The 140920-nt window shown below is 34.1% G+C and overlaps 15 protein-coding genes and 2 long non-coding RNA genes across 24 annotated transcripts; 8 read left to right on the forward strand and 9 right to left on the reverse strand.

Annotated features, from left to right (window-relative positions):
• Positions 1–1322: 1322 nt before the first annotated feature.
• Positions 1323–3704, reverse strand: LOC133688898 (protein SRG1-like). Its single transcript, XM_062108542.1, has 4 exons — positions 3158–3704; positions 2494–2741; positions 1973–2300; positions 1323–1731 (listed from the first exon to the last, which is right to left on the reverse strand). Exons 1-4 carry the CDS (start codon positions 3386–3388, stop codon positions 1495–1497), a joined length of 1044 nt encoding a protein of 347 aa, XP_061964526.1. The 5' UTR covers positions 3389–3704; the 3' UTR covers positions 1323–1494.
• Positions 3705–5083: 1379 nt separating this feature from the next.
• LOC133687815 (uncharacterized) lies at positions 5084–6922 on the reverse strand. Its single transcript, XR_009841042.1, has 2 exons — positions 6666–6922; positions 5084–5789 (listed from the first exon to the last, which is right to left on the reverse strand). It is a non-coding gene; the product is annotated as an uncharacterized LOC133687815 (long non-coding RNA).
• An 11-nt stretch (positions 6923–6933) lies between these two features.
• On the reverse strand, positions 6934–8741 carry LOC133687816 (uncharacterized). 2 transcript variants are annotated; one of them, XR_009841044.1, is made up of 3 exons: positions 8241–8741; positions 7911–8067; positions 6934–6981 (listed from the first exon to the last, which is right to left on the reverse strand). It is a non-coding gene; the product is annotated as an uncharacterized LOC133687816 (long non-coding RNA). The 2 variants fall into 2 exon arrangements; XR_009841043.1 differs by having other exon boundaries at positions 7911–8132.
• Positions 8742–10229: 1488 nt separating this feature from the next.
• LOC133688863 (probable anion transporter 6, chloroplastic) lies at positions 10230–18490 on the forward strand. The gene is made up of 15 exons (XM_062108492.1): positions 10230–10760; positions 10923–11068; positions 12241–12340; positions 12617–12669; positions 13380–13454; positions 13804–13884; positions 14160–14221; positions 14967–15034; positions 15496–15611; positions 15761–15797; positions 16440–16535; positions 16615–16756; positions 16858–16910; positions 17619–17705; positions 18152–18490. The coding sequence occupies exons 1-15, from the start codon at positions 10359–10361 to the stop codon at positions 18251–18253; spliced, it is 1620 nt and encodes a 539-aa protein (XP_061964476.1). The 5' UTR covers positions 10230–10358; the 3' UTR covers positions 18254–18490.
• Positions 18491–18759: 269 nt separating this feature from the next.
• LOC133688862 (heparanase-like protein 3) lies at positions 18760–22034 on the reverse strand. The gene is made up of 9 exons (XM_062108490.1): positions 21509–22034; positions 21253–21289; positions 20951–21134; positions 20709–20857; positions 20304–20534; positions 20022–20211; positions 19819–19944; positions 19374–19473; positions 18760–19298 (listed from the first exon to the last, which is right to left on the reverse strand). Exons 1-9 carry the CDS (start codon positions 21767–21769, stop codon positions 18888–18890), a joined length of 1689 nt encoding a protein of 562 aa, XP_061964474.1. The 5' UTR covers positions 21770–22034; the 3' UTR covers positions 18760–18887.
• Positions 22035–33643: 11609 nt separating this feature from the next.
• On the forward strand, positions 33644–36301 carry LOC133690069 (triphosphate tunnel metalloenzyme 3-like). 2 transcript variants are annotated; one of them, XM_062110226.1, is made up of 2 exons: positions 33647–34536; positions 35978–36301. In XM_062110226.1, coding segments are annotated over exons 1-2 (618 nt in total). In that variant the 5' UTR covers positions 33647–33919; the 3' UTR covers positions 35979–36301. The 2 variants fall into 2 exon arrangements, with proteins under 2 accessions (XP_061966211.1, XP_061966210.1); XM_062110227.1 differs by having other exon boundaries at positions 33644–36301.
• Positions 36302–38650: 2349 nt separating this feature from the next.
• On the forward strand, positions 38651–48022 carry LOC133689317 (protein S-acyltransferase 24-like). Of its 2 annotated transcripts, XR_009841295.1 has the most exons (14): positions 38651–39235; positions 39790–39930; positions 41988–42100; positions 42492–42571; positions 42698–42861; positions 43834–43972; positions 44076–44175; positions 45065–45122; positions 45313–45390; positions 45497–45595; positions 46065–46143; positions 46248–46396; positions 46868–47531; positions 47624–48022. XR_009841295.1 is itself a non-coding variant. In XM_062109131.1 (13 exons), the coding sequence occupies exons 1-13, from the start codon at positions 38948–38950 to the stop codon at positions 47294–47296; spliced, it is 1917 nt and encodes a 638-aa protein (XP_061965115.1). In that variant the 5' UTR covers positions 38651–38947; the 3' UTR covers positions 47297–47589. The 2 variants fall into 2 exon arrangements, 1 of the variants encoding a protein (XP_061965115.1); XM_062109131.1 differs by lacking the exon at positions 47624–48022 and having other exon boundaries at positions 46868–47589.
• A 2051-nt stretch (positions 48023–50073) lies between these two features.
• Positions 50074–59641, forward strand: LOC133689318 (uncharacterized). 2 transcript variants are annotated; one of them, XM_062109133.1, is made up of 16 exons: positions 50074–50220; positions 51163–51463; positions 51547–51675; positions 51789–51996; positions 53418–53564; positions 53816–53890; positions 54277–54348; positions 55276–55347; positions 55450–55521; positions 55621–55692; positions 55912–55983; positions 56681–56749; positions 57764–57907; positions 58404–58475; positions 58678–58824; positions 59091–59641. In XM_062109133.1, the coding sequence occupies exons 2-16, from the start codon at positions 51233–51235 to the stop codon at positions 59273–59275; spliced, it is 1767 nt and encodes a 588-aa protein (XP_061965117.1). In that variant the 5' UTR covers positions 50074–50220; positions 51163–51232; the 3' UTR covers positions 59276–59641. The 2 variants fall into 2 exon arrangements, with proteins under 2 accessions (XP_061965117.1, XP_061965118.1); XM_062109134.1 differs by having other exon boundaries at positions 50210–50350.
• Positions 59642–62212: 2571 nt separating this feature from the next.
• Positions 62213–66412, forward strand: LOC133690372 (protein OS-9 homolog). Its single transcript, XM_062110648.1, has 8 exons — positions 62213–62437; positions 63042–63118; positions 63831–64034; positions 64242–64319; positions 64706–64821; positions 64940–65006; positions 65086–65192; positions 65951–66412. Exons 1-8 carry the CDS (start codon positions 62356–62358, stop codon positions 66105–66107), a joined length of 888 nt encoding a protein of 295 aa, XP_061966632.1. The 5' UTR covers positions 62213–62355; the 3' UTR covers positions 66108–66412.
• Positions 66413–67153: 741 nt separating this feature from the next.
• On the reverse strand, positions 67154–71455 carry LOC133687844 (uncharacterized). Of its 3 annotated transcripts, XM_062107179.1 has the most exons (11): positions 71052–71454; positions 70572–70691; positions 70347–70443; positions 69983–70018; positions 69667–69854; positions 69463–69565; positions 68789–68974; positions 68635–68708; positions 68166–68268; positions 67997–68090; positions 67154–67899 (listed from the first exon to the last, which is right to left on the reverse strand). In XM_062107179.1, exons 1-11 carry the CDS (start codon positions 71372–71374, stop codon positions 67466–67468), a joined length of 1758 nt encoding a protein of 585 aa, XP_061963163.1. In that variant the 5' UTR covers positions 71375–71454; the 3' UTR covers positions 67154–67465. The 3 variants fall into 3 exon arrangements, with proteins under 3 accessions (XP_061963163.1, XP_061963162.1, XP_061963161.1); XM_062107178.1 differs by having other exon boundaries at positions 67997–68268; positions 71052–71455; XM_062107177.1 differs by having other exon boundaries at positions 67997–68268; positions 68635–68712; positions 68793–68974.
• A 6883-nt stretch (positions 71456–78338) lies between these two features.
• LOC133688768 (uncharacterized) lies at positions 78339–79364 on the forward strand. Its single transcript, XM_062108378.1, has one exon. It carries the CDS (start codon positions 78429–78431, stop codon positions 79191–79193), a length of 765 nt encoding a protein of 254 aa, XP_061964362.1. The 5' UTR covers positions 78339–78428; the 3' UTR covers positions 79194–79364.
• Positions 79365–80822: 1458 nt separating this feature from the next.
• LOC133689456 (cuscuta receptor 1-like) lies at positions 80823–84469 on the reverse strand. The gene is made up of 7 exons (XM_062109311.1): positions 84139–84469; positions 83899–84054; positions 83717–83791; positions 83475–83633; positions 83302–83397; positions 82714–82863; positions 80823–82623 (listed from the first exon to the last, which is right to left on the reverse strand). Exons 1-7 carry the CDS (start codon positions 84467–84469, stop codon positions 80828–80830), a joined length of 2763 nt encoding a protein of 920 aa, XP_061965295.1. The 3' UTR covers positions 80823–80827.
• Positions 84470–92499: 8030 nt separating this feature from the next.
• LOC133690297 (cuscuta receptor 1-like) lies at positions 92500–96896 on the forward strand. Its single transcript, XM_062110537.1, has 8 exons — positions 92500–93016; positions 93112–93267; positions 93377–93451; positions 93548–93706; positions 93793–93867; positions 94021–94191; positions 94417–94566; positions 94647–96896. The coding sequence occupies exons 1-8, from the start codon at positions 92647–92649 to the stop codon at positions 96419–96421; spliced, it is 2931 nt and encodes a 976-aa protein (XP_061966521.1). The 5' UTR covers positions 92500–92646; the 3' UTR covers positions 96422–96896.
• Positions 96897–98127: 1231 nt separating this feature from the next.
• On the reverse strand, positions 98128–100210 carry LOC133690299 (protein NUCLEAR FUSION DEFECTIVE 4-like). Its single transcript, XM_062110538.1, has 2 exons — positions 99535–100210; positions 98128–98953 (listed from the first exon to the last, which is right to left on the reverse strand). Exons 1-2 carry the CDS (start codon positions 100203–100205, stop codon positions 98464–98466), a joined length of 1161 nt encoding a protein of 386 aa, XP_061966522.1. The 5' UTR covers positions 100206–100210; the 3' UTR covers positions 98128–98463.
• Positions 100211–108863: 8653 nt separating this feature from the next.
• On the forward strand, positions 108864–112083 carry LOC133689457 (cuscuta receptor 1-like). The gene is made up of 5 exons (XM_062109312.1): positions 108864–109047; positions 109134–109208; positions 109362–109532; positions 109758–109907; positions 109979–112083. Exons 1-5 carry the CDS (start codon positions 108864–108866, stop codon positions 111631–111633), a joined length of 2235 nt encoding a protein of 744 aa, XP_061965296.1. The 3' UTR covers positions 111634–112083.
• Positions 112084–121386: 9303 nt separating this feature from the next.
• LOC133687760 (protein NUCLEAR FUSION DEFECTIVE 4-like) lies at positions 121387–125491 on the reverse strand. 2 transcript variants are annotated; one of them, XM_062107069.1, is made up of 4 exons: positions 124943–125079; positions 124480–124632; positions 122703–123610; positions 121387–122218 (listed from the first exon to the last, which is right to left on the reverse strand). In XM_062107069.1, exons 2-4 carry the CDS (start codon positions 124489–124491, stop codon positions 121729–121731), a joined length of 1410 nt encoding a protein of 469 aa, XP_061963053.1. In that variant the 5' UTR covers positions 124492–124632; positions 124943–125079; the 3' UTR covers positions 121387–121728. The 2 variants fall into 2 exon arrangements, with proteins under 2 accessions (XP_061963053.1, XP_061963052.1); XM_062107068.1 differs by lacking the exon at positions 124480–124632 and having other exon boundaries at positions 124943–125491.
• Positions 125492–138262: 12771 nt separating this feature from the next.
• Positions 138263–139302, reverse strand: LOC133690259 (uncharacterized). The gene has a single exon (XM_062110492.1). It carries the CDS (start codon positions 139151–139153, stop codon positions 138515–138517), a length of 639 nt encoding a protein of 212 aa, XP_061966476.1. The 5' UTR covers positions 139154–139302; the 3' UTR covers positions 138263–138514.
• Positions 139303–140920: the final 1618 nt, after the last annotated feature.

Genomic DNA, 140920 nt, shown 5'->3' on the forward strand with positions numbered 1-140920 from the left:
TTAACACTGATTTCGATCATGAAAATAATCGATTTTGGTGTTAATAAATTTTATTCGATGGAAGGAATTTACCCTAATTGTTATTTGCCCTTAACCTTGCATGAGATTGTACATCTGAGCTCGGAAAGTGTTTTGGTTTCGGGTCAGTTTTGGTTTTCTGTGTTATTTGAGGGCATTGATGAATTTGTCAAGGTGTATTGGAAAAAAAGAGGTGAAAAATTAGTTATTTTAGCATAAAAATCTCATAGTCTGAATTTTCAGTGACTCTTTAATTGCCTGAAATTGGGTTAGCAGGCAATGAACCACCTGCTTAGTTTAAAAAATAAAAATAAAAGGTGAACAACCCTTAATAAAAAAAGAAAAGAAAGACAACCCGGACCCATGTGTCTGGACTAAAAGGCCCACACACACTGCTACCTAGGCTAATATTTGCGCACCTATGCTTTTTTTCTCTCATTTGTTTATTGAGACTAAGATAATCTCATGCGAATAATGTAAAAACAAATTATAAAGATTAATTCTAAAAACAAATATTTTTAAAGGATTAAATTAAAAAAAATGGAAGGAAGGGAAAAAATAGAAAATACTATTCATTTTATGAAAGTAGCTACAGTGATTCACACAATCTTTTAGGTTTTTTGTAATAATTGTAATGTTTCCAATGGGCTATTGAGGAGCCGAGGTGAATGTAGTTGTGACTTGTGACCCTTTGCATAGGTTTGAGCAGCACAGCCAGAGAGGCAATGACTGAGGTTGGCAGCGTGAGAATCTTTGTTTTATCAGTGTTTTATTCCTGCATGAATCTGTTTGCAGGATTTTCATATTTGTCTCATTATTTATTTTTCTTCCTTTTGTCTTCCACGTTATTACTATGTAACTTCTTGTCTGGTTTGCAGCCATCATCTCTGTGTGCCAGGGAAATCTGCACGGGAGAGTTTTCATGTGTTGAGAACACCCCATGAAACTCCATTGTTGTGATTCCAAGACAAAGTGTCTAAATTTCTAAAAGGTTGTATATTTTACATCACAATTTCTAACAGGTTGTGTAATTTACCTCACAATTTCTAACCGTTTACTTATGGATTGTCCTAACCTACATGCATAAACCTGGTTTTCAAGAGAGTGACAGAAGTTGCAGCTGGATCCTTTAAATTCTCATGTCATGTTCATTTTAGGCTAGCTTTATTCTTACGGTATTTTTTGAAGCTGTATGTTTTTTCTTCAATTCAATAATGCATGCTTGTGTTTTCTCTGTCTGCTTTCCATTTCCCTCTTTCTGGCTACTAAGTGGCCAGGTTACAAGTTCTTGTTATTCTATAGAATGAATCTCAATTATGTTCCAACAAGAAGCAGAAACATTGCTTTCCCATCTTTATCTGATAATCCAGGTAAGGTAACAAGCACCTCGGCACCACAAATAGTCACGGATTGCTATGGTTTTTCTCATGTCTATTGTTACACCACAAAGGTTCTGTTATTACATATGAAAAAAATTTAAATCTTCACTGCTTCTATTGGCCTCTTCCCTTGCTGGTAGTATTGAAAGTAGATACTAACATAATCTTTCACCTTCTTGTATAAACTTGGCCTCGTTTCACTGATAAGCCCATCTGCCGGTTTGATCTCTTTATCTGAGTCGGGAATGCAGAACACAGCCAGAGTGTTCCTCTCCTTTTCTGTGTTTGTCACCACCCTGTGTACAGGGCTCATGAATATTCCATTGCTCATTATCTGTGTGTATCATCGCATACCAGTTATGTAAGTCTGTCAATTGTGAACTTATATTATAGGTTCAATTGCTTGAAATATTTTAAGCACAAGCTAAACCTATTCTGTAATGGAGATTTGTTGCCTGTATCTTGTGAAGTGAAATATGAATAATTAAAGCTGAATTTGGGGAGAGAGTTTACAGTGTAATGCCATTCGCTCCTGCTAACAAGAAAAAGAAGCACTTAAAAGTAATAGAATTTACCTCTACTTGATCTCCGACATTGATTAGAAGAGCATGTGGAATGATGGGAACTCTAAACCACTGGTTGTCTTTCAGGAATTGCAGACCTTCCACTTCTTTGTCCTGCAAGAGGAAGGTAATTGCCGATGCATCTGCATGTGGCTTAACGCCAAGAATTCGATCAGGCCTGGGACATGGAGGATAGAAGTTAAACCTGGCAGCCACAAGTGGTCGCTCTCCATACTGGTCTAAAAAGCTGCTTTCCTCCAAATTCAATGACATTGCCATGGCTCTAAGGAGAATTTCATTTATCTCTTGTAACTTCATGGTGTATTCATTTAGGGTTTCCCTGCAGCAATGGTTAGGAACAAAGTTAGCTTGTACTTCTCTCAAAGTCTTAACCATGCATTGGATGGAAATTGCCTCATTATCAACTGTAAGTTTTACCAACTTCATTGTACTGAAACTCAGTAGATATGTCAATTTTTCTTTTTAACACTGAAAATCCAGTGAATAATTTGGTAGTAGTGTGATTCAATTACCTAAAATCTTTAGGATTTTCGGGCCAAAATTTGATCTTTCTCTGGTCTTCTGGGCTAATAGTAAGATACAATCGATCAGACCAGTCAATCGTTTGGTGGTCTGAAAGAATCATGTCATTTCCATACCCTTCAATGCTGTCAGCTTCTCTGGAGTATTTCTGCTTATCTTCCATCGACAATGCGAAGAATCGCTTGCTTACATCACGAATTTTGTCTAAAAAGGAACTTGTCATCCCATGATTTACTACCTGAAACATTGAAATTAATCAATTCTGATTATGAAGCAAGACTGTAAGAGCAAGCCAGTTCTACATGTTCGATTTTATTTATTTACACAATGAAGCATGTAATTTAGATGGAAGAAAATATAAAAAATCCGGGTTGTCTTCATAACATAACTATCCAGTTTTTTGTTAAATCTTGTTATCAGATATAAACCTGAAACGCAGATAGACCTAAACTTGCTTGGCTAAAATACTCAATCCAGATAACGCAAATTAGAGAATAATATCACTTCATCAATCCAGTTGACCAGTATCGATTATATCCTACACATCTTGTGCTATCTTATGTGACTCCTTATTCACACTCCAACTATCCTTCTGATGCTGAAATCATATTGAAATAGACATTGTATAAAGAGTGAGTTCAGAAAAGAAAGGACCTGAAAGCAGCCCCATGAGCTGACAGCTAAGTGAAATTTCTCGAGTTCTTGTGCACTGGTTGATGGAGATGTTAGGAGACCAAGATCAATAACTGGAATATCGATTAACGGAACAGAAGCATCAAGGACTCCAACATCATTTCCTTTACAGAAATACTTCACTGGTGGTTCTTCCCCGTTGAGAGCCATTTCTTGGACTGAATTTGATATCAACTCTGCCTTGGCAGCCATATATGTTATCTCACCAGCAGCTGCAGAAAACTACTTGCTTCGGTCGCAGTAAAGGTGGTTTTATCAAAAAGGGTGTGAAAACTTCAGCTGTTCCAGTGGATTGTACAGCGAAGGAAGATCTTGGATTTATCTGCGGTTTAGGATCTATTTAATTCAAACTTGATCTGTTGTTATGGTGCTGATCTTTTTTTTTTCTTTTTTTTTTGGTAGCTGTGGTCAAAGAATGGGGAATGGCACTCACATTTGCAGCCCCTTCAATTTTGTCTGCCTTTATCCACTATTCTATTCTTGGAGTCAACATGATTTTGGAGTCTCAGTTCACCATGTGATCTAACACAGTTATGCATGGATGAACATGTTTGGTTTTGATTAAAAAAATTCTAACTGATTGGATTTTTTTTTTCTTTTAAAAAAAATGTGAACCAGATCAAATCAAATAAAAAAACTAAACTGATTGTTTGGATTGGTTTTAGATTTATTAAAATCATATAAATTTAAATTAATAACCATTTAGTGGAGTTATTTTTTATAGATTTTGATATAATAAGCTTTTATTTTATAATAAGTTTTTTTTTATTGTTTGTTACTTTTTGGTTCAGTTTGTCTGAAAAACTGAAACCGAATTAAATTATTTTTTTAATTATTTTCTATCCAAATTATCCAACAAATTAGAAAAATTGTTCAATTTGTTTAATTTTAGATCAATTTTTATAGATATTTTGTAATTTTGTCACCCCTTTACGTTTTTGTTTTTTTATTAGAGAATAGTTAAATGATAAGTGCATCACCTCTTATTCTGTTTACTAGAAAAAAAAAAGTTTATTGTTATTATTAGATACATAATAATTGAAAAATAATTATTAAATTAAAATTTATAATATTATTTAATAACAATGTCAAAATTTAAAAGTAAATGAATTAAAATATCAAATTTGTTTTAATGTAAGAAAATGAAAATATAGATATATGGTCCACTAGAAGCACATGTTGGCTTAAATATCAAGCCCTGTATTTAAGTTGACTTTGATTTTTTGTATGAAAGGGATAAACGAATTATTTTTTTTAAAAAAATTATCATGGACAATGTGTCGTTTATTGTAGTAAATAACATGTTCTTTGTAATCAAGAACATGAGATCAAAGTGGCTGGGAACTAGACAGAAAATCAAATTATATATTTTAGACCAAAAAATCTATTTTCAATCAATTTTTTATATGAAAACATTTGAAAAACACGCTACAAACCTTACTAAACCCACTTTTCCCTTAAAATAACAAAAAAAAAAAGGAGAAATCAAGAAATCAACCATGAGATCACAAATTTTCCCAAACTCCGATCAACTTTTCTAGCAAGATGGATGCTAAAACTGCCACCACAAACTCATCTCGTCGATAATCATTTTGACACTAAACTTGACTTTTTTAATTGCCAGAATAAAGTAATTGATTATTTTTTTTTTCCTATTATTTTTTGGCTATGCGTTCTCTCTCACCTAAAAACTGAAAAATAAATAAAATAATTTTTTTTTTACTAAAATAAAAATTACAAAGAATTTAGAATCAACCTTGATTTTTCTCATTGTGTATGACATCTCAATCATTTTTCTTTTAATTTGATAGTTTTATTATAATTTCAAAACTAATTTATGCTACCTGGGCCATAAAAAATTGAGAGAGAAAAAGCGTGGAGGTCATCTGGTTCACTAAAAGCATCAAGTAATTCTAATGATTAAGAAAGTGGGGTAATTGGTCACTATCATGATAAAATATGATCATACAAGCTGCCATCGTTTGTTGAAAATAGCAACTTGTGACCTAATCCATGAGAGATTATTTTAATGTTGAAGTTGCAACTTCCAAGACTGGAAATTTTGGTAGTATCTCCTCCTTGTCTTCGGGCAGATTACAAGAACTACTAAAATGCCTGCTACTTACAGACACAGCACAGCCCTTGAAACACAAGGCATAGGATGCGCTGACAAAAACCAGCTGAAACCCATCAACTGGAAAAACCAGCTCAGACAGCGAGCGGAACTTCCTTTTTTTAAGTTTTTACTGTGTCCAGTGCTATCTTTTCTCTTCTATCAGCCATTGAGCTGCTTCGCTGCCGATGTAAGACTGTCCTTTGTTTAACTTGACCTGAAGCTAGCAACGGGATTAGAGACATTGCAACCCGTTACACGGGTTTATCTTATATTCTGATCTCTGCTGAAAACAACAAAATCTTGACCGGAAAGCCACCTCAGTTCACAACCTCTCTTGCTAAAATCATTACATTTGAGGGTATTCTGTCTCCCTTTAGCATAGCTAAATCCAGACATTTCTTAATCCTGTAAGCTTCAACAATTCCTCGTCATTTGCTTTCATACTCGCTTTTTGCAACCAACATTGCATTTATGGACCTGTATCAGAAAGGTTACGAGGTGTGCATAGATGATAACAAGGATTAGAAAACGTTTTTGGCTATGGATGGAGTTCATGACTGGTATCTGTGACTCCAGGTGATCATTTTATTCTATCAGGTGAAAAGGACGTGACTATATAATATATGCAAATGAAAATAATACAGAGACAAATTAATTAGTGAGGAAAATTATTGGATTGCTTAATTCAATTATAAAATTTATCAACCTGATCAAATACAATGTTGTTAATTTGAACAAGTAATTTATTATTAAATCACATAATGGAACCCTGGCTCTACGATGACCCTGAACTCCAATAATTCAGTAGCTTTGACCATTCAACTTTCAAAATCAAATAGCTGAACAAGAAGCAACAGAGTGTACACCACGAGGAAATTTTTAGCGTGTCAATTGCAACATTGCCTTTCTGGTGCCACTCATAGTAGACGAGGCCATAATTTTTAACATTTCTGTATAGTCTCGGTCTTTGCTCATCCACCAAGCAATCCACTGGGCCAATATCTTTTTCTGGGTCTGGCTCGTTGAATAAGATAATAAACTATTTTAATTTAAAAACTTAAGTTATTAGATAGAATCTCAAAATATAATTTATATAATTCTAAGTTTTGTTACTACCCGTAGCAATGGACTTCTGAACATCCCATCACTCATTATCTGCAATGTTTCAAAAAACCAGTGATAAAATTCAGAAAGGTGGCATGCCGGAAACTATGACTGTCGTCCTACGGTCCTAGGCAACTGCTACTTGTTCACTGGAGTCTTGATTATCTGATGATTATATACTTCTCAAGTTTCAGATTTTCATGCAAAATACTTTGTCAATACAGCCATGCCAGAAAGACAAGCATATACCTGCATTTGATCTCCGAGATTAACAACAAGTGCATCGGGAACTATGGGACTCTAACCCATTTATCATTTATGAAACTTGAAGTCCTTCCACTTATCTGTCTTGCAGCAGAACTGTTATGCCTGACCTATCAGTACGAGGCTTTACACCAAGAACAAGATCAGGTCTAGAACACCTTGGATGGAAATTGAACATTCCTCTCTCCAATCCTCTGTCACCAAACTGGTCTGAAAAGCTTTCTATTCTAAATTCAGTGACCTTTCCACAGAGACATCCATCACAAACTTTAATCTCACTGCGTATTCGTGGAAGATCTCTCTGCAAGGAAGTAATGTAGAAGCTCATCAGTATAAGATCATAATGGATTGGTAAAGCTAGTTTCTACAACTACTTAGGGCCTGTTTGGCTCTGCGGTTGAACCTGCGTTTGACCAAATTTTAATTTTATTTTTTTTTTGCTAAAATTGAGTGTGGTTTGTACTTTTTGGATCGTTTTGATGTGCTGATGTTAAAAATAATTTTTTAAAAATAAAAAAAACATCATTGGCATGTATTTCGGCACGAAAAGCTATTTGAAAAGCAACCACTACCACACTGTCAAACACGCTCTTAGTCTAAAATGGGTGTTATGCAGGCGGAAGCTAATAGGACAATGATAATATAAAAAATATATAAAATTTTAACAAGTAAAAAATATTGTAAATATGAACTCTAAATTCTCAATTATATTCTTTAAAAAATAAATGTATGGTGGCTTCTTTCTCGTGAGATTTACAAAATCTTTGAATAGGCCAAGAAACAAATAGTAATCTCAAAGCATAAAAAATTTAAAACAAGATCCAAATTAAAACAATAAATTTAAATGAATACAATAAATAAATAAAAAAACATAGGAAAAAAAATAAAATTAATCCAAACAATAACTTCTAACTTGACAATCCTATAAGAAAATTGTCACTAGAATCACTTGGAAAAATCCAATGCTAAGATCTCTTGTATCTTTATTTTAAGGTGCTACCATAGTCTTGCAAGACCAGATTTACTCTTGAGTTTAAAACTATCACACCAGTCATAAAAATATATGTTAGACTATCAATATAGTCTATTAGGTCAAATCTCATCAGCTTGTATTACATCCTCTCTTGAATGCTCAGAATCTTTAATTTTTATGAGCCCGCTACACAGGATGACAAACTATCAGTCAGCATTCGCATTTGGTAAGATCTCAAACAAGAATATAGAGTTAACCTGAAATCATTTGGATTTTCTGGACACAGATTAATCCTTCTTAAATCTTCTGGAAACACCCCTAGAGTGAGGCGGTGTGACCAGTGCAGAACTTACTTTTCCGAAACTGTCCCTTCACTTCCATTCACTGCCCTGGCGTATTTCTGCTTCTCTTCCACTGTAATGCAAAAAAAAATGACGTGCAATTTCGAGGAATGAACTTGACATCCCATGTCCTATTTCCTGAAATCAAGAATCCTTGACGTTTTTCAAAGCTTGAAGAAAGCTATGCAAGATGAAAGATTATTCAAATTTGTTCGCCAACTCTTAAATGGAGAGAGAAATTGTTACCTTAACAGCTACCTGTCCTTTTCTGTAATTCAATTATTTAATCTATCAGCTTGACCAAATATCTGGAGTAGTTTGAAGAAAACTCTTCTTAGACGGCTATAATAAGATGATAGAATGGAAGATATATAGCACTACAAGGTATCACAGCAGAGTAATTTTCTGATAAAAAGAAGATGAAGAACCAAATCATGTGTGCTAGTATTGTGATTTTTAATGGAGTTAGGGTCTCATATCACCATTGATTGAAATCTGTGTGTATCCAGGATAGTTTTACCAAGCTTCTCTTTGTGGGCAGGTAATTTCAAAGCCATCTTTGCTCATCTTTAAGCCACAACTGGTTCAAGCTGCTCTAGTTGGCTTTTCTTGGCCCTTTTTCCCCCCTCGGTGAAAGTGCTAAAGCTTATCCAGGATAGTTTTTCAAAATTTGTTTTACAAACTGGTGAAGAAATTCAAAAAAATCAGATTTCCTTAAAGAATCACAATCTTCGAAAATGCTTAAGAAAAAAATGAAATTATTAGAATTTAAATAAATTCAGAAATAAAAATATCAAAAAATTAAGAAATTTCAAAGATATTTAAGAAATAAAAAAATGAAGATTCTCAACCATTAAATTTTTTGAACAGATTTTAAAAATAAAAATTATTTTTATAAAAAAAATAAGTTTTGTAAAATATTTAGGAAATTAGAATTTTGAATATGTATAGCTATTTAAGTTTTTTTTTTATTTCTCGAACATTTCAGAAAATTCTGATTATTATTTTTTTCTTAAACATCCTACAATTGATAATCGTCTTTACAATTTAATGAAATTCAGTCATAGACTAGATATGATGTATGCCTCCGCTGCAGACCAAGTTAAAAAAAAACTACCTTAAAAAAAGTGATAGGCTAAAATTTTTTTAAGTCTCGAGTATTTTATTCAAGTGGTAATTTAAATAATATAAAAAATAATAATAATTAATTAATTAATAAAAACATAAAAAAATATAGAAATATCAAATAACTTAATATTAACTTACTAGAACGAAAACCATAAGAAAATTAAAAAGTAAATTTTTTTTAAAAAAAACACCAATTTAAAAAAAAGAACAAAAACCAAGAAAGTCATTTGTAATTGTTCATGAATTGAAAAATATTTATAATTTAATAGTTTATTTATAAATTAAAAAATAGAATGAAGTGAAATTGAAAAGCATTTATGATTTTATAATTTATTTCAAAATAAAAATAAAAATAATTAAAAAAAAAATAAAAACTAAATGTCACGGGGAAAAATTGAAGGTGTTGTTTTGAAATTTTAGAAAAGTTGGCGCAAAACTTGAGATGGAGAGAGAAAACAAAAAAAATAAAAAAGAAATGATTAGCAATGACAAATTGCAGTAAATTTTGAAAAACACGTCATACCATTAAGAGCATTAATATCTTACAAACACCACCCGAGAAGAGTTTTTTAATTATATTTAATAAATATAATTTACAATAATATCTCTAAACACTGCTAAAAATTACAAGAAAAATAATGTAAAATGAAAAAAAAAAAGTCATTAAATGAGATTTCCATTGGTTTTGTTTTTAAAAACATCAAAATAATTATATTATTTTAAAAAAATTTAAAATATAAAAATATCATTAAGTAGTAGGCATTATGTTATTTAATTCCAAGGTTAAACGAGTAATTTTATTGTATATTAAAAAAATAAAAATACCAAACTAACATTATATAATTTGTAAAAAACAATTCAATGCTTAGTTCAAAATTTTAATATTCAAGTAACAATATAATAATTACATTATTACAAGGCAATATAACTTTCCTTCCCCTTTAGTTATTTTTTTTTAATTGACGAAATTTTGTAAATATAAGGTAAGTAGTAACTGAGCCGAAGCCCACAAAACTTGGTGTAGGTCCCTCTAACTAACAACAGCCACAAACCATCTTCCTCCGTGGCCACCTCAGGTCCTTGCAAATGATATGCCGAAGGTATCTCCCATGGCTTCCATTCACTTAAGTATCACATAAACTCGACACATTACATGCTGCTGCTAACACTTTTTATCTCTGTATATCCACTTCACTTCCAGAAATTATAATTCCTTTTTGTCCCTCAAGAAAAAAAATGGCAAATTTCACCTTGAAAGCAGAGAACTTTTCCTCTCTCTCACACCACACAAGCACACAAACCTCACTCTTGAACACGACCACCTCATTCAAGACCAATTCTTTACGTTTCTTACACTCTAAAAACAGCTTGACGTTCAGGGTTTGGTGTGGTATTAAAGAGAAAGAGAATGTGACAGAAAGTGAGAGGGTCCCTGATGCACTCACTGGACTAAAAAGAGTTGATGAGTTGGACCCCAAGAGGGGTTCAAGTTTGGATTTTGAGCAAAAATTGGGGAATGATAGTGGGTCTAGTGAAGTGGGTTTTGATTGGAATTGGCCTCCGTGGAAGAATATTCCTCAGAGATATAAGCTTATTGGCACCACGTCACTTGCCTTCGTTATTTGCAATATGGACAAGGTAAGTGTATTTGGTCTAATTTGATATGTTCATAGGCCTTGGTAATTTTTCTTGTCGGATTGAAACAAAAAAGGAGTGATTTTTAAGGTGCTGCTAATGTTAGCTACTTGGTCATGTGTGTGTGGCTAAAGTTAATTTTGATCAATTTGCTAAATTGGGTAGGTGAACTTGAGTATTGCTATAATTCCTATGTCACACCAATTTGGGTGGAATGCATCAACGGCTGGGCTAGTGCAGTCATCCTTCTTTTGGGGTTATGCTTTGAGTCAATTACCAGGAGGTTGGCTTGCCAAGATTTTTGGGGGGAGGTTAGTTCCTCATCGCTCGCTGTATTTACATGGTCTTTCATGTTAGAGGACCGTGTCATTTCCATTAATAAACTACTTTTTTCTAAACTCCAGCGGTGAGAAACCTCTTGTTTAAGCTCCGGTAATGGATATAATCCTTTGAAGCATGAGGAGGGCTATATTAGTATCTTCCTGTGCAGAATTTTACCTTGAGCTATTTTTCTTCTTCTCCTATATACTTAAACTGGTATAAGTACTGCTAACTCTTGATTAAGATCTAGTTGAATGATCTTCTATGTTTGGTTACTGGCCGAAGGATGTTTTCGATCACAATAAGTTTATCCGATAATTGAACATAGCAGGAAAGAAGAAGAGATTTATATGGTTAATTTAACTTGTTGTCATTGATGTGTTGGGTTGAATTGAGGTGTTAGGTGTTGGAGTTGAGTGCTATATTTACTTTTACGAGCTCAAATTCCCTTAAGAAAGGTGGAGCTACTTCTGATTTAACAAAAATCAATATTAGGTCATTGCAACTATCAATTTATCTGCTTTATTCGAGTAGCCCCTCCATTAAGATTGAGAAAACTGTTCTTTTTGTTTGATCGTGATCCTACCTTTCTGCTCATTGATGCTGATACATCCCATTTTCATTGATGTGCGTTGATATACTTCATTTCCATTTGACTTTCTAAACTCTAAATGTGACACCTCAACTATAGCAGTTTTGGGCAATAAGAACAGCAAACAGTTCCATTATAACCTTAGATTTCATACTTAATCCATCCCCTCTAGAGCTTAAATGTACAAGTTGTAAACAGTTTATGTTCTTGCACAAGTTATTGTTTCATCTCAATGTAATTGAATGATTGCTCTATGATTATCCTATCTATTAAAGCAGTAAAAAAGGTATATGTTTCTGGAAATATGGCTGACTCCACTTGGGCAGTTCATGGTTTTAATGGATGCACAGGGTCTCCTTAAAGATTGAGGATAATGCCATAATAGACACCCAACTCTTTCTAGCATTCTAATTCAGAAAGAGAGGACTCCAGAAACCAACTGTTTTATGGAGTAAAATTAATTTTCTAGAGATCCAATGCACTGCAAGCGTTTCACCTGTCTTCCGGGTTTGGTGCAAATTGTATGATACAAGCCTAATGCCTTACTTTTTATTTATATTTATTTTTCAGAAAAGTTCTTAAGTTTGGAGTTTTGACATGGTCAGTGGCCACAGCACTTCTTCCTTTTCTTGCTGGATATATGCCCGGACTTATGTTGTCAAGGGTTTTGGTATGTGCAGCTTCTCCCATACTCCATATGTTGAACTAGTATTTCAGTCCAACTAGTGTACATCTTTTCATGAATCTGCAATTGTTTAGTACTTATGTATATGTCATAAGCATTTGATAATACTTTAGAGATTCTCCCTTTCTTAATTAGTCCGTGTCTCTCTGTCTTTCATAATACTCTTGTGCATTTTGCTTTGATGTTCCTTTACTCAATGTTAAATTGGTTAAATTTGTTTCTTGTCTTATTGAGCTTTTCTCTTACGTGTTCCATATCTAGGTTGGAATAGGAGAAGGAGTTTCGCCATCGGCAGCAACTGACCTCATTGCCAGGCATGTATGACATCCAAAGCTCTATAGGAGCAAGTTTTAGTGAACCTTTTAGATAATATTTGCTGAAACACAATCAACCACTGCTATGTTTTTGTGTCGGGTTTTTGGTTGGTTTGTTTCATGTGTTTCATTAGAGTAGTATTCCTTTGCACTTTTCTTGATTTTTCTTATGCTCATGCTCATGTCCAGATTGCATTCTTTTACATTATTGAGTAAAATTGGTAGTCTCGTGAAGAACTTCATAGAGATTTCATTGTGGAATATTTGGAAGTTAATTTTGTTATGTGGAACATTATGACTCTTTCTGTGGTTTATAGAGTTCCCTGCCCACCTCTAACAATTTATATATGTACAATAATAATCTCTTAATTGTCTATATTAATTCATGTTTACACTTAGACACTGATGTCTCCCATCTCTGCCTTTTGAGGTTCTTCTTGGCTTTCTTCTGTTTCATATCAACTTATTATCTGTATGGGACTTGTCTTGCCTATTTTGTGGTAGGCTGTGTCCTGTTCTCTTATTCTCTGCTACTGAACTTGTGCTCTTTGGCTTGTTATAATCTGTTATATTTTGCATCCTCATTGACTGATAGTGGCCCATAGGTTGCTCTCTTATGTTGCTTGTATTGTAGAAAGCTGATCTCTGTTGAAGAGATAATGTAGAGTTATTTTCTCCTTTTGATTGGTATTGACCAACATTGCATGCAGGTCAATACCTTTGGAAGAGCGATCACGAGCTGTAGCATTCGTCTTTGGGGGACTGAGTGTAGGAAGTGTTATAGGGTATGTTTTTCTAAATTTGGTCTGTGATAGCAACAATTCTTTTCTACTGATCAGGAAGCTGCTTACCACTTTATTTACAGAATGTTAACCGTAAAAATTGACCATAGAGTATATTCAACCCATTGGCATATGTGATTGTCAATTATTAGAGAAACTAACACAGCTTTTCATCTTCCTGGTGTTAAATTGCAACTGAAAGAATTAAGTGTGTTAGGTCTGTGAAACACATTTAATAGACAAATTCATGCTATGCTTAATGTTTTTCTTTTTCCTGAGTCTATTTTTTTAGTTAAAGTGAGCACCTGGCTTCAATTGCTAGTCGTTTCTAACAGTTTTAAAGTTCATGCAGGCTTCTTTTAGCTCCTCCCCTTATTCAGAATTTTGGTTGGGCATCTGTATTTTATATATTTGGCTTTCTTGGGTTAGCCTGGTAAGTATCTGTCACTAATCTCTTGGATTCCAATGCTTACCTGCTTCTGCCTTGAACAGAAGGAATTTCACACTTTGGTGATGCATAAAAAGGCTTTTCACTCAATGTTAAATAAAAAGATAATATTTCATGGCTTTTTGGTTCACTGTGATTCTGAACTGACTGTTTAATACTTGCATTTGTTTATTTGATTATATTCAGTTTTTTAAGTTGCTAATGTTAACAACTGAATGAAAGTTGACTTCGTACTTGTGGCAACACCAAAAATTATGAAGGTTTTTGGGGTTTCAATATCTTGAAGAGGGGCAAGCTTCACACGCTGCCAAGCCTGCCTCACGTAAGCATTAGCTTCTATTGTTTTTTTTTTCTATTCTTGATTTGATGAATAAAGCTTCTTAGTTTATTGATAACTAGGTAATGATTGGTTGACTACTTTTATATAATTGCCACAATCATATGGTGTCTTCTTTTGCATCTCTTTTCATGTACTGGTAATACCTTATTCTACACTGCCTTTCTGATGTAAATTATTTGGTTAGTCCACCTGATGTTGCATGTATGATGAATATTTTCCCTAATTTATACAAATTTAGCAATTATGTAAGCTAAAGGAGTGGCATATCTGAAACACCCTATTGTTTGGGTAGCCTCGAACAATAGTTCACATATTGTCATATTGAGTTGCTAGAGAATAACCCACTTTATATACCAAATATCAGCTTTGTCATAGAAATATGTCCTCCATATTATTCAAAGCATACTCTGTATCTCTTTTCAACTGGGTACACTTGAACTGATCAATTTTGTTGCCTCGGAGACAATCCACTAGGATTTATCTCATCTTCTAAATGGAGTTAGCATATTACTTTTACACCAGAAGCATGTTTTCCCGAGTCTTCAGATGACTTTCTATGCTCAACTGCAGTATTGACCTCTCATTGGAGGGTTATCCTAGGAAAGGCTCAATTCTTAGGTGGTGTACTGATATGATCTACATAAAAATGATTGGTAGTGAAAATGTCATTTTTCCTTGAGATCCTTTCCGCATAGTCATGAGGACTTTTCCTTGATATGTTTGACAGGGCCCCAATCTATCCATATGGAAAAATCTTTTAGTAATTCTCTTGCAGCGTTGGGTGGCTCACTGAAGGTACAATGCTTTCTCCTTTTCTTTATTCGGCTATATAAGATTGGAAACTTGAAGGATGGAAAAGGGTACTGATTGAGCTATTGATTGTACCTTAAATGCAATACTTCTTGAAAAGTCGCATGTTTCACTGATTTGTCTAGTAAAACCAAGTAACTAGGCTTAGGGGTCATTCAATACTCTTATAGTCAATGGCAATAGCCAATAAGTCTGCCTGAATTCAACGTACTATTGTTGACTGTTCTTTGTAACAAAATGGTTTGAAACATGGTTCACTAGGATTGCCATTACCATCACTCTCATATTATTGATTGTTCTCACATGAGTTTAAACATGTTGGGATTTTTTATTTCTTTTCCTATTTTTGTGAACTGTATGATACCTGATAACGAAATTAAAAGAACCTTCCTAAAACTTTTGTGTTACCTTTTGCCTCACTTTCCTTCCTGGCTCTATTGTGGCAGGATGTGCCCTGGAAGGCTTTTTTCCGAACCCCAGCTGTATGGGCAATGATATATGCTCACTTTTGTGGAAGTTGGGGTCACTATAACTGTTTATCTTGGCTTCCTTCTTATTTCAGGTATCTTTTGCAGTTCTACTCTCTGAATTTCTTTTCTCATCGTTCTGGAAGAAAAGCATTTATAATCTTCTATATCAATATCTTCAATGTGCTTGTCATTATGGCTGTAATGGAAAAGAAACTTAACTTTCAATCGATATGCCATGCAGTGAGGAGCTGAGCCTGAATTTGACAGAAGCTGCATGGGTAAGTTTGAAGATGTACGATTGTCCTACAAATTTTAGCCCTTCTCACACTTTAGTCATTTATAGTACTTGTATTGTAAATATAAGGAATAATTCTGTAGCTTAAAATTTGACAAATTAAATTCTCACGTCTTGAAATGAAAAGGAGCGCTGTTGTACAAGAAATTGCTTGTTTCAACATCTCATGCTTTGGCCTTGGTATCCTATATACGATGTAATTGAAATATAAGTTCTGGTTTGAAATCATCCATCTCCATGCATCTTTTGATGTCAAACACTGCTACAGTGAAAGGCAGGTCCAATAACATATCAGAAGCTTGGGTGATATCAAGACAGCATGCTTTTTTTATCTGAGAGGAATTAATCTTCCTTGCAGTAATTTGGCCAAATTTTGTACTCTGAAAGTGAGTACTATATGAATGCTTTCTACTAAATTATCCTGGTAAAATGATTAGTTAGTACCCTAAATACTTGGGAGCTTAACATGTAAAGCATTGGTGATAAAACTTGACAAACTTGAGAATGCCTTGCCATTCCAAAAGGTCTGAATATTGGATAGTCATCCGTCATTTGATTGTTTAAATGCATTTGAACATTTTTTATATATTTTATTTTCCTATGAAGTAACTATTAACCATTTCAGGTTTCCATCCTTCCTCCCTTGGCTTCAGTTTTTGTGACTAGCTTTGCCGCACAGCTCGCTGACAACTTAATCGCTAATGGAGTTGAAACCACTACGGTCTGTAAAACCAGACATCTATTATAGTTCTGCACATTTATAATCATCACCTTGAAGCTTGACCTTTTTGACCTTGCAGGTGCGAAAGATTTGCCAAACAATTGCCTTCTTGTCTCCTGCTCTTTGCATGACGCTCTCCTCTGTTGATCTAGGACTTCCACCCTGGGAGATTGTGGGGATTCTCACTTGTGGCTTGGCCCTCTCAAGCTTTGCCTTGTCAGGTACTGAACTATTTAAGAACCTTTTTAATTCATTTTGTGAATTGGAACAAATTGACTTGTGCTAGGTTAATTTCTATTTCATTGATCTATCATTTTTGCAGGACTTTACTGTACACATCAAGATATGTCTCCTGAATATGCAAGTATACTGTTGGTATGTGGCCTACAAATCATAATTTTGTTGCATATGCTATGCATTTTCTGATCAGTCTCCTGGTGAGATTGATCTTAGGTGTCATAAACATGGATTATTAGCTTATTTCTCACATGTTCCTCACTTTATATCTACTTCAAATCAACTCAGCACATGGTTCCTGAATCTTGTGCATCATTATTTATGACATGGATCTGTAGAACCCACATATCCAATAATATACCTCTTGCAAAGTGGAGTTGATTTTTCAGGTGAAAAATCAGAAACTGAAAAATAAAAAACCATGTTGATTCACTTCATTTAGTGGGTTTTTCTCAGTGATCTGTTATCTTATTTTTCCAGCTAGCCACTTCTCTTAATAAAATTGATCGCAAGACTAGCATTCTAAATTATCTAATAAGACCATTATTGGCGTGGATTTTGCTCCTATCACCAATGAGCATTCCCGTGGTCTTCCTGTAGACTCTTCATGCTGTTATGCAAAATTGTTTTGAACTGGAAGTTCTAGACTAAACTTTCGTGAAACATTCCTGTGGTAGTGTTTCTAATTTTAGCTCCAGGTCAAGCACATAATTTATTCATTTGATCCATGATCAATTGAGTCCTGTAAGCTTGCTGCCAGTTCAAGGTCTTCGCTTGAATTTGTATAGAAAAAGGACCTTCCTTTAACCATTATAATCATTCAATCTATCTAATTTTCCTACGCAGGGCATTACCAACACCGTTGGAGCAATACCTGGAATTGTAGGTGTTGCCTTGACTGGTTATCTTCTTGATACAACTCATTCGTGGAGTGTAAGTTACCTCTACCTCTTACGGAATATTTGGTTGAATGTAATGGATCATGGTCCATTATATTCTTAAGTTTGTTTTTGTAATTTTTAAAACTGTAATAAAATGGATCATTATAATTTATATTAAAAAAAAGCTATGTAATGAACCATTACATATTAAGAGTAATCATGCAAAGATGTAATTATAAAGAAATTTATTAAAGACGAAACTGTAGTTTTTCTTATAAAAAAAATTATAAGAACCAAGAAACTTTCAAATAAAGACCAATTTGTAAAAAAAAATGAAATAGAGGGACTAAAGTAATTTATTTGAAAACTTTAGGGACTGAAAATGAAATTTAGTATTGATTACATTACATTACATCTATTTTCAAGTAAGTAATCTCTGGATAAGCTGTTATTAACTTCTTCCTTTAACTGTTTGTTTCTCATATTTGTACTCCGCAGATTTCTTTATTCGCACCATCAATTTTCTTCTACTTGACTGGTACGATTGTATGGTTGGCATTTGCCAGCAGCAAGCCTCAAAACTTCTCCAACACAGATTGACTTCGGTTGTCTTTGGATCAGTTTTCTTGAATGAAGCATCCAAATTAGAGAGAGAGAGAGAGAGAGAGCACACCATTCATTATGTTATACATTTTACTTCTTTTTCCATAGCGTTTGGTGGGAATTGCCTCATCTACCAATAGTTAGCTTCATTTGTATATCTCTGTACACAGAAAATACCTTATGTATATTGATTTCAAGTGTAATCCACCAAGCAAAATGCATAGTTGACTTACAGCCTTGGTTGGCCACCAAAAACATACACTTAACATGCTTGTCGTATAGCTGTGTTTTAGCCCTTTAAGGCTTGCATTTTACGTTATGCCTCTAAACCAAGAACTCTGTTACACCAATATTTCTCTGCATTTTACGTTATACATCAAAGGAAATGTCCAAAGGCAGTTCATTGCGGGACCAGCTGCTACAAAGCAGTAAAGAAATTTATGTTGTATTCCGGTCCATTACATGGGCACTGGTTGTAAGAAAAAAAAACCATGGCATAATAATTTACCAAAAACATTTGTCATTGTATTCTTCGCCAAGAAAGAATGTAACATGTGCTTGTATTCTGTCTTATTTGGCGGATCACTATTTACTACGTGGAACCAATTTCAGTTCCGTGTAGAGCTGCTACCTAGCTGCAAGCAGGAAGAACATATGGCATTTGAACGAATACAATAGAGAAAGGAGCAACCATTATTGGCTTAGATGAATTTACATGTAAAGGCTCCAAGGAAGGGATGTCCCCAGATGAATTTACAGTTAAAATGTTCCCATTAAGTAGCATTGTTTGGCTGTGTAAATCTCCATCTTTAGCTGTTAGATGGTATTCCTCTCTTGTTATCCCACTTGTGGACCGTTGAGGTACCTGAATGACCTTTGATTTATGGGACTTGTGAGACCTATGAGACCTGTGAGGTTTGTGGAGCTTGTGAGACCTGTGAGGCTTGTGTTTCTGGTGCAATCTCCAAGTACTGTTGAATGTTACAGTGACTTCAACAGTTGTGCTATTGTCAAGGTTGATTAGTAGTAATGTGATCCCTTTCTGCGAAGATTATTAATCAAATTAGATAATAAAGGCCTCCACTTGTGTGATGATTGTGTTATTGAATTAACTTACGGATTGTTTCGCGCAATGAGTATAAGCACGTATCTTTTTCGTTCCAGAAAAGCTGGTTGATAGAACGTTTCTTCCCATTAATCGGTGCCAAAGAAGAGCACTGCAACGAAGATAGCGAACATTAGAATTTCTTAGAGACCTTGTAAGACCGAGTTATAATAGATATTCCCTAATGGGAGTCAAGGGATTTCATCTTTGGCCTGTTCTGACTATTGACGAGGCCAGGGTTGATCAAATTATTTTCATAATCAGCATAAATTTGGAAAAATGTTCCTAATTTAGCATGCCTATTTTAAAACTTCATCTTCATTCTTTTTGCAGACAAAGGAATTTCTTAAAAAATCGTAATAATAATAAAAAGAGAATTCATTGCACTCTTTGATTCTATCCTAATATCTAACTTTTCAGACCACCTGCCAGCATAAGAACACCAGTATTGGAATACCTGTAGTAATCCGGATTTGGAACAAAAGTAGTGGTGTTGAGTAGACCATAATTGCCACCAATCAATGACTGTCTGCAGTATGTTTTTGTATCATAAGCTGATGCCATCCCAAGCTGATCCAAGTACCTGTTTTGACATCCCTGGTCTTAGAAATCCACACAAGAAAAGCTGAAGATTTTTGTTATAAATTTGTCCTCACTTACCAGAAACTAAACACGAACGCATTGGTAACAAGGTTACGGCCACTGTTGTAAGCCCCACCTGATTCACCAACCCATGCAACTGCTGAAGTTGCAGAACTCTTGATGGTGCTTTGGAGGCTATGGAATGTATCAGCCTCACCATCAAGATAGGATGGGTCAAGGATCTTTCCGATGAGATGTGTATCAACCCCTGCACAAGAAAAGGATATAATCATGTCAGATTCGACCTACTGTACAAGGTGTAAGGCCACAGAAGTTGAATCAGTTTCTTCAAAGAGATACCTGGACCAAGATTGTATATGTGGTGGGTGATCGCATTTACAGAATTGCCTGTTTTATCTACAAACTCTTTGAACCAATTTGCATCAAAGAATCCTCCAGGTGCTATAACTAGTGGTTTCGGTTCAATACTGCTGTAAATCTTTTTCACTGTGTTATACAGGGAAATTGTATCAGAAGCATACTGAGCTGCTGCAACTCTTGTTCCAACACCACTTCCACTCAATTCATTTCCTGTTCAGCAAAAATTACTTACAGTTGGTTTGGATAAATTAATCTCAGCAATATAAATTGATCATAGTCAGTTCCCACTTTCCATATGGTGAATAATCAATGATACTTCTATGGATTTCATGAAACATTAAGCGTTAGCATTAATCATGAGAAATCAATGGAGAGTGTTCTCACCGAGCTCCCAGCCATAAATTGAGTAGTTCTTTTTGACAGTATAGCTTATAAACGATTCTGCATTGGTGTAGTTCCAAGCTCCTACTGCAGAACCATCAGATGTTATGGACCGGCCAGCGAGAGCATTTAACCCAAATATAATTTCAGCCCTGAATTTGCAAAAGTAAGATGTGGTTCAACTCCTAGAAATTGTGAAGTAAGGTTAACAAGAAACAGGAGAGAACATTGTTCTTAGTTGTTACCCAGATTTCTTGAAAAAGGCATTTAGCTCATCCCATCTATACATGGGCAAGCAACCTTGAGTGAAACCAAACATCTCACTGGTGTTTTTAACAAATTGAACACAAGGTTGCTTATTATCTTCAGTGTCGTAAATGACCTTATCTTGCAAAGTGCCTCCTAATCTGATTTTCAATGGTGAAAAAGCTGGACCGTTGCGCCAAGAAAAAGTAATTAGAATCCTAAAAGGCATTAAAAAGAGCTCTTGCTAAATAAAACATGAAATTGAAGAAGAAAAGGTTGCTTTGCTTCAAAGGACTCTTACCCTTTATGGCATTTAACAAGATGTTGTTGTTGAGATCCTGCATAAGAGAAAATATAAAACAAATTTCAAAAAGAATAAATGTTTAGAGAATAATTTCCTAAGAACTCATACGTAATAGTATAATGCCAGTGAAGTTTGGAGAAGTACAGGACAGGAAAGGACAAGCATTTCAAGCTCAGTTTCAATGATCAAACATCATAATCAGATATCTAAAACAACTTCAAAAGCAGAAAAGCAGACTAAAATGGATCATTACCAGATTAATGAGAGAAGCCTGGTCCCAGCTGCATGTCCCATAATCACATTTCTCAGGTGGCCACCAATCCAAGGTGGCACAAATGAAATCTTCATCAATCTTTCCAATGGAAGTTTTTCCATCAATGAAAACAGTTCCTTCACTAACACTGCTATTATCGTTTCCAGCCACAGCACTTTGTGAACTCGCATAAATGAAGCTGCAGCTAATGATGCACACCAGTAAGCACAACCCCATTTCCAGGTTCTGCAAAGAACTCATCTTTTTGTAAGCAAATACAAGTTCAAGATCTAAGACTTTCTGTATAAATGGGTAAGGTAGCCATGAAAGTGGCAGAGGATGTGGGGTTACCAGAGGTTTTGCCACAGCAGGCTACAGAATTTAATAAGGGATATAAAAAATTTAGAATACGTTCACAAGTAAGATATAAATATGATTGATGATATTATAAAAGAAAATAAATTTATTGGTGATTATTGAAGCTTTGTTTGATAGGCAAATACTTAGCAACTTGTAACCACATTCAACCTTTGGTTCTCTTTTCTTTAAATCTTTTGCCTTTGGAACCTTGCAGGTCAGAATAATGAGAGGTTTGTTGCAAAGTGGGCCATGGCTTTTCATGACAGCGGCTAGTTGCCGATCAATTTTCAAGGGCCTTTGTGCCTTGCTTCTCTACGAATGTGTGTGATCCTGATACCCACTCGTTTGGTTAGTTCTTAAGTTTTTGTTGACACTCTCTGTAGTTTTCGAATTAAAAAGATGCTCTTTTAAAATACTTTTTAGTTAAAAATATATTAAAGTAATATTTTTACTATTATTTTAACATGACATATCAAAATAATTTATAAAAAAAATTAATTTAATATCTTTCTAAATAAAATACTTTTTAAAATTAAACCACGTTAACCAACACACTTTTAATTATTAATTATTAATTATGTTGGAACCTGGAAAGAGAGGGTAATAATTAATCTTTTATTTAAAAACTATTAATTAAGGTGTAAACTACTAAAATAACCCCTCTCTCTGTCTTATTACTCCGCCGTTCATACTTTTTTTACCGCTGTAACCGATGGCTCTAATCTACACGTCCATGCACGGAAAATTATATCAATGTAAGAAGGTAAAAAAAAAAAAAAAACCATGGCGTGCAAATTATTGTAAAAAAAGGAGGAAGAAGAAGAAGACAGGCAGGGAAAAAGATAAACATGAGGAAGCATGGAACAAGGTGCATGTGATGTTATCTTAAAAGTTACAAATATGGCATCTACTTGTACTTTGGTTTTTCAAATTTTCAACTGCCCAATCAATCCCTTATGCCATTGCCCTTTTTATTTTATGGGACGGGCAAAGCATATGTCCAAACTTCCTGTCAAATGTCAAAGGACACATAAATGCATATAATCCAATTTTATTAAAAAAACAAAAAAACTTAGAGTCTTTTAGGGTTGCCGTTTAATCTATTTTTTATAAAAATTTAGTATTTTTAAATTATTTTGATGGGTTAATATCAAAAATAAAATTTTAAAAATTAAAATAATATTATTTTAAAAAACAAGCAAAGAAGGGTTTTGGTTAACCAACAAAGCATCAGAATCTGTGATGATAAGTTACACCTAATTTTTGCAGACTCACAACACAATCTAAAGGCATGTGTACTAAGACTACTCTAGCTGGAAATTTGTTGAGTATGCTATAAACCTAAGGCTTGTATTTCCCTTTCACAGAGCTGGGTCCATTGCTGCATTTTTTTCTAACTAGTAGTTTGGCTTTGAAGCATCCTCCCCACCTTATCTTGTTTCCATGGGGATCAGTTTCTGCATGCAGAAGGGGATCCACCCAGACCTAATCCATTCAATGTTAGTTAAAGGGAGAAATCTAGGTTTGGTGGCATTAAGTTTATTCCATACCTAATACCATTGGAAATATGACTCTGTGAAGCTGTTCCCCACTACACTACCTCTCATTGTCCATGTCTAGTATTCCCCCAAAGGAAGGAAATGACTGCTGTTTATAGGATCAAGATCTCCTCTTCTCCGAGGGCACAGCCACCGCACTGCCACCCCTTGCTTTTGACTGAAAAGGGAAAGGCGTGGAAATAAAGTATACCATAAAGTGAACACGCTTCCCATTTCTTCCGCTTGCCACTCTCTCCTCTGGCCCTAAATCTGGCTGTGGATGGCTTAAATATTGAGAGAGAGAAATGATTTCGATACATGTGAAAACCGGTGAGAATATTATGACCATTAAAAAAAAAGCTTCATGGGTAGAAAGATATTCTTTCAAGATTCTAACCATGTCGGGTTTTTTTTAGTTATTATTTTGAAATAATAAAAAACACAGCGAATAGAAGCATGTTATCTTTGTCCTTTTGTTCTTTTTATTATTATTATTATTATCTCCATCAGAATATACTCATCTCGAGATAGGAAGCAATCACTACATAATTAATTTAATATCATGCTTAAAATACAAAAGTAATAATTAATCCAAGATAATTTGGATGATTCTGGTATATTATGACAACCTATTTTATTTTATTTTATTTTATTTTATATTTGGGTTATTGAGAGATCTACTGAATTAAATTAAATGGTGGTAACATTAATTTTTACTACTTTTATTACTTTTATTAGGGGTGATTATTTTTTGTTCAATTCGGTTTTTATCAAAAAAAATAACTAAACTGAAATTTTAAAAAAAAACCGAAACCGGTTCAAACCGATCGATTTCGGATAGATTTTTAGAACAAAAACCGGTTCAAACCAGTTTGGCTCAGTTTATTCCTGTTTAGCTCGGCTTTTTCCAGTTTGGCTCTATTTTGGCTCATTTTTTTCCGGTTTGGCTCGGTTTTTTTCAGTTTTTTCGGTTTGGGTTCGGTTCTGTTTGGTTTTTTTATTTCAAGCTTATAAAATCGAACCGGTTGGTTTTTTCAAAATTTTAATCGGTTTAATCAGTTTTTTTCACTGTTCGGTTTTTTCAGTTATTTTTTTTCAGGTTTTCTCGATTTAATTAGTTTTTCAATTTTTTTACTTACCCCATTGTTAATTTATCAAGTATCTTGAGAATTAATCCAATTTTGCCTCTATCGTAGCCTTGAACCCAAGAAAACGAAAGGGACCTGTGGATTTTGTGATCTATTATTCTAGGAAAAGGGCCTTGCAACTTGAATAATTTTCTTGCATGTCATAATTATGATGAAGAATTTGTCTTAATTCCAACTTTCTTTTACAAGTTTCAGCCTAATGGAAACTTTAGATTAACTCATCTTCATCCTTGAGGGTGAGAGTAATTGTAATGTATCATTCACTAAAAGTCCATTTCATGGCATGTCTCCATCTAATCCTCGCCCACAGCCATAATGCAAGACAAACCGGGGCTTCAAGAGGAGATAAGCATTATTAATGTCTTCTTTGGCCTATGATTGCATTGATAATGAACCTTATTTCTTGGATTTATTAATACCTAATCTTCGTTTCTTCTGGTTGGATATACATCTGTGTATCCATTGAAAGATTTGACCAGATTATTTACGGGCAATAAAGCAAGAGTCGAGAGGCAAACAGGTTGTTTTGGACAAACAATGCAAACGTCTAGTTAGGGCAAAGGGAAGATGAAAATGTGTTGGAAATTACAAGAGAAACAAAACAAAGAGAGAGTTCCGATCGAGAAGAAACCACAGAGAGCCCAAAGCTTGATGAAGAGACTGCAAGTTCAAACATAGAACCAAAGCCCATTTGGTGAATCCACCTGAATATTTATTTTCCGATAACAGGCTCATCTTATAGTAACGGTATTTATAGTTAGGCAATATTACTGGGCTGATATTAAAGCATTTTTTATTTTAAAATATATTAAAATAATTTTTTAAATAAAGTGTTCATGATTCAATTAGATTCTATCCTAAAATAATACTATTTTAAAATAAAAATAAAACATTAAATTAACATTATTTTGAAAAAAAATCCTTGAAATTAAACTTATCGAGTTTTACTCGGGTTCGATCGAGTTAACTAGATCATAAGTTGACTCTTTAGCGTGACAATATTTACTTCTATTAAAAAAATCCATATCGGGTAAGATTAGGTTAGAGGCCAATAAATCATTAAAATACCTGAAAAATGATTTCGGACCTCTAATTTCAATTACAGCTCATTCAAAGGCCGTCATCCAAGTTTATCGGTTTTGATAAGCAGGAAACAAAGGAGATCGATAGAACATCCGGTAAGGCACTGTTGGGACACAAATAAGCTATACATTCTAAAACTAAAATTGCAAAAGATTGAAGAGCAATATTCTATTGGAAATCATCAATTTAACATCAAAAAAGTGCAATACTATTATTTATTAAGGTAATTATTTCCCTGCAAAATCAGAGGCATAATTAAATGCATCCATCAATATAGAAATCTCACAAAACTGTTTTTAATCCAATATTTATATAGCTAGCAGCTGGTTTGTCACAAGGAACCAGACCCTTAATTTATTGTAGACATTTGCTACGAACTAGGTCTCATAAATCTGACTCTTGGAAGGTACAAATTAATAATATGCATGCACGTATCCTTATTCTAAGCAGAAGACAAATGCCCATGCATCTATGGAAATTTGTATCCTTCATTTTGACGGAGAAGGTGTGCAGCCTTCTAACGTCCAATAATATCACAAATGCCCTCAATAATAGAAGGAGCTGAAGAGTTCGCCGGGAACAGGAAAGAAAAGCATTCTTTATCGATTGAAGTCACGACTTCGCAACAATCAGGTGCAATATCGACAAAATCTCCATCGCCGGAAAGAGCTGCGTTGATTGAATCAAGAAACCCTACTACACTTTCGAAAGGTGCCAAGCAGTCAGGAATGCTTGCATTCTTTGGTTCATTTGTAAGGGTTTGAGGTGGATTGTCTCTAGCAAACCCATACAAAACCAAAGCCTCAATGCATGCCAATGCCAAAAGAATTGCATGGGCCTGTGTAGATATTCTTGCCATAGATACAACGCAAAATTTGGAATGTTTTGGCTGAACATTTTAATAGAAGGTCTAACGTGTTTTATTTACCATAATAATTTGAGCCTTCTATGGAATGAAAAGCTTAATTATATATTGCATGGGTATGTGGACCTTGATTTCTTCTTCTTCTTCTTCTTCTTTTTCTTCTTATTATTATTATTACTATTTTATTGATGGTGGTGGAGGTGATATAGTTTGAATTTGAGATGGGCAGTTTATGAGAATTACTACTTTACCTACATTAATTAGTTGAGCTGTAGAAGCAATCTATTAATTTTCATCGCTGTTAATTATAAACCAAGTTATTTTCAAGTCAAGTGGCACGATTCATATTCTTAATTATAATTCAAAGAAAATCTGAAAAAGAAAGTTAGAAATACGTACCAATACAACAGTTGAAAATATATATGACCAATATTTTCAAGATTTTATTAACTTAAAGGAAGTACATATCATATAATATTTCTTAATGAAGACCGATCATCTAAGATCCAGCTGATTATCATCACCATCGTTAATCAGCCTATTATTATATATTACAGGCATTTGTTAATAGCTAGGATGTTGTACTCACTTGAAGATGCAAGTGTATACTTATTTTAGAAAGCCACATATGCTATACGCTGCTTATTCAATCAATACGATTAAGGTGCCGGCGCCGGAGCAGGGCTGATTCCACTACGAGAACAGATGCCTCTAAGAAACTTACCGGTGGCAGGTATGGAAGGAAACAGTCGAGGCCAACAGACATCGGTAATCTCATTGATGACTTTGCAACAAGCAGGACCGATACGGCCAGTGCCAGCGGAAATGGCCACAAAAATTTCCTTAGAGCACCCTGGTATAGTTGTGAGAGGTAAAAAGCATGGAAGTGTTGGAACTTTCTGGGCTAACCCAGATGGGATCAACGTTCCCATGTACAAAAATGCCAACAGAATTGCTATGGTCTGTGTTGACATTGTATAAGGCAAATCAGAATTTTTTCTGGGAGTATTAGTGTTTTTGTTTTTGAAATGTTTAACTATACTGTGGATTGTGTAGAAAACATAATGTGACTTAAGGGGGATTTATACTAGTTTTGTGTGCTTGTGGTGTGGTAAAGGCTATCAAAAAATTTAATTAAACCTAAAAGTTTATAGTTTTAAAATATGATTTATATATATTATTTTTTAACATATCTTTTTTAAGTGAAAATTTTTTGGATTTGAAACTTATATAAACTCATATTATATTATGCTTAATTTTTATCAAATAAATAAAGATAATAAGATTTGAACTCGTGATCGTTTAGTTATTAAAACTCTAATATATATCATGTTAAAAAATCAATTCAACCTAAAAACTTATATTATAATAAAATCTAAATATATAATTTATATTATTTTTTAATAGAAACCATTTACAAGGGCATGAAAAATAATAATAAAAATAAAAGATTACAAGGGCTTCTATTTGAATGTATGTCAATTAATATGCCTCCCATAAGCTGTTTAATTGATTACGGAGTTACAAAGTACCTTTAACAAAGTTTAAGGTTTTAAAATATATATAATTTATATTATTTTTTAATATATCTATTTAAGCAAAAAAAAATTTGAACTTGAAACGTATATAAACTCACACTATTTTATATTTAATTTTTATCAAATTAATAATTAAAGATAGTAAAATTTAAACTCGTGACCAATTGATCATCAAAACTTGAATATCATATCAAAAAATCAATTTAATCAAAAAACTTATACTATAAATAAAATCTTAAGATATAATGTGTGTGTATATATATATATATATTAATTAATATGCTTTTTAATTGATTACTATTGATTACGGAGTTAATTGCCTAGACTTCGATATCCTCCCATCCAATCTAATATCTAATGCTAATCTAGTGTCTAATTCTACGACGATCCCACACTATCTGCGGTGTAGAAATCATAACCATGTATATAGGATTGGCATAGAATTAGATATAAAGGTAGTATTGATAAAGAATCTCTAAATTTATATTAAATTTTTGTTTTTTATTGGGTATCATTATAACTTTTTAAAAGGTGAGATTAATCTGTTTAGTGTTCGTGATAAATTTATATTATATAAAATAAAATAAAATAAGACTTATATAAAAAATAATATACAAAAATCGATAGTGTATGTTTATTATTTCCTTGAATTTTAACTTTCTTTATGGATGGATATTACATCCGAAATTAGGTAGTTAAATTGTCATTTTATTTTGTTTATGTTTTTTTATAAATTCCTATCTATCTATGTTTTCGTGGATATGTACATTTTTTTATTAGATATTATTGATGTATTCTATATATAGGATAGAATCTTTATTTCTATTGAGAATATGCTTAGAATAAAAACTAGTACTTAGTCGTTTATGATGTGTCAAATATAATTAATTAATGAGATTTAATGGTAGATTTGTGAAGGAAAAAAAAACTATTAAAGAGGGTTAATTTTATCACTCCACAATTCTATGGAATTGAAATAACAATAGAGGAAGTGGAAATAGCGTCACTCTTGAATATAATATCGAAAATCATTAATTGTTCTAAAGCAATCTCTGTAGCTACTATCATTTACATTGTAATAATCAATAAACACTTATTTTTATTTTTTATTTTACACTGCATATTATTCTTATTAAATATATATATATATATATATATATATATATATATATATATATATGGTGTTAATGTAATTTTGTTCTCTTGAATAATAAAGATTTTCTCCCACACAAGACCTTTTGGGTCATTTTCCTAACACATTTTAAATATATTTTTATTCAACCACACATATAACTAAATATTTTTTTAATTTAATTTCTTTTGCTGATCATGCTTTTTAACGCTATAATTATAAAAGGAAAACGAAAGTTAAGATTTAATATTTAACCATTGTCTCCCATCAATCATTAATAATAATATAATTACATTTTCTCTCTCTTTCTACTAACATTTAATCTTTCATTTATAAATACATTAAACATCCTTAAAAAATCATTTTTATACACTTAAAAAATGTTCTTATAATAATTTACCTTGACTTTTTCCAACCCCATGCTAAATGCCGCGTGAGAGTTAATAACATTGCTAACATTCTAGCTAGTTATGGCCCAAAATTAGAAGGATTCAAGCATACCTCGATGCATAATTAATTAAATCCTCTAAATAAGTTGACATATTTAGCAGCAATCCCGCAAGAGACGCCCTATTTATGGATAGACTTTTTTCATAAAGTTAATTATAATTTAGTTATTATTGTTTAATATAACTAACAGTTAATTCTTGTGATTTTATAAAATATATATTTAATCCTTATGTTTTTAAATCTTTTAGTAAATTAGCCTTTTTATAAATTCATTGTTGATTTTAATTAATTCTTTTTTAAGATGGAGAAAAGAGATTTGGTAAGATGGAAAACTTCGATTATTTGGAACACAAAACTATTAAACTGATGATGGCCAATGCCTTCAATACTACAGGAACTAAGTTTTAATTAGGTTTTCTAAGCTAATAGACAGTTATAATTCAGTCTGATTTCTTAAGACTTACTCTAACTATTTTTTTTTTAATTAATATCTAATCTAATCTAATAAATATGTAATTCCTTTTTTTAGGCAGTCTCGTGCCAATTCAAATCTCTCGGGGGACGGAGCAAGCCATGCACCTGAATCTGTAAAACTTCCTTGAAGTATTGTTTGAATCTGAGACGGGCGATTTATGAGAATTAAAAGACAAATTGATTAGAAATATCAATATATAATAGTACTTGAAAATATAACTAATATTCTCAATATTCAATCAACTCAGTAAATGCATATATATTATATAATAATATCTGTTAATTAAAATAACATCTGTACAAGATCCAGCTGATTATCACCCTATGCCGTTAATCATGAAATAATTATAAGATATCTTTAATTCGACTCATAAGAAAGGCTGAAAAGCCGCAAAAGAGTTTCAGGGCTTATTCCCATTGATTTCCATTTCATTTATTAATTCAATCAACCAAATGCCATATAATTTGTTTGTTTTTGTATTTTAAAAATATTTTTTTAATTTTTTTTCAAATTATTTTAATATAATGATATTAAAAATAATTTTTAAAAAATAAAAAAAATATTATTTTAATGTATTACAAACACAAACACTTCTTTTATATTAGTTCTGAAGCTGGTGGTGGAGGCAGTAGATATTAGTGGCAAGGGCTATTCATCAAAAAGAAAAATCACAAGGGCTACTGCTTCTTCTTTTTATTTATTTGCATGTATATTAATTAATATGTCTACCATAAATCTATTTTAATTGATTATGGGATAGAGGAGTTAGGAAGGGACCTTAACTTTTCTTCCTATTTAATATAACCTAATCAGCTCTAATTTCAAACTAGTATTCTACCGTTGAGCTGCCGATAGAGCATGTGATATCAAAAGTCTTCAACTATGATATTTTTGGTATTATAATAATGATTAATTTTTAAAATATTTTTTATTTAAAAATATATAAATAATATTTTTTAAAAAAAATTTATATTCGACATCAGCATATCAAAATGATATAAAAACACTAAAAAAATTAATTTAAAACAATTAATCATGATAAATTTAAAAAAAAATCAGATAGAGTATTTAAATTATAAATGAACGACGTTTGAAAGAAAAAAGAATTAATCACCATGATGAATTACCAACATAAGGATCAAGTTACAATCAAATATTACTTGATATTAGGTTTTTTTAAAAAAATAAAAGGATCGACTAATTATTTTATTAAAGACACATAGATGAGATAATAACTTCATATTTACCCTTGTTTAGCCTTATTAAACACGTACATTCTAAAATCAATTACAATTAATCTTTTCAAACAAATGGCATTGTGCATGAAATCTACCTAGGATTAAAACTAAACTCTCTAAAGTCTAAAGACTCGTCTTTCATTTGTAACACATGTATAGAAGATACATAGATTAAGAATACACAATAAAAAGATTTTCCTACATTAATCTTTGTTAGAATTCAAATCTAGAATTATAATAATTAATGGAAAAGTCAATATTTGCAGCCTCCCACCCCCACCTCCAAATCCAAAACTCGTGGAGGCTATGTTGTGTGTGTCTATATATATATCCCTAATCTTTAAGCCTATATTGCATTAGGTTTTAGTGCAAGGCTTCAACCTCACGTGGGATGCGAGGGCAGAACTAGAAAATAAAATTAAAAGGAGTTAAAATTTTAATTATTTTATTATTTAAGTTAAAAATATAAATATTATTAAGAGAAGGGTTGGAAAAATAATTTTTTTATAGAGGTGGGCCCCTGCCAGCTTCCCTGTCTCTACCACTAGATGTGAGGAATCACATTTTTAATTTGTTTGTTTTTGTATTTTAAAAATTTTTTTGAAATTTTTTTTATTTTAAATTAATATATTTTTTAGTGTTTTTAAATTTTTTTAATGTACTGAAGTTAAAAATAAATTTTAAAAAATAAAAAAAAATATTATTTCAATATAATTTCAAGCTAAATTATATTTTAAAAGACAATTTAAACCACAATACTACATATATATTTTTAGACATTAAAAAAATCTGGTCCATTGACCATGTTAAGGTTTTCTAGCTTTTTTCCCCCCAATTTGGGTCGTTAATTATGCTCTTCAGTTTCTAAGTTAATTAAATTTAGTAGTTTAGCCCCATTGTAAACCTTAATAGCATTGCTAGTTATGGACCAAAATTTATAAATCTCTGGCTTTTGAATGTAAGCATAAATTACTAGGATCCAGTACTGTTACGACCCCCCTTTCTCATTGATTTGGAAACAAAAATCCACCATACTCATGCTAATAATACAAAAAATAAAACCAATCACGAATCAAAACAAGGAAAATAATCTGAGCAGATGATATTTGATTTCAAGATTTTGACAGCAAGTGGTTCTTGAGTTCGGTGCGAGCTCATCATTGAGTTAAAGAACATGCAGTAGTGATGAGATTAGGGAGTGGAATCTTCATCCTGGGCAAGCAATTACCAGTAATTGCAGAAAGGGCCGAGCAACATCTGTTAGCAGCAGCAGTAATAGGTGACTTGGTGGCAAGTTCAATGCATTCTGGTAAATCTGCAGAAGATGAAGCACAACTTAAAGAGATTTTTGGGATTTTTTGCTCATGATATTCACCATCACTTGTAGGTGCGATTGTAGACTGTGGTGCCATAGGACGAGCTATCCCATTGATTTGGATCAACATGGCCGCCATGCACCCTGTGATCATTAGCATGGAAACTAGTTTTTGGTGCCATGGTATTGGTCATGGTGGAAGATTATTTTGTATTGGAATTAATGAAAAATTCTTTTTTTTTTTTTTGTAATTATATGTATCTGGATAAGCTTATGTGCATCTCAATTAATCTCCCGAGATCTTGAAGTTAATAACCAGATAAACCTACAGTAGTCTTGAGATTTATGGTACTCGAATTAGTAATTTTTAAGGAACAAACTCAGAATCTGATCAGTTAAATTTCATTCTTCAAAGTTTTAATTTCTTGTTAAAAAATAAATTTAAAATCTTGTTTTATAAGAAACCAATTAAAAAAAATAGCATGTACCTGCTAGCTAATTAGAATAAGCTATAGTAATGATGAACTATTAGTTTTTTTTTTAATATTATAATAGCAGTTATTTTTAAAAATAATTCTTATTTAAAAAAATTAATATTTTTTATTTTAAAAAATTATTTTTAATATCAGTACATTAAAATAATTAAAAATATTATAAAAAATTAATTTTTTAACGAACAATATTTTAATTGTAATATCAAGCATGCTTTTAAATATCAACTTGAAATAAAAAATAAATATTAAATATTTTTTTCTTTTTAATTTCATGATATTAACATAATTAAATTTGAATTGTGCTTAAACAAATCAATTAAATCACTAAAAATCCTCCTGGATCAACTGAGTTTATAGAATCAATTTGGATTGGGCTTCGACACATGTTTTATAGATAAACCTACCAAGCAAGCCGAGTTTAACAAATATGGTTAAGCTTGATAACAAGTAGCAGGCATGACAAGTCGTCTACAACGATTTTTTCTCACCAGGGTTACCCACCTCTTTCCACGAACCAAAAAATGCCAAGACGAAAAACAACAAAAGTCCAAGTCAAAATTGAAGACAAGTTCCAAGAATCCCGAAAACCCACCATCACCACAACAACCACCTTCTCCTCCTCAACCACTGCTACCAGCACCTCCTTTCTCCTCCACCTCTTTGAGCCCTCCAAGTCCCACCATATTGGTCTCTCCCCATAACCAAAACCCCACAAAAAACCACTAAAAAGATCAAAACGTTTTTACAAAAAATCCACAGAGCAATTGAATTCCTTATGGAGGTGGAGGTGAAATTGCGTCTGCTTGATGCAGAAAATCACAGCCTGTTAAAAGAAATCCTTTCACCATTTCACCTAAAAAAACTCAACCAAAAAAATGTATTTTATGATTCTGCTAATGGCGTTCTTGCTTCTCAAAGGGCAGTGCTTCGCTTGCGTTCATTCATTGATAACAACGATGAAAGCACGCGATGCGTTTTATCACTCAAGGCAAAATCAGTACTGATTAATGGCGTGAGTCGTGTCGAGGAGGATGAGGAGGAAATAGAGCCATTGATTGGAAAGCAATGCGTGGAGGAAGCTAGCAAGTTGGGGTCGATTGAGTCGAGGGTTATTAAGAGGTGTAAAGATGAGTTTGGGATTGATGGGGAAGTGGGTTTTGTGTGTTTAGGTGGGTTCGAAAATGTGAGAGAGGTTTATGATTGGAGAGGTTTGAAGTTGGAGGTTGATGAGAGTAAGTTTAGTTTTGGAGTTTGTTACGAGGTTGAGTGTGAGAGCGATGATCCTGAAAGAGTTAAGAGAGAGCTTGAAGGGTTTTTGAAGGAGAATGGGATTGATTACAAGTACTCTGAGATGTCAAAGTTTGCGATTTTTCGAGCTGGGAAATTGCCTTAGTAAGTGAAAGATTAATTTTCGGACTTGTGTTTTATTTTTCTTTTTGATGTCTGAATGATTCTTGATGTGAAAATTGCTTGTTGGTGAATGATTGTCATTCCTTGTTATTTTTTATATATTGTTGTTGGTGCTTTAGAAAATTGCACTCTTTACTTGTTCTGTTGTTATTGAGTAGTGACTAGATGATTTTGGATGTTTTGTGAGAGGACTGTTGTTTGCTGAATGATGGTTTTTCTATTGTTAATGTGATCTAGCACTATAGCTTTATCCTGGATAAATGTCAAAGCCTGGGAAATGACAACGGTCAAGGAAACCATTTATATGTTTTCTCTTTTATTCTTTCATGAAACCTGGCCAATTCTTTTGAAGCTAGATGCTAGTCACTGATTGTTCGACATTTGTTCATCATATTCGTTGTCTGAGATTCAGTTGCCAGTTGCGTAATACATCTTCCACAAAGTTCTATTTTTTTCTTGTTTAACATGTGGTTGCGTTCTTTTTGTACGATTGATAATTGATTCTGTTTTGCAATTGCTAACACTCATTTTGATCGCTTAGGTGGGCACTGTAAATAAATCTTCAATTTAATCTCAGCTGTTGAATTTTGTTGGGAGCATCCTATTTACAGCAAAATGCTTCTGTAATAACAGATGAGATGTAGTCACCAGAGAACTCTAGTGATTTTGCTTTGTGTGCAGTTTTATTTGCTGTTGAAAACCAATATGTTTACATATCCTCGGAATGAGTTGTGTCCAGATGCCTGTGAGCTCATCCATATTTACAACAACTAAGAAGTCTTCACAAGCCAATCCCTTTGATTCACAAACTACTAAATTGATCAGCTGGTTTAGCTACTCACTTGCCTCAAAGGAAGTTGATTTGCACTGTTCACTACTTTTACCAAGTCTGTTTATCAAAAATTCACTTCAGTTCTTACCTTGGGTTGTTTAGTTGTTCCTTGTGGCTCTTGAAAGAGTTCATAGAGTTTCTTAGCATGCATTCTTGATTAACTGTTATGAGGTAACCAGGCTATGAGCTTACAAGTGTAACTATTCTCTTGCATTTGATAGCTTTCCTAGCACAGAAACTTGCAGATTTTTCATGTCTTTCACTTTGCATCACATCTTTCTTAAATGTTGAGGTTAAGAATTGCAGTAGCGATGCATATTTTATTTACTTGGTTACGAGGCAAAAGAAAGGCAGTTTTTTTTCTTTCTGCTCTAGCCATGTCTGCAAGTCCTCTGCACGTTGTTAATTATGCCGTGCTTTCACTTATAAAAGGACAGCAAATTCATACCATTTTTTGAAAAGTTCATGATATGGCATGTTCTTTTGAGTGAATGAGGATGTCATTCTCAAACTGCAACTATGATTAATCTGACAATATGATTTTCATTGGCATTGCTATGGTGATTTATCCATTCATTCATCCTTTTGCAGGTTATCTCAGCACATGCTTATTTTGTGCAAGTGGTTCTAGCACTGGAACCCAGTTCGAAGACAATTCTGAAGAGCACTAAATTTTCTTCTCTTGAATGCATCTTGCTCTCCTGCTGCAGCTGCACTCACCTGTTGACATCTATCTCGGCAGTGAATTCTATTTTTCTTGGTAGTGCTAGTTTGAACTCTAACAGTAAATTATTTCTGTTCTGCAAGGCTGTTATACTATAACCTTAGAACAATGCAGTTATACTGTAACCTTGAGATGTTTTCGTGTCCTACAATTGCTCATCCATCACATGAAGATGATCCTTTTTTATTGTATCTTTTTTGTGTTGTCTGTTTGTTGGTGGTTATCTGCTTGCCCCTAGAAGGAACTGAGTCGCAAGATAGCATGCTAGAACTATTGTATTCAACTCCTGGAATATCCTCGAGATTCAAGAAGGGTTTATAAAACTGATAGGATCAATCACCAGAAAATGCTTGAGTTTGAAGGTGGTTATTGTGAAGTTTGAGTTCTTCAAAAGGAATCGAGTCTCTACCAAATATTTTAATAGAATTCAACGCAAAATTATGAGGAAAAGTTCGAAGAAAATTCCAACGAGGGAATTCGATTCCTTAGCTAAACAAGAAAAAAAAATTTAAAAGTAAAACACCCTTAAGGCACCAACATGAATCTTACATGGTAAAATCCTGAATGCACCAGAGATGCACAATGACCATAAAAAAAAATTAACCTGACAAAACCCTACAAAAAACATTTAGCCAATCTAACAATGGGACCATAATTTAGCCTTTCTTGCAATGCTGTTGGAGATTGAGAGGGAGTATCAAGTTGATATAAGGAACCCATGCTTGTGCCAAGCAGTTCTCCTCCACCACTTTAAGCACACTGCAACAGTCAGCACTAATCTCAAATTTTGGATTTGATAGTGATGATACAAGCTCGCATGCACACCTAAGGATGCCTGGTACAGCTTCATGACATTTCTGCACTTGGTCACTGGAATTTGGTGGCACATATGGATTCTGGGCTGGTGGGGTTGGCGGCTGGTGGAGATGGGAGATCTTTGGCTGGTGGAGGGAGATGAAAATGGGGCGGTGGGCATACGCATTGACAGATGCAAAACTTGGAAACTGGGCCAAGCTGATACCAATGTGTTTGTGATTTACAACCTTGAGCACAGGAGCATGCACAATTAGCATCTCCTAAGTCCTAAGCAATCATTAACGAGAAATGCTAAGCAAACAAAAAGGATTACGAAAACTTGAAACCTCATTCTGCCTTCTCAACTCTCTTCCCTCCTTTTTACTTCTTTCTTGTACAGTCTGCTAGGTTTGCTTAGGCTTTTCATAGAGGGTTGTGATTATCCTTTGAGAGTTTTTCCCCCCTTGAAATCCCAATTGCTATCTGGATATGGTTGAGTAAGTTTATTAAAAAATGATTGATTTTATCTTTTTCAACACTTTGCTTTTGGCTTCGAATTCTCATTCTTAATTGCTGGACTTTTCATTGGTGTTTAGTTGACCATGTCAATCTCACTTTAACTAAACAATGAAAATAAGTTCAAAATTAAAAATTGAAAAAGTCAAAGCTCGTCTGTCTCTTGGAATTGTCCTTGAGCCTGGTGCACTGCTCTTTCCTAATTCTAAATCTCGATTTTCTAGTGCTTAAACAAAAAAAATACTGGGAAATTGAGAAGAAAAATATAAGTGAATCGAAATGTCAAATCTAAAAATATTATGATTTATTTTTTTTACTCGATAACTTAAAATATTTATAAATCTTGGTAATGTTTGCTCACCTTAAGAATTGCATTAAAATTAACTAATGAAAACATTAGTGTTCACTATTTAATATAGTGTTTAGCATGTTATTAGTAGAGTGGTTGGTAAAAATCAGTTGACTAAAAAGAATCATGGATGAAGAAATTAGGTGTTTAATTGCATTAAATATTGCATGTTTTTGCTTTATCACCTATTTGCTAGAAAATATGGTCACAATCTTTAGTGTGTATGTATAGTATGGCCTGTTTGAAAAATATTATCATAAATGAGAAAGGATTTTTTTTAAAAAAATATAAATAATAAGAGATCCTAATATAAATAATTAATTGGTCAAAGTTTGATGGTATAATTATATATCATTCAATAGAAAAGAAAAGAAGAGTAGAAGTTCTTGAAAAACTTTAGTTGCCATTACTTTTTTAAAATGTTTTTTATTTATAAATATGTTAAAATAATTTACTGGTAGATTTACTGTTTTGAAAAATCCTTTTCTTTCCATATGTTTTTCGTTGTTAGATCTAGATGCTAAACATCATAGATCCTGAAAAAAATTCCCACCCCAATTACAAACCCTAGAAGAAGCATAAAACAAAACAAAAAAGAAAGAATAAAAGAAATTGAGTAAAAGTACCAAGTAGATTGGAAATAATACCAAAACAAAAATAAAATCTGATGATTCTAAAACTAGAGAATAAATCATTAATGTCTTCATTGGCACCATATATATATATATATATATATATATATATATATATATATATATATACACATACATACATACATACACACACACACACTTCTTTTTTCTAAATTGGCTTGCCATATACTGCATTCTGGAAAAAAAAAACTATAAAAAACAAAGAAAAAGGATGAAAATATCCAAAGAAACAAATGAATTATCGAGGGGGAAAAAGGGGGAATATTCATAATCATAGGCAAACTGCATCTAGACCTTTGGCATCCTCCTGACTCTCTCTCTCTAGCAACAATCCTAAGGTCCCAGTCAACGCGGACGGCCAAATAACCCCTCTCATAAACTTTCAGGAAAAAGCTCCCAAACAAACACAAAGCAAAGCATCCTCTTTCCTTTCCTTTGCTTTCTTTTTTAATCTCATCAGCACAAATACTTAAAACCCAAATCTTCAATTAAATAAATCTTTCAATAAATTCACATCTCCAAAGATGCCATCAGAGATTGAGATAGTAGAGGAAGATGTGGTGGCGCAATCCAACGATCGAGAATCAGCAGCTGTTAATGGAGGCAATAGTAATAACGGGGTTGCTGTTGCTGGAGAAGACAGCTTGAGAAATGATGTTTACACAGCAGCTGCTTATGGAGATTTAGAGAAGCTTCAGAGATTGGTTGAGAGTGAAGGATGTTCTGTTTCTGTACCTGATAACCTTGGTTATTATGCTTTACAGTGGGCTGCTTTGAATAATCGCACGGCTGCTGCTCAGTATATTATCGAGGTTTGTTTCAATTCTGGGTGGATTTTGTTTTTTTGATTGGTTTCTTGAAATGGGTTCTTTTGTTTTTTGTGTTCTTCAATGGATTTGTTCTCCTTGCTTGTTTGATTAGTTTTGACTGATGGGTTTGATTTTGATGTATTGAAGGGTTTATTGATTTTTTAAGTGTTTATTGTTAGTTCATTTCTCGATCAAAAGTGATGATTTTGATCTGGGTAGTTGGATTTTGTGGTCAAGTTTGTATCTTTTGGTTTGAATTTTTTGAACGAAGTTCAAATTGTTTGGTTTAGGTTTGATGCATTGATGGAGTTTTTTAAGTGCTTTTGTGTATTGATAGTGGAACTGGGTTTGCTTGTTAGTTCATTTTTATTTATTTTTTTGGTTAAAAAGTGATAATTTGATTTTGGGAACTTGATGTTGTGGCAAAGTTTCTGTCTTTTAGTTTGTTTGTGTTGATCGAAGAGAGTTCAATTAATGATATGTGATGATATCTGATTTGGATTTCATGATATAAGATGATCGACTGATTTGGTACTGGATGTTTTTCTGATTGCCAGCATGGAGGAGATGTAAATGCGGTTGATCATACAGGCCAGACAGCATTGCATTGGACTGCAGTCCGGGGTGCAATTCAAGTTGCTGAGCTGTTGCTACAAGAGGGTGCGGGGGTAAATGCCGCTGATATGTATGGCTATCAGGTTAGTGTAATCTTTGTTGTGCAAATATGCCTTCACTTTGTTTAAGGGAGAGATGAGAACTGTTTTATCAATTGTGTTTGAAGTTATATGTGTTGTGAAATTATTACCTGTTTTTTAATTGGTACCTCTAGCGCTTGGTCATGAATGCTAATGGCATGACAACTCTCTGGTGCATGTACTTCTACTGTTTTTTTCTCTCGGTGGTTTATCATTCAGGATAAACATATATAGGAAGGATGGATATCTCAGAAATTTGGGACACCTTCATGCAATCTGTTTGCCTGTTAATTCAGTGTTAAATAATGTCACAATGATTGTTTACATCATTGTTCATGGAAAACTGTCTAACTAGTTGTGTTGATTCCCACCTTAGAGATGTTTGTGAGGGTATCTTCAGTTGTAACGATAAAAGTCTTGGGCTAGCAACCAAGACGGTTGAAGTTTGATTGGTTATTTTATGCACAAATGATAAAAATATAGGATCATTTGAGGAGCTCTTTACTTACCCTTCAAGGGTACTCTTTTTTTTTTTTTGTCGAATAGTACTGATTTCCCCCCTCTGATTGACACTTGGATATGGTTATAAGTAGGTCAGCTTAGTACTCTTTGGTTAATTGATTTTTACTATAATTGAAGAAGTAGGTTGAATTGAGTTTTCAGATCCCTTGGCTACTGGCTCTTTCTTCGCCTTTTTTTTTTTCATTCTTCTTCAAGGGATTCTATATCCAGGGTGCAAGAGTTTCAATGCAAGAGATCATGTATCAATTATGCAAAAAATTTATCACCTGTTGCTGCTTGAACACAGTATAACTGGAGTCGGTGGCTATGCTTAGACATTCTGTAATATGTATAAGAGGTGGCTGTGCTTAGACATTCTGTACTATGTATAAGAGGGTCTTTTCTCACATGTAAACGGAATCCAAAACATTGATCATGCATAGAAATGGTTTAGTTTGCATATTTCCCTTGAAGGAAGCTTATCGTTCTAGTAAAGCTTCCATGGTCAGCATTGCAAATCAGTATTTGGAGACACAATTTGATCATTGGTTCCATTTTAATAACTTCATCCATTTAATAGGTTCTATAGCAATGGAAAACTTCCAGATATATCAAGAGAAAATACATTTAAAATGGGATGAAATTTGCCATATTTAAGGGAGCAATTCTACAGTAATCCACTAAATGGGATCTGTCAAAGGGGTTTCAGGTTTTTCTGTTTGAATGTTGAAGTGATTGGAACTTGAACTTAAGAAGTATAATAAAACTATTTTCGTCCCTGCATTTTTTAGTCTTGAGTGTCTAAGGGTTCAGGGACCTTGTTGATGCCGTCTCTATTTATAAACTCAGGTTGCTTGTTTACCTTCTAAATATTCCCTTAAATTTGTGCTGCTCTAAGAAAGGCACCTAGTAAGTGAATTGTTGCAATTTATTCCTACTATTTGAAACATTTTTAAAACTGATAATGAAACTCAATAAAATAATGAAAGCAAATCAGGTTTTCAGCTTAAAATTGATAAAAAAAAATATGTGGCTCAAACTGGTTAGGATATAGCATATAGGAGCATGAGATTGGTTATAACAGATGGTTTAGGGGCCTATTATTGATTTAATGAGGGTTAGGTAAAGAAGAGAGCCAGGAATGAAATCCCTGAGCTGCAATGCTGACTGAAATATATAGGAGGTGAGCAATAGTTTCTGTAACTGGCATGACCTTTGGCTTAAAATCCTAAATTCAAATTTTCATAATTCTGTCCTAGTTAAAAATGTTAACGATGCTTAAAACTCTGTGCTATCAAAGCACATGCAATCATATTTTTTCCGTGCCTTTTTTTTTTTAGTTGTGAAGATGCCCTCTCAAGATTACCAAAAACTATTCTCTATCCATTAACTTGGACTGTTTTAATCATGTTTGATGTGAAAATGAAAACAGAAGGTTTCTAGATGCTGTGCTCTGGCTATCCTGTCCTGAATTGCTGGTTATTAATTCCTCTAACCAGTACTTATCTGTGAAATCTGAGGATAGTGACACATTGGTTGTTAATTGGACATCAATGCAGACAACTCATGTTGCAGCTCAATATGGTCAGACAGCTTTTCTCTATCACATTGTCTCAAAATGGAATGCTGACCCTGATGTTCCTGACTTTGATGGAAGAAGCCCTTTACACTGGTATATAAGAACTTCTGCTTCCCTTTTATTGTTGAAAAGGTTATTTTTTTCTTGAAACACTTTTTTTATCTAAAAATATTTCAATGTTTTCTTGCTTGGGCCACACCATTGTGGTTTGTTCGCTATGATGTAACAGCTTGCTCAGCCTTTGTTTTGAGAATATCAGCTTATGTTTGGTTTTGTTGACAAATATCTGTGGGTCACATGCTTAAAATCAACAAGTTAGCTTCGATATTAAATGTTAAGCCACTCTCAATTCCTTTATCGGTCATTATTTTGTTGTATTAAATAGCTCCTATACCAAGAATTACGTGCCATAGTTTCCTTTTTATCAGTGATTGGTAGTGTTTTGATTTTTTTGTTCATTTGTTTCTTTCTTGGAGTATTTTAGGGCTGCTTATAAAGGTTTTGCTGATTCTATACGCCTTCTATTGTTTCTGGATTCTTATAGAGGACGCCAAGATAGAGAGGGTAAATCAGCTTCCCAAATGTTTGAACTTCTGTTTTGTCAACATATAAATAATTAGTGAAATATACATGTGTTAATCTGTATGGATAAATGTTTCTATTCCCTTACATTTTTCACTTATACATTAGGATGCACTCCTCTCCATTGGGCTGCTATTAGGGGTAACTTGGAGGCATGCACAGTGCTAGTACAGGCTGGAAAGAAGGAGGACTTGATGGTGACTGATAACACTGGCCTTACTCCAGCGCAGCTTGCTTCTGACAAAAATCATCGACAAGTTGCTTTTTTCCTTGTATGTGTCCGACAACAAAAAATAATTTAAATTGGTTAGCAATGTTACTTTTTTGAGGGATTTATTGTTTTTTCCATATGTTCTTATGTGAGGCTCAAGTGCTTTTTGTGGCTAGTGATTTGCCATTGAAATGATTTCTTCAAGACTGAATTAAAATAATATTGCCACAAGCAAGAAAGGATAACAATAAAAGAAGTGTATACTAGAACTGTTGCAAGAGGCACCTGGAACTTGGGAAGTCACAAAGACAACATAATGGTAGGATTCCACAGAAAAAAGGAAGCTTGTGGTCTTGTTGATTTTGGATGTTGTGTTGCATCTAGTTATATGAAGTGTGCTATCTCAAAGCGTTTTTTTCTTTTTGGATCTCCCCCACATTCACTTATTTGGCTCTCATATAGATAAAGCCCTTCCTCCCCAATGTGAACTATAGTTGCCAAATGATGTGTGGTTCTAGGTTGATAGTTGCTTGATTTGATTCTATAATTGTAAAAACCCTTTTCTGACAGAAACCCTTCCATCTCAATAAAGGTCTTCAATCTCATTTGAAAGTCTATATACAGAGTCTGGTGTTTCCTTCTAGGTGTCTCCATTTGTATGGCCATCCTATCTCAATGCAAACATGCAATAGACCTTCTCTCTTGGACTGGTCTAACTGTTTGCAAGCCAGCTGAGATTCCTATAGGATCATTAGTTCTCAGTTGATGAAGGAGAACTGCAGGAGGATCTTTCAATGTATAGATGTTTGGATGGAAACCTAATCTACCTGAATGTGACTAGACCTGATATGCATAGCATATGCTTTTTCTCCCATTTAATTTTCATTTTCCTTCCAGGTGTGGTTCTAAGAATTTTGAAAATGCTGATGAGTTTTCTGTTTATTTTTCCAAGTTTCCTAGTGTTCTATTCTAATTTGAAAGTCTCTGAAGTTTTTCTTCAAGTTATATTTTCTGATAGAATCCCATTCTGCAGGGAAATGCTAGAAGGTTGCTTGACAAACAATGTGATGGGAACAACCGCCTGGGACGCCTCTCAAAGTTGGGGCTTGCACCTGTGTTGTGGTTCATAATTATACTTCTCCTGTTTATCTATGTTCATTCTGTCATCCTGGGTATCCTCCATTATCTTTTTGATACAATGTATTTTTATTCCTATCATCAAGACCATCAACAACGTCACTTTCTTACATTTTCATTTGATAACTTTGGGTGCAGCTTCAAATCTGCCAAAGTTAACAGCTGGCTTTGGCCTTCTTGCCTGGCTTGCTGTTTTACTGGCTAGTGCTGGACTAGTTATGTTTTATAGATGTAGCAGGTATGATCTATTGTGCATTTCTAGTGACTTGTTGAATAGTTGAATAAATCCATGCTAGAACTGTTGTCTAAGTGTGCTATCACTTCTCTTTTTTGTTGCGAAAGAAATCATTAATAAGTAGAGAAATATGTGAAGGAAGAGATGTAGTTCCTATATGCATTTGAGGCCTCCATCAATGGCTCAGGGGGTTTTGCTATCATGCAATGCTCAAATTCAGATATTTATGGAGTGAGCGATTTGATATATTGAGATACAGTAGGAGCACTGTTTGTGAATTGATTAAAGGCACCATTTAAATTATGAGCAAATGGAAAAATTTCTTTGCATGTCTAGCCGTGACTGTTTGTGGACTGTTTTGTGTGATATAAATCATGCAATGCCTTTAATTTGTTTTATTGGAGCTGCATTCTGAGATAGTTCTGTCCTGTTGAAATTTATGGTCAGAATGTTTCAATAGACACGGAACCCTTTGGAGTCTTAGCAGATCTGCTTCGGTTGGCTATTGTCATGTTCGTCTGTTGTCATAAAGACACTTGTGTCTGTTGAGAAATTTATTTTTCCTTTTCTTTTTAATTTTTGGGAATTATGTATATTCTATTTTACCTTTTCCTTTCCCAAGATATGGTAATCATCTAAAGTTAACTTTTTAATATGTTTTTTTGACATAATTAATGCTTCTCTCTTTGCATATTAATCTCCAATCGATTACATACTTGCATCCACACCTGTGAATATATTACAGTTGATGATAAAACATCTGATTCTTTTTTGTTCATTCTACAATGTGAATCTTTTGTGTACATGAAAATTATTGATTTAACATCTTACTTGAACATTGTAATCTCAATTGATTTTGGCTTTCTTTTTTCTCGATGTTATTTCTTTGCAGGAAGGATCCAGGTTACATTAGAATGAATGTGCATGATCCACAGAATATGAAAGATGATGTACATTTCATCCCTTATATGTTAAGCATGTTTATATTATTACTATTCATGGCTCTTTGGAATGTAGAAAGATAGGTTTCTAATCAGTTCTTTCATTGAAGGCATACAGGGTATCTATTTTCTTTCTTTTTGGCGCAGGCCCTGTATATTCTCTGATTACTTTTGTATCTATATTGTCCCTTTATTCTAGGAGCCACTTTTGAAGATTGAGATAAACAACCCTGCTTTGCTAGCTGGGAATTGGTCTCAGCTCTGTGCAACATGCAAGGTACTGATTTTAGTCAGCCTATATGTATCTTGCTCGATGAGTGTTTCGTCTACCTTTTTCTGATTAATGCTTGTTTAATATCAATCCAATTTCATATAATAATCAGATTGTCAGACCTCTCCGTGCAAAGCACTGTTCCACATGTGATCGATGTGTTGAACAATTTGATCATCATTGCCCTTGGGTATCTAACTGCATTGGCAAGGTGCGTAGATACAGTTTGATGTCTTTTCTTTCAACTCATAACAATTTGATCATCATTGCCCTTGGGTATCTAACTGCATTGGCAAGGTGCGTAGATAAAGTTTGATGTCTTTTCTTTCAACTTATATTTCTACTTGGTATTTTACTAGCAAGGAAAATATAGTTAACATCTTGCATTCAAAATAGAATTCAGTTGATTGCCCTGGCAATTTGTTTGATAACATTCAGCCATATAAATTGACCTTTGACAGTTTAAAGTCCATGTGACTGTTTGGAATGCATGTCTGAGTGACAGACTTAAATAGATTGGCTTAATACTCACATTTAGTTTATATACATATGACTTGAGATTTCCTTAGTGGGACCATGCCATTTACTTTTCATGGTTTACCATGCACAGATGATCAACATCACTATTATTTTTCAATGTATTTAGCTGTGTAAAATAATGTGATGTGCTTCTGATGCAGAAAAACAAATGGGAATTCTTTGCATTTCTTGTTCTAGAAGTTTCAGCAATGTTGATAACTGGTGCAGTGACTCTCACAAGTATGTGAATGATTAGCCTTTCAGATTCAAGCTATTTCTAAACATATTTCTAGCTTCTTTTTTTTGGTGGGGGTTTTCTGATTGAGAATAATTGCTGTATGTAGGAGTTCTGACCGATCCATTTGCTCCGTCTTCACTGGGAGCATGGGTAAACCATGCTGGCTCTCATCATATTGGTGCTATATCATTTCTGATTATGGACTTCTTCCTCTTCTTTGGCGTGGCAGTATTAACTGTTGTACAAGCTTCTCAGGTAAGTCCTGTAAACATCTGCTAGTGTTGAATATCAGAGCCTGTTGGTGTTAGGTGATTTGTTCTGTAGCAGCTGTTACAGAACAGTTGAATTCATGAACTTGAGTTGCGTGCTTATATTTTCACTTGACATGCAGTTCATTTTATAGTTGTCTATCTTTAGACTTTATGGAGTGGCAAGTGCAGTTTCTTGCTATTGCTGTGTGCTTGTCTGAAGAAAAAAAGCCTTTTCTTTGGAGTTCACTTAATTTGCTATTCTATACCAAGCGATGGTCTTAGATAGAATAGCATGCGTTAACTACGATTTACACATCAAGAGGATATTATATGGTGTATTTGTAATCCAACTTTATTTGTTGTGAATGTTTTATGTGCTGACAAGCTGTGCTTTGCCATTTAACTCTAGTGTTTCGGGCTGTCACTTTTAACAGTTTAGATGAATAGTTCTGAATCGTTTTTTTTCCTGTCACAGATATCTCGCAATATAACAACCAATGAAATGGCAAATGCACTGCGGTATAGCTACCTTAGGGGCCCAGGGGGCCGCTTCAGAAACCCATATGATCATGGCTGTAAAAAGAATTGCTCAGATTTCTTGATCAATGGTTACAATGAAGATGTGGATTATAATGAAGATTCTCCACATTCTGAGGGGATTGGAATGATGCACATGTCGAGGAATTCAAACTTGCAAAATGGGGATGCTCATTCTCATCACATGAATGGCAATGGCCATGTGGCTATCAATGTGAATTCAGAAAATAAAATCCCTCAGGGTCATGTTCATTCTTCCCATTGCAACCATAATCACCAAGGGAAGCCAAGAACAGATAGCGCACCCTTGGGTTTGGGTGGTCTTGGTCTTGGAAAAAGCAGTGCCCGAGCAGTTGAAGCTTCATGATGGTGTGATACTAGCTGAAATTGATATGTTTTGTATCATAAACGCATATGATATACCATTTGTAATTTGATTGATTGCTGCTCTTTTTTGCCCCCCAAAGGTGTTCAATTTTTGTACAAATTTGGCCTCTGAAATATTTGTAGCGGCTGTTAGTGATTATCAGATCTAGCATGTAATCCTCTTGAAAGTTAAAAGACGTGGGCACAGTACTACAGAGAGAGAACTATTGCTCAAGGTACCTTACCATGTATCTCGCTGTTTTTACATATTGTTAACCCTTAACAATCATACAAGTCCCTGTCAATGTTTTCAATTTTTATATTGCAGATCTTCATTTTCCAGAGCTGCACCCTATTTCATGGATTACAGCTTTTTTGGGGTTTTCCTATCCGAAAAGCAGCAGTTCTGTATGTACCACTAGCCATGTAATTTTGTTACTTCTTTGACTTCATGCGGTTCCCCACAAACAGTCCCCAATTGGGGAGTAATTTGAGGCATCCTATTCCCATGGATTTAGTCAAAACTGCTGTTGATATCTTGAAATAAGCTTGTCAGATACTACTTTTTTTAATTATTTGGAAGCGAAGAGTTTCAAACTTGTACTCAATTTTGCTTACATCCAAGGCAAATTATTTGTATTGGATTGGATGGACAGTGTTGCTGACACTTCTCCTCAAACAAGGTGTTATTTTCGGATTAGTTTATATACATGGATTAATTTATAAACTCTCTTTTTTATTTTATTAAAAATGGACTATTCATATTGAGGTCAAGCAATCGTGAAATCCTTTTGATGAGTTGGAATCCAATTCTTTATTCAATATTTGTAGATAACATAGGTATTAGATGTAGAATAAGTATGGGATGCGAACGCAGTATAAATAGTGTTTTTAAAAAATTTAATTTTTTTTTATTAAAAATTAATATATTTTAGATTATTTTGATGTGCTGATGTCAAAAGTAATTTTTAAAAAATAAAAAAACATCATTAACATGTATTTTGACACGAAAAGTTATTTGAAAAGTAACTACAATTACACTGTCAAATATTCTCATAGTTTAAAGTAGGGCAGGAGTGTATTTTGTTTAAGGTAGGTGAGGTAGGGGATTGATTATAATTAGCTGAGGTTGTTTTTTTTTAAAAAAAAGAGAAATAAACTTTGAAATAACTTTGTTTTTTTTTTCCTTAAAAGAAAAGCAAGTAGTTTGATTACTGGACTTGAATTAAATCCTAAATCAGCTAATTAATCCACCTAGATGGAGTTAATTCCACCAAAGTCGAGTTAAGTCTTGCAAGGAACTTCCTAATCATTCAATCCACCACTTGTGAATTAAAAATAATGAGATTGCCGTCTAATACAAGCAATCAATCAAGATTCAAGGCATTTATGGAAGCTGTCTCATGTTTCTCAGGAATAATGATGAAAGTGCAACAACTACTTTAAATACAAATTCTTTGTCAATGAATCTACCATTGCTTCTCCTCCTCCCTTCAAACAAATGGAAATGTATACAGAGGAAAGAACATTGCCGTCTATCCCATTATGTTGCTAATAAAATACTCTTTCCTGCACTAAAGCTTGGTATCATTAGCGCACTTTTATGATTAATTATTTCGTAGTTATCCCTAATTAATAAATTCTATAAAATACTCCTTCTATCCACAGCATCCTTCCTCTCGTCGTCGTCTCCCGGCCAGCCGGCCCCACAGCTGAGTGTCTCAGGTGGATAACATAAATAAATCTGTGGACGAAACAGGGGGCCATGAATGCCCTCTTCGAAAATATCTCGAAACATTTAGTAGTATTACCGTAGAGATTAATGAAAGTCACGGATTCAAAGATAAGAATAGTCCCTCGATTTTACAATAAATACTAACTCAGTTCATGTTATGATAATACCACCTTTTACCCTATTAATTGCTTACGTTGACTCATTTACTACAGTGATTGGATCTTCAAGATTTTCTAAAGAAATTCACCTTCTGGATATACGAGAATGGAGATTTTTTGACGAGTGGATTCATGAAAAATAAATAAAATGATACATGGGTTTCCATTCAGTGTCGAATTTTTAAAGTAAATTGGAGTGAAATACTTATTTAAATTAAATACGTGGATTCTTTGTGCATGTTTGGAAGCATAGTAAATATTGATTTTCAAAATATTTTTTGTTTATAAATGCATCAAAATAATATATATTATTATTATTGATATTAGCATATCAAACTAATAAAAAAAATTAATATAAAACTAAAAAAATATTTTTTTAAAATACGTTTGATCTGCAATACTAAACACTATCTTAAAAAAACGAGTCTTGCATGTAATTTACTATTAAATATGCCTGATTATCATTCTTAGAAACACAAGGAAAAAAAAGGTAAATATCAATTTAATACCGAACTTATGTATATATTCTTAATTGAGTCCTAGACATAATAATTTATTAATTAAATATTTAAACGCTACTTCTGGCATCAATGAAGGGTCTTTTTGTCAATTTTTGAAAGCATTTCTTAAAATATTAACAAAAGAACCTGATTGAATATTGTCTGAAACGTGTGGGACGAAATTGATAAAATTTAGTTTGGGACTAAATATAGATTAAGTATAAAGGTCATGGACGAAATTGAGGTTTCCCAGAAAAGTTAAATGTATAGTAGGGCTACGAGCAACGATTTGTGTACGTACAGTGCAAAAAAGAAGAAGGAAAAAAATAATAATTAAAATAATGGCATACCCATTATTTCTCTCCTCCCGCCGGATAAAGCAGAAAGGACGCAAAGCGGGACCCATCAAAACCAAACACTTATCACCTCATCAACCACTCAATTTCCACGTGTCTTTCATCGAACGGTTCCAGCCCCAGTTCCTTCACCGCTCACTCTACTTTTCTCTCCTCCCGACCTTTTTTGCTTTCAGGTTCGGTGCTCTCTCTCTCTCTAAAGTCCTCTCTTTCCCTCTCCAAAGCTAGACCCTTTTTAGTTCAGACAAATCGGTTTTGTTATTTGATCACTTTCACTTGATCACATCAAAGTTTGGCTTTTCTAAGGTTGTTTCTTTCTACTAACTTTGATGATGTTTTGTTTCCTGAACTGTAACTTTGATGATCATTAACTGTTATTAAAGGGGCACGATCATGTAAAGTTTTGTTTTTGTTGGTGTAAATCTTGATTTTGTAGCATAAATCTTTGTACTTTTTCTTTAGAACTTGATATAGTGAAGCTGGTTATCATTTGATTGTGATTGAAGTTGTGATTTTTGTTGGAAATGAATATTTACATGTGCCCCCTTTTGTTGTTCTGGGAAGTTGGATTGGTTTGATTTTTTTGAATTGAGAGATGAGACTAGCTTATTTATAAGGGATGATTTCTCTGTCCATTCATTTCAAGCTTGCCTGTGGAATAAGAAAAAAAATGAAGAATTTTATCTGTGATCACCCTCTTTGCATTTTGGAAATGGAAGTTGGTCCGTATTTCTTAATTTATCATGTTGTTTTGGCTTACTTTGATTCCAGATGGTTTCTTAAAAGTGCTGATGATTTGTGTTTTGAGGTTCTGAAGTACGCACATGGCACGCCTAACTAGGAAAGCTGAACTTCTGGTGTTTTCTTAAGTTGATACAAGGAATTTTATCTTTGTTGTTTTTAATCCATAAGGTTTCTTTGTCTCAACTGGGGAATTGTTAATAGTGCATTAGAGTTTGCATTGTATTATATATGAACTATGTGAAGGACCAACTTCAGTAGTGTTATCATGTTGTCACCCTAGATTATGGTAGATGGTTAACTTTTATAGCTTTCTTATTTTCCTTACTATACTAGTCAAAGAAATTCTAATGTGATACTTTTTTTTAACCATACAGGATATATTAGGCTTATTGCCCTATGCTTTGGCTTTGAAATGGGAAACAACACCGATCTTCTGCTTGTTTGATGACATCAATAGATAACCAGCGAGATCACAAGTCAATGGGTGGAATTTGTTCAAGGAAGAGAGACCAGCAGGTTTTAGAGGGTAGAGTACGAAGAGGGGTTTCTGGAAACTATAGTAAAAGTTCAAGTTCAAAATGGCTGGGGACCACATTTGCTCGACCCAATGCTGATCTTCAGCCAGGATGCAGTTTCCCATCTCTCCTGGAATTATGCATCTACAGAATACGCGAGGTTACTTTATTTCTTAGCCTTGTGTTGCCGTAGGATTGTTCTTTTTGACAGTTTGCTCAAACTTTTATTCTCGATTGTAACAGGACATCAGCAGATATAAATCATATTCTATGCTGCCAAGGGATTTAAGTCAGCAAATCTTTAATGAATTGGTAATCTCACATAGTCTTACAGCTGCTTCTCTTGAAGCTTTTAGAGACTGTGCTCTTCAGGTAATTTCTCAATGTATTTCAAATAGAAACACTTTTATGTTGTTGAGCATGGGCCAATTTTCAGTTTTTCATGCAGGATGGAACTAATTAGTTTGCCTTTTTTTTGTTAACAGGATGTCCTTTTGGGTGAATATCCTGGAGTTATGGATAGTTGGATGGATGTCATCTCTTCACAAGGTTCATCTTTGCTTTCTGTTGACCTTTCTGATTCTGATGTCACAGATGCTGGGTTGGGTCTCCTCAAGGACTGTTCAAACCTCCAAGCAATTGCTCTAAATTATTGCAACAACATTTCTGACCATGGTCTGAAACACTTAAGTGGTACATCTCAATCGACTCCCTTATTTTGGCTATGTTGGTGCAAAATCTGATTTCATTCTTTTTAACTCTTATTGCTATATTAATAATTGTTACATGGGGCATGGTTTGTTGCTAAGTTGATGACTGTTTTTATTTTCTGCCATGTGCTTTATGGAAATAACCTTCTTAATTATACATGCTGCCATAACCCAAGTCTGTGTGTGCAAAATCAATGTGTTGCAGATTCTATATTCTGGGTGGAAATTTAAGCTGCTATGTTATATGAAATATAGTAGTGGGTACATTCAAATATAAAGCTGATTCTTTAGCACAATTGGGCCACCAAAGATTAATGGAATGATCTTTTTATGTTTAGGGTTTACTTAACCATATGAAGTTGAAATTTGGAGTTCAAAGGGAGATGCTTATTTTGTTTGGAAAATTTAATAGGGCAAGTCATTTATAATTGTTGTTTTTAATCTGTTTAATGTTGAATAGAGTAATTGACAATCTGCATGCATTCATCCATGGTGAAAACCATGCTGAATGTTATGCGGATAACAAAATCATGTCTCTGGTAAAAATTGCTGAGTAAGTTATCTTGCAATGCTGCATGTTACTTTGGTTGGTCATGAGTTGACGGTACTTATTTTGCATAGCATTCAATGGAAAAGGTCAACTTCTCAAGAAAGATGTAATATGCACTCGGAAAATGGTTAGATAATGCTAAGAATGCCAACTTGTTGGTCTGTTCCCTGTTTGTTGTTTTAATGGAAAAGGTTCTCTTTTCAAGGAAGATTTAATGCTAGGAAAATGGTTAGATAATGCTAAGAACGACAAGTTGTTGATCTGGTTCCTGTTTGTTGCTTTAAATAAGTACTTTTGAATTGTTTCCTCAAGCATTGTAGCAAATTTTGAAGTATAATACTTGGAGGAATTTTTGGAGCATTTTGAAGAGATCTGTTATTTATTTATTTATTATAGATCTCACAGATTTTATGTTGCCATGTGCCCATTTAGAAAAAAATGGCTTCAAATAAGCTCTGAGCTGCAATGGGTATGATATGAAAAAAGATATATTTGACTATCTGAATGTTACTCACTTAATGTGCCATTTGGAGCACTTGAACAAATGTTTTCCAGTGAACAGATTTTATGTTGCCATGTACCCATTTAGAAAAAAAAATGGTGTAAGTAAGCTCTGAGCTGCAAGGGTATGATCTGAAAAAAAAAATTGACTATCCGAATGTTACTTGCCTAATGTGCCATTTGTAGCACATGAACAGATGTTTTCCAGTTTGATGTCTGAAATTGATGGCTGTTCTCTTTACCATTCACCATATTGTTTAAATTTTTCTCTTGCATGTCCAAGTAATTACCTATTTAATAATCATTCTGACACTCCACTAATAGACACCAATCACTTGCTGGGTATTCTTAAGGTCTTACAAATATTACATCCTTGAGTTTGAAAAAGAGCTGCTCTGTAACTGCTGAAGGAATGCGTGCCTTTTCTACCTTACTCAACTTGGAAAATTTAGATATGGAGGGGTGTTCTGGGATTCATGGTGGACTAGTTCATCTTAAAGGTTTGTCTTTTTGTTTGATAAATGCATCAGGTTTCTTTGATGTATTCTTCAGAGAACATTGCATTTTTGCTTTAAATTGCATGCTTCCTAGAGGTGTGAACAAAGTAGTTCAGCCTACTTATGACTCCATAGAGTTTCAATGTTAGCCTTTATGCCTAGCACTTCTATATCCTATCACGTGGGATTTGGTTGCTAATCTGCTGATCTGGCTCTCACTCTTCAATGCTGCCTTTTTTGTTTTCTTTTCACAGGATTAAAAAAACTTGAGTCCCTTAATATTAGATGTTGTAAGTGCATCACAGATATGGACATGAAGGCTATATCAGGTACTTGTTTATTTACTTTCTTGTTTAATTTTGTCTGTAGGGGTACCTGTATATGTCTGTTTTTGTGAACATGCTTATCTTTCCCAATACCTGTTTCTTTGATTGTAATTTGAGGGTACTTGAATTGAATGACTCGTGAATGCACTGTTTGCCATCCTTGGCTGGCGGGAATACCAATGGCCCAGCTTCAGTTTTTAGCACTAAAGATGGAATTGTTAAAGAGTATTAAAAAAGTAGGTCCTCATTGACCACATTTAAGATAAAAAAGAAAAGAAAAGAAAAGATGCAGGCTTAAGAATGTTTACTGGATGATGATCAAAATTTGTTGTGATTTCCATTTCCAGATTTTGGTCGATATCTAAAGTCTCATTTTTCTCATGTTTCAGGTCTTACTAACTTGAAGGAGTTACAGATTTCTAATAGTAACGTTACTGATGTTGGAGTTTCTTATTTAAGAGGTACTTTGCTTCCTCTCAGTTTTCATCTAATAACATGGCTGCTTAGCTTCTCCTGGTCCATTTGCTTTGTTCAATTGTAAACAATTTTCATTAGAGATATGGGCAGTATAAACTGCAGAAGTGTGTAGCACAAGAAAAAACAGAAAGCCACTAACAAATAGCTGTTTTTAATGGTACATTGTACATTTCCAGAGTCAGAGAAAATCGCAGAGCCTCTCATTATTTTTGACCTCTTAGTTCATATGCTTTGGAAGAGATTCAAATATATTAATACTTAGACACAATCTTAGACTAGATTGAGCTTGAGATATCACCTTACCAGCTTATATTGCAAACTCCATAACCGACTGTAGGAACACCTGTGGTGTGCATGTAAACAATTCCAGATATCAGGTTCCACTGAGTTTCCAATAAAAAAAGAAAGAAAGAGGTTCCACTATGTTTCTTCTCTGTTCTTTTTCAAAAGCAAAGATTTACTAATTTTCCCAAAGGGATGCAATCCATATACCCCACATGGTGTTGCATATTGAGGAATGATATTTATATGATCTGTGAAATGTGAAAGGGGAATGTGGCTTGACATCTGCGTATACCAGTGAGTATTCTCCCATCTTCCCCATCTCACCCCCATGCCCCAAATTTTATGATTATATAGTTGCTTCGCTTTTAAGATTAGATGGCTATTAACAAAGGGTGATCACCTAAAGGCCTTTCCATGTATGAAATTTTATTGTATGGAAATCATTGCTATTTCTTCAAGCTAGTATCTGTTATTACTAAATTAAGTTGCTCTGGCTCCCAAATATTTGAAATGGTCTACAATGATCCCACTAATCTGGCAAATGCGTGCCTTTTTAGCTAATGGTCTTGCACACAGTTTCCAATCTTTAGGGTAGACATGTAACAACATTTGTTTGTTATTGGCAGGCTTGCAGAAGCTTATTATGTTGAACTTGGAGGGGTGCAATATTACCACTGCATGTTTAGATTCCATTTCAGGTTTACTCATTGTTTAGTTATTGGGTTTTCAACCAATACTTAATATATTGCTGCTTACTAATGGGAAATCAAGTAGGTGTTTCTCTGAACTTGTCTTTGCAGCTCTTGCAACCCTTGCCTACTTGAATTTAAACAGGTGTCATCTACCTGATGATGGATGTGATAAGTTCTCTGGTGGGTGAATTAAGTTTACTTGTGACCTTACTATGTCCTTCATAAGTTTAGTGGAGCATATTTATTTAATCTTGATTTTACGGCATTAAACATGTACAGGATTGAAAAACTTGAAGGTGTTGAGCTTGGCATTCAACGATGTAACAGATGCATGTTTGGTGCATCTAAAAGGTTTGCAATGCCTCCCTCTCCCCTCACAGAGGATACAGAGAACCTCTATATAGTTGTACATTTCTTTGATGTTGTCTCTAAGATTTATATGATTTCATTTATTCATGGTCCTACAATTGACCAATTATGTTTCAGTCACCTATTTTTTCTTCTTGCTCTTTCTCCCATAAAATGATGGTTCTTGCACTTATCATCTTCTCTGATTTCACTTCTATCAAGGCTTGAAAAATTTGGAGAGCTTGAACTTGGATTCTTGTAGGATTGGTGATGAAGGCATTGCTAATTTGGCAGGTATGTTCTATCTTGAATATTCTGGCTGCTTAATAATGTCACTGTGGTGTGCCACCTTTCCATAGTGACTCTTGCTACCCAGGGCAAAAGAAACTCCTGATGAGATAAAAGAGCAACTGTTTTGACCAGCTATCCTGCATTTGGCCTTCACAAGCATTTTCTTATTATGAATCATCGTTAGATCTCACAAATTTTGAAATCTTTGTATATCTTTTGGTAGTTAGAGAGGAAAAAGAACCCAGGGTTACATAAACCATGTTGTTTTATGTTATTTCAGATAGTCATAGCTTTGTTCTTGGTGTCTAATAGCTGTCAGTGCTGCTTTTCCCATTCAAGAATCTCCATCTGCTCTAAGGGTTTTTATAACCATGCATCTTGATAACTGAGAGCTCGTACTAGTTGTATTTTGGAAAATATAGAATATGCCGGCTACTTTCTAAAGCAATGACTCAGCTTATAGCTGAAGTTCCAAAGGAACCATTCATTGTTCATTGTTGTGTAGCAATGGCAACAACATGCAACTAGTGCTGTGTGCTGTGTTTTTATTGGCGCTTTAATTTGTGAGCTAGTTGCATGTCTGGGAAAAAAATATGTCGCGACAATGGTGCTCTAATGATTTTTGATTGAGGGGCAAACAGGTCTATGTTGTACTTGTGTTAAAGCATGCTTTTGATATCTGCTGGGTTTCTCACTTCAGGCCTTCCACTTAAAAGTTTGGAGTTGTCTGATACTATAGTTGGAAGCAGTGGGCTGCGGCATCTTTCTGGTTAGGATTCTATCCACTTACCATCTAGCATTTGTCTTGTGTGACTCATGATACTTCGTCCTATTCTGGTTTTAGCTGCAGAATATTCTGGAACTTCAATTCCACCTTTTTTCTCGCTCCAGAACCATTTTCAATTCCACCTTTTTTCTCGCTCCAGAACCATTTCTTCCTTTTCTTAATTCTCTTTTGGTGCTTGCATCTCACCATGATTAATTCTCCCTTGCATGTTATTTGTTTCTCTAACTTTAAAGAGATTTTAATGACTAGATGATTATGGTTTACAGTGCTTTCAAAGAGAATAGAATCTAGTTTTTGATTAGGTCTTGAATTGAAAATATAGATTAAGTGGGGAGTTGAAAATCATGCTCATGTGTAATGCGTATGCATGTTTATGCTGCTTTATATTTTAGATGTCCACTTAGTTGACAAAAAAAACTTAAGCTTACCTTGCTTGAAGATTCTGTGTTTGGAACATATCATACACCATGGCTATATTTGAAAGTGTCATTTATTGGCATGGTTGGTAGTGTATGAAGCTGAGTGCAGGTCCATATTTAAGAGCACTGGAATATTTCTACAGACTGTCTTTGTTTCTCCTTTTTTATTCTTTCTTTTTTTAATCTTTTCTCCTTTCAGTTGGATTCTGAAGATTCACTCACTGGTAATTGTGCTTTGTTAATTGTGTTGAGGCATTGAAAATGGGACCCTAAATTCATTTGATGTGTTTTTTCACATAAAAATGTTTAGAAAAATGTTGGCTAGCTGAAACACTAGAAAAGCAAATGCACGTTAAGCATACAATTGGCTTGTCTGGTGATCCTCCCTTTAGTAGGCTTAGTTAATTATCCCTTTCTTATGTTAAGATTTGATTTTTGGGATGAAATTGATGGGGGTTTGTTGCATTAACCATTATTTGTGTTCTGTCTGATGTGAAGACAACTTTATACCCTATGCATCTCTCTGTGTATTTATCAAATGGAAGGGCTTTCTTACAATTTTGTCCCATTGTTTTAGGAATACCTCATCTGGAGAACTTAAATCTATCATTCACCTTAGTAACAGATGGTGGTTTAAGGAAGTTATCTGGACTGACATCTCTTAGATCACTCAACTTGGATGCTCGCCAAATTACAGATGCTGGACTTACAGCTCTTACGAGTAAGCATTAACCCACATCTGATTCACCTATGAATATGAATGCAAGTATTGGGTTATGCAACTATTAGAAACCTTATGGTATTCTTGTGCTGAGTCATGTTTTGTTGAAATAATGAGGCTCCTGTGTGTCTTTGAGTTAATGCATTTGTGGATTTCAGCATTTGGTGGAGGTTTATTTTTAATGCTGGGAACCCACCAAAAAAATGGATAAGCGAACTTAATTACATTTATGAGCTCTTTCCCAGTGTTATTGGGATAAATCTGTTGGAAGCTTAAACTCAGATGAGAAACTAGGAATTTGGAAATGAAGATATTTTTTTTGAGGTTACCTTGGTATATGAAGCATAAGTTTCTAAATAGTAAACTGATGCTAATCTAGAAACCACAAAAAGAGAGAACTTTGAATAGAATACGAGTCTTCAAAATCATACAAGGATAATCTTCCTTTTCTCTGTTTAATCATGTTTTGCCCTTGCTAATGCTTTTGTTGATGCAGGTCTTACTGGATTGACACGTCTGGATCTTTTTGGCGCTCGCATTACAGATTCTGGAACAAACTGTTTGAAATGTATGGATATACTTTATCATTGCATAAGTTGTCTCAATCCCAAGTTGCTTCCCTTTGTGCTATTGAAATTTGCAGATATAAGTAATTTGACTCCAGACTGTCCACAATCATTTTTTTGGCATAAAATTCAAACTTTACCAGGAGTATTTTCCTGCTCTGATCTGCCAAATGTTCTTACTCCTAATATTTTTATGCCAAGCAGACTTCAAAAATCTCAAATCACTTGAAATCTGTGGTGGAGGACTAACTGATGCTGGGGTGAAGAATATCAAAGATCTTGTACACCTGACAGTTCTGAACCTGTCACAGAATACGAATCTGACAGACAAGACCTTGGAGTTGATTTCTGGTATCATTTGCTTTTTGTTGCTCATAAGTTTATTCTTTACTGCATAGCACCTGGCAAATAAAATCATGTCATTATAGATGATGCACAGGGGTACGTGTGCTTGTAGAGATTGGTTTTGTCATGTTTCTTTGTTTTGATAGTGTGATGAAATTATTCGAGACTACTAGTGCCATATTTCTTGTTATTTGCACTCAATTGAGAAATTGGATTTGACTAAAATTTCTTTTTCAGCTGACACGTGTTCACTATCTTCCTTGTGACCACAGGGTTGACAGAATTGGTATCATTGAATGTTTCAAATTCTCTCATAACCAACGAAGGATTACGCCATTTGAAGCCTTTGAAGCATTTACGTGCATTAACTTTGGAATCCTGCAAGGTAACTGCATCTGAAATCAAGAAGCTTCAGTCAACTGAACTCCCTAATCTGGCAAGGGTTCGGCCAGAATAGCGAGAGACTGGTTATATAACACCATGTATATAGACTGTTATCAACCTGATAGCATTGTGTACAGTTTAATTGTTGTTTTGTACAGTTTAATTGTTGTGTAAAGTAGGCCGGTAAGGAATAGAAAATTATTGGATTGGCAATGGGCATTGGCGTCGGAACTTGCAATGCATTTGCAGAAAGCTGAAGGTACATGTAAATATTGCTTGCTGGCTGCTACAGAATGAATCTGTATATAAATTGTCTATGTTTGCTGCGAACAACTACTATCTGCCCTGCTTTGGAAACTCCATTTTGCAGTGTGCAAGTCCCAGTTAATGGTATTAATTAACCGTGCTGGAAATAATATAATGTCTACTTTTGGAATTATTCTTGCCATATTTTTTGGTGCCCATCCAACAGCGGTGTGCTTCACGTTAGTGTGCTTAACAGTCGAACGATTATTTTTCTTTTCGTGGTTCCAGATATTTTTCTGATTTATCATGCAGGAATTTTGGATGTGCTTGCTTTTCTTTCCCCGTCCATCCCATTTGGTGGAAGATAGATTCTCAGAATCTTGATTAAGAAAATATGATATCAAGTGCCATACCTTAAGGCTTCTCCAAGTTTGTACTATTAAATGCACAGCGCATGGGGTGGCCTAATTTGTTTTCACATCCAACTCCGTCTCGGTTAGATCTTTGGTTGTCCAGTCTTTAATGTTTACCGTATCGTGAGTGCTTGGATTTTCACAATCTTGTACCGGTAGTGTTAGTTTCAATCGGGATCGGTTCTCAGGGTATTATGTAGGGGTTTGAGTTGGACATAATTTTGGATGTGGCGGTAGACCTAACTAGGCTGTTCTTAACGAGATGTTATGGAGCAGCTGGTCTTCTTGCCTTGGTTAATACTGTGGTTCATACTGCAACTTACCCCTGTAGAAGTCTCGTCGGAGCAACAGTCTCACCTAACCTTACCACTGGCCATCACCAAAGAGGCCCGCTGAAGGATCTGTAAGATAAGAATTTTGGCGTTGCAATAAGAAATTATTGCACCGAATCTGCCTCAGTATGAGTTACACACCATGAGTGAATCTGTCATCAATTTACAATGGGTTTACACGAATGGGTGCTTTATGCTAATGTGGGGTTATCTAGTACTTCATCTGAACAAGACACCATCTTAGATTCTTCAGATACACTATACCAAGGATTTGTCACCTTTTTGACCTAGTTAATGCTGTCCTGTGGTTTCCACTGGACTGGATTTACTTATGTTTCCAGCCAACAAGTGTTTGATGTATTAGAATAATATGAGCTCCAAGTTTTGCTCACATGTTATAATCCTAGTGAGTTCTGATGATCTATATAATTATGATCAAGTTAAATCCAACTAGAGATGCCATATTCTACATGATGTAGTCGTGAAATGCTTCAGAATGAATTTGGGCTTTCCAATGCTACGACTTTGGGATGATCCATGACTTTTCTTGCGAAACAACCATCTTACAAATATATGGACACTTCAATGCTCAAACTAGTAAAATATAGGAGGGGAAAAAATAATATGCTAAAAAATAAATGAAATTATAAGAAGTGTGTATCTGTATGTTGTGTTTTTATTTTATTGAATGATTTGTAGTTCTAGGAATTGGTGAATGCTTGATGAAAGTTTTAAGCTATGACTTCCACTCTTATCCTTGTCATGTCTAATTTTGATGAGCCTTTCGTTATCGAATCTAATGCTTCTTATGGTAGTTTTGTCAGCAGATTGTACAAGCTTTGTCTTTCCAATCTACACGAAACTACTTTGATTGGGGTTTGAATGAAGGGATAATGTGTTTAATACGACACTTCCAGTAATAAACTAGTGCAGGAAACGCAAGATTTCAGTCTGGTGTTCTTCATATTCGAATAACAAGACTCAAGAGAAACTGCAAGTTGCAACATTAAGCTTCGAGAAATGTTCCAAGACCCGAAAACATGAGAGGCCAAGCCGTCGTCTCTGGCTTTGCAAATGATTGATTAATTGAATGGAACAAAGCCTCGTTATGTTAATTAACATAAGCTATGGCCATGTTTCAGCTTGGCAAATGTTCCAAAGGATAAAGAAACAATTTGGGATATAACAAGCAAATATATGGGAATGCAATACACTGGATTTGTTTGTTGAATTACTTGCTTAAACGTAGATGAGAGAAAAATTTAGTTTCAATGTCGGAAAGCAAGCATGGACACAAAATTTTTATGGTGCTTGGAATGGTTAATGGTATTTTATTATTTATTAAAAAAAATACAAGAAGGAGAAAGAAAATTAAATCCATGAATTTCAAAAATGATAAAAAAAATTTCTGTAATTTCTCTATTGTAGTATTTTTTTTTTCAAGTGAACCCTAAAAACTAACTAACAGGATATCGTTAATCTCTAATTATAACATTTCTCAGTAATGTTCTACTATTAAAAAAAACTAATAAATTAAAGAGTTTAACAAAAATAATAAGTTAATCCTCATTGTTTTATAAACTATCTATTTGATTTCTATATTCTTAAGTCCATTTATAACTTAACCCTCTCATTAATTTCATGCTCTTATCCAATTTATTATGTTTTTTTTTTCTTTTTTGAAAATAGAAAAAAAAAAGAGAAGGTAAGATGAAAAAACTTGATCGGGAGAGAATTAATTTTGAAAATTTTTTTTATTAAATTGAGGATGATAAATTGTAATCAAGATACCACATGATTATTTTTATAATAAAAGGATTAATTAAATAATTTTGATGAAGTATGATAATTATTAAATTATAGTAGTAACTCAGCAAATTATGAAATTATAATATGATTATAACCCAAAATAAACCCATTAGAAAAAAGCCCAATCATCACGAGCCCACTACAATCATGAGACCACAAGAAAGGCAGTATTACACGTCATTATTATATGACGTGGCAAACTTTCATTGGCCAATCAACGCAACAACAACGCTGCTTCCTCCTCTTCAATTCTCAACACAAAACCCAAAATCTGCATTTTTTTGGAAATCCTTAGATTATTAGGTATACAAATAAAAGAAAGAAAAATAAACCACTCAAAAGGAGTTTGAAAGATGAGATTTTTATGGTTAACAGTGGTGTTATACACTGTATGCATCCATGTTTTAGCTGATCAGATCTATCCTACTCATGCAGGTAATCAAAGATTACTGCTTTCATGTAGATTTGTTAGCTTTATCTATATAAGATTAACGGGTCTTTGAGATTTTATTGTTTTTGACATGGGTTTTTCTTGTTTCTATTTGGTTCTCAATTTGAGGGGAGTTTTGAAGAACTTGGTTTGTTATGATTAATCAATGGGTAATGAGTTTCGTGAGCTGTTTTATTGTTCATGCAATGTGTTTTATTTAAAGCTTATTATGTTTTTTGTGTTGAAGACGTTGGAGTGTTTTTTTAATGGTTTCTTTTTTTGGGGAGAGAATTCAGAGGGGTTAGTAATAGTTTGAAATATGCTAGGAAGCTGAATTGGCGTGACCTTTTTTATTTTTTAGTTGTTTTAGATCAAAGTATGCGGTGCTTAACTGTGTGTGAGCCTTTGAAAAGAACAAATAGATGAACAACTAAGTGGTGGGCTGTAATGTAACCATTACTGATGTTGGCAGTGATCAATCATTTACAAAGGTAGTTTGTGTTTTACATGTTAAGCAAGTCAGTCAAATCAATGTTATTAAGTTGTGTCCTTCTCCTGTTTGTTTTGTTTTGTATTTTGTATGTGCTTTGACTTTCTACTAATTAACAGGTGGTACGTTCAGTCGTAGTTCTCGTGAACCAAAATATCAGATTGAATTTCATTCAGAAGAGTCTCCTTTTCATCCCGTAAGTAAGCTTTGGATTATTGGCATCTATTTACTTCCGGCCTGCATATATCTTTGTATTATGCTAGTCTGTTCATTGTCATGGTCATCAACAAGCATGCTTGCTATATTTTGAAAATACCTCCTTAACAGTGCTCTCACCACATGTTCTTGTACTGCTTAAAATTACAATACGATGGTGGCCTGGGACTTGGGGACAGCGTTGCACTGTACTTTTGGCTTGAAAAAATGAAAATCTATCATGAGCACAAGTCTTGGAAGATGAATGGTTCTCAAAAAGTTTGTATGCAAAGAGAGCTGGTATTATTTGATAGTCAATGAGAGTTTCCTAGTTCATTTTCTGCAACAGATGGGTATTGGGTATTGAGGGATTGAAAAGTGACATGATTGCAAGATGCTTAACTCTGTTGTAATATTAAATAGCTGCAGGTTCTGTCTGTGTGTAATCTATTTTAAGCCAGTTTCTTAATGCTCAGACCAGGACTGATGTATTAACTTTCTTCCTTTTTAGCCTCTCCGCATCCCATGAGGCTGTTATTTTTTTTTTTTTGTGAAAAGCATTTCCCTGAAGCAACCTAATGACAATTTGTTGGGTTTCTGATGTGATAGACCATAATTTGTTTCTGTTCTAGTTCCTTCTATGTTGAATATGGTTTCTTTATCTTAATTGCAGAAAAAAAGTGTGTTTTTGTTTTAATCCAACATTCTTGCAGGATGATGACCAGGAGTCAATGGTCATGCCCAACAAAAATGGTGAGAATTACATATGCTTCTTGCCCAAGGTGGTGAAAGCTAAGAGTGAGATGCCACTTACTCAGCTGAATGTAAGCAGCTTGATTGTGGAAACTGAGAAACGGGTTAAATTGAAGACACCTGATGAGCTGCTTGAAGAACTGAAAGACTCATGCCTTGTCAGAGTCAGTATCTATTACCAAAAACCTTCTTGTACATGTTCATGCTAAATAATACTCTTATATTTGTTGATCAAAATTGCTACAGACATCATCTGTAACTACATAATTTGCTGCTAGTTATGCTTTTTTGTTTTCCAATATCAAGATTTTTTGAATAAATTTGTATCAGTCTCAAGTCATTTGTCTTGTACTGTTGTATCTTTAATGCAGCAAGAGGGTTGGTGGTCCTACGAGTTATGCTATCAGAAGAAGTTGAGGCAATTCCATGTGGAGGACGAGAAAGTTAAGGTAGCCACTTGAGCATGTATGAGTTGTTCTCATGTTTGATTTTTCAATTTCTTTTGTTTTGCATTCAGGTTTGATGTTTTCTTGCTTTTATAAGTGGAAGTATGCTATTGAGGGCAAAATTTATTCTTTTTCAATTTTGTGATTTGTTGTGGCTGATGGATTAATAACTTTGAAGTTTAAGTGGATTGGATGTCTTATATAGATATTTCTTTGTGGCTTGTTGTAGTAATAGCAATTGTACCAGCCAGCTGCTTTATCATTATTGTATTGCAAATTTTAGTTTATTTTCCAATTATAGACCAGCAGCATAGTGGCTTCTCTTTGTATATCGCACATCTGCAACATGTATTCTATTACCTTAACGATACATGTATTTCCCATTACAGGCTGTCCAAGAATTTATCTTGGGTGTGTATGATGAAGAGGCCACAGCTGCATTCAACCAGAATCTTTCTGACATTTCTACATTGAAAGATCCTCGTTCAAAAGATGCATCTCAAAGGTATGATTGTGAACCCTTGCAACAAGTTTGTGCGAGAGAGAAACTTCAATTGTGGTTAAGTAAAGCAAGAAAAGGTAGTAATCACCCCATTTCTTTTCTGTTTGTTGTGTTTGAGCAGGTATCATGCTCATCAGTATACAAATGGAACCATATGCGATCTTACAAATGAGCCGCGAGAAACTGAGGTATGGTAAAGGAGTAGCATTTTGGAACCTTTGACTCTCTCTCTCTCTCATGTAGTGTCCATGTTTTCCTTGTGTGTAGGTGAGATTCGTTTGCTCAGAGCCCAGAGCTATGATTAGTTCAATCACTGAGCTATCCACTTGCAAGTATGCACTTACAGTACACTCTCCAATGCTTTGCAAGCACCCGTAAGTCTCTCTCTCTCTGAGGTCAAAATCACAGATGCTAAAGATCAGATGTGATAAAATCTTGCAACCTTTAAAATGATTACAGTTCAAATGCTGTCAAGGAATAAAATATACAATGGCATGTTTCAGCCTTCCTGGTCAACCTTTTCTCTAATAAAAGTGTGTTGCTAGTTGTTTAAGTTGTAATTTATAAAAGAAAATTTGTCTCAAGTTTAGACTAAACTTGACGGTCTAGGGCAATGAACTGTCCTGCTCGGGGTACTAAACTTGATGGCCTAGGGCAATGAACTGTCCTGCTCGGGTAGAAAAACAAGCCAATCGTACTGCGATGGGAAAAAATCATCTCTCATCATGTTAATTGTTATCTGAAAAAGGGCCATGTTGCTACTACACAAAATGGGGTATTTATCTATCTTCTGTTCATTGCAAAATGAAGCTCAAAATTTTGATATGAATGACACAGATGGAGAATCTACAGTTTTTAAGTTCCTTGAAAATTCACACCATAAAATGGAAAATACTCTCTGATACAAAGTAATAATATATCTATATTCAATCTGTTTTTACTTGTTTCTTCTGTAAAATGCACTTATTTTATCTGTTGAGCTGATGATTGGACTTGTTTTGAACATGAAGTTCACTTCTATCTGGCTTCAAATGGACCATAAGTTTCCTTAGGAAACAGACCATTTTCTCCCACTGAATCTTGTGTGTTTACTTGCATGCACAATGCATTGCATCCACTTTTGACTTTGCAGATTGTTTCAAGAAGAGAGACCAGTGTGGCACACCATTAATTGCAATCTTCTTCCCAAGGATTACAAGGAAGCTAAACCAGATAAAGTCGAAGCCGATGATAAGCAGATCTTTATGGTACCTGACATTGATTCCTCTAATCATGATTCGGATGAATAAGCAACGTTTTGCAGAGGGACCTTTGTCAATACAAATCAAATTAAACGAGCTAATGGAATGTATTCTTCATGTTTTATATGGCTCTTCCCTTGCAAGTACAAAACAGTCAATCAATCGCTCTCATGCCATCGGTCCAATGAGCGGCCTTTTCTGGACTCAGAAAACATACAGCAAATAGTGCTTGACAGTGTTGTTGTAACTTTGGAAAAATCGAAGTTGCTGAAACTGATGGGAGAATATATGTAAATTCTATGAAAAAAGACATTCCTTAACGGTCTTACCGAAATTTTCTTCCTTTTCTTTCATTGATGGTTAATTTGTTGCTTTCTAATATGTCAAGTTATGCTCTGGCTTTTAATGTCGTTTATGATGTTGGTTCTGAGATAAAAGGTTGGCTTCCTGCAAGAAGGTAAAATAAGATTTGAGGAATTTTATTTGGACCATCCCTCTCTATTTGATTCTTTATTAAGCATTGCGTCCTTTCCATGTCGTGTATTTTCACCACAAAACAATATATTATATCAGTGACAAAAATGACAACTCCACCTCCAAGAATTCTATTAAAATTTGAATATTTTTGCTCCTCTCCCATCGCTAAGAATCCTTTAATAAATCCTGAAAACCAACAATAGATGAACGAAAACAAAAATATACTCGGGAAACAAATAATCAAGTAAAAACAGCGAGTGTTTTTTATTTGGTGTAAATTTCACTTATTAATGATCGTTCGCTCTTCTATAAAAAATAATAAAAAAAATTTGTATGGAAATTTCAAATATTATTGCTCTGTTTCTCGTAATAGCTACATATATAATCTAACAATAACATAAGAAACCTGAGAATAGCCTAAGATTTTATTCGACTCTTTATGCATTCGGCTCAATCATTGACAAGATCGCATTCCTAAGATTACAATAGCCCGGATTAAATTGAATATATTCGGGGAGACGATGGCATTTCAGAAATAAATACATTAAAAAAAAAAAGGTGAGTTAATATGAATTTCTTCCCGTTGTCGGGGCAACCTTTCGTCTCAGAGAAATCTATAAAACAAGAAGACTTCTTGTGCCTGTGTGGCATCCATCTCCAAAATGCATTCATTTGAACCACGAGGTAGGATAAAAAAATTCAAAATGAAAAGGATAGATGCCTGCACCACAACTCTCAAGATGGATGCTGCACAATCTACTGCAATTACGTTTGCTTTCTGTAATGCTGGTCAGTACAACGATGCAACTTATGCTAGTTCAACCCCTAACTCCTAAAGGCTCCCCATCCTATCATTATAATTGCAATTAACATCATTCACATTATATTCACAGATATGCTTCGTGTCATTGTTCCAGTCAGCTTTCCTCTTAGTGGGACAACTGGGAAGACGAAGCTTTTCCAATGCCACCCCCTGAATCCAGCAAAGCGAGGTACTCATTTATGGCATCGCCTTCCTGTGTCACATCAATGTTATAATCTGACAATGCATCGCCTCTTGTGAGTTCATCAGCAATTTCATCCTCCATCTCTAAGTCCCGCTGTTCGGCTGAAGGACCTTCATTACTATTATCAATGCCCAAAGTATCTGGACTAAGATTCTCCACAGCAGGGTTGGTAGGAGTTGAATCAGGAGCACAAGCATTATCGTTAGCATTTAAGTCAGTACTTGCATTATTGTTCCCAGAGGAATCATGAGCATTGGAGCTGTCATCAGCTGCAGCTGTGGTGTCTGCTCGGGGATATGTGAGTAGTTGATGCATAACTTCCTCTAAAGAGCCACCAGCTTGGACAGCACCAATCACTGCAGAATGCAGGCAAAAAAACTGTCAGTATCCAGTAAGGTAATCCAAATGCCTAAAATTAGTGGCGCCACAAGGCATAGGTGTGTGTATGAGTACCTCTAGATCTTTCAAAGCCCATGGACACAAGCTGTTCAACTGTGGCATCAGTGGCTCGTTGCTGTCTTTTCCTTTTTCTTGATTCTATAGCACGCTGCAGGTCTATCAAAGTTGGTAATGGTAAAAGTTTAAAACGAGATTCAGACAAAAATATTTGAACTTTCAGGACCTGGAGTTCAGTATTAGCTTCTGGGTTTGTCAAGTCATCCAATGCCTCCTGAGTACCATTCTCATTTTTTCGAAGAGCTTCAGCAGCAAGCTCCTTCTCAAATCTGCCAAGTTGAGGAGCTCTTAGCTTTTATCAGGGATGATAAATGCTAAATGGATGAAATAGGCAACCATGATTGAGCTAGTAAGTGCCAATCTCATATTTACAGAATGTGATTAAAAACATTGAAGAACTGGATAGTCTATATGTCAAAATATTCACGAAGTAAATAGGAATCTCTCATCCATCTGAATATTAAGGTCAGTTACCAAGAATGTGCATTGGAATTTGTAAAACAAATGTTAAAAGAGCACCAAAGGTATAAGCTCAAACATCAGAACTCCTAAAGTAAATCACAAATAAATTTTCCAACATGAAACCACGTTTCCTCAGTCACGCCATTAACAAAAGTATTTCAGTGCTTGCTTACCCTATGGAGACCAACTCTGTCAGTTTCTGGAGATCCACAGCTTTCTTTAAGGGTGTAACTCCATACCGTTTCTGCTCCCTGGAAATCAGCAGAGAAATGAAGGTTACAAACAGAGGGCAATTCCATAAAAAAACAGAGATCAATTTTATGACACTTGCTTGATTTCATTTCTTCGACGAATGTCATCTTCCCGTTTCTGTTCTCTCTTTTCCCTTTCCAGTACAAGAAAATTAACGGCACTCTGAACATCCTGATTGCTCATTCTCAATGCTCTTTTTGCATCTTGTTCCCCAAATCCAATGCTCATGACAACTGATAAGGCTTCATCTGGCACTTGTAGCTGGAATCCACAACAGGAGATTGTATTCAGAATGAATACAAATGGAAGGAGGCTATATAACTTTACAGGAAATGAAAGAGTGAGATGAAAAAGAAGATCAAAGACAAAGTAAATGAAGAGTCCAGAATTACTCACTACTGATAATAATTCAGAAGCAGCATAAGCAATATACAAGTGTTCAATTTTGAGATTCATAAATTTGATTGTTAATGTTTAGACAAAAGCAATAGCCAAAGTTCAGGCCACTTCAAGCAAAAAGTCTAAAAATTAGATTTTATTTGCAGACGCATAGGTTTCAATTTTGGTACAAGGTTGCAAACAACATACAACATTAGAATAGAAAGTGAAAAAATCAGATAACATTCAGTACCATCATCCACTATTCTGGAAAATATCAACCAAGATGAGATAAAGTAGTGAAATTAATATGTTTACCCAAACAATTTCATGTTTATACACACACTCATAGGGAAAAAAACTTGTTTGACCTGGAAGAATTTTGCTTGTGCAGAGGTCAAGAACTTCCTAGATTTGTCAAACTGGCCACTGTGATATGCCACCACTCCTTCCAACAATTCCAATCGCAAATATCTAACAAAGAAGTAACAGAGCGGGATTAGCTTCAAAGTGCCAACCAAGACTTTCTATCCAGCTATCAGTAAACATGCTGAAAGTTTACAATAGATACTCACAATGCGAGCTCTGAAGAACAACCAGCTTGAAGCAGTCTGAATCGGGAGGAGTCCTTTCCGTGAGCACGTTCAAGTCCTTCTCTAGCCTTTTCGAGGCGTAATCCTGCCACTGAGAGCCAGGCAATATCTTGGAGCATGAAGTAACACCACACCATGTCTATTTGCAGTATTGGGATATTGTCGACAAGCTGGAAGCAACACATAGCCAAAAGGAAAAAAGAAAAGGACACAATATTAATCACTTAACCATAAAAGATACGAGAAACGAGATATAGCATTAACGATCTTAGTTAAAGAAAAAGAATAGCTCACTCACTTCAATAGACTTGGGATTGCATAGAGAGAAAGCCTCCTGCAACATAGAAATCATTTCATATGTATGAGAAAAAGTTTTAAAATGAACTAAGCCATATAGAAGCAATGCAATGCCAATAGCAATAGACAAGCAGAGGAAATATGGCAAATACAGGGAATTGTGATCAGCTAATTAAAGAAAAACTATAAAAAAGTATATGATGTCGATCCAAAAGTTATACTGTTGAGGGCGCCCTCAGAAATTGCAATCAAAATATACCTCAACAGAAGCACCACTAACTTCAAAATAATTGATGAGATCATAGAAGCTAAGTATGCAAATCAATTGAAATGAATTAACCATTTAAATAAATGCAAAAACAAACCTCTCCCATAGTAAGAACTTCAAGTGCATCACTAAACATTTGCTTTCTGATAAACCGCTTTCCACTTGTATGAAGCATCAGACCTGTCATTATTGCCCTGCCAAATAATGGCTCAGATCTCACTTCTTATAAAGATGGATGATAGTCCCTTAAACTCCCAAGGGAATTAGTTTGTCAGGTATTAAAATAATCTAGAAAAGTTCAGAATTTACTTAAGTATCTTACTGTCTATCAGTCTCAGAAAAGTGCACTTTCTTCCCACTCTGATCTTCGAGTTCGATATCGAAGTCTTCTATTGGTAATGCACCATCTGCATGTCTCTTGGACAATGCAGTGACTGCTGCCCTGCCAAGTTAAATGAAACCAACAAGTGAAATGCAACAATTAGCGATGATAGTCAAGCAAGCAAATAATAAAGACCCGTAAAATAATACATAAAGAGACCAAATTCCTTACAAACATCTTAAGAAACTTAACACTTAAAATTTATTCGATAAATTCAAATAAGAAAAAACCTATAGAAAACTCACAAACCCATCACCAGCAACAATCCAATTAAGTCAATAACAAGTCAATATTACAAACAAATTAAAACACACACACACACACACACACACACACACACACACACACACACACACATATATATATAAATAATCAAAGATGATAATTGTGAATGAAAGAAACAAGAAAAATAAAACTCACTTGATACGAGCAAGTCTACGGTTTCTTTCATCATCAGCCAACAACTCATTCTTTAAAGTTTTACCCTCTTCCACAGAGACACGACAAGCAAGAATTTTAGAGTTATTTTTAATACCCAATTGAGAAAGACTGTTTTTTTCCTCACTGGTACAGTCTTTCAAGACTTTGCCAGCAAAAATTAGATTGATCGACTCAGTGCCCATGTTTGATCTCTTTGCAATCTCCTCTCTCAACATGAGCACTGTCCAATTCTCTGGTTCTACCTCTAAAACTCCAGCCCATGTTCCTGCTACCTTCAGTTTTGCCATTGAAGGAGAAGACATTGTGTTTTTGTCTTGTGGGCTTTGTGACTGTCTGTGTGAGGAGGGAATAAAAGTTAGTTTCTTTCGGGTTTTTACAAGGTTGAGTGACCATGAAAGTTTTGTTATTTTTTGTTTTTGTTTTGGCTTTTGTGTAATTTCATTCCTTGGATATGACGCGGTTTCGGGTTTTCTGATTGGTCTGGCAATTGTGTTCTGCTTTCTGTGCCGTGTTGGATTGGCATGGTATTAATTCGTTTGGATTAGTGTTAATTGTAATTTTATAAAATTTATTTTGTATGAAAGTATTTTAAAATAATATTTTTTTAAAATAATTTTTAATATTAACATATCAAAATAATTTAAAAACATAATAAATTTAATTTTAAATTTTATTGAAACTCTAATAATGATATAGACTCGAATAAGTTTAAGAGCATGTTTAATAGTATGATAATGGTTACTTTAAAAAAGTTCTTTTTACTTTGAAATGTATCAAAATAATATTTTTTATTTTAAAAATTTATTTTTAACATTAGCATATCAAAATAATTAAAAATATATAAAAAATATTAGTTTGAAAAAAAAAATAAAAAATATTTTTTAAAATAATACTTTTAAAATATAAAAATAAACAGGATTTAAATTAAGAGTGCGACCTGTGGTTAATTTACATTTAAACTCTTGATCTTTAGTGTATTTAAATATGGTATATGCTTATTTTAGGATAACTTAATTTAGTACGATCCAAGTAAATATAATTTTTCAGATTATTAGCACTTTCTTTTATCCATGAGAGGGCAATTTTTGTTATTTGTTTTATACTATGGTGGATGATAGAGTCATATTGAAAGGATAATGATTGACAGGTGCACGTCATGGATGAACGCACTGGTTACGTGTTAGTTTATCACTCAAATAATTAACCATTAAATAAAATCTTTCTTCAGTGAGAATGGGTGTATCTATGAAGTCAAAAGCTCCAGAATATGTAAAAGGATTCCGATGAAAATACCGATGAGTTTGCTTTTTTTATCGACAGCTCCGCCGATATTTTCACTATTTTATTTTTTTGTTTGTTGTTATAATACCCAAACTAACAATTACCACCAGCACTGTCCACTGCCGCGCCGAGCATGTGAAAGATCTACATACCCAAAGATGAACGATTTCTTTTTAATGGGAGGAAGAAGATCACCATTCGACACCCAAGCTTGCATCGTCTGAAATAATTATTAGTCACTACTTTTTATAGCTTCATCGTTGGGGTGCTCTGAACTGGACCCTAATTATATATCATCATGGCATCTCAACTTGAGGAAGATCATGATTATTTGTCTGATGTTTTTGAATCAGATCATCCTCGTTGTGTTTTCATTGACAGAGGTAAAGCTTCAACCTTGTGGCCTTGGTAGAATATAATTTCTCCTTGTATCATATAAAAATTTTATAGTTATTAAACCCGGTTTGAAAATTGATTCAATTAAAGAATTAGATTCTAGATTTTATAGGTTAACTTGGGTCAAACTGGAAAAATTAAAAAAATATTTAAAATTTTAATATTTTATATAAAAAAATTCAATGTAAATAAATACTTTCATGTTATAAATAATAAAATTTTAAAAATATATTTAAATTTTTTTCATATTAAAAAATATTATATTATTTTCAAAAAATTTTGAAAAAAAGCACACATCACTAAAATTTTCTCTATCTCTACCAAAAGTGAAAATAAGTTGTCGCCCCATTCTTCTTGCTCTTTCCCCTCCTTCAAGAGCACACCCCCACCTAATTGATTGGAAGACCTGTAACCACAAGTAAACCAAATAAAAAGTTAAAAACTTGTGAGGAAATGGTCCGTATAAAAAACACTGATTATTCTGGAAGCGGCATTGCACCCACATAATTACCTTGTCATCACTAGAGCTGGCTAAAAAACGAGCATTGGCTTTCTAGCAAGGATCTTTAGGCAACAAAGAAGTTTGCTTCCATGTCTCTTCAATGTATTTCAAAATGACTAGTGATTCACATGTGACCTTACTCTCAACTCTCTCTTCTTCGACCATCTATTAGCAGCGGTCAAATGCAATAGCGTTCCTACTCTGTCTTCCTTTATAGTCTCTGTTGCTAATAGCAGCTCATTGTAGAAAACATGAAGAAATAAAAAGGGAAGTTGAATGACAAAAATCACATTTGAAGAAAAAAAACTGGGTTTTGTCGGGTTGTTATACCAGCCGATTACTTATAAAATCCAAACTGGTTCATTTATTGGATCAACTGGATCCTGGATCAACCAACGAGCTGGTTCGGGTTTAATAATCACGGAAAAAGGTATTGAACTTTAATAACATTTGGCCTAATTTCTTCGTGTCATGTAATTTCCATTTTCTTTTTACATATTTTTATTTTTTCTTTCCTAATATTATATTTGTTGACAAGATAAGATTTGAGTTCGAGATCTCTCTCTTGTTCTACAGTAGTAGTTAACTTTATTTGTTTTTATGTTTTAAAAATATTTTTTTAAAAATTTATTTTTTTTCTTGTTTTAAATTAATATTTTTTGTGGTTTTAAATCATTTTGATACGTTGATGTCAAAAATAATTTTAAAAAAATAATAATAAAATATTATTTTGATATATTTTCGAGTAAAAAATACTTTAAAAAAATAATCACAACTACACTCCCAAACAAACTAAAACCACCAATCAAGCAATCATAAAAATTTAGTCTTATTTTAGGTTTAACAAATATTATATATTGTTTTCTGTTGCAAAGATGGCTTAAAGATGAATAGGGGCATTGGATAAAACTATAAATGGATTTTTTAAAAAATAATTAAGAAATATCTTTTTTATTTTTTATGCATGTCTAATTAACAAGTGGAGTCTTGAATGATTTTCATTTCGTATTTGAGGTTTTTATTAAATGAATATAATTTTTATTTAATAAAATATAATTAACAAATATACCTTACTTTATTCTTAAGATCTTTTTATTAAATAGGGAGGGTCTTGAATCATTGTTCAAGTTATCCATATATTCTGGCCAGCTTTATTCTATTGAAATATGCAATTTAAAGAATTGAATTATTCTTATAACCAACTTGCGGACTCAATTCCTGCAAGTTTCTTGTTCTTGTTCCTTTTTTTTTTTTTTTTTTGGGAACTATATTAGGGATAGTTCATTACTAAGCCTTACAATCTTTTTGAAGGAAAGAGCTCGAATTTGGAAGAGGCTCTTCAAGGCAGACCTTCAAAATCTATAACATATGTGGTTTGATTCAAAGCTGACCTAGCTATACCGTGGGCCGCTGCATTGAAAGTCCTATTAGGCTATCACCATATCCTAAAGCCTGGTTTCTGAGGTTGGGTTACAGGTCCTGGGTGGACCAAAAAAATCTTTATTTTTATCCCATTGATGCGCTAATATTTTTTTTTATTATTGAGAATGAGGTGGATATTATATTTTAAATTATTTTTCATTTGAAAAATATATTAAAAAAATAATTTTATTATTTTTTATATAAAATGATTAAAAAATACTTAAAAAAATTAATTTTAAATAAAAAAATCATTTTTTTTAGCAGAAAGCATTTTTGCCGCCAAACGCCACCAAAGGATCTTTGAATCGGGGTTGTCGATGCTTTTGTGATGAGTACTGTGTTGGGTTGTGTTGCATTATATATATTAAAAGTAATGTTAGTAAAAAAAATTCATAATTGATTGTTTTGCATTTAAATAATAAATCTCATAAAATAAAAATATTTTATTTTTACTTAAAAAAATATTCCATCCAATAACAAAAAAACATGGAACATCATATTTAAAATGATAACTTTTTAACATGAAAAATATAGCTTAATTGGTTAAATTTTAAATTTGTTTTCTAAAAATCACTAGTTCAGGTCTTATAAATCTTACAATAATTAGAAACTTACATAATTATTAATTTCAGTACCTTTAAAATTAATCGAGGTATATATAAACTATTCGGATATCCACTTTAATAATAATAAAAAATAATCAATTGTCTTTGATCATTAAAGTGTTAAACATAAACTACCTGCACATTAATAATAAAATAAAATAAAAGTAATCAATTGTCTTTGATCGTTAAAGTGTTACAACTTTCAGCAACTCATCAGGAAAAGAAAAAAAAAACAAGGATCTCTTTAGTTTTTACGAACTGCAGATTCCATGAAGGAACGTATGCAGAAATCAAACGGGGTTGACTACAAGAAATGAAGAGTGAAAGAGCCATCTGCTTCGACTCCATTGATCAAAATTTGTTGCTTTCGATGGCTTTTCTTCCTTTTTACAGATTGATGGAGTGTGCTAAGGGCATTGAAGGTGGTAACTTGGATGTTGCAGATTCACTTAATTTTGGCAGAAATTCGATCTCTAGCTCCTAAAGAAGAGAGCATATCGACGAGGAAAGTTGTCAATTAATACTGTGCTGAGGCTCTTGCCCTGCGTGCGTGTCTATGGAATACGTCCTCCATGGATCCTTTACCCTTGCTAACTCCATGCGATCCATCCCATTAGTATTGGCTCGAACATGTAATTAACATACAAGTGATCCTTACATTTTTAACCTTTTTAAAGTGGATGAAATCTGGGGAAAAAAAAAAACCATGCCTCTCTCTTTTCCATAGATATGAGGGTAACGTGGGAGAGTGATAGTGGAAGAAGAGGTCTGCCTGGTTGCATGGATGTCACAGTCTCAGTCTAAATCGCAATCAGAAAAGGGCGTTGGTCTCTAGCTAGGGTGAACTACGTACGGCATGCATGAGCATCCCTTATGTTATAATTCACTTTGTTAGGTTCTTCATCTGGGATCATTTTTAATGCTTGCGATATTGTGGAATGCAACCACCATTGTTAAGGCTCGAGAGTGAAGACTGTCAAGTTGTCTATGTCTGCAAATGCAGCATCCGATTAATGCCTTTTAGATCAAAGTTAAATATCTTTAATTATTACAGATTATCAAAATAAATTGGTGTTGACACTCTTCGTACCCATCAAAATCTGAAATAACTACAGAAGCCAGCGTAAAATCTCATCTCCCATGAAACAAATGTTTGCACAGATAACAAGAAAGTTGTTAATAAAAAATAAAAAAACTTTTGGACTTTCATGTGATTATTGGGATTTTGCATGATACTGAAATATTTAATACAATTGATTAAAAATCCCGTTGTCGGCCACTGCTCTCTTTAACCAGCACTTACCTACCCTTGCATGTTGTGGCCCTTACGTTTTACCAGCTCCTTCCAAAGATTCATTAACCTCATCCATCATCCCGAAAGAAATTAAAAGATTTTTTTTTAATATTTTTTAAATCAAATCGATTTTAATTAACTAGATCTACCAGATTTAATAGAATCAACTCACTTTGTTTAACTTAAGTATATATAATAATAACACTGCATATAATATTTAGATTGAGGGATTAATGTACCCAACCTATAAATGTGTATCCGTACGTGGAGTTACCACTAACCCTTCATTGTTAATGAAAGAAAGGGCCGTGCTGAAGTCAAAATTAATAGGCACCAGTTCAGTGCCAAATTAATGCAAGGTTGGGATGATTAAGCTACATCTCCCATTATTTTTTAGTTTGAAAAATGTTTTTAAAAGATTTTTTAATTTTTTAATTTTTTTTTATTTTAAATTAATTTTTTTTTAATATTTTCATATCATTTTAACACGCTTATGTCAAAAATAATATTTTTAAAATAAAAATAAAAAATATTTTAATATATTTTTAAATAAAAAATATTTTAAAAAATTAATCTAATTTAATCAACATGAATCCCTCTTAATTTCGGGCCCTCATGATCTTAAAGCCCTGTATTTAGTGTTCATCTGTCTTCTGTCTTATTGTAACTGTAGCCGAGACCCTGGTTGGTAGATTTTGTGCTAATTCAATGGGCCTAAGTTTTAATGCATTAGGTTTGAATTAAACTCCATGAGTAGGTTTCTGACAAATTTCATCAATGATTGTACTAACTGGTTTCATTTGATTATCCATCAATTAGTTTGTATTCGACCTTAATGATTATATTATATTAATGAAATTGAAATTGAAATTAAATTTAAATGATGCATAATTTGTTTGAAGGAAAATGTTTTCTTTCTTATATTTTAGTTCAACTTAAAAAAAAAAAGTTTTTAGAGATGTTTGAGAGTACTATGATAAAAATTATTTTTTAAAAAAAATTTATTTAAAAATTTATTAAAATAATATTTTTTTTAATTTTAAAAAATTATTTATGAATTAATTATCAAAACAATTTAAAAATATAAAACAATAATTTTAAACATAATTTTTTAATTCGTTTTCAACTCTGCTTGGGTCGTGTTCCAAAAGCGTCTTCCTTGTAAACATAAAACTAGAGCAGCTTAGAAGTTTTTGTTTTGCCATGGCTTGGTCTTAAATTATTAAGCAAGGACAGAGCAATCGGATTAGGTAACCACTGGAAGTCTGCAAATCTAGCTGCTGATAGGTCAGGGCAAATTTATGAACCATTTTTCTTGTTAGGATTACAGGTAAAATATTGTATTCTTGAACGGAGGCTTCTGGTATAAACCAGTGAAGTCAGACCAACAGAGCTGGCAACCCAACTGGGCATTGGCTTTTGCTACCATGGCAGAAATTAGAAGGCACATAAACATGGTGCTACTGTAACAATCCTTTTCAAGTGTTTGGCCATGGCAATTGACATTCTAGAGGGCTTCAAAGTTCATGTCCACTGCCTGTTCCTAGAGGGCATCCCAAAATTAATGATGTTCTTAACCACTAATTATTGAGACACAAATTAAGGCTGATTTTTTTGACCAAGCTCAACCTCCACATTACTGTCATTGTCAATTTCAACTGCCATCCAAATTTCATAAAAAGATAACACTTTTCCTTCCCCACCTTTTCAATTCATTTACTTGACCTTCTTATCTGTTTATATATGTATATCTATCTCAAGGACCACTCTTCACATGCAGGCATATCTCATATAGCATCACCACACCTTACGTTTTTGCATCATGTAACACAGCCAAAACTTTGTTATCTTTGGCTATGGACTGGTTCTCTTGGCTGTCAAAAAGCAGCCTCGAGCCCTCACTAATCTATGAGTATGGTCTTGCCTTTGCTCGTAATGAGCTCCAAGCAGAGGACTTGACGTACTTGAACCATGAGTTTCTTCAAAGTATGGGTATTTCAGTAGCCAAGCATAGGCTAGAAATACTCAAGCTTGCCAGGAAGGATGTTGGGGGAGGTCCACATAGCCTCTCTAAGTTCATTATGGCAATCAACAAGACCAAGAAGAGCATCCAGAAGTGTATCAATAAGTTGGTTTTTCATCGGGATTCTGCAGCATTTAAGGCTGAACTAGAGCCAGAGCTAGCTAGATATCAAGGACAGTGGAAAAGAGGAGCATTGACAAGGAAGTACAGGAGTGAGAAGGAGTTGATCAAAGTAGAGCAGCCTCCAATACTGAAAATCAGGAGACAAGCAAAATCTGGTCCTTTGGATACTAGGATGCAAGAGAATTTGATGCATGCCAATAGATGCTTGAAGCTGTCTGGGCCTCTGGATGGGAAAGTGCAGGAGAGATTGGTGTTTGCTTACAGGAGCCCAAAATTATATGGGACTTCAGATGGAAGGGTGCCACAAAGTTTGATGATGACTAATAGGAGCCCACAAGTACGTAGCCCCTTGGATGCAAGATCCACAAGCCCAAAAATTCATTGTGATTACAGCAAGGAAAGAAGAGGACTCAACGGTGATTTTGACGATCAGTCACTTTGGTCTGCACTTTTTCAAGACATGAAACCCACTTAATCGAATAATTGTTTTCTTGGTGTGTCTTCCTTTTTTTTTTTTTTTTGGTTCCCAATCTTGAAACAAACTCTTGTATGTTTATGTACTTTTACTTGCATCTCTTTTTCAGCGTGATTTGGAGGTTTACCTTCAGACATCAAAACATAGTATGGCATTCTTTGGTTTCAATAATTTGGTATTCATTTGGCACAGTTGCTTCCACCAAGTCATTCTTCAGCTCTAATCCTGCTTCTCCTTTTTTGCGTTGGAGCTGAAATATTTAAGTTGAAGGACAAAAGTTTAGATAGGTTAGAGATTCATGGACCCAGTGACGAGGATATTGTCCTATTCTAGTCAGTTTGGCCACCCAATCAGTTGCTCTATCAGCAGTTCTAGCTATTTTTCAAACCCAACTATGAACAAAATTATGCATGAGAGCTCTGTTTTTTAAATCTGTGAGTGATGGGTCTAGACAAAACAGTCCTTGTGCATTTCACAGCCCAGGTGTTGGGTTAAAGATACGGCATAGGGGTCTCCTTACTCCTAAGCATGCTCCACGAGGCATGGTTTTATGTTTAAGGAAATCCAAAGTTGGTCTTTCCTCCTGGTAGAGCTAGGACGAACAGTACCCAAACTCAAGGCCAACTCTTAGCTGTTTTTCAGATTGGCCTAGGACAAGCTATGCCCGAATCCAAGATCATCTCTTAGCCTTCTCTTAATTAAACTCGATCACTTTTACATCTTTACTTGATGATCCCCTACATTATGCATAGGATTTGTTTTGCAGGAGATTATGACTCTCACGTCAAACTCTTCTCTAACAATTTCAAAGCTCATCAACTAGTCTTGAAAAAAGCTTAGCATCGTTTACTCCAGACTTTGTCGCTAAGCAATGAAGATTGTATGAGAATCAAACACATTCAACTGCCACTTCTTCTGCAACTGCGGCTGAGGAAACTTTAGCCATTTGAATACTACAAATGGTCCCTATACCTGCCAACTATTTGCATATGTAAATGATGCATCGAAATTGATCTTAATCTAGCTTTTTTAAGGAAGGACCCATCTGCTCTGTATTTGACGAGCAGCCACGGTTGGAGGCCTTGGTTCAGGGTCAGAATGGGAGAAGTTCTGTATTTACTCTGCTTGTTTTATTGCTTGGGCTGCTGCCTTTTCTGGCTACAAGTTACTCTTGTTGAAAACAAACTAATTTCTCGCCTTCCATTTAGCTCAACAGAGCTTCTAACTGCTACTCTGGCCTACAACATTCAAGCTGCATCTCATCAAAGAATCAATAGTGTCTTGTCCCATTTGGTGTTAAAGACCTTTTCTTACCTGATTCTAAACTCTACTACTTCAAATCAGTTACAATGGCCAAGTTGGGCGCGGCGCCTTGGGTGTAAATTTAGAGCTTCTATCAAATCCAATCCTATCGTAGACGGAAAGTATATCGATAGAGGAACTTATTGGTTGCTGAAAAAAAAATGGAAAGAAATGATTTCTTCATCACAAATTTGCTATGTCCATTCAAGGAAAAGAAAAGGAAAAGGAAACACTTGTATAAAGAGCACAACACAAGTTTTCAGACATAACTTGTACTAATACGATAAGATTGAATTCGGTCTTGAATTTGAAAAGTAGAAACACCACACATGCTAAAAATATCTACACAAAAGGTTTCGGACCTCTAACCAGGATGGCATATGAAGATTGTCCACAAAAAAGTAGTAGCAATTATTGATGCTTTGTTTAATGAAATAAAACCATGCTCGTCTCCAGTTGGGGTTTATGTACAAAATTGCAGCTGTTACCAACAGCATCATGATGTATGTCACAACAAAGCTCACATAGAAAACATCTGTATCCATGAAGCCACTTTCTTCTATATCATCCGTTGAAGTCCTTTTTGGTAATGACGAAGCTTCTTCTTCTTGGGTGGTGCAATGTCTTGAGAGTGGTGGTCCACAAAGGAGAGGATTTCCCTCATAGCTACTCTCGTTGAATGTTGAAAATTGTGGAATCATATTAGGTGGTGTTCTACCAGATAGGTTATTGTGGGCTACACTAAAAACTGCCAGAGAATGCAATTGTACAAGTCCAGGAGGGATAGCCCCAGTCAAGCTGTTATTGGAAAGATCCAAACTCTCAACTTCACTCAAGTTTGAAAAAGTTTGTGGGATAGGACCTATCAAAAAATTATTTGACAGGTTCAGTACATGGATATGATTAAGGTTGCCAATTTCCGGAGGAATCTCACCTGTCAAATTGTTGCAAGAGAGATCCATTCCAGACATGATGTTCAAAATGCTTATCGGGTAAGAATAGGATACACTCTTTGTTGTAATCTCTAAAGGCTCTCGAATCAAATACCTATCAGGATATATTCTAAGATTGCTGTACCAAATACTGCTTCTAAATCTTAGACAAGGGAGGATATGACCAGTAAACTTATTATGAGAAAGATCAATGAAACTCAATTTGTCCAACTTGCACAACTGGTTGGGTATTCTGCCTTCAAGGTTATTATAACCTAAGAGAAGATAGCTCATGTGGGAAAACTCACCAATCCATTCCGAAATGTTGCCAGTCAATTGATTATGGCTAAGATCCAATGTAATGAGCTCAAAGGACTTATGAAATGCATCCTCCAAAGATCCCTGTAATTTATTTTGTGACAAATAAACATGAACTAGTGGCAAAGAGCTAAAACAAGATGGCAGCTTTCCAGAGATGTTGTTTTCTGAGAGATCCAAAACTTGAAGAGAAGACATATTGCCAAACGAAGAGGGAATGATACCGTTGAAGTGGTTTTTAGACATGGATAAAAATGTCAAACTTGGGAAATATGCTCCAATTTCAGTTGGGATGTGGCCGTCCAAGTGATTGTCAGAAATATCTAATTGTGACAAACTCACATGGGGATGAATTGGCAACTGGAAAGGTCCTGAAAGAGAATTGTTGACCAGGAAAAGTTCATGTAGGTTTGTGTTGTTCTCTAGCAACCAATTTGGAACCCCTCCCCTCATTTTCATGTTAGAAAAATAAATCTCCGTCAAGTTGTGTTGATAGAAGAGGAATTTGGGAAAGGGCAATGCTCCACCATATGCTTGACCAGATAAATGAAGTCTCTCTAGTTGGAACTTTGGGATCAAATTGTGCTCCTCTAGCTCTGCACATATTTCATTATTATAACCGAAGAAGAATTTGAGTTCAGAATGGTTGGAAAATGACCTCAATGAGATGGGGATTTGAAAGTTATTGTCCGAAAGTCTTAATTCTTGGATGGATGTCAGAGTTATAAGAGGAGACGAGGAAATATCTCCCCCAAAGTGATTGGAAGAGAGATCTATTTGTTTCAGGGATGTCAAATTTGCCAAACAATTAGGCAAGACACCGGTGAGACTATTATTGCTGATATCAAGACTTTGAAGATGCTTTAACTCGCATAGACCTGAGAATTATCAATTTACAAACTATTTAACATGAGAAAAAAAAAAAAGAGAGATCAGCAAGAGAGATCAGAAAGGACCATCAGACTTACCCTCGGCTATAGGTATGCTGCCACTGAGTCTACAACCATTCATCTTTAAACTCGTCAGAGTAGTAATCCTTCCTATTGTTTGCAGAGAGCTATTATCGAGAGTAGAGGAACTCAAATCCAACTTGTGCAAATTCTTGAGAGAAGGCAAGGCTACGATAAATCAAACCGACAAGAAATGATTAGTATATTTTGAAGAGGATAAAGTAAGGGATACCAATTAGGAGAAGCTCAAGTTGATCTCTATAGCCAAATTAGACATCAGTACATATTGCAACTCACCTTGAGCTAATATTGTTCCTTCGAAATTATTGTTCCCCAGATCAAGTGTCTTGAGGTTTGGGAGTTTTGCCAATGATTGCAGTAATGGAAGTGAAATTCTTCTTCCATTTGCGGTGATATTAAATAAACGAACTGTGCTTAGATTTCCGAAACCTCTAATACCTGCAAGAGAGAAGAGAAACAAAACAAGTTTCACACCTTACGAGCAAATCAAAATCGTCCTTACTGCATGGAATCTTGGGTAAAAAGTTAGGTGGGTCGATCGATCCGTGAAGCCACCATCGTTCATGTGGAATATTTAAGTAATACCTTCTGAGAACACAAACTCGTCAATCTCATTTCCGCTGAGATACAGCTTCCTCAAGTTGCTCAAAGCTTCCAATTCTAGGTTGCAGGAAAATAGAACTGATTAGGTCACAGCAAAGCCTTGGAACTCATTTTTTGAAATGGAATAACATGTGAGCAATAATTGGTTTATAAACCTTTCATATTGAATGTTCCTTTCAGATGGTTCTTTTCCAGACCGAGATTCTTGAGAGATGAAAGACCCTTGAAGGATGATAAGATACTGTTATCAAAGCGATTACCTCCCAAGTCAAGATACTCCAAATTGCTCATTTTCAGCACTTCATCCTCACCACCTGTAAGAAATAATTGTACAAGGTTTGATGTAAAAATAGCGAAACTGTGAAAAGATAATGCGTAACTCAAAAATCTTTCGTACCATGAAGGGATTTAAACCCTTCAATGTGATTGCTCGCAATATGCAGATTCCTTAAGTTTGTCAGATTATTCAATCCTGGAAATACGTAGAACATAAATTAATGCTATAAATAATTGCTTTGGAATCATGATTATGTTTGAGACAATTAGTTTAAGAACTGAGATGAGAAAAGCCAGGCTCACCTTCCACGCTTATTGTTCCTTCGATTTCATTATTGTGTAGAGATAAACATTTCAAAGATGAAAGACCACCTAAGGATGAAAAGATGCTGCTGTTGAATTTGTTTTGGCCCAACTCGAGTCTCTCCAAATTGCCAAGGACTGATAGTCTTTCAAAACCTGCATGAGAGTGCATGGTTAGCGTTTAAGCATTAAAGTTATAAAACTTGTATCAATTTCTAAAATTGCAGCTAAGAGGCAAACCTTCATTCTCAAGACATCCAGCAATACGATTTCCATACAAGTTAAGAGCGTTCAGTTCTGGGAATGGAAGAAACAAAGACGCATTCAGGAGCCAGTCTCCCAGCTCCCAACCCCTTGAGAAAGAAAGGTCTATTTTGACAACTCGAAGTGTGCTGGAGTTGCATTGGACTTGTTTCCATTCGCAGCAGTTAGCATCTCTTTTCCAGGAGTGCAGGAAACTGCCATTTGGGTAACCAAAGGCATGTTTGATTTGCAAGAGAGCAACTCTCTCTTCCTCCAAACAACCATGGCACCGCCACCCTTGTATTAAAACCACCACATTTATAATCATTATCACTGCTAAACACAACCTGTTCAACTCCATTTGAAGAACTTTGCTATTAGTTAATTCTCAGAAAAAAAACAAAATACACCTCTGTCGCCGTAGAAAGTAACTGTCAGAGGTTCTCTTATAGGATAGGATAGCGCAAAGCTTACGTTTTTACAAGACCACGGTCCTCCGGTTAATTTGTAGAGAAATTAACGAGAATTACTCCGTGTGATGTTCAACAGATTTTCTTTTTATTTTTTATTTTTACTTTCAAGTATGTGTACAGAAGATCTACTTTGTTTGACTTCTCATTAGTTGGTTTCAGACTTGGCATGCGTTTTCTTTTAGAAAAAAAGGAAAAATTAGATATATGCATGCCCTGTTACTGCTGCATTTAGCGTGCCTCCACTGCACTGTACATCGTTAAATAAAAAATAAATTCTAGAAAGTTCTCTGTTGTAGCATCATGGGTAATATTTCTTGTAAGAAATAGTAAAACAAAATGCACTATGCACTGTTACAGTGATTTTAGTCCACCATTCTTTTAGTCATTTCAAAATTATCAAGATTTATTTTTTATTTTATCATTTCATATTATTTTATATGATTTCAAAACTTATAATTATTTTTTTTACAAGTTATGATGTATTCATGATATAAAAAATCATCTCTTGATATTTGATATTTCAAAATATAATTTAATTTCATCAAGTAAAAATTAAAAATTGAAACAAAAGGGACAAGATTTTAACACTTGAAAAAAAAACAGCTGTTTCTTTTAATGTTCATTGGACATGGAAAACTATAGTTCTATCCTTGAAATTTTTATTATTTGTTTTCTATGTTTTGAGAGTTTTATATTTCGGTTGTAAATTTTATTTGTTTTATGTTTCGAATCCTAAATTTTTTTTTTAAAAAGTTATTGAAATAAAAAAGAAAAGAAAAGAATGATTGATTAGCCACATTCTGGCTACCAAAAAAATTTAATCTTGGTGTTAATAAGTTCATATTAAATAGAGGAGTTCTATGGAAATATATAATATTGTTTTTCCTTTAACATGTCATGATAAGAAGATTAGAACCCATAAAGTTTTACTTAAAAAACAATGCTTCTCATAAAAAAAAAACATGATTTCATCAAAATAAAAAAAAAATGCATGAATAAAAAAAATTAGATTTTGATTAAAAATATATGGTTTTTTTTTCTTTTTAGTTAAAATCAATATTGTTTTTCTAAATATTTCCTTGATTGTTGTTTCTTTTTATTTAATAAACTATACCGCTAATAAAAAAATATATTTTTTATTAATAATTTTATTTCTTGTTTTTTTTATTAACATTTATTTTTATTGTGACATAATTACGTGTGACAGCTCACTTAAAAGATGACTAGTGTTTACAATTTCCATCTAGCAATGCCTATTATATTATCTTGTCTCTCCAAAGCTGACATTCTTGTAACCAAAATCTAGAATTTCATAAATAATAAATAATTAAAAGGGCATTATAATTATACGAAAAAACCAATCATGAAATGATAAAGAAAAGTCAAGTCACATATTCATAACAAAAAAGATGAAAATGGATGGTCCACTCAAAAGTTTATCCTCCTACAAATTAAGAAAAACGATTACAAATTAACAAATTTATCTAATTTAGTTTCCATTTAAACTAATATATTAACTCTCATAAGTGATAAGATGTAGATCTTATAAATCTTAAATGAGAAATTTATATGAAAAACTGTCTTGAATCTTGATAATGCTTTAGTTTTTACGAAGAAAGGATCGAGAAATGGAAATTTAAAGGATTTAAAAGTAATTCCTTGCTGCCTGGCTAGGTAATTGCATTGCAACTGCACTTTGAAATGGCATAATTTCCCACCGACGTCTACAAAATGATATATACATATATAGATAACTTATAGTCCATTTCTTCGTGGAAAATGGAAAGTGTTGGCTGTAGAGCTAGCTAGCATCGACATGCATACTGAATTAACGTCAAAATCAGGTTTCAGTCAGCAGTAACAGACAGTGTGTCCACCATGGCTCGAAGGGTGGTGGATATCTACATCCACTGGCCACATCTTCCTCGCCTTAAAGAGGAGATTTGGACCTTGACTTGGAGTCAATTCTCCAAAAATTAATTATCAACCGTTTACTCTGGGCTTTTTATTAGAAATTAAGCTCGGTTAATTTTATTTGCATACCTATGACAAAGAACATGAAATCCCCTTAAGTACGTCATTATAACAATTAATGAGATTTTGGAACTAAGTATTATATATGGAGTGTTGATGCCTCTAATTACCTATAGTGGATTCAGAAAAACACCACCCGGCATCTCATAGGCAATGATTGATGATCGAAATCCAAACTCCTTTGAAAAATCCACAGCTAGCGCCTAAGACAATTCAACATTTAGAATGAGCTGATTCATGTCTGAAGATCCTGAACTACGAGCACGATAAATATACGAGCATGAGAGATCTGGTGCTTACTTTTCTTATCCATGATAGAAGCTCTACGCCTTGACTCGAAGTCAACTGAGAAAATCTAAACCAACTTTTTCTCAGTAGACTTTTTAGATGGTTTTACAGGGTTCTTGATGCAGCTTTCTTTTCTTTTGTCTTAGCAGGTGGCCCATCGAGCCATCATCAGGTCAAGCGATGAATGAATGCAGTAACCTTCTTCTTGGTCATAGCGTGTAATTTTCCACAACCAACAACAAGATTGACAGCCATTGCATTATTTTTGGCCGTAGGGAACACGTCGCGCGTTATGACCAGTTCATCTGTCTCTTGTAAAATGTAAGAGTAAAATATTCACATGCAAGACTTTTCAAGGTCTTTTTCAGCATTCCGCAGCTCTCGGGGTCAGGGTTTGATGATTAGTCAACCTGTGGGTTATATTATAATAGCTTCCTGGCAAATTGGTCTCTCTGTTTTTTTTTTTTTTTTTCCTTTGACAATTCGGTGTCTTCTCTTTTTTGCCCTTTGAAAGTTCAGGCTGGGCCGAGACATGCAATGTCTGTTTCTTTTACTTTGGATCCTTGGGCTGGGCCATCGCTAAGCATTTGGAAGCCCATGAATATCATCTTAACTCTCCATATTTCGACCGCATTTGCAAGTCTTTTCATCTTTTAGATGACCTATGGTCTCCATAAAAGTTCATAATATACAACCTGCTAATTTCAAATCCCAGATTTCATTTTTATATCAGTATTATTGTAATGATTGTTTTTTATTTAAAAATATATTAAAATAGTATTGTTTTTAATTTTTTAAAATTTATTTTTGATATCATTATTTTTGATCTGCTGTTTCTTTCATCCCTAGCTCCATATATAGCTGAGTGGCAGAGATAATTGTAAAATAGCTGTATATTTTAAAATCAGGAAAATGGTGAGAATTGCACACATTCTTGTAGTGGTATATATAGGTAGCAGTATGTTTAATTTGAATTCAAAAAACAGATAGAATCTACTCTGTTTCGATTAAGATAAAAAATTGAAAGAAATATAAGCTAGCATAAATTTCAAAATAACAACGGGCAAATAAGTCTCGGAAGCAAAACATTCTGGAGATTTAACATTGTCCCATGAATTTTAGCTTGTCAATCACCCACATGTCTGCAAATTCCACACATCTGCAACAGAAATCTCCAAATTGCACAAGAGAATTGCATCATTGGAAAGGTACAAAACTCTATTTTTCTTGCAAATATAGCTGCTAGTTGCTACTGGGCCCCACAACGTTCACCAAAGCACACAACAAAAATCAACCATTGTTGTCTTGTCCATGCCTTTGGGTCCTGGAACTCGTTTCTCTTTCAAACATCAGAAAGTAAGTAGTTTTAACAAATCCTCAATTCTAAGGAAGGTGGGGACTATATGTCTAGTAAAGGAACTGATCTACAAAGAATAAATGAAAAGAAATGATTCGTTCTGTTGCAACTTTGCTCGGTAGAAACGTTAGAAAAAAAGCATGATTATTTGCACTTTTGCTATTTGATAACAATATCAAAGAAGGGAGACATGATAGCTGAGAAGGATTAGAATGGTGAAGGTTTTGAAAAAGAAAATGAAAGAAAGAGTTAACTTAATTGAAATCTTGATTTTCATTAACTATATTATTTAAATTAATTTGAATCTTGATTTTTATTTAAATATATTATTAACAAATAAAAAGACGATGTTGCTAAGTTAGAATTGACATGGGTAGGATTTGAGAATTTCTTGATAAATAACCTTCTCAAGTTTCACCTGACCCACAATCCAAGATTTGCTCCAGATCAACCTTGGATAGGGTTCAAAAACCACGGTGAAAAGTAAAAGGAACGTAACAGAGAGACGAGAGTCGTGTGTGTTGCCAGCCATTGAATTGATATTGATGTAAAGCAAAAACTTGGGAATTTCCTCGAAGAATCAATGGGACAATAAGCCAAATAAAGAAGACTTTATTACATATGGAAAATCATGTGATGACGACGACCAAACCACAGGGTAGATAGCGTGGAATTGAATTCCAGTGCCATACAAGTGGGCTGTTTAATACAATTCATGAACGAACACTTTCTCAACTTTTTCATCGTAAAAGACAGCAGTTAATTAAATTGATCTGCTACTACAGCAACAACAATCATAAGATCGAGTGTGTTGATTCGTCTTATAGTATAAAGAGCAGCTTGTACAAAGCCAGTGGTATACAATTTAATTCATAAAGTATTTCAAATGGGTTAAGCAGGTTCTCTGTAGTAGTGATAAAGCTGATCTTCATGGTTTTATTACCAGGGTGGCGGTGCCATTTGTGTTTGGAGGAAGAGAGAATTGCTCCATTGGAATAATTGACAAAGAGATCCAGTGCTTCCTTATGGAGGGCCCAAACCCCCTGTGCAAAGTCAATCCTGGAGCATCCTTTTCTTATCTATGATTGAAGCTCTCGAAGTCAGCTGAGGAAATCTAAACCATCTTTTTTTCAGCAGTCTTCTTAGATGGTTTTACTGGGTTCTTGATACACATGACGAAGAACACGCAATCATTCGTTTATAAACGCCGAGATAGTAAAATGTGTTTCCATAGGAGGAAAACAGCTTGCAGGCACATCGTGGCTGGCAATTTTGACCACTGTAAACAGCTTTCTTTTCTTTTGTCTTAGCAGGTGGCCCATCGAGCCATCATCAGGTCAAGCGATGAATGAATGCAGCAACCTTCTTCTTGATCATAGCGTGTAATTTTCCACAACCACTAACAAGGCTGACAGCCACTGCATTGTTTTTGGCCGTAGGGAACACGTCGCGCGCGATGACCAGTTCATCTGTCTCTTGTAAAAAGGAAGAGTAAAATGCAAGATTTTTCAAGGTGTTCTTCAGCAGTCCCCAGATCCTGGGGTCAGGGTTTCATCAATCAACCTGTGGGTTCTATTATAATAGCTTGTTGGCAAATTGGTCTCTCTGTGTTTTTTTTTTTTTTTCCTTTGACAATTGGGTTGGGCCGAGACATGCAATGTCTTCTCTTTTTTCCCCTTTGAAAGTTCGGGCTGGGCGGAGACATGCAATGTCTGTTTCTTTTACTTTGGATCCTTGGGCTGGGCCATCTCAAATCATTTGGAAGCCCATGAATATCATCTTAAATCTCCATATTTCGACCGCATTTGCAAGTCTTTTCATCTCTTTCTATGGCCTCATAAAAGTTAATGATACATAACCTGCTAATTTCAAATCCCAGATCTCTAAGTTTCAGTGTATTATTATCTCAGTAAATATTATTTACTTGAAAATATAGTAAAATAATATTTTTTATATTTTAAAATTTTATTTTTAATATTAATACACTTTACAATTACAAAAAAATAACTTGAAACCAAAAAAAATAAGATAAAAATATATTTTTAAAATGCAAAAATAAACATACTCTTAATAGCCATGATCAATGCTTTTAAATTTTTTTATTATGAACGGGTTCAAGTTTGACTAAACTAATGTTTCGTACCGTCCAATAACAAATCTAACACTAATATAATGGGACTGTATGACTAGTAAAGGAACTAATCTACAAAGCATAAATGAAAAGAAATGATTCGTTCTGTTGCAACTTTGCTCGGTAGAAACGTCAGAAAAAAAGCAGAGCTTCGCTGCAAGGACAAAGTTGCAGTCTTGTTAAATTGAAAAAAATCTATTGCTTTTTTATTATTTTATAAGTCAATATTAAAAATTTTAAAAAATATTTTAATATATTTTCATGTAAAAAATATTTACACCGTAATATCATACATTCATTTTATATTAAAATACAATATTAATTAACTAATTATACCATTATTATTAAATTGATATTATTTTAATTTTTATTGTTTTTTATTTGATAAGTTAATATTAAAAATTAAAAAAATATTTTAATATATTTTTAAGTAAAAAACATTTACATCATAATATCAAACATGCATTTTATATTAAAATACAATATTAACTAGCTGATTATATTATTATTAAATTCAATTTGGCTCAACATCATATTATTTTAATACCTCTTTCGGACTGAACTTTTATAAAAAAAATATATATAATTAAAGAAACGATTAGTGAAACCTAAATGATTAGACAGTCTTTTTTTTAATAAAAAAGAAACTATATTATTTTAATTTTTTTAAAAGAAATATTTTGAATGTCATAAATAAAAACATTAAGAACCCTATAGAAGATTTGTAGAACGAACTTTGAAAGATATATTAAAAAAAAAAGGGTGAAAAACCATTTTGTAAAACCTATGACCAAGCCAATGAAATAAGTCGCACTTGAGGGTCTAGTTCAGTGGTCAACCGTATGATTTGTTTCGTCCCCGTCCTGAGTTAGATCTTCTATGTGCACGTCTGTCACCCCCGCGGTGCCTTACCTGTTCACTAGACTTGCAGGATGTTCAGTGAGCCGTGGAGAATAGTCGTGGTGCGCGCAAGCTGGCCCGGACACCCCAAGATAATAATAAAAAAAAATTAAGTCACAAGATGCTGGTTTTTCAAATATTTCATTAGTTTTCAATTTTTTTATTCGGTTTTTTTGGAATATTTTCAACCTTCCTCTTGTAAAAACCTTCGTGGTGGTCCACAAAGCAAAGCATTTCACTCGTAGCTAGACTCTTTGAATTTTCTACTACCATTAACAAGACTGACACTGATGGCACTGTTTTTCAAATATTTCATTAGCTTCTTTGATTGAATGATTATAGATGTTTTTTAAATAATTTTTGTGTTAAAATATATATTAATAATGTTTTTATATTTTATAAAAATTATTTTTAACATCAGCATATCAAAATAATTTAAAAATATTAAAAATATATTAATTTAAAATAAATAAAAAAATAAAATAAATTTAAATTCTTTTAAAACATAAAAATAAACAACCTCTAACAAAACTGATCGGTAGCGCAGTGTCTTCGCCGTAGGGAAGACATTGCATGGAAAGACCATTTCATTTATCTATTTTATTGTAGAAAACAAAAAAATTAAAAAATATTCACACGCAAAATAATATACCGTAAAACATTATTTTTTTCTAAATGTTCCGGGTTTTCGTATCACAATATAAACTCATTCATATCCAGCCATAAGAAGAGGAATTGGTCACAAAATTTCTGATATAAAATTTAAATGAATTATTTGTGCGTTTCTCTTGAAAAACAACCCAATTTTTTAATTTTAAATTATTTTAATGTGCGGTGTCAAAAATAATCATTTTAATAAAAAGAATCAATTTCAAGAAGGGCTATTTATTATAAACATGAAGGGCTAAACTAAACTAACACTAAACTATGAGGGTTTCCTTAAGCTGTTAAAGAAATTAACGGGGGACAATTTTCCCCATCAAGTGTATTGAGGCAATCACAGATTTCAAATCCAGCCTGTGATCGACCTAAATCAGCTTTAATTTTTTTTATAAATTAAAATGATATTATTTTAATTAAAAAAATTTATCAGTGAATTTTAACTGGCTCAACAACTAGTTAAATCACCCGGAATTTAACTTCCCCTGTTTATTTAAAATCCTTCCAACCTCATACCAGCCTAGTCCCAAGTCGCGCGGTGACTTTGTCTATGGAAAATTATGACATTTGATTGTGATATTGCAAATTGCAGTCCAACGATCTTATTTATAAAGGGCCTCTGACCGTTGTTTTTCGGTACATAATTTCATCGAGGAGTCCAAATGGGTTTAAACAGGTTCTCTTCTTTAGCAGGGACACTGATGATTTATGCTATGGTTTTGTCAGAAAGCTGGTGGTCATGTCACGGGTGTTTAGACGAAGAGAGAAGTGCTCTCTTGCGGATTAAAAGCTCCTTTAATTACCCAAGCGGCACATTCCTTCAATCTTGGGGAAAAGTAGCCGACTGTTGTTCTTGGAAAGGCGTTGACTGCAATTTCACTACAGGACGAGTTGTCGTACTTGATCTACAAGGCATAAGGGAAGAGGGATTGGGAGATTTGTACCTAAATGTCTCTTTGTTTCGTCCCTTCCAAGAACTGCAATCTCTTGATTTAAGTGGAAATTTTATAGCTGGCTGTGTTGAGAATGAAGGTTTATCTCTTATTTGCGTGCTACTGCAATTTCAACAGGAAAAAAAAAGAATAGATTCTATATTTTTCAAGCTACTGATTGAAATGCCCATGCAGGTTTTGAAAGACTATCAGGACTTGACAGCTTGGTGTTTCTCGATTTAGGCGTAAACAAATTCGACAACAGCATCCTTTCATCCCTTGGTGGGCTTTCCTCTTTGACAACCCTGTATCTAGATGGTAACCAACTCAAAGGAGCAATTAGTGTTGATGGTAATTAAGCTTGATCACTTCACTTCTCTCCTTTTCTTTCTCAAATAAAACCATGTTAATTACTGCCCTTTTTTTAATTGTTGTACTTGGTACAATTATATTTGGCCAGAACTGAATAATCTAACAAGCTTGCGGTGGTTGGAGTTTGGTGGCAATGAAATTGAAAGCTTTAAATCCATTCATGGTATGAAAGAGTTGTGAGTTGATTGAGCATTTGTTTTCACACATAAGTACTCCATTATCCTTTCAGGTTACATGAAAGCTTATGGTATTTTTATAGGTACTGGTTACGGGTTACTGAGGTTAAGAAATCTGGAAGAACTTGTTTTGAATGTTAATCGCTTCAATGACAGTGCCTTATCATCCCTCAAGGGTCTTTCATCTCTCAAATCCCTGGATATAGCGTACAACCAACTGAAAGGATCATTCAATGTGACTGGTAACCTCACCTTTTTCGATTCCTAGAAACCAATCTGTGATTTTTGCTGTGACGTAATATTAAATTTCTGTTTTTCGACAAGCTAGAGCTGGATGCTTTGATCAACTTAGAGGGAGCGGATCTAGCGGGAAACGAGATTGACAAATTTGTGTTATCCAAAGGTATTGATTGCTTTCCACACTGATTGATGGTAGCTTTACCTCTTGATCAACCTAAAATCTCATTAATTGAATTGTATTTTCGAGGATGATTTTGCTCAAGAATAAAAGCTCAGAAGGTTTTAAAACTTGTTTTACTTCTGCTGTCCCCTGCAGATACTAGAGGTTTTGGAAATATAAGCTTCATTTCATTATCTAATAGCACCTCAAATGGAAGAGCTCTTCCATTTACATTACTGCAATCATTGACGAAATTCCCAAACCTCAGGACCCTTTCTTTGGCTGAGAATAATCTTGAAGGAAGTTTCGGAACAACATTAGATAAAGGTAATTTGTTGTATTGATGCCTAAAAGCGATCCTGAATATCTGTTAATTGTTCTTTTTTTCTTTGTAAACGTGCTTTAAATCATATTTTCCTAGTTATAGGAATTTAATTGATTGTAGCGGGGACATTATAATGGAGCTTCTTGTTGGTTTCATCATCTTGTTTCCTTATCATTATCCGGCTCTTGAATACCGAGCATAATTTCTTGTGGGTTTGATTATTGTAGACTTGGCTTCTCTCAAGATTTTAGAAACGTTGGTTTTGAGTTACTCCACTGTCGATAATAGCTTTCTGCAAACAGTCGGGAAGATTACTACTCTAAAGAGTTTAAGCTTGAGGGGCTGTCGACTCAATGGCTCCATCCCTAAAGCCCAGGGTAAGTCTGACCACCTTTCCCCTCTTTAGGCGTTCTGCTTCTTCTCTGACTAAAATTTTTATGAATCAATAAATTCTCAGGCCTATGTCAGTTAAAGCATCTCCAAAATCTAGATATCAGTAGGAATGATCTCAGTGGTGCTTTGCCTCGGTGTTTGGCAAATTTGACATCCCTTCAAGGATTAGATTTGTCTTACAATAACTTTATTGGAGACATTTCCTTCTCTCCTCTTACAAGTCTCACATCCATCCGAGGGTTATCACTTTCAGACAACCACTTTCAGATCCCCGTCTCATTGAGCTCATTTCTCAACCATTCACAACTCAAGTATTTCGATGGTAGCAATAACGAAATATATGTTGAAGAATTAGAAGAGCATAATTTGGCCCCAAAGTTCCAATTAGAGCATCTTCGTTTATCTGGCAATGGATATGGTGGAGCATTTTCCTTTCCCAAATTCCTCCTCCATCAATACAGCCTCCAAGTAATTGATTTTTCTAACCTGAAAATGAGGGGAGGGTTTCCTATTTGGTTGTTAGAAAACAACACAAACCTAAATGAACTCTATTTGGTCAACAATTCTCTTTCAGGGACTTTTCAATTGCCAATTCATCCTCATCAGAATTTGTCTGAATTAGATATTTCTAACAATAACTTCGAAAGCCACATTCCTACAGAAATAGGATCATATTTTCCAAGTTTAACATTTTTATCCATGTCTGATAACCACTTCAGTGGTCGCGTTCCCTCTTCATTTGACTTTCTGTTGTATCTTCAAGTTTTGGACCTCTCAAATAACAACATCTCTGGAACCTTACCATCTTTCTTTAACTCTTCAAACCTCCTGCATGTTTATCTGTCACGAAATATGCTACAAGGATCTCTAGAACATGCATTTCAGAAATCCTTTGAGCTAATAACGTTGGATCTTAGCCATAATCATTTGACTGGTAGCATTCCAAAATGGATTGGTGAGTTTTCCCAACTGAGCTTTCTTCTCTTGGGTTATAATAATCTTGATGGAAGTATACCCACGCAATTGTGCAAGTTGAACGAGTTAAGCTTCATTGATCTTTCTCATAATAATTTCTCTGGTCATATTCTACCTTGCCTAAGATTTAAAAGCAGTATTTGGTTCATCCTACTCGAAGAATATCCTTCTGAGTTTTCTCTTCGAGAACCATTGGTTATTGCAACGAAGAGTCTGTCCTATTCTTATGCGCCAAGTATTTTGTACTACATGACCGGATTGGATGTCTCCTGCAACAGTTTGTCAGGTGCGATTCCTCCTGAAATTGGGAATCTCAACCACATTCATGTATTGAACCTGTCCAACAATCATTTAATAGGCCCAATCCCACAAACTCTTTCAAATTTGAGTGAAGTTGAGAGCTTGGACCTTTCCAATAACAGCTTGAATGGGGAAATCCCTCCTCAACTTGTACAATTGCATTCTCTTGCCTATTTTAGTGTAGCCCACAATAACCTGTCTGGTAAGACTCCTGAGATGGTTGCACAATTCTCAACATTCAATGAGAGCAGCTACGAGGGAAATCCCTTACTTTGTGGACCACCACTGCTTAACAGTTGCACCAAAGATGTACCACCACCTGGGCCTTCTACTGATGAGAAAGAAGAGAGTAGCGTCATCATTGATGCACAAGTTTTCTGTGCGAGCTTTGTTGTGACGTACATCATGGTGCTGTTGGGAATAGCTGCAGTTTTGTACATAAACCCAGACTGGCGGCGAGCATGGTTTAATTTCATTGAGAAGAGCATCAACACTTGCTACTACTTTGTTGTGGACAATCTTCTTAAGCCATTCAGAATCAGAGTTCGGAAGCCTTTGGTATAAATAAATCTCAACTTTGCATTGTTTCTACATCTCAAAGGGAAGATTTAGATGGTCAATCTTATCTCATCTCAGTAGTATAAATTATGTCTTAAAGCTGTGTTTTTTAGAGCAATGTAATCAAGAAAATCATTTCTTCACAATTTTGCTTTCAGCATTCAGCAAGTTCTTTCTCATATATCTTCCTTCAAATCGTAAGAACGAGTAATGGATATACCTATGACAAACCTAAGGCATGCAACTTAGTGTAGTTTATTTGTAGGAGTATCTGTTGAATTAGGCAGAAAATGGTAAAGTTTTCATTTACCCCGTGTTATAATTCGAGGAAATGTCAACTGGAACAAAGTAGCTCTGGAGTTTGTTTTGTGTGAATGCTCCGAAATTGTTAGTTGGACTGAAGCTTTGAAACGATTCGTATGTACTTCAAATTAGGTAGACTAAAGTTTTTTTTTGTTAAATATGGTCCTTGTTCTTTCAATTTTAATTTTCAGCCCCAATTGATTCTAATTTCTCAAAATCAAAGACTAATTTATCATTAAGTTCCTCTCAAAACTCAAAACATGCTTGATAGTGCAAATTAAAAGAAATGTAAATAGAAAATGATATAGTAAGGATGAAATTGAAACATTAAAAGTTTGATGATAGGCAATTATTTTTTATATGCTGATTTAAAAAATATATATATTATTTTAATATATTTTTAAATAAAAAATAGTTTAAAAATATTAGAGTAAAGGCCAAAATGTTTTGGAGTTCTAAAATTGCATCCTTTTGGAACTTCAATGAATGAAAGGACCCTTTCAGAACTTGGAGGGTTTAAAATTTTATTGCAAATTTTTTTTGTTAAAATTTTTTAATACAAATCATTAAAAAAAATTATGAATGAAAAAAAAAATCTTTAATAATATCTAATTAATTTATTTTTATAAAATTCAAAATTCTCTATCTCACATTAAAAAAATACAAAATTCTCAATCTCACATTAAAAATATAAAATATAAGTTTTTTTTTTTGCAAGCTCATTTACTTATCCGGTCCATGTATAAAAAATCTAAACAATCTTCTTTCACTTGAATAGTTTTATATGTAATTAAAAGGTCAAATTTTAAAACCAAAAATCTATCAGCATAATTTTGTTTTTATGGAAAATAATTCAAGCAAAACTGTGCAAATTAACTTAGTAATTACTAAAATTAATTTTGCATCGGTTTTAATTTTTAAAAATAACTTAGGTTATTATCTTTTGTAAAGAGATATTGAGTTTTATTGTTTTAATTCATAGAATTTATGTAGAAATACAACTAAATAAATTGGTATTTTTTTAAATCTTGAAGGCTTATTGATATCGCTCCATATGAACCAAAAAATAAATAATAAAGCTGTAAGAATAAAATATTAATCTTCAACAATAATTAATTTTTAACTAAATCACATTCTAAATACTTCAACAATTAAATATCTTTCACTATTTTAGTTCAAGTATAATATATTCAATTACATGCTAAGCATGTTAGAATTTTGTTTTGCTCTACATTGCAAGTTTTAATATTTATTTAGTATGGATGCTGTGATTTTATTTTGATCAAGATGAACTTAATTATATAAAATTGCATGCAATCTATACTAAATTATAGATCGAAAACAACAGTTGTCCAATTTCAAAAAACACTCAGAGATTTGAGCTGAACCATTACATACAGCAAAAGTAATTGTATCACACGAATGCAAAATTATTCATCAAAGAAATTTAGAAGTGCATCTTCAAAGAAACCAGAAATAATGGATACATGATGAACCTTGTTCTGTATACTTCTAGCTAAAACAGGATATCAATCATCGATAACTATCCTCATAAATTGCATTTTAGCTGTCATATCGAGAGGAAAACTAGAACCTGTTGATTTCCTGGGTTGGCACTCAAACTTGCAATGCATTGTGCAAATTCTAAAAATGTGAATTTACATGGCCGAAATATCTACTACGTCATGTGCTTCAGGAGAATGGCCTCTCATGGCCTCAACTTATCATAATCCACTTCGAGCAGCTTAGTGGTTTGAAGTTTGAGGAAGCCTGAAAGAACCCCCAGCATAAAGCATCTCATAGACTGGCCTTATCCTCATAGTTAGAATAATGCTCAAGATGGAGCCCAAACCGCAGGCACCAGCCAGAACCAAGAAGGTGAGCCTGAAGCAATTTGGACCCAAGCAGGAGATGCTTGAATTGGACAGAAAATTTGGTACCTGCTGCTTTGCTGCTTCAGTATCATATACATAGCCTGCCAGGAGACCTGAGAAAAGGAACGCACCGAGAGGATTTCCTAGTGACATGAAGTTGTAAAATAAACCAAAATGCTTCAAGCCGAAAAGCTCAGAGACAGTCGGTATCATTATCGAGAACTGAACTCCATAGCAGATCCCAAGTAATGCTGTTGCGGCGTAAAGGATACCATCAATTGAAGAAGCAAACAACAGGTACGTTATGATCATCATTACTTGAGTGCATGTCATCCATATTGTCCGAGGGATTGTTTTTGTTCTGCAAGGAATAAATGTCCAACACATCAAAGTAATACCACACCACAAAAATATTGTAGCCTGTGCAGTCTGTATTCTTTTGGAACAGACAGTCAGACAATTACAATGGACTGATAAAGAAATTTAAGGACGTGCCAAAGACAAAAGCTCATGGAAATATGACAAGTAACATTCATATGACATTTTGGCAGAACATGAGCTATGCTTCTTATGCATATGTTTTCTCCGTCTACGAGCATCAATATCTGGAGCATATAACAGAAGAAAAACCGATGCAACTTAATTCTCAGAGGACGCTCGCAATGTCCAATAGATGGAGTGACAGTATTATTCCTAGAACTAAGCCCCATCATGACATAATTTGAGAATGAAAATCATCTTGGCATCCTTTGATTTGGTTTTTCTGTGTTTTATATTTTGTTTATAAAGTCACTGGCTCTAAGCCAAGACTTGCATGGTTTAGATGATTTGGTTTTTTTAACCTTTTAAATGTAGAGCATGTAAATCAATTAGGCATCAAAATGCAGAAAACTTCAATGTAATGAACTTAATGATTAGCCAAGAAGGAAAGAGTGTAGTAACCTGACAAAATGTTCAGACACAATACCCCCACCAAGACGCCCCACAAAATTGCAAAAGCTGAAGAGCGACAACAAGATGGTAGTATCATGCACGCCTTGTGCAATTCCTATCTGGGCCAGATTATTGAGCACCGTTACCCCAGATCCAACACCCACAAAGTACACAAAGAAAAGAAGCCAGAAATCAGCCTTTATTAGGGCTTCAGTAAATCTGAAATCCTCCCCTCTCTTGGGTCTCCTCTTCTTCTTCACAGCCCCTTCACCCTCAGCTAGAAGCATAGCCACCTCAGATGCCTCAACGTTTTCCCGAAAACTTCCGAGGGCTGTTGTTGATGAAGATGATTTCAGCAGTGGTTCGGTTTTGTCTGCGTTGTCTTCTTGTATCACACTGTCTGGAGTCTCAACTGGCTGGTGATGCATCTCTGGTTTCCTGACTCTCATGCGGTGAAATGTCATTTTTATGGGTATTGCAAATGGAGCCATGAGAAGGACAACCATTATAACAAGAAAGGTATTAGATACCGGAGCACTGAAATGAAATATGTGATTCAATATGGTGGTTGTTAGGACATTTAAGCCGAGTACAATAAGAGCTCCTTGAGTGAAAAGCAAATGGGCGTGTTCTGAAGAGTCTTCACCTGATGCAGGGGTACAAGCTCTTACAAAATACATGACTATGTAACCACCACTTCAGAGCTTCTAACCAAGTATTCAAAGTATGAAGCTTTAAAGGTATTGAAAAATAAACTGATTATCTCTTTTTCCAACATAAAAGGGTTAACTTGTGTAGCTATCTCACTCTATCTTTGGGTGTATTCCCTTATAGACTCCTTGTTGTCCTTCTCCATAGCTTGCAAGCTTAACCGATCAGGACCCACGTCTATATTAAACTTATATTTCTTCATGAAGGCATCAACTAAATCCTTTCATTTTTTAACCTTGGTATTGTACAACCGCATATACCAAGTGAGGGAAACATCACTCAAGCTGTCTTGAAAGAAATGAATCAGCAATTTCTCATCATCAACCACCTCAGTCATTTTGTTGCAGTATGCTTTGAGATGAGTTATAGGGTATTAAGTTCCCGTATATTTGATAAATTCTGGCATTCTAAACTTTTTGGGAATGACAACGTTAGGCACCAAACACATCTCAGCAACCTTTGTAGGATCATGTAGGCAAATTCCCTTAAATGCCCTCATCCTTTGTTCTAAGGCAATGAATTTGTTCAGATTATCTTCTTTTACCATCTTACCCTTTTGAGATTCCTTTTCTGTAGAATCAATGGTTAACGGCATTCTCGTGGGGTACGCTAGTTGGAAATGCATGGGAAAATCAGATGACCAACCGTTTGCCCCTAGATTCTGTGGATTGACAGGATTTACGGGCATAAGTTCAGGCTGAGCTATATGTGTTGCTATTCCGGATTTGACTCTCAAGGCTTGTTCGAGTAGACTGGTAAGCCTTGCGACTTCTTCTCTAAGATTGTCCACCTCTTTTTGGTGTTGGGATTCCAACTGGGCTCTTTCTTCGTTTTTCATTTATCTTTTTCTCGAACAAGTGTTATAAATGGGTTTCAATGGGGAACCTATATTTCAACCTGTTGAATGTAAATCATGCAATTATGCAAAAAATGCTGAAGCAATTAAAAAAAAATGCGTATGAAATGCAGACTCACCCTTTACGGGATGACAACCTAATAGGAAGATCCTAATTGTTGAGTGCATCAAAGGGTCTCTCGCATGCTCAGTGATCGTCCATGAAAGATCGATATGAGGCTTTCAAGTAGTGTGAAAATAGAAGCCCTGAGTAATATCAGTTTGACATATCAATCACTTCCAAATAAACAATCAAGCGAGAGTTGAATGGTTTCACGAGTCTTACCCAGGCTAAAGCCATTAGGATACCGTTACTTCCTCACCTATCCTATATTTTAAGGTGTGTGCTCTTAACATGATGCATGACAATATAAACAATGATGCATGTTAAAGCAGTAAATACAAGAAAAATAAACAAATAAACATAACATAACAAATATTATAGCAATTGACAAACAAAAGGCAAAGCTTAGTCCATTAGTCCTCAATGGAGTCACCATTTTGTCGCACCTGACATCGCGATGGCCTTAAAAATTTTGCATGGAAAGAAATGGATTTCTGGCATCCTATTATTTGATGAGGAATGATCTTGTTTAAGAAGTCGTCACCTTGTATTATGGTCACTAGGAACCCTAACTGGTTAACAAAGATTCTATGGTTCGGGACTGGTTACGTAAAAGGGAAGATATTATCACTCCTTAAACGTTCTGCCTGAGACAAATTGCATTGCTGGTTTTGTCTTAAATTGCTAAACATTTATTATTTTATGCTATGATGATTTGTTTATAATATTCTTGACTTTGTCGCCCGTGAATATTCAACTACGAATACTTCCAACTCTAGCATTGGTAAATATTACGTAGTTCTAAAACAAAATAAATTTAAATCCATATTTTTTATTCCTGACTCTAGCGTCAGTGAATAAAAACAAAAATAAAATTTATTTTTATGCATACACAATTTTTATTTTTTTCTTGCTAAATAAAAATAAAATACAATGAATAATATAAATTTAAACCGATATTTTTATTCTTGATTTTGGCGTCAGTGAATAAACCAATAAATTTTTATTATTTTTATTTATACATATATTTTTTTATTTTTTTATTTTTTTAGTATTTTTTTATTTTATGAGCTGAGCAACAGGAGTGCGCAAAGCGCACCCGTGTTGCTACACTGTGCAAGTGAATTAAAATTCACTTGCACAGTGCAAATGCTAATCAAATGAAATAATGCAAGAAGAAGAGGTTACTGACCTGGTCTGCTGAGCGCCTTTCTCCTTCGCCCTTCTTCGTTCTTGTTATTCTGCGAATTCGTTCTTCTCTTTTTGTTCTGTCTTTGTTTGCTTGTTCTTCTGCTTTAACTTGCCCCTTTCTTCCCCTGAGTTTTTCGTCTGGTTTCCTCTGTTTTTCGTTGTTCTTCGCCTGTTTTCCTCTTTCTTTCCTTTTTTTGTGTTTTTCTCTGTTTTCTCAGTCCTTGTGATGAAGAATAGAGGTCCCAGTTCTCTCCTTCTCTTTTCTTCGTCCCATGCTCGTTCCCCTGTTTTATGGGTTTTTCCTATGTGTTTTGCTTGCGTTCCCCTTCCTAGCTGGTTTTCCCTCTTTCATTACCTGCCTCTCCGTTTTTTGTCTCCGGTTCTCGGCCCCTGTTCCCTATGGTTTCGATCTCTGTTTCATCCTCCTGTGGTTTTTTTCTTTGAGATCGTGTTTGGGAAGAAAGCTTTTGGTCTGTGCTTTTCAATTGGGGTTCTGTTTCTTCCCCGTCCTTTTCGTCTGGGTTTTTCCTCCCTGTTTACAGTGTTCTTCCCCCTTTTTTTGTGAGGCCTTTCTCTGGCTTTTATAAAGCCAGAGAAGGTCTTGGGTCCCTGCCTCCAGCAATGGCGGGTATCGTGGAGGCGAGTGATCATGGGTGGCATCGTGGGTATCGTGGCCGTGATTTGCTGGATTTCTCTGTTGAACTGGTTCTGTTCCGCACAAAACGTAACGATGAACAATGCTTCCCAAAACGGCGCCGTTGTGTCCTTGGGATGACTGTTTTTCAATTTGGTCCCTAAACAGTTTAAACTTAACAATTGGGATCTTAATCAGTAATAATTGATTTCTAATTATGCTCTTGGATTAAATTCAATTGAATCCCTAAGTTATAGCACCATTTACACAACAGTCTTGAGTTTCTGGACTATTTAATTTGATCCTTGAATTTTAATTTTCTAGCGATTTTTCTTTGTAGAAGCTCCAAACTTTGATGTTTCTTCAATTGAACCTTGATTTCTTTAATTAATTAAATCAAAGTTTAATTAAATCTTCAAACTCATCAATTCTTTAATTAAGCTCATGATTTCATTAATTAAACTAATCTAAATTTTAATTAAATTCTCAAAGTTATTAATTCTTTAATTTCTGACCAATTGACTCTCAAATTTTAAAAATTTCAACCTTAAACTTTGAATTTATGTTTTCTTAACCCAATTTTTAATTATAATCATTTTTTTAATATTTATTTAAAAATTGGGTTATAGCATAAGGAAACAAACTCTGCTTAGATTTCCGAAACCTCTAATACCTGCAAGAGAGAAGAGAAACAAAACAAGTTTCACGCCTTACGAGCAAATCAAAATCGTCCTTACTGCATGGAATCTTGGGTAAAAAGTTAGGTGGGTCGATCGATCCGTGAAGCCACCATCGTTCATGTGGAATATTTAAGTAATACCTTCTGAGAACACAAACTCGTCAATCTCATTTCCGCTGAGATACAGCTTCCTCAGGTTGCTCAAAGCTTCCAATTCTAGGTTGCAGGAAAATAGAACTGATTAGGTCACAGCAAAGCCTTGGAACTCATTTTTTGAAATGGAATAACGTGTGAGCAATAATTGGTTTATAAACCTTTCATATTGAATGTTCTTTTCAGATGGTTCTTTGCCAGATCGAGATTCTTGAGAGATGAAAGACCCTTGAAGGATGATAAGACACTGTTATCAAAGTGATTACCTCGCATTCAGGAGCCAGTCTCCCAGCTCCCAACCCTTGAGAAAGAAAGGCCTATTTCGACAACTCGAAGTGTGCTGGAGTTGCAGTGGACTTGTTTCCATTCGCAGCAGTTAGCATCTCTTCCCCGGGAGAGCAGGAATCTGCCATTTGGGTAACTAAAGGCATCTTTGATTTGCAAGAGAGCAACTCTTTCTTCCTCCAAGCAACCATGGCACCGCCACCCTTGTATTAAAACCACCACATTTTTAATCATTATCACTGCTAAACACAACCTGTTCAACTCCATTTGAAGAACTTTGCTATTAGTAAATTCTCAGGAAAAAAAAAAAAATACACCCCTGTCGCCATAGAAAGTAACTGTCAGAGGCTCTCTTATAGGAGAGGATAGCGCAAAGCTTACGTTTTTACATGACCACGGTCCTCCGGTTTGTAGAGAAATTAACGAGAATTACTCCGTTTATTGTTCAACAGATTTTCTTTTTATTTTTACTTTCAAGTACGTATACATAAGATCTACTTTGTTTGACTTCTCATTTGTTGGTTTCAGACTTGGCATGCGTTTTCTTTAAGAAAAAAGGAAAAATTAGATATATGCCCTGTTACTGCTGCATTTACTGTGGTGCGTGCCTCAACTGCACTGTACATAGTTAAATAAAAAATAAATTCTAGAAATTTCTCTGTTGCATGTAGCATCATAGGTGATATTTCTTGAAAGAAATAGTGAAACAAAATGGTATTTTATTGTTCATTCTACTACGACGCCTGACTTACATGCAATATGTACTGTTACCGTGATTTTAGTCCACAATTCTTTTAGTCATTTTAAAATTATCAAGATTTATTTTTTAATTTTATCATTTCATATAAAATTTCAAAACTTATAATTTTTACAAGTTAGGATGTAATCATGATATTAAAAAATCATCTCATTATTAAATTGATATTTGATATTTCAAAATATAATTTAATTTCATCAATTAATTACAAAAATTAAAACAAAAGGGACAAGATTTTAACACTTGAAAAAAAACAGTTTTTTCTATTGTTCGTCGGACATGGAAAACTATAGTTTTATCCTTGAAATTTTTATTATTTGTTTTCTATGTTTTGAATGTTTCTTGTTTTATTTGTAAACTTTATTTGTTTTATGTTTTAGATCCTAAATTGTTTTTTAATAAAAAGAAAATCATTAAAAAAAATAGAAACAAATGATTGATTAGCCATATTCTAACCATAAAAAAAAAATTAATCTTGATGTTAATGAGTTCGTATTAAATAAAAAAAATTTAAAATTACAACAATGCTTCTCATAAAAAAAATTACACATGATTTCATCAAAATAAAAATAAAATGCATGAATAAAAAAAAATTAGATTTTGATTAAAAATATGTTTTTTTTCTTTTTTAGTTAAAATAAATGTTGTTTTTCTGAAAATTTCCTTGATTATTGTTTCTTTTTATTTAATAAACTATACCGCTAATAAAAGATTATTTTGTTGTAAAAAAATCATTTGAATAAAAAAAAAAAATTGACAAAGAGATCCGGTGCTTCCTTATGGAGGGCCCAAACCCCCTGTGCAGAGTAAATCCTGGAGCATCCTTTTCTTATCTATGATTGAAGCTCTACGCCTTGACTCGAAGTCAGCTGAGGAAATCTAAACCATCTTTTTTTCAGCAGTCTTCTTAGATGGCTTTACTGGGTTCTTGATACACATGACGAAGAACACGCAATCATCCGTTTATAAACGCCAAGATAGTAAAATGTGTTTCCATAGGAGGAAAAAACCTTGCGGGCACATCGTGGCTGGCAATTTTGACCACTGTTAACAGCTTTCTTTTCTTTTGTCTTAGCAGGTGGCCCATCGAGCCATCATGATCAGGTCAAGCGATGAATGAAGGCAGCAACCTTCTTCTTCGTCATAGCGTGTAATTTTCCACAACCACTAACAAGGCTGACAGCCACTGCATTATTTTCGGCCGTCATTCTAATGAGGTTTTTCCGTACCTCATTCGTTTCGATTCTTTTTTTTCTGGTTCTGCCGAAGCTATTGCATAGTTTACCTAGCCTTTATTGATCTTATTCGTATTCTTATCGAAGAGTGAGGCCCTCTCATTCCTTAGAGTAGGGAGTGAGAGGGGCAAGGGGAAAGGTGGGTGGCCCCCTGCACCGGCGTTCTCGCGCGCGATGACCAGTTCAATCTGTCTAATTATAACATTATTATTAACTAATTAATTAACTAATTATATCATTATTATTAAATTCAATTTGACTGAAGATCATATTATTTTAATTTTTATTGTTTTTTATTATTTGATAAATTAATATTAAAAATATAAAAAATTAAAATATTTTAAAAAACAACCCTATAGAAGATTTGTAGAACGAACTTTGAAAGATATATTAAAAAGAAAAGTGAAAAACCATTTTGTAAAACCTATGACCAAGCCAATGAAATAAGTGGCAAGATGCTGGTTTTTCAAATATTTCATTAGTTTTCAATTTTTTATTCGATTTTTTTGGAATATTTTCAACATTCCTCTTGTAAAAATCTTCGCTGCAGCTTTTGGGGAGTGGTGGTCCACAAAGCAAAGCATTTCACTCGTAGCTAGACTCTTTGAATTTTCTACTACCATTAACAAGACTGACACTGATGGCACTGTTAAAGTTTATCATGTATATTCTCCCCTTTGTACCCATCATATTTATTATTTATTATTAAATTAAAGTTAAAATAGCAACTTGTTTCTGTGCGGTTGAGATGACTTTGCCAAATGATATGGATTTTTAATTTTTGAAATATAATAAGATTTTGTAGGTTGATATAGGGAGACTGTGGGGACTTGTTCTGGAGATCCCTAAGAGGGAGGAGTATAGTTGACAAGGTAGTCAAATTTGCCAGAGGGTTGCCCCAAAGTGTCAATTGTGCGGTCTCCTTGATTGTATCTCACTTTTTGCTTTTCACCGGAGGATTTTTGTTTTTGCTTGGGAGAGTCAGGTTCCAAGTCCTCATGACAACAACTCTCATAATTACAGATGTCCCAAAAAACATGGCTGTCTTGAGAAAAAGAATAGACTGGGCGGCCGTCTTTGGAGAAGAACTCGACAGGTACTGGAAGAGGAGCTTGAGCGGGTTGCACCATCGAGATGGAGGAGGAAAAGATTCCTGGTGGAGAAGAGGAAGATTCTCCTTTCTTGAAGATGATTTCAACAGTACCATCAGCTTTTTTGGTGAACTCAGGTTCTGTGGATTGTATAGGGACAGAGCTTTGATGCAGCTTTTCATAATTTGTAATCCAAGAAGAAGGGAGTAACTTTTGTAAGTCCTCTTTCGAGATTTGCCTCGGGACATGAGTACAGGTAGCTTGTTGATTGGTATCAACTGTGATAAGCAAAGCATCATTGGTAACAGGGAGTACCAAATCAAAGGCATGATTTTGGACCCGGTAAGCCATTTGATAATGAAGAGTGGCTTGATAGGTGTCTAAAACTTGATCAGCACCAGTGATCTGTAGTTTGACTTTTAAAAAATTATGGAGTTGAGGATCGTCCAATGCCATATTGAAGTTGGGATAGAAAGTAACAACTACCGTATCACAATTGAGGGTGGTTTCAAGAGAACCAATGCATACATGTTGATACTCTAGATATCTGGTATCTAGAAGAGCTAATCGGGCTGCAACAGGTAAACCTTTACGGCCATGGTAAGATAAGGCTAGCCGAATAGCACCAAAATAAATATGCATGTAGCCTTGAGAAATCCATTGTCCTGGAAATTTAGTTGGAATTTCAAGAGTAACAAATTGTTTCCGAGAAGTAGCAGGAATTTTATGTTGATCAAAAGAGGAAGCTTGAACATATTCTTTGGCCACACGGGAAGGTTGTTTGATGAAAGTTTTAATACTGCGGATAACAGATGGAGATTTTTTGGTAAAAGCATGATAAGGATTGACTAGAGAAAAATCTGTTTCAGAGATTTTTTGGGTATCATCTAAAAGTCTAACCTCATAGAGATAGTCAAGTTTAGTGGATGTAGACTGTCGAATGAAAGGAGAAGGAGGAAGATGAAAAGAGGAAGAAGAAGTTAAAAGAGAAGAGGGATGAGGTGAAGACGGCGAGGAGGAAGTCATGGTCATCCACAAACCAGAAGGGCTCTAATTTTATAAATTAAAATAATATTATTTTAATTAAAAAAAAAATTTCAGTGAATTTTAACTGGCTCAACAACTAGTTAAATCACCCGGAATTTAACTTCCCCTGTTTATTTAAAATCCTTCCAACCTCATACCAGCCTAGTCCCAAGTCGCGCGGTGACTTTGTCTATGGAAAATTATGACATTTGATTGTGATATTGCAAATTGCAGTCCAACGATCTTATTTATAAAGAGCCTCTGACCGTTGTTTTTCGTTACATAATTTCATCCCTTGGTGGGCTTTCCTCTTTGAGAATCCTGTATCTATCTGGTAACCAACTCAAAGGAGCAATTAGTGTTGATGGTAATTAAGCTTCATCACTTCTCTCCTTTTCTTTCTCAAATAAAGCCATGTTAATTACTGCCCTTTTTTTAATTGTTGTACTTGGTACAATTATATTTGGCCAGAACTGAATAATCTAACAAGCTTGTGGTTGTTGGAGTTTGCTGGCAATGAAATTGAAAGCTTTAAATCCATTCATGGTATGAAAGAGTTGTGAGTTGATTGAGCATTTGTTCTCACACATAAGTACTCCATTATCCTTTCAGGTTACATGAAAGCTTATGGTATTTTTATAGGTACTGGTGACGAATTACTGAGGTTAAGAAATCTGGAATCCCTTGGTTTGAATGGTAATCGCTTCAATGACAGTGCCTTATCATCCCTCAAGGGTCTTTCATCTCTCAAATCCCTGGATATAGCGTACAACAAACTTGAAGGATCATTCAATGTGACTGGTAACCTCACCTTTTTTGATTCCTAGAAACCAATCTGTGATTTTTTCTGTGACGTAATATTAAATTTCTGTTTTTCAACAACCTAGAGCTGGATGCTTTGATCAACTTAGAGAGACTGGATCTAGAGGGAAACGAGATTGACAAATTTGTGTTATCCAAAGGTATTGATTGCTTTCCACACTGATTGATGGTAGCTTTACCGCTTGATCAACCTAAAATCTCATTAATTGAATTGTATTTTCGAGAATGATTTTGCTCAAGAATAAAAGCTCAGAAGGTCTTAAAACTTGTTTTACTTCTGCTGCCCCCTGCAGATACTAGAGGTTTTGGAAATGTAAGCTTCATTTCATTATCTCAGAGCACCTCAAATGGAAGAGCTCTACCATTTACATTGCTGCAATCGTTGACGAAATTCCCAAACCTCAGGACCCTTTATTTGGATGAGAATAATCTTGAAGGAAGTTTCGGAACAACATTAGATAAAGGTAATTTGTGGTATTGATGCCTAAAAGCGATCCTGAATATCTGTTAATTGTTCTTTTTTTCTTTGTAAACGTGCTTTAAATCATATTTTCCTAGTTATAGGAATTTAATTGATTGTAGCGGGGACATTATAATGGAGCTTCTTGTTGGTTTCATCATCTTGTTTCCTTATCATTATCCGGCTCTTGAATACCGAGCATAATTTCTTGTGGGTTTGATTATTGTAGACTTGGCTTCTCTCAAGAATTTAGAAGAGTTGGATTTGAGTTTCTCCACTGTCGATAATAGCTTTCTGCAAATAGTAAGGAAGATTACTACTCTAAAGAGTTTACGCTTGAATGGCTGTCGACTCAATGGCTCCATCCCTAAAGCCCAAGGTAAGTCTGACCACCTTGCCCCTCCTTAGGCGTTCTGCTTCTTCTCTGACTAAAATTTTTATGAATCAATAAATTCGCAGGCCTATCTCAGTTAAAGCATCTCCAAAATCTAGAAATGAGTGGGAATGATCTCAGTGGTGCTTTGCCTTGGTGTTTGGCAAATTTGACATCCCTTCAACAATTACATATGTCTTCCAATAACTTTGTTGGAGACATTTCCTTCTCTCCTCTTACAAGTCTCACATCCATCCGAGAGTTATCACTTTCAGACAACCACTTTCAGATCCCCGTCTCATTGAGCTCATTTCTCAACCATTCACAACTCAAGTATTTCGATGGTAGCAATAACGAAATATATGTTGAAGAATTAGAGGAGCATAATTTGGCCCCAAAGTTCCAGTTAGAGAACAACACAAACCTAAATGAACTCCATTTGGTCAACAATTCTCTTTCAGGGACTTTTCAATTGCCAATTCATCCTCATCAGAATTTGAATGAATTAGATATTTCTAACAATAACTTCGAAAGCCACATTCCTAGAGAAATAGCATCATATTTTCCAAGTTTAATACTTTTATCCATGTCTGACAACCACTTCAGTGGTCACGTTCCCTCTTCATTTGACTTTCTGTTGTATCTTCGAGTTTTGGACCTCTCAAATAACAACATCTCTGGAACCTTACCATCTTTCTTAAATTCTTCAGACCTCCTGCATGTTTATCTGTCACGAAATATGCTACAAGGATCCCTAGAACATGCATTTCAGAAATCCTTTGATCTAATAACGTTGGATCTTAGCCATAATCATTTGACTGGTAGCATTCCAAAATGGATTGGTGAGTCTTCCCAACTCAGCTTTCTTCTCTTGGGTTATAATAATCTTCATGGCAGTATACCCACGCAATTGTGCAAGTTGAACAAATTAAGCTTCATTGATCTTTCTCATAATAATTTTTCTGGTCATATTCTACCTTTCCTAAGATTTAAAAGCATTATTCGGTTCATCCTCCGCGGAGGATATCCTTCTGAGTTTAATCTTCGAAAACCATTGGTTATTGCAACAAAGAGTCTGTCCTATCCTTATCCGCCAAGTATTTTGTACTACATGACCGGAATGGATCTCTCCTGCAACAGTTTGTCAGGTGCGATTCCTCCTGAAATTGGGAATCTCAACCACATTCGTGTATTGAACCTGTCCAACAATCATTTAATAGGCCCAATCCCACAAACTCTTTCAAATTTGAGTGAAGTTGAGAGCTTGGACCTTTCCAATAACAGCTTGAATGGGGAAATCCCTCCTCAACTTGTACAATTGCATTTTCTTGCCTATTTTATTGTAGCCAACAATAACCTGTCTGGTAAGACTCCTGATATGGTTGCACAATTCTCAACATTCAATAAGAGCAGCTACGAGGGAAATCCCTTACTTTGTGGACCACCACTGCTTAACAGTTGCACCAAAGAAGTACCACCACCACCACCTGGGCCTTCTACTGATGAGAAAGAAGAGAGTAGCGTCATCATTGATGCACAAGTTTTCTGTGTGAGCTTTGTTGTGACGTACATCATGGTGCTGTTGGGAATAGCTGCAGTTTTGTACATAAACCCAGACTGGCGGCGAGCATGGTTTTATTTCATTGAGAAGAGCATCAACACTTGCTACTACTTTGTTGCGGACAATCTTCTTAAGCCATTCAGAATCAGAGAATGGAAGCCTTTGGTATAAATAAATCTCAACTTTGCATTGTTTCTACATTTCAAAGGGAAGATTTAGATGGTCAATCTTATCTCATCTCAGTAGTATAAATAATGTCTGAAAAGCTGTGTTTTTTAGAGCAATGTAATGAAGAAAATCATTTCTTCACAATTTTGCTTTCAGCATTCAGCAAGTTCTTTCTCATATATCTTCCTTCAAATCGTAAGAACGAGTAATGGATATACCTAAGACAAACCCAAGGCATGCAACTCAGTGTAGTTTATTTGTAGGAGTATCTGTTGAATAAGGCAGAAAATGGTAAAGTTTTCATTTACCCCGTGTTAACTGGAGATGTCAACTGGAACAGAGAAGCTCTGGAATTTATTTTGTGTGAATGCTCTGGAATTGTTAGTTGGACTGAAGCTTTGAAACGATTCGTATGTACTTCAAATTAGGTAGACTAAAGTTTTTTTTGTTAAATATGGTCCTTGTTCTTTCAATTTTAATTTTCAGCCCCAATTGACTAATTGATCATTAAGTTCCTCTCAAAACTAAAAACATGCTTGATACGGCAAATTAAAAGAAATGTAAACAGAAAATAATATGGCAAGGATGAAATTGAAAATATTAAAAGTTTGATGATGAAAAAGAATCATTGTTCAAAATAAACAACGCAATCCATAATAACTATTTTTTTAAATAGTGAATATCAAATATGTTTTAGTTGTTGTTATTACTATATATATTTATTGAAATCCAATTTTTCAGAAATATAATTAGAGATATGCACATTATAAGGATTATATATGGAGCATTTTACGAGAAACAATAAAGAAAGAAAGTATTTTTGGTATTTTTAGATTATTTTGATATGCTAATATAAAAAATATAAAATATATATATTATTATAATATAATTTTAAATAAAAAATATTTTAAAAAATAATCTATAATACACTTTTAAATACCATCATAATTTACAGCATTATAACTTTGTTTGAGGAAGGGCAATTATTTAAAAATATTAAATTGAAAGGCCAAATAGATTACTCATCATTGGGTTCATGATCCCCAAGCCTCTCATATATTTCTAATGTTTTGGTGGACTTGCATCCTTTTGGAACTTCAATGAATGAAAGGACCCTTTCAGAACTTGGAGGGTTTAAAATTTTAGCATGTTAGCATTTTGTTTTGCTCTACATTGCAAGTTTTAATATCTATTTAGTATGAACTTAATTATATAAAATTGCCTTGACTCGAAGTCAGCTGAGGAAATCTAAACCATCTTTTTTTCAGTAGACTTTTTAGATGATTTTACTGGGTTCTTGATACACATGACGAAGAACACGCAATCATCCGTTTATAAACGCCAAGATAGTAAAATGTGTTTCCATAGGAGGAAAAAAGCTTGCGGGCACATCGTGGCTGGCAATTTTGACCACTGTTAACACTTAACAGCTTTCTTTTCTTTTGTCTTAGCAGGTGGCCCATCGAGCCATCATCAGGTCAAGCGATGAATGAATGCAGCAACCTTCTTCTTGGTCTTAGCGTGTAATTTTCCACAACCACTAACAAGACTGACAGCCACTGCATTATTTTCGGCCGAAGCGAACACGTCGCGCGCGATGACCAGTTCTTCTGTCTCTTGTAAAAAGTAAGAGTAAAATGCAAGATTTTTCAAGGTGTTCTTCAGCAGTCCCCAGATCTTGGTGTCAGGGTTTGATCAATCAACCTGTGGGTTGTATTATAATAGCTTGTTCGCAAATTGGTCTCTCTGTTTTTATTTTTAAAAAAATACAAAGACAAACGTGCTTTTAATAGCCACAGTGAATGCTTTTTAAAATTTTTTATTATGAATCGGTTCAAGTTTCGACTAAACTAATGTTTCATACCGTCCAATAACAAATCCAACACTAATCTAACAAATCTTGAAACAAGAAAATTTAAAATCCTATATGAATGGAATTGTTGATTTGTAGGATAATTTTGATATCTCCTAGAGCATGATTATTTGCACTTTTGCTATTTGATAACAATATCAAAGAAGGGAGACATGATAGCTGAGAAGGATTAGAATGGTGAAGGTTTTGAAAAAGAAAATGAAAGAAAGAGTTAAATTAATTGAAATCTTGATTTTCATTTAACTATATTATTTAAATTAATTTGAATCTTGATTTTTATTTAAATATATTATTAACAAATAAAAAGACGATGTTGCCAAGTTAGAATTGACATGGGTAGGATTTGAGAATTTCTTGATAAATAACCTTCTCAAGTTTCACCTGACCCACAATCCAAGATTTGCTCCAGATCAACCTTGGATAGGGTTCAAAAACCACAGCGAAAAGTAAAAGGAACGTAACAGAGAGACGAGAGTCGTGTGTGTTGCCAGCCATTGAATTGATATTGATGTAAAGCAAAAACTTGGGAATTTCCTCGAAGAATCAATGGGACAATAAGCCAAATAAAGAAGACTTTATTACATATGGAAAATCATGTGATGACGACGACCAATTCCATCCAAACCACAGGGTAGATAGCGTGGAATTGAATTCCAGTGCCATACAAGTGGGCTGTTTAATACAATTCATGAACGAACACTTTCTCAACTTTTTCATTGTAAAAGACAACAGTAAATTAAATCGATCCGCTACTACAGCAACAACAATCATAAGATCGAGTGTGTTGATTCGTCTTATAGTATAAAGAGCAGCTTGTACAAAGCCAGTGGTATACAATTTAATTCATAAAGTATTTCAAATGGGTTAAGCAGGTTCTCTGTAGTAGTGATAAAGCTGATCTTCATGGTTTTATTACCAGGGTGGCGGTGCCATTTGTGTTTGGAGGAAGAGAGAATTGCTCCATTGGAAATATGCACAAATCTTCCAATTCCCAACCCCTTGTTAACGAAAGATCGAGCGTGTTGATTCGTCTTGTAGTATAAAGAGCAGCCTGTACAAAACCAGCCTGTATATTTGTATACAACCAAAATTCCTCTAACCACCCAAACGACGGCGAACACCTGCAATCTTGGGGAAAAGAAGCCGGCAGTTGTAATTGGGAAGGTATTTCCAGTGGAGCAATTCTCTCTTCCTCCAAACACAAATGCCACCATCACCCTAGTAATAAAACCATGAAGATCAGCTTTATCACTACTATAGAGAACCTGCTTAACCCATTTGAAATACTTGATGAATTAAATTGTATACCGCTGGCTTTGTGCACTGAAGGGTTGCTCTTTATAGGAGGAGAGCGCAGTACTGTACCCTACAACCAGCGGCGTTGCGCGTTCATATTAGGAAGAGCCCTTATTATGGCACTGGAATTCAATTCCACGCTGTCGACCATGTGGTTTGGATGGAATTGGTCGTCGTTGTCGTTACACAATATCATATCGGGCGACGGCTCCATTTTTATTATTTATTTAACAAAAAGATTTTTTTATTAAAAAAAATAAAAATTTTATTAGAGTCGTCGTCTAGTAACTTGAAGAAATTAAAAATTTCAAATTAGATATTAGTCCCAGAGATTTCTATATTTGGTTAATTATGATTAAGAGAAGATAGTCATCACTCTTAAAATATCCTTTCAAAAAAAAGGCTACCCTTACTTGTGTGTTTTTTTTATTTGATTTAAATGCTATTATATTTTGAGTTTATTTGCAATTTTGTTTTTAAAAATGGTTAACGTCGGTTTCTAAAAATAGGAGACACGTCAAAATGACATCAATCCTTAAAAATAGAAGACTCGTCTAAAATGTTAACGTTTTAACCTTAAAAATGAGAGTTGCGTCTGAATAAAAATAAATAATAGACATAATTCATATTTGATATTTAAACTTTTGACATCGGTCCTTTTTTTTGTAAATAAAAAAGACGTGTCGACAAACAATATTCATAGGAGACACATCAAAAAATAACATCAGTCCCTAAAAAATAGGAGAATCGTCTAAAATATTGATGTTTGTCCCTAAAAAGAAGAATTACGTGTAGGTTACCAAAAGAAATAATGGACATAATCCATATTTGGTATTTAAATTTTTGACATCGGTCGTTTTCTGTAAATAAAAAAGACGTGTCGACAAACAATATTCATTTATAAAACAAAAATTATTTTGATGTCGTTGAGAAATGGGTATAACCATACTTGAGAATTGGGCTTTGGACCTCATGAACGATGACATGATAAGATGGGTGTTGGACCCGCGTCGTTATTCCTTTTATATTTATTTTTGGTTTTTTTTTGTTTTTTTTTCACATGCAAGAAAATTTACAAGTATTTATATATATATATAAATATCAAAAATACCATTAGAAACCCCAAAAAATTACTTGAGTGCCACTGTATAGGTAAAAGACTGAAATATCCTTGAATTTCTTGGAAAATTACAAAAATACCCCTGGTGGCGCGTATGGCTCACGCGCGGTTACTGTTGGAGGCAGTGAACTTTTTCGGTGAGATTTCCGGCCAACAAATGGTTGATTCTGGTATATCTAAGGGAGAGGATTTTGATGACGGTCGTTGATGGCTGATGAGGGAGAATCGTCGGTTTGAAGCTTTGGGTGGCCGATAAAAATCGCGGCCTTTTTCCAGCCAGATAGGGAGGCAGAAACGCTAAAACCGGCCGGGGTTTTGCTTTATAGGAGGCTAGTAACCTTTCCGTGGTGGTTTGGAGGCTTCAAACAGCCGGAAATTGGAGATCGGATGAGAGAGAGAGAATCGTCGGCGAGAGAAGAGAGAGACTCCGAGATTTTGCTACGGTGTGAAAGTTAGCATGGTGCACCGGTGCAGCTGAAGGTTGTGAACCGTTGGATCGCGGATGAACTGATCCTTCGGCTGTGATTGGCTTGATTTGCAAGTTGATCGGACGGTCCAGATGAGCTGATCTTTGATCTGGTGTGGCGCGGAATACCGAGAGCTTGGTACACCGGGTGACGTGGTACAACAAGATCGAAAGGCCGATTGTTTTAAGGGCTGAGATGGATTTGGGTTTTAATCTAGTGGGGTAAGCCCTATTGTATCCTTTTAAATCAAAGGTCCAGAACTAAATACTATTAAATCTAATGGTTGAGATATTTTTAGGATTTTCAAATTATTTTTTTTAAAAAAATCAATATCTTACTAGTGTGAATGTATAGCAAAAAAAACTTATACAAATCTTTTTCTTTTTTTTTTTCTCTTTTCTCTCCCCCTGTGAATTGTCACTGGCTATTTATAGCCACTGATGAGGGACATCAAGATCTAATGCAGGTGGCACGTATCTGCTTTAAAGAAAAATTTCATCGCCACAACTACTCTACCTATCATCGATATAACTGCCCCGCCTATTATATGACAAATTTCTATATTATTGATTTTGTTTTATTATATATAATAATAAATATTTATATTGATAAAACTAAAAACTCAAATTAATATTAGAAAAAACTCGTTTCAACCGCTAAAAATCAATTTTAATTACCGAAAATTATATTGAAACACTAAAAAAAAAATTTGATGGGTATCAACCTGGTGGACCGGGTTTTGACCAAAAATAACAGTTTTGACCCAAAATGGCCTGAAATTCATTTTTTATCCCGGTCAGCATGGTTGGACCCGTATTGACCGGGTGGAATCGGTTTTGACAAAAAATGATGGTTTTGACCCGAAATGGCCTGAAACCCATTTTTTACTCTGGTCGACATGGTTTGACCCGTATTGATCCGGTGGACTCGGTTTTGATCGAAAATGACGGTTTTGACCCGAAACGGCATGAAACTCATTTTTTACCCTAACTTATTTTTTACCCTGGTCGACATGGTTTGACCCGTACTAACTCGGTGGACTCGGTTTTGATGGAAAGATGCGGTTGACTCGAGAAAAATATATTTTTGAATTTTAAACTTTTTCTTAATTTTTTTGGGTTTTTATGAATAATAATAAAAATAAAATAACTTTCAGAAAAATATTGATTAATTCAAAATTGGATTACAACAGTCGTCATCACATGATTTTCCACATATAATAAAGTCTTCTTTATTTGGCTTATTGTCCCATTGATGCTTCGAGGAAATTCCCAAGTTGTAGCATTACATCATGCATAGTGCCAGCAGAAAGATCATCAATTCAATGGTCGGTAACACAGGGGTCTCGCCCCCCTCTGTTACGTTCCTTTTACTTTTCACTTTGCCTTGGAATGACACTAAAAAATATCGGAATATCGAGATTTAATCTTATATTACTGATTTTATTTTTTTTATTAGATCATAAAATAACTTTCTTAAATTACTTATAAGAACTAGAAATAATTAGGGTTATTTCTCAAACAAAAGAAAAGGTAGTGGCACCGTAAATACACCATGCCTAGTTTAGAAATTTATACAAGGATTTATGCATATTTAAGGTTGATAATGCAGTTTAATAAGACAAAATTAAGAATTTGGAGGGTTTATTTTTATCGACTAAACTAATAGAAAGAGTCGAAATCTAGACGAAGGAAATCACAAATAATTATTGAAGTCACAAAACTTAAAAGACAAGTGAAAATCAATGACCCAACCAAAGTCAAGTCAACCGTGAAAACAACCTTTAATCATGTGACTTTTTACCTTTTAGATGGTTTTAATGGGCTTCTCATATGCGCACGAAAAATTGAAATAGAATAGCTTAGTATCAGTGGGAGATGATATTTTTAAATTTGATTAAATAATTTATTGACATCGAGTTGCTTTGTCTACTAATTTAAAATAAAATTTAAATTTTTATATTATTAAAAATATTTTTATTGATATTGATGTTAACATTGAGGAATTGAATGATGCTTTGAGAACTAACGGACATACAGAACCAATGTAGAAGATTATGATGGAGATGACAATGACGAAAATGAAATTGAAGAAGATAATTCTGATTAATTTGCACAACACACGAATGTGTAATGAAATTATCTTTAGGGTAATGACAATGACATGCATTTATTATTACATGATAAGGAAACATTTATTTTTTTGTAATTTTATTATCATACACAGAACTGGTATTATTGTGTTGTGTATGCTGTTTTGATTTTAAGTATTTGCATGATGGATAGATAAAGAATATAGATAAAATATGGCCACATATATTGTTTTATACAGATGGAATTACCGACTTACTATAAAATACCAACAAATACACTGACAGATTAAGTCTATTGGTTTATTCCAGAGAGGTTTGAAATTGTTCACTTCTCAATAACACTATTCATTATATTTATTACATATGGAATCACCGACAAATTAAGCTCATCGATATTTTCCTGAGAGCTTTGGAATTGTTCACTTCTCAATGACATTGTTAATTATTGTTCATTGCAGACAAAATCAGTAATGGATTGAAAAGTCATCGGTGACATTTGGGGGGTTCTGAAAATTTTCAACTAAATATTACAGATAAAAACACCAAAGAAAATGTCAAAAATATTAATATTTAATTATCCATCGGTAAAACTTTCTATAAAAAAACCTTAAATAAAGACCAGATTCCCTAATTTCATAAAAGACAAGTATTTCTTCTTCTTCTCTCTTCTTTTTTTTGTAAAAAACAAAACCTCTCTCTCTCTCTCTCTCTCTCTCTCTCTCTCTCTCCCTCTCTCTCTCCCCTTCGTAACTCCTTCTCTTCTTCTTTTTTCTCCTTCATTCCTACCAGGTAAGTCATTCTCTTCTCTCTTTTTTTTTTCTCTTCTCAGTTTTACTCTTTTTTTTAATTAACATATTGTATGAATTTGTCTTTTTTTCTCTACTCAACTTCACTCGTAACAAAATTAAGGTAAGATTTTTCATTTTTCTTTTATTTTTTTATATATATTTGCATTATATTTGTTTTTCTTTTTATTGTTGAATTTTTCTGTTCAATTTTGTTGTTGGAATTGTTTTCATACGAAAATAAATTTTTTTTAATGGAGAGAGTTGTGGTTTCTTCCCATCTTCCAAGGTTCTTCTACAGGGTGATCATTTGTACCCTTATCTGTTTATCCTGACTATGGAGAACTTAAGAGGTATTTTTAGAGAGGCCTCACAAAACTCTTTAATTTAAGGTTCTATTGATATCTACTAAACTGACTCACTCTGATTGTAAGCCTTTAGTAAAGTGGATTCTCTCCGAGATTAAGTTGTGGACCTTTTTTTTTTTTACTTATGTTGGGCATGTTCAGCTAATCAAATCATTTCTCTTCTCCATCCAGTTTTATTAGTCCTCCATGTTTATTCTTTCTTGCTCTATTATTAAGAGGATTAAGGATATCTTAGCTGCCTTTCTTTAGAAAAGTAGCTCTATCTCCCACTTAGGGGCTAAGGTGGTTCGGGTCTATGTTTGTTATCCCTTAAGAAGGATGGCCTCAAAATAAAAGGGGCTCAAACTTGGAATGAAGCAGTTATTCTCAAGCATGTGTAGCGACTACTATCAGATTGATCATCAATTTGGTCGGGATAGGTCGATAATGTTTTGCTCAAAGGCAAATCCTTATGGCACGTCTGCCTCCTTCAATGTCCTCTTAGTCATGGAGAAAGGTTCTACTCATCAAAGATTGGTGTAAAAGGAAGTTCGTCTCCAGTATTGGTAATGGAACTACTACCTCTTTTGGGTTAGACTATTGATTGCCAGATGGGCAACGGTTATGCAAACTAATGTCTTTTAGGGTGCTCACTTCTATTAGGTTGTCGTGGAATGCTAAGGTCTCAAACATCATTAAGAGGGATACTTGGGTTTTTTCATAGGGTAGTCTAGAGCTCCAGCCTATATAGACTCGATTACTTTTAACCCAAGAGTGCCTTACCAAACCATTATGTTTGGAACGGTAACTCATTGGGGAGGTTCTCTATTGACTCGGCATGGGAGGTTCTTAAATATTCCAGACCCATAGACTATATGCACCATCTTCTCTGGTTTTTAGGTTTCATCATGAGACACTCTTTATCATATTGCTTGTATCTATGGGTTGTCTCAACATCATGGATAGACTACATGCTTTTCAAATCATTCACTATTCGACATGTTTCTTTTGTGGGTTGTAAGTTGAAACACATGAACATTTATTTTTTCAGTGTCCTTTCTTTGCTACAGTTTAGGGTGTTATCAAGAATATGACCCTTATGGGTTGGCCTTCTTTTATATGGCATCATCTACTTTAGTAGGCATCCAAGCACTTTAAAAGAAAAAAGAATTTACACATCTACTTACTTGGCTAGCCCTTACAACCTTGATTTACTTCATCTAGTGTGAGAGAAATAATCAAGTCTTCCATAAGATTTATTGATCTCATCAAGATGTTTGCAAAGACATTTTTTATTTGGTCCAATCCCGTTTGATGGAGCTCGAACCAAGTTTCATATCCCAACTATTTTCAGGTCCATTTGATGCCTTTGAGAGTCGTGAGATATAATTGCTTTTGTTGATTTCGAGATTCTGTTTGGTACAGTTTCATATGTAATTAACTAGTCGACCGACTTATCTGTTATTTGTCTTCACAATCTACTTTTGTCCTTTTTCAGTTTCTTTTTTAGCTTTTGCTTTTTTTTCTTGTTATTTTTTGTTAAATAGACCAGGTAACAAGCATTTATATTTCTTGGGGTATGCCCCTCATACACTATATACATTGCAAGTTTTAATATCTATTTAGTATGTATGTTATGATTTTATTTTGATCAAGATGAACTTAATTATATAAAAATGCATGCAATCTAAACTAAATTATAGATCGAGAACAACAGTTATCTAATTCAAAAAAACTACTCAAAGATTTGAGCTGAACCATTACACTAATGCAAAATTATTCATCAAAGAAATTTAGAAGTGCATTTTCAAGGGAACCAAAAATAATGGATACATGAACCTTGTTCGGTATACTTCTAGCTAAAACAGGATATCAATCATCGATAACTATCCTCCTCAATTGCATTTTAGCTGTCATATGGAGAGGAAAACTTTATCATCATAACTACTATAACATGAATTAGATGACTGTTGATTTCCTGGGTTGGCACTCAAACTTGCAACGCATTGTGCAAATTCTTAAAAAGTGAATTTACATAGCCGGAATATCTACTATGTCATGTGCTTCAGGAGAGTGGCTTCCCATGGCGTCAACTTATCATATTCCACTTCGAGCAGGTTAGTGATTTGAAGTTTGAGGAAGCCTGAAAGAACCCCCAGCATAAAGCATCTCATAGACAGGCCTTATCCTCATAGTTAGAATAATGCTCAAGATGGAGCCCAAACCGCAGGCACCAGCCAGAACCAAGAAGGTGAGCCTGAAGCAATTTGGACCCAAGCAGGAGATGCTTGAATTGGACAGCAAATTTGGTACCTGCTGCTTTGCTGCCTCGTTATCATATACATAGCCTGCCAGGAGACCTGAGAAAAGGAACGCACCGAGAGGATTTCCTAGTGACATGAAGTTGTAAAATAAACCAAAATGCTTCAAGCCGAAAAGCTCAGAGACAGTCGGTATCATTATCGAGAACTGAACTCCATAGCAGATCCCAAGTAATGCTGTTGCGGCGTAAAGGATACCATCAATTGCAGAAGCAAACAACAGGTACGTTATGATCATCATTACTTGAGTGCACGTCATCCATATTGTCCGAGGGATTGTTTTTGATCTGCAAGGAATAAATGTCCAACACATCAAAGTAATACAACACCACAAAAATATTGTAGCCTGTGCAGTCTGTATTCTTTTGGAACCGACAGTCAGACAATTACAATGGACTGATAAAGAAATTTTAGGATGTGCAAAAGACAAAAGCTCATGGAAATATGACAAGAAACATTCATATGACATTTTGGCAGAACATGAGCTATGCTTCTTATGCATATGTTTTCTCCGTCTACGAGCATCAATATCTGGAGCATATAACAGAAGAAAAACCGATGCAACTTAATTCTCAGAGGATGCTCGCAATGTCCAATAGATGGAGTGACAGTATTATTCCTGGAACTAAGCCCCATCATGACACAATTTGAGAATGAAAATGTTTTTCTGTGTTTTATATTTTGTTTATAAAGTCACTGGCTCTAAGCCAAGAAGGAAAACTTCAATGTAATGAACTTAATGATTAGCCAAGAAGGAAAGAGTGTAGTAACCTGACAAAATGTTCAGACACAATACCCCCACCAAGACGCCCCACAAAATTGCAAAAGCTGAAGAGCGACAACAAGATGGTAGTATCATGCACGCCTTGTGCAATTCCTATCTGGGCCAGATTATTTAGCACCGTTACCCCAGATCCAACACCCACAAAGTACACAAAGAAAAGAAGCCAGAAATCAGCCTTTATTAGGGCTTCAGTAAATCTGAAATCCTCCCCTCTTTTGGGTCTCCTCTTCTTCTTCACAGCCCCTTCACCCTCAGCTAGAAGCATAGCCACCTCAGATGCCTCAACATTTTCCCGAAAACTTCCAAGGGCTGTTGTTGATGAAGATGATTTCAGCAGTGGTTCGGTTTTGTCTGCGTTGTCTTCTTGTATCACACTGTCTGGAGTCTCAACTGGCTGGTGATGCATCTCTGGTTTACTGACTCTCATGCGGTGAAATGTCATTTTTATGGGTATTGCAAATGGAGCCATGAGAAGGACAACCATTATAACAAGAAAGGTATTACATACCGGAGCACTGAAATGAAATATGTGATTCAATATGGTGGTTGTTAGGACATATAAGCCGAGTACAATAAGAGCTCCTTGAGTGAAAAGAAAATGGGCGTGTTCTGAAGAGTCTTCACCTGATGCAGGGGTACAAGCTCTTACAAAATACATGACTATGAAACACAGAACAGGAATTCCAAGTGCAAGAAACATCAGAAGCTTAGATGAGGAATTGCGGAGCAGAGTACTATAAATTTCAGTAAATACTGCAGCACTGATTCCACCGTAACCTTTAAGAACACCAGCAACAGTGCCTCTACTAAGAGGAAAGTTTCTCATGTTGGTTACAAGAACAGCTGTGCTCAACCAAGCACTACTATTGGTGGCAACACAGAGAGCAAGGCATAGCTGCAATATCGTGAAGTGAAAACAAAAAATGTGACTTTAGTCCTTTTGTTGGAAAATTTTAAGAATGAACATATATGCCACTCAACCAAATAAAAATGATGAAGAATTTGAGAAATTAAACATGCATTAAAGTATCTGAGTACAGGATATTTTCCACAAATCACAAAGTAAACCACATGAAGCAGCAACTATATCCAAATTTGCAGAAAATCTCACTCCTATGCATACAACAACGAAAAAAACTTGTGAGTTTCTACAGCATAACAGTGATTCGCCATCCTTTAACACTGTAGTTTATCATATCTGTCATGAGCAATAATATGGAAGCTGATTTTACTAGACAAAAAGGTAGACAACCTTGAACTCAAATGACAGAAGTGCGGGGGGGTGGAGTTGCAGCAGATTGTGAGTTCAAATCTAGTATTGAACTCATTTTTTACCATTTTTACATTAGCCATAAAAAGAGGACAGCCTGATGGTGCTCTTTCAGCAGGAAATGGAATCCTTGCTTGTGCGTACATGCTTGTTCTCAATCAAAAAAAGTATGTATGGTCATTCATTGTTTGCATTTTGTCCATGCAAATTCAAGGTTTCCCCTCCTTGAACATTATGCATCCGTGATTACACCTGAAACATTATTCTCTAACCTTTCCTGAGATGAAGTTTATTGCTTAATGATGCAGTTAATAATTTATACCCAGTAACCATATATCAATGACGAGAAGTGCTTCTAGTATTTCCAGACATGATTGCAGAATTGAAACTTTATCTTTCTCCCATACTGTATGATTATTTTAATGGTGTTATACTTTTCATGGTGCCTGGTTATTTCTTTTCATTTAGTTTCTTTACTGTCCCTCTAAGCTTACCAGGCTATTCATCCTGATTCGGCATAATAGTATTAGATTGCGTGGAGTTCTCTTTAATCGTCCATTTACTTGTAATTAAGTCTCGTTTAAGCTTTCCCCCCGCAAGCATCACGAACATTTCCTCCCACTTCCAAGCAACCGGAAAAGCCAAATCTATTGGAAATTTACCAAATTATATCCACTAAGTTCATCAAAAATTCTCTCCAAAACAACTTTAGAATGTAAAAGCTTTCCACTCATTGATCATAAAAAAGTAATTAAAAAAACATTGCAATACGAATCCAAGATCGGTGTAATTAACATTAATCACATCAATTTGATAGCCCCTAAACCATGTAAACAATGACCACTCTACCTTCAACCTCTAAAATCTTAATTCAATGAAAACAGAAAATGGGCGTCAATTACTTTCACAAAAGGTCTTTCTAAACATTACAAATAAGCAATAGCTCAGAGAACTCACCAGCCAATAAGGCAAGGATTGTACTTTACTGCTAAGAGCAAGCCAAAGAACACCATAACCAAAGAAGCAGGAAAGAGCACCAATCAAGAGAATCACCCAAGGAGGGAACTTGTTGCAAGCAATACCAGGAATGAGTCCAACATTCTCACCAACATCATTAGCAACACCAAGCATGGTAAGCTGGTGCTGGTTAAATCCCAGAACAGATTTTAAAGAATGGGAATAAAGAGGGAAATTGTAAGCATTCCCTGATGCTATTTGCACCCAAACTGCTGCTCCAAGTCCAACCCATGGCGGCCTTGTCCCAGCTTTCAGGTTCACCATGGTTGAATGGTGTTGAGGCCGAATAGGGTAGTGGGTTAATTCTCTGTTTTGCTTATGAAGTCAGGAGACAGAGAGAGGGGAGGAGGGGTGGAGGGAGAAGGACAAGAGAGTGTCTTAAAGTGGGGTTTGGGTGAGTTTGTTTGTACATGTAATGTAATGTAATGACTTGACATTTGGAAAAAGAGCTGTACTAGTTCATGACTTTCCTCCATAGCTACTGGAATTTCCTTTTCGGTTTTTATTATGTTTTCTCTGTAGCAATTTTTGGACAGAACACAATGAACTGCAGTGTAGTCTTGAGGATGCTGTTAGATTCACGTGCATTAACCCATATCTCTGAAGATAACTGCTAGATTGATTGATATATTTATCAATTGTCTAGAAGTATGGTTTAAAATATTTTTTATTTAAAAAAACATATTTTATATTGTATATTTTTTAAAAAATTTTAGTGACATAACAAATCAAAATAATATAAAAATATAAAAAAAATTAATTTTTTTAAAAACATTATTTTAGCTGTATTCCCAAAGATTTTCTTAATCAAGTGTAATGAAATGTTTCATGGATATATATATAGCTTAAGAATCACTGTATACATTAATTAAATGGTAATGCATGCAGTTTGTAATACCACCACAAAAACTTATTTTTTATTTTATTTTATTTTGTAATAGTTCAGGTTTTTTGAATGGCCACTATAATATATAGTTGAAGCTTGGAAAGATAAAATCATTGGAAGCACCGGATATTTTCTATTGAATTGAAGATTTTGGGTAGAAATAAATCGAAAAATATAACAAAATGGTAAGTTCTATTTCTCAATTTGATTTTTTTATATCAAAATTAAAATTATTTTAATTAATTATTAAATAAATCATCTGTTATTAAACAGAACAATAATAATATCATTCGATATTATTATAATACTATTATTCAATTGCATATACCATTTAAATTTTTAAAGTCATTATTCTAATTCAAGAGAGTGTAAATATTATTTCTCACTTCAAATTAGCATACTCTTAAGATTTATTTTTTTTTTAACAATTCCGTTCGTTCGAGTTTCCAATTCAGAACAACTAAAAGCAAATGTGCTTACCATGTGAACAAACATTTAAAGATATTTATCCCTTAAAATATTTTTCACTTGAAAAAAATTAAATTAATATTTTTAAAATGTTTTTTAATTATTTTAATATAAAAACCTAAGAAAAATTAATATATTTAAAATAAAAAATACTTTTAACAAAAATATTATCCGGAATATTACCAAACATATACTTTATATATAATTATTTTAGAACTAAAATAAGGTTAAGAAAAAAAAAGTACAAAGTAAGGTAAATTTCAAAGTTAGATCATGTTTGGTTAATATATCATAATAAAAATACAGAAATAACAAAATGTATTTAATTGAGAAAAAATATTTAAAAAAGTTATCTTTAAAAGAATTTATAAATATATTTTCATTGTTTAAAAAAAATAACTTATTTATTTTCACTATGTTGATTATATCTCATCTCAAAACAACAACTAAATATATCACATGATGCACAAAACTCGTGAGAGAAGAAGGAGCATGAGCAGCACACGTGACATACTGGGAGTGACATGTGACCAAAGCCGTTACGTGGGTCCTTTCCAGTTGCGAGGTTCTTCAGGATAGACAGAGAGAGCATCGTGATTTGTATGTTGTCATCTGGGCCCACTTGGATTTTTTGTCGTGGGTAGATCGTCTAGATCCAAAATAGGAACTAGGGTCGACTAGGTTAGGCATATGTCACCCAAGCCTAAATATTTAGGTGACACGTGTGTGGCTTAGATTTTACTTATTAGTTTTGTGTTTTTGTCGGATCAAGCCCTTATAATATTCTTTATAAGCTTGCACAATATCATAATTAATTACTTTTTTGTTTTAATTTAATGATGAGAGTATTATAGTGTTAGTTCTTACATTCTTGAAGCAAGCTTTTTCTATTTAAGCTTTGTTTTACTATATATATATATATTTGACTTGACGTTTTATTTTGAAAATCATCTTTTAAATTTTGAATTCAAATTAAGCTGATTCTTTAAAATTATTATAATTGATTTTTGCAATCGAGTAATCAATTTGTGTAGGGATTTTTTCAATATAAAATAACATATTTAAATTTTTTTAAGTTTTTAAAATTTTGATGAGAGAAAAGGAGTATCAACTTCCAATCTTAACCATATTGATTATTTAATTATGTAAAAATTAATTAAGTTAGAAATACTATTATTTTTATTGAAGTTCTACTCACGAGCAAAGTTGTCAATTTTATTTTGGTTAACGTTTTATTTTTTATTGAAACGATAATTTTGGTTCTCAAACATTTTGGAATGATAATTTGAATTCATGCAAACTTAACAAATAATTAACACATTCAAATTATAATAATTATCAAAATTTTATATAAAAGCAAATTTGATTAAAATTAAACATAATTCATGACATCAAATCTAATTGATATTTCCATTCTCAATTGCATTAAATCAAACAAAAATTTATAGCAAATTAAAATAATTTAAAAAAATATCAAACTCATCAACTTATTAAAAATTCAATGCAAGTATAATCCATCCTAATTTCACCACATTCATGCTCTATTGCATGAAATCATGATAATTATATTATTAGTTGATTTCAATAATTCACACAAAAATCTTAAATTGACAACTTATCTAAAATTAAATGCAACACATAATTAATGCATAATTAATTTAACTTATTTTCATGTTCAACTATATCAAATCAACTCTAATTGATGATGTTCATAATTAATTTATTATTAATTCAACAAACCCTAAATTCACCATAAACTATAAATTCAACCTAAACAATTATTTTATTTCAACTAAACCAAATACAAATCCATAGCAATGTAATATATTTACCTTGCTTGTAGGACTGGAAAAGAGGTTGGGGCAACGATGGAAGTGGAGGCAGCAAAGACAATGGTGGATTTTGAACACAAAAACATTCAAGGATACTTGAATATTAGGATGAGTTTGATTTTCTGGTGTTTTAATAGCAAAAATTAAGTTCATGGTATGTTTTTTAGAGCGATAAGGGTTGGGGCATTGGTTTTGAAAAAAAATGAATTGTTGTGTCTATGTGTTCTTCAATACGAGGAGGACACTTATTATTTTAATTGATGTTGTAATTAAGAATCTCGACATGTTAAGTAATTAAGTTTTAGAAGGTAATAAGATAAAAATATGTTATTTTATAATTTTTTTTTTCAAATGGTGTTATTTTATTAAAACTTTTAACTTATTATGCTATTTTTTAAAAAAATATATTATATATAATATATTTGGAATACTTGAATTACTCTTTTTAATTAATCAGCATCCTCGAGAAACACTTCAAACTCTCTCCTACTCAAAATCTGATTGTCTAATTATTTTATTTATTTATTTATTTTTGCTTTTTAGGTTGAGAATTATGTTAAAAAGTATTGTTTTACATGCTTTTCGATCTAAAAGGCATAAATTGAGACAAACAACTTGAAATAATTCTTTGAAAATGACATGACATAGATAGCAATCAATTAGTTTTTGAAAAATAAAAATAAATAAATAAAATCTAGTCTAATATAATCTAAGAAATAAAAACGCTCTTTGATCACTTTGAAACTTCCTCAGATTACTATTAGAATTAATGCCGCTTTATCATTGTCTAGCTGACAAAGGAAACCCATAACATCTCGGCTAAAATGTGAACACGAAAAGTTTTAAATGACTTGAGATTTTGGATAAGATGAAATTTAATTTGTTTTTCAAAATGGTAATAGTTATATGAGTAATTCTAACTGAAATTGACATGCTTACTAGCTAACCAGACATGACAATTATTATTTATGAAGATTTTTAGAAACTATGATATTGTGAATTATCGTATTTAATAACATTCTAATAAAAAATGAAATAATTAATTAATAAACTGTCACTTGCAGGCCATCACATTAATTAGAAAGATTAATGTCTGACATTTACACCCTTTTTGGAGTGTTTTCTTTATCATTACTTGATTTGAGGATTCTCTTGTTTGAACACTCAAAAACCGTTGTTATAACAGTGGGTGCCTATAAACTAAACATTTATAAGCAAGGCCCAACCTTATTTCCAAAAAGAAAAACCCTACATCAAGTTTTGTTATATATATCCCTGATCCATGCCAGAAATTCTGGTTGCTGTGTTATTTTCTTGGACCCACAAAACAAGTGCTCTGTGTTTGTAGATGATTTCTTGCGTTTCTCCTACGGAAATTAAGTTCTGGGGTCAAGAACTATGAAGTAAACGGGCACCAACCATTATGGCAATGCCACCAAGTTATGCTTCCTTATATGCTCCAAGGCAAATCTTTTCCAGTCGAAAGCATGTCGAGAAAAAAGAACAAGAAAGGACCCATCTCCACCAAACTCTCCATTTCTTGAGTGATATATGAAATCTAACTTCAGTTATTTCACTTATATGGGATGCAGCAAGTGATTTTAGCAAATAAAGCTATATATGTACAGTTTTTTGGTTATTAATTATGGACCCTTATCCACCGTTTGCCATCTTTTTTTATTTATTTATTTTGCCAAACCCATTGTTGACTCCTGACAGTATCATATATATATATATATAGTATGGAATCATTTTCCTGATCGCTCGTCCTCCTGAAAGGCCCATTTGCAGAAATAATTGCCTGCCAGGCGGTTTTTACTTTTTAAGAGTAGTTTATGGGCCATAAATAGTTATTCCATCAAAGCTAATAGTTCTTGAGCACATATATATTTATTTAGAATTTTATACTCTCATCTGTAGGCCAGATAGAGGACAAAAAAAGAAACAAAAGGAAATGGCAAATGATGCTGACACCATATTCAAAACTAAAGGGAAAATTAAAGGTTGAGCATGTCCTCGAGAGCACTCAACATGGAAGAAACGGAAGGCACCCCCCATAAATTTAAAATAGAGAGAATTTTTACGCAAGAAACTAGAGATATAGCCAGATATCATCAGGTTCTTCCTAAATCTTGTGCTTACTCTTGCTGCTTTGTTTCCTCTCCTTACGGTTAGAATTTAGAAAACGACCACCCTAAGTCATTGGATAAGTTCATCAATCAAAACTAATGGATGAGGAGGTTTTATATTTATAAAGGTCATATATACGTAGAAGTGATTTTTTTTGTTGTTGTTGTTGTTGAAAAGAAAAGAAAAGATTTGAAATTCAGACCTCCTAGAAGAGGAGACATGAGGGCAAGTTGAGTTACAAGTTCATTAGCAGTAGTAAACGTTTTCAATTAAATTTCGAATTATCTAAGTAGCAAAAACTTTTTTTAGATCCTACATTTCTTGTTTTCTTTTTAGTGTAGGAAATCACGGTTGACTCTCCTTTAGAGAACCGAAACCCACAACCTCTCTTCAAATGGAGAGTTTTGCTAGCAGTGGAGCTAGGGCTTTATTGGTTCGACCTAGCTATATTTCTTATTACAACTCAAAAACTTATGTTCCGCTTGCTCCGAGTTTCTGCTTCGCCTGCACGGTTGTTCATTATTAATTACTCTTCGATCAAAACAATGGAGGTCTCCTTTCCATGTAGTCAATTTTACTTTGCAATCATATATCAAGGCTTGTTTCTTTCTTTCTTCATCATAACTTTACGTGTGTATGCAACACATTTGGACAAAGTTTACAGAAAAAATTATGTTTTAGCAGCCAAAATAGAACCTGAGGGAGAAAATTACTACTTTGTTTTATGATTTCGAACAGCATCGAAAAAGAAGTAATGAAGAGAGCATTTCTTCTCGAAAAGGTGTTTTGGCCTCCACCCAGTTGCTGGTATATCAAAGCACGAACCCATGCAAATTGATTTTCCACCGACCAACGTCTTCTGACTTTGGAATATGTTGATCATATTCTTGAGCATTATTTCAGTTGGTTGGCTTTTTTTGATGTTCTAAAAATCGGTCCAATATATGCTTTCCTGGAGCATATAGTTTTATTGAAGATCAGAAGGATAGAACAAATTTCATCAAAAGCCCAACCAGAAGGAACATATATAGATTTGCTTAACGAAGCCCTCCCCAGAAATCTGGTTTAGCCCAATAACTAAAAAGTTATAACAGTCAGGAGGGTACACAAAAACCAGCAACACCCAATGCAATATTCTTTTATATATATATATATATATATATATAGAAAATGCAAGGCTTCTTGTCAAGAACTGCTGGATTATTTCGTGGAGTAGAGTTTTATAGCTACGTTCTTAAGAACTTTATATATAGACACCATGCCAATCATTTGCAAGCAAGCATTGCACGCCACTTAATTAGGGCAAAAACAGAGGATTTGACAGCTTTTCTTTTCAACTTAAACTAAAGGAGAACATCTTTCTGTAATCCAAGATGCTACTATTTACCGTCATTCAAGTTTAATCATCGTGGTGTTGGCCCATAAAATTGGATAGAACTATTGACATGGTGCATGCTGCCACCCGAGGTAGATATTAAAATCAAGCTGGCCCGGAGGTTAGTTAGAAATTGCTGATCTCCCGCGGCCCATTCACGGCAAGCCTACCACCAAGAGTTCAAGGCCACTTCGATCCCAAGTCCTAACTGCTGCTATTGACAGAACTTCTTTTCTTTTTTTATTTCTGATGTTTATTGTTTAAGTTATATCATTGCACGAGCTTTCTTTTCCTCACATCTTTTTTTGCTATAACTTGCTAGATTTTTAAGCATCATTTGATATTGTAATTCACATAATTTTTAAAATGCGTTTATCTGTGCGATGCTTTGGATATTTTTTATAGTTTTAATAAGAGTTTATCAAGATTATTAAAAAGAAAAATTAATATTTTGAAAAATACACTTTCAATAACATATACTCATGTGCTACATCCAAATAATTGGTGCATCCAACTTTGTCTATTGCTTCCGTAGATATTATACGTTGCAGGTCTCATCATGCCTCCACATAAAACTTTTTTCGGGTTCGATTTTAAAAGATCAAAACTGAATTGAACCGAACCAAATCAGATTGTTCAAGCGAACTAAACCAAGTTAAAAAAAGATAAGGGTATAAATATTAAATTTTCTTTTCTTCCCATCATAGGAGGTGTTTTTGAAAGTATAATAGTAGTTGTTTTTTAAAGTGTTGTTTGCTCGAAAATACATTAAAAAAAATATTTTTTTATTTTTAAAAAATTATTTATGATATCAACAAATAACAAAATTTAAAAACATCAAAAAATATTAATTTAAAATAAAAAATAAATTTTTTAAAAATATTTTTAAAGAAAAAAAACAAACAACCCTGGCTGCCACGCCCCCAACCATCAATGACTCTCCTTTTCATCTTTCTTACTCTCCTAATCTTTGTCTTTCATTCTCTTTGAAAAACCGGTCCCAGTACTCCTCCTCGAAGCAGTAATCGAGCGCTACTCTTTGTTAGCTATTCATAGATTCGGAGTTATATTTGTTGTTGTTGATTCAGCTGCCTTCTTTCATGACCTTAATAGCGATTATATATCTTGTAAGTGCATTTATCATATCATTTTTTTGCCAAATGTCGAGGAGGCCATCGAGTCCAGTAGTAAATGGTGCGTTTAGCATATTATTTCGGTGTGCTTCCGGTTTAATTTTTTTAAAACTAATAAATTTAGTTTAGTTATATTTTTTAGTTTAAAATCGAAGCTCACCCTTATCTACTAGCTTGCCAAACCCGCTACGATGTGCTGTTATTATTATCTATAGCATGATACAGCGATGAGCCACCGGCAGCGGCTGATTTCGATGACATCTGGGGTTTTTTTCCTCTTCATCGTTATCCTTTAAGGTGACGTTGAGATTTTTCTCTGTTCTAATTTTTTTTTTTTTGGAGTGCCGCCATTATATTAGACGCCATTTGGTGTTAGAATAAGTAGGAGCCAAACTTCTTTAAATAAAAAAAATAAAAAATAAAAAGCAGCCTTGGCCTCGGTGAAAGTGTGCCAAACTACCACTTAACTATATATGCACATGCCTTTTTTTTAATTGAAAAGGAATTAAAAACTGTATTATGCACATGTACTTTGGAACATAAGCTGCTTTTTTAGTAGAAAAGGAGTGCATATTGTATTTGATGTGTTTTGTATTATAATACAATGTATTTTTAAAAGATATTCTTTAAAAATATATCAATATAATTAAATTACACCATAGTTTAAATTACAAAAATCGTAGGTAAAACATGATCAAGTCATGGTTTAGGTGGAGGATTAGAAATCTCTAATTAAATTACACCATAGTTTAGATTTTAAATTAGAGATTAAAAAAGAGAGAGAGAGAAAAGAATCCCGAGAACTCAATGGTCATGCAAAGAGACAAAGCACATCAACTAGTTAAGAATTTAGCTTCGGTTGTCAAACTAAAGATAAAGTATTGCATAAGCACAAAAAATGTAGAATCCTTATCCTCTCCTCCCACAGAGAAAAACAGCATCACAGCAGCAGCAGCAGCATGTCTTAGGCTGGTACATGCACATGGGCTGTCAACCATAGCAATACCTAGGACTACAAGCAAGGGCCCACTACCCATCATGGAGCCCACATGTCAAAATCATCTCCGAGGGAGATCGATTCCCAGTTTTTCCACTGTCTCTCTTTTGTTTCGTCATATAAATTATAAACAAACACAAGTACCTGAGTCAGCGATTCGGGTTTCTGACTCATCCCTTCCCTTTCGGTAGATCTCTGGGCACCCAGTTTGATGGAAAGCACACAAGATTACAAGCTGGGTTTTGTTCGTGAGATCAAGAATTAGGTCTTTGTCTCTGTAGGTATATAATGGTGGTGGCAAGCTTCCATGTGAGATGGACCTACAGAGCCTAAGCCCCAGCCGACTAAAGATATGCTCTGCAGAATTGTAGTCCCTTTAAAAATTAACTTGCTAGAGGCTCTCTCTCTCTCTCTCTCTCTGCAATATTTAAATCCATGGAAGGGTCCTTGGTGCTGGCGTGACCCCTCACAGCTATAACCCATTAAATATTCTCTCTTTCCATTCATGTGGGCTGCTTTTGTTCTTTCCATTTTCAGGGTTTCGGTCTGTGAAGAGGCCCACTGTAGGTGCCTCGAATAAATGGAACAGATAAACGGCTAAAATTTTACTCTCTTCATTTGTGCTTCTGCTAAAAGAAAATAGTGTTGTTTTAAAAAGAAATTGCTTAAATGTTTTTATTCACCTATATAATTATTATTGTATTTTATTATATAATTATTATATATAAGCATCAATTTTTCAATTTATAGTTATATTTTTTTTCTCAATGTTAAAAAAACTAGTAACATCTGCGCATTAATATTGTGTTATAAAAAAATTATTTAACCTCTAGCGAGGCGAATTAAATAAACATGTTAATACTTTTTATATATTTATAGGCACATATAATTCTTGATATATTTAATTAGATTCACGCATAAGATTTTTTATTTATAAGTAAAATTTAAAAAAAACACATTTGAAAAACTTGCACACTTATTTTTTTACCAAAAAACATTATTTGATTCGCGGCGAAACACTGGTCAAATAACTAGTATATATATTAAAAGAAAATTGTGTTTTCATGTAGAAATGGTATAATTGTAGATTTTGTTAATTTTGTTTCATTGTACCGGTGGTAAAATTATAATTTTTCAGTTCTTATTTAAAACAAGTTTTTTTTATTTTTTCTTTTTATACTTGGTATTTTTATCATTTTACGCTTGTCTTTTTATCATCATTTTTTTTCTTATCTTCACTTTTTTGTTTTATTTTTTTTTGTTTTTCATTTTTTTTCTTTACAATTCTTTTGGAAAAACATAAAAAAATATTGCAATGACAATAATTACGATTAAAATTTAAAATAAATTTTATTATTCATTATAGGGTGAAATTGAAAAGAACAATCAATTTAACAAAAAAACCAAGACTAAAATTGATAAGAAAAATCAATTTACCAAAAGAAACACAAAAAAATCAAAAGAATAAGGATTAAATTGAAAAAAAATCACATATTCCAAATTGAAATTAAAGACTGAAATTGATTAGAAAAATCAATTTACCAAAAGAAATCAAAAAAATAAGAACTAAACTTGAAAAAAATCGCATATCTCAAATTAAAATTGAATGATGAAATTAAAAAAAATAAAATTTTATAAAATAACCAAGAATAAAAATTCAAGATTCAAAAAATAAAATTCAAAAGTAGAAATCCTCATAAATCAGATGATAATTCTCAAAATTTTGCATGATTGGTATCAATTCAAGGAAAAAAAATTAAGAAAAGAGAAAAAAGGGGGGGGGGGTTTATTTATCCTTAATTAATTTAATAATATATAATAATTCATGTGAAAAGACTTCAACGCGGCTAATTTTAAGTTTTATAATGGAAAGGAGGAAACCATGAGTACATTTTTCCAGTTACCGGTATTTTCACTCACCGAATAAGTATTTTTCGAAGCGGTATTAGTTTTTAACATTACCATTTCAGCTTTCGACAATTAAGATGAGAATTAATTAGAGCTAAATGTAACACTAAACCTAGAGCCAAATACATTTACATTTTAAAGCTCTCTCCCCCTAGCTCTCACTGTCATCTGTCTTCCATTCTCTTTCACTTGACATCATCACCTCATCATAATCATCTCACTAGACCTATGATCCTACTTCTTTAATTGCGTTTTTTTATTCTTCCTGATTAAGATCACAGGTTAGAACCTCATCTGCAAAGACTTCTTGATCAGATGACATGATCAGTGTAGTTGTTTTACAAGCACATACGTATTTTTATATCATGTTTCTTTGATTTCCCACTTCAAAATCAGGAAGGAATCTCATTTCTTTGCTTGATCTCTCATCTACAATGAGTCTTGTGACAACGACAATCACTCAGAAACTGCCAATACCTTCCTTGCACCCACACCCATCCCTTTCAGAGCCTCATCTTTTTCCCAAGAGCTGTTTTCTAGCTAGTCCTGCAAATGGTGTTCAATAGGCATGTATGGGGTGTCATCTATACAGATAGAGACTCCTCGAAAATAACTTTTTTATCTTTTTAAATTTTGTAAATAGAGACGTGTCTGTGTCATAATTTTATCCCTAAAAGTCCAAGCGGTTTGTGTATATCTTGATCATGCAATGGGAGGTGATAGCGAAGAGTCCCACTGTAAATATCCTTTGTCGTGTGAGAGGCTCTAAGATGAATGATCACTCTTGAACTAATTAAATAATTGTATTTATCTTGTAAATACGAAATAAAAATAAAAGGCTGTAGTACTCCTTGTGGGTAATGATGTGGTGTTCGGTGACTCCCAGGAAAAAAACATATATATATAGATGGTAAAGGGTTTGAAACAGGCCCGAGCAAAATATAAATATATAAGACAATAACTACAAACCATGTCCCTTAGTGGTGAGATGATCTCCAGCTGCAGCAGAGCGTGGGAGGTTTCATGATTACATGATAAAGAGGAGGAGCATATATAGGAAAATGTCTGCAGACAGAGCCTGACTTGTGAGCCTGAATTAGCAAATTAAATACAAGCAAACCTCAATTATATGGTTCTGTCAACGTAATTATGGAATCTGGTGACTCGAGGAATAATGCAGGCATGATTTAATAGATAAATGCAATAAAAACAAGGGGTTTGGTTATGTACAGACCCCTGCAGGGTCATGGAAAGGTTTTCTTTTTATTATTAATATAAATATTCGGATTTATATTTTAACTAATTTATAATTTTTATAGTTAATAATTATATAAATTTTAAGTAATCCTAAAAGAATTTAAATTTATAATTATTAGAAAATAAACTCAAAATCCAACTAGAGCTATTAAATGGAAAGGTTTTTAATGGTGATAAATAGGGTAATGTGAGACGTAATTATGTAAATAATGAATAATAAGGGCGGCCTCTAATTTAATTAGCCGAATAAGGATTATCTCGCCTTTATTCTCTTGCATTGCTTTTTCAGGATGATAAGGGTTGAATAAAACTTAACTGGTGAGTTCTAAATTTGTTTTTTTTTAAATTATTAATTTGAATTTTATAAATTTTACAACCATTAAAAATTTATATAATTATTAATTTATAAAATTAATATAATTATTAATTTATAAAATTAATCTAGATATATAAACTCGAAAATTATATACCTACTCGCTGTATTCCCGCGGAAATCAAATGTTTGCTGTCCTCTTTTTTTTTTTTTTTTTCCGGTCATGGTGTCACGATCAACTTATTGTTCTGGCCGAAACCCAACTTTCACAATTATCCCTTGGGCAGTAAATCTCAATTTCAATGTAGTTTTACATATAATATAAAGTTCTCTCTTCCCAAAATGATAATATCTTCCTCGCAATAATCTCAATATTAATCCTCCTCATAAATTCATTAATCTCTTCATTTTATGATAATTATTTGTTTTAGATTTCTCCAATGAGGTGACCAAATCAATGGCCTTCATTATCTGGTGATTTCCATCCATTGAGCATTCCTCCTCATTTTATTTTGTTTTTGTTTTTTTATTAATTTCTGTCTGTAAATTCCCCTTGATCGGTCTTAAGAACGTCCTCCCGTCCAAGCAGAGCATGAAGGAGGTATCCCTGCAAATATATATATATATATATATAAACAACAGATATAAGCTAATAAAAACACACAATGAGAAGGAGAGAACCCCTTACCTCTCAAGAAGAAACATAGACCACGTAAACGGACACGGTGAACGGGTGGATCACAACACGCACACAACACAGAGCCCTACAAACGGAATGAACAGAAAACACGTGAAACCAGACGGAAAAGAAGCCACACACAACTGGGAAATGGAGATGGAGGATAAAGAAAATTAAAGAGGAAAATAAAAAATGGCCTTGATGGAAAATTGATGGATGTCACTGATGATTAATGGAATTCAATTAGTTTAAGTTGCCAGAGTTAGTTTTGGTGATTAGAAATTTAATTTGAAGTCCTTAAAACTCCTTAACTTTGCAGATGAATAATATAGCTTTGATAACTATATACACTCAACAGCCATGTGTATTATATCTATAAAAAAAAAAGTCATGTCGTCGGATTTTGTGTTTCGGTCACCGGAGTCCGTAAAAATCAATTCCGTCCCGAAGCCCACGCGCCGCCACCACAATCTGAGTCTAGTACTCTCGTCGGGTGATTCAAGGAAAAAACACTTGAATTGACCGGAGTACCCATTAAACCTCAGATTTGGACATCACGGAGAGTCGGCTTGGTCGTGGCTGGAAAGCAGAACGCCTCCGTTGCTGGTGTGAAGAGGGCCGAATCAAAGAAGCAAGAGCTCTCCTCACCAAATCACCTTCGACACCGCCGATTCTCACTAGCGAATTTGTCATTGCAGATCTGCGCGCATTCAACCGATTGTTGTTTGAAGAGTAGTTGGATGACGAAGGCGAGCCCCCAAACCCTACGCCTTTATGGAGACTACAACGGAAGGAGCCTGGATGAGTCGTCGGTGAGCACATACAGGTACGCTTAGGAGTGCTCTGTTTTTTAACGACCTGATGGTGATGGCTCCGAGAGGGATTGACGGTGGAGATTGAACGGTTAGGAGATACGGCATTTAAACGGACGGATGGAGAAGACGACTGTGAGGTGTGTCCGTACATGTTGACACGTGTGGGGGAGGCGGATCTGGTGAAGAAAGTTGATGAGCGAGAGGTGAAACTTGAGCTTGAAGAAGCGAAAGCGGTGGAGGAGGCGTAAGACGTCGGAGATCTGGTTAAGTGCTGGTGAAATCTGCCGGGAGGAGAGACTGAGCGGAGAGCTGGTCCGCTTGATGTTCTTCTAGAAGATCCAGTGGCTGTGGCCGCCATTTTGGTGGTGGTGGAGTTGATTTTTAGGGTTTAAAAGTACAGAGAGAGAGAGGGGAAATCTAGGCAGAGAAAGAAAGTGGGAATTTTTTTTTTTATTTTTTTTTTCTAGTCAGAGGCGTTCGGCTAGTTGATTTGGCAAACCTAGCTTTACTCGAGCGACATCTTTATAGGGAAGGGAAGGGGGTAGGGTGTTCGATATCTCGCGATATCTTGAGGGGTTCGGGATCTTTTAATTTGGGTTTTCTTTTGGAGTCCTTGGAGGTTTAAGTATTTACATGTCGATAAGGATTTTTAAGATTTCCTTTGTTTGGGTATTTTGGTGTATTTATGGAATTTCCTTTGTATATAAAATTTAAAATTGGTTGAGTATTGTCATTTTATTAAAATTTTCATAAAAATATATATATAATGAATTTTTTCATGGTATATTAATTATTCAAAATTCATAATTCTTACATTTTACCATTAATAAATTGACATGTCAGTTTTATGAAAATGAGAAATAGAAAAAAAACGTTTTTGAATATTAAACTAAATTAAGAATGACATGGAATTTACATGTGCTTTTTACCAGAATAGATAAATACTTTATTATACAATTTTTTTTAGAGCATGTGGTATTTTTTTTTTTGGTTAATAATACCAGTCATAATGCATTTTAATATTCATATATTAGCAAATTAATTTGTATGGAAATTTGGTATAAAAAAGTATATTTGTAAATGTTAGTTATATAATATCTTACCGTCAATGAACACAATGCAATTTACCAATTGATTCATTTTACTTTATCATCACATCTATTGATTCCTTTAAATGCATTGAAAAATAACCATTCAAATTCTCTCTTGGTTTGGAACATTGAATTTGTTACTATATAGTATACAATGACAAAAATCCCTTAAATGCATTGATTTTTTTTTTTTAATATCAATACCCAATTATAGAATTAACACGAGTTTTTTCCTTATTTTGGATTTCCACGTCAAGTGAACTAATTCCCTAAATTACATTCCCTCCAAATCTTATGAGCAAATACAAAGAATGGAGAACATGGCAACATGCAATCACATAATAAAAGTAGAAAACCCATCAATAATTGTTTTTTGGGGAAATGGCAAGAGTATGGGGACACGAATGCAAAAGTAATTGTATTTTAAAAATATTCTTGAAAGAATTAAGTTTTTTTATTTTTTTGAATTAATTTTTGTTTTAAAAAAACTTCAAATAGCAACGGAAATTACAGCAACCAGCGGCGGGCTCCACAGCTTTTTGAGAGTTGAAAACGTAGGAGAACCAAACCAGGACCTCTGGTTGAGTTAGAGCACAAGCAATCCAAGTGGATCCAACGGTTTTCAGAAAATAAAAAACCTATGGGCTCTCCTCTCGCTCTCGCTCTCTCTCTCTCTCTCTACGTGGCAGAAGACAGCCATAAAAAAGAAAGAAACCAATGAATTTTGATCCGTTTCACTGACAGCTCTTGGAAATGCTAAAGAGGCTCTGTCTCCTATTGTGACACTCTCACACGCTCTTTACATTCCACGTAACACTGACATCTATCCACTCCCAACAGACCCGAATATTTTTTATTATTTTATTTAATAACACAGTATCCTCAGATTACTTTTTAATCAATAAATTCCGTAAGAGCTGCCGGGTGGAGTCTAATTTTAGTATATATTTGGCATCATAGGAGTAAAGTCATTGTAACTGCAGTTTAAAAAAGAATATTTAATTGTGATTTAAAAAATAATAAGTTTAAGAATA

The sequence above is a fragment of the Populus nigra genome, chromosome 3, assembly GCF_951802175.1.
Source record: "Populus nigra chromosome 3, ddPopNigr1.1, whole genome shotgun sequence".
Classification (NCBI taxonomy): Eukaryota; Viridiplantae; Streptophyta; class Magnoliopsida; order Malpighiales; family Salicaceae; genus Populus; species Populus nigra.

Bases quoted from the DNA above. Each gene is read 5' to 3' on its own strand.
- LOC133688898 (XM_062108542.1), bottom strand. From the start codon at position 3,388: ATGGCTGCCAAGGCAGAGTTGATATCAAATTCAGTCCAAGAAATGGCT. The intron at 2,742-3,157 runs GTCCTTTCTTTT...TCAATGTTTCAG, and splicing joins GCTCATGGGGCTGCTTTCAG to GTAGTAAATCATGGGATGAC. The intron at 2,301-2,493 runs GTAATTGAATCA...CCATTGCTGCAG, and splicing joins GAAAATCCTAAAGATTTTAG to GGAAACCCTAAATGAATACA.
- LOC133688863 (XM_062108492.1), top strand. From the start codon at position 10,359: ATGGCAAATTTCACCTTGAAAGCAGAGAACTTTTCCTCTCTCTCACAC. The intron at 15,612-15,760 runs GTATCTTTTGCA...TATGCCATGCAG, and splicing joins TGGCTTCCTTCTTATTTCAG to TGAGGAGCTGAGCCTGAATT. The intron at 17,706-18,151 runs GTAAGTTACCTC...TGTACTCCGCAG, and splicing joins ATACAACTCATTCGTGGAGT to ATTTCTTTATTCGCACCATC.
- LOC133688862 (XM_062108490.1), bottom strand. From the start codon at position 21,769: ATGAGTTCTTTGCAGAACCTGGAAATGGGGTTGTGCTTACTGGTGTGC. The intron at 20,212-20,303 runs GTATCTCTTTGA...TTTCTTGTGCAG, and splicing joins CATATACAATCTTGGTCCAG to GGGTTGATACACATCTCATC. The intron at 19,299-19,373 runs GTAAGTTAATTC...TAATCTTCGCAG, and splicing joins CTCATTGCGCGAAACAATCC to AAAGGGATCACATTACTACT.
- LOC133690069 (XM_062110227.1), top strand. From the start codon at position 33,920: ATGGAGGTGGAGGTGAAATTGCGTCTGCTTGATGCAGAAAATCACAGC.
- LOC133689317 (XM_062109131.1), top strand. From the start codon at position 38,948: ATGCCATCAGAGATTGAGATAGTAGAGGAAGATGTGGTGGCGCAATCC. The intron at 45,596-46,064 runs GTGCGTAGATAC...CTTCTGATGCAG, and splicing joins TATCTAACTGCATTGGCAAG to AAAAACAAATGGGAATTCTT. The intron at 46,397-46,867 runs GTAAGTCCTGTA...TTCCTGTCACAG, and splicing joins CTGTTGTACAAGCTTCTCAG to ATATCTCGCAATATAACAAC.
- LOC133689318 (XM_062109133.1), top strand. From the start codon at position 51,233: ATGACATCAATAGATAACCAGCGAGATCACAAGTCAATGGGTGGAATT. The intron at 53,565-53,815 runs GTTTGTCTTTTT...TTCTTTTCACAG, and splicing joins TGGACTAGTTCATCTTAAAG to GATTAAAAAAACTTGAGTCC. The intron at 55,348-55,449 runs GTTTACTCATTG...TTGTCTTTGCAG, and splicing joins ATGTTTAGATTCCATTTCAG to CTCTTGCAACCCTTGCCTAC.
- LOC133690372 (XM_062110648.1), top strand. From the start codon at position 62,356: ATGAGATTTTTATGGTTAACAGTGGTGTTATACACTGTATGCATCCAT. The intron at 64,035-64,241 runs GTCAGTATCTAT...TCTTTAATGCAG, and splicing joins AAGACTCATGCCTTGTCAGA to CAAGAGGGTTGGTGGTCCTA. The intron at 64,320-64,705 runs GTAGCCACTTGA...TTCCCATTACAG, and splicing joins TGGAGGACGAGAAAGTTAAG to GCTGTCCAAGAATTTATCTT.
- LOC133687844 (XM_062107178.1), bottom strand. From the start codon at position 71,374: ATGTCTTCTCCTTCAATGGCAAAACTGAAGGTAGCAGGAACATGGGCT. The intron at 70,444-70,571 runs GTAAGATACTTA...ATTATTTGGCAG, and splicing joins TTTTCTGAGACTGATAGACA to GGCAATAATGACAGGTCTGA. The intron at 68,709-68,788 runs GTGTCATAAAAT...ATTTCCAGGGAG, and splicing joins GAAGAAATGAAATCAAGCAA to CAGAAACGGTATGGAGTTAC.
- LOC133688768 (XM_062108378.1), top strand. From the start codon at position 78,429: ATGGACTGGTTCTCTTGGCTGTCAAAAAGCAGCCTCGAGCCCTCACTA.
- LOC133689456 (XM_062109311.1), bottom strand. From the start codon at position 84,469: ATGATTATAAATGTGGTGGTTTTAATACAAGGGTGGCGGTGCCATGGT. The intron at 83,398-83,474 runs GTTTATAAACCA...TGACCTAATCAG, and splicing joins AGGAACATTCAATATGAAAG to TTCTATTTTCCTGCAACCTA. The intron at 82,864-83,301 runs GTATTACTTAAA...GATTTATCGTAG, and splicing joins CGAGTTTGTGTTCTCAGAAG to CCTTGCCTTCTCTCAAGAAT.
- LOC133690297 (XM_062110537.1), top strand. From the start codon at position 92,647: ATGGGTTTAAACAGGTTCTCTTCTTTAGCAGGGACACTGATGATTTAT. The intron at 93,017-93,111 runs GTTTATCTCTTA...ATGCCCATGCAG, and splicing joins TGGCTGTGTTGAGAATGAAG to GTTTTGAAAGACTATCAGGA. The intron at 94,192-94,416 runs GTAATTTGTTGT...TGATTATTGTAG, and splicing joins CGGAACAACATTAGATAAAG to ACTTGGCTTCTCTCAAGATT.
- LOC133690299 (XM_062110538.1), bottom strand. From the start codon at position 100,205: ATGTATTTTGTAAGAGCTTGTACCCCTGCATCAGGTGAAGACTCTTCA. The intron at 98,954-99,534 runs GTTACTACACTC...TATTCCTTGCAG, and splicing joins GTGTCTGAACATTTTGTCAG to AACAAAAACAATCCCTCGGA.
- LOC133689457 (XM_062109312.1), top strand. From the start codon at position 108,864: ATGAAAGCTTATGGTATTTTTATAGGTACTGGTGACGAATTACTGAGG. The intron at 109,048-109,133 runs GTAACCTCACCT...TCAACAACCTAG, and splicing joins AGGATCATTCAATGTGACTG to AGCTGGATGCTTTGATCAAC. The intron at 109,533-109,757 runs GTAATTTGTGGT...TGATTATTGTAG, and splicing joins CGGAACAACATTAGATAAAG to ACTTGGCTTCTCTCAAGAAT.
- LOC133687760 (XM_062107068.1), bottom strand. From the start codon at position 125,266: ATGGTGAACCTGAAAGCTGGGACAAGGCCGCCATGGGTTGGACTTGGA. The intron at 123,611-124,942 runs GTGAGTTCTCTG...ACGATATTGCAG, and splicing joins AATCCTTGCCTTATTGGCTG to CTATGCCTTGCTCTCTGTGT. The intron at 122,219-122,702 runs GTTACTACACTC...TATTCCTTGCAG, and splicing joins GTGTCTGAACATTTTGTCAG to ATCAAAAACAATCCCTCGGA.
- LOC133690259 (XM_062110492.1), bottom strand. From the start codon at position 139,153: ATGGCGGCCACAGCCACTGGATCTTCTAGAAGAACATCAAGCGGACCA.